A 121,896-nucleotide genomic window follows, 5' to 3' on the forward strand; every position below is an offset into this window, starting at 1 on the left:
AACTTTGACCTCTAGAGCGTCCACAAGATTTTTTGAAGTGATCAAGGGCCATAACTCTGGCAGTAATTATCGAAAATCGTTGAAAATCAATAGGCTTCTTTGTCTCATGACCTTAAACACTGTGTATAAATTTAAAGTTAATCGAATATTAACTTTGACCTCTAAAGTGTCCACAAGATTTTTTTAAGTGATCAAGGGCCATAACTCCGACAGTAATTATCGAAAATCGCTGAAAATCAAAAGGCTTCTTCATCTCATGACACTAAACACTGTGTATAACAATTGGATATTAACTTTAGCCTATAGAGCGTCCACAAGCAATTGTGGACGCCGGACGGACGGACGGGGGCGACAACAATACACGACTACATTTCAATGTGGGTGTATAAAAATGACATTTTGGACCACGGAGCATGTGAACTTTGTTTTATACAAATCGAACAATAAATAATTAATCCAGGACTTAAAAACTGAATTAGCCAATGGGGGCCAAGGAAAAATAAGGTGACAAAAAATGAACTGCCATTTTTGGTCAAATCAGATGACTCTTGAAACCTGGGTAAAATACCACATAAAAGTATTCATAAATAAAAATATTTTTTGAAAAAATTAAATTTTCAAAATTTGGCGCCTAATATCTCCGAAGATTCGTCGAAAATAAAAAATCTAAAGAACCGTAGCTATGTGCCTTGTCTCTGGGTATGTCAAAATGTATCTAACGATTATTGTTAATATTACGGCAATATTTAAAAAATCGACAACATCGACGATTTCGGACATTTCGCATTGTCGCAGAATGTTCGAAATAGCTTTAAACTCTAAGTCCCAGTAAAACCGAAGACATCGAATCGATCTGACAAGTAGTTTCTGAGATACAATCAAATGGGAAAAAAAATAATAATAATAATAAGAAGAATAATTTTAACAGAAACCCTAATAATAATAAGAATAATAATCCGAACAAAAACAATAGTGTTTCACACAAGCTACGCAGTGTGAAACCCTAAATATAACAAGAATTTTTTTATTCCAACTATAATTTGGAAGATAGGTTGCCAGGCAACGAAACATACTCCCACAGCAGCTAAATCGTCCGAGTGGTCGACAAGGGTTGTCACATATTTATTCCTTTGTCTTTGTAGGTAATTGGGGGCCTTAACAAGACACTTCCATACAGATCAGATTATAATTTCTGCCATTTGAAGGTTCACAAGGTTCTACAAACTGAAACAAGGGTCTCAACTCTGGAAGTTGTTGAAATTTGACAGGCTTTATTCATTTTACTAATTTAAATAATGCATATAGATTAGATGATCACTTTTGTCACAAGGTTCACAACCGCCATAACTCTAGAAATTATTGACGGAAATTGCTGAAATTCAATAGACCTCTGTTTCACAAATTTAAATGATGCATATAAATTTCATACATATTGGATGATAACTTTCATCAATCGAGCATTAACAAGGCTGAACAAAGTGAAACAAGGACCATAACTCTAGAAGTAATAAACGGTAATTGCTGAAATTCAATAGGATTCTTCTCCTTACTAATTTAAATGATGCATGCAAATTTCATACAGATCGGCAGAAAACTTTTGATGTTAGAGTGTTCACAAGGTTCAATAAGTGAAACAAGGGCAATAACTCTAGAAGTAATAAATAGAAATTGCTGAAATTCAATAAGATTCTTCTCTTTACTAATTTAAATGACGCAAGCAAATTTCATACAGATCGGCAGATAACTTTTGATGTTAGAGCGTTTACAAGGTTCAATAAAGTGAAACAAGGGCCATAACTCTATATGTAATAAAAGGAAATTGCTGAAATTCAATAGGCTTCTTCGTTCCACTATTTTAAATAATGCATATAAATTTCAGAATGATAAGATGATAACTTTTGGCATTAAGAGCGTTCACAAGGTTAAACAAAGTGAAACAAGGGCCATAACTCTAGACATAATAAACGGAAATTGCTGAAATTCAATAGGCTTCATTTCACTAATTTAAATTTGCATATAAATTTCACAGAGATCAGATGTTAACTTTTGGCATTAGAGCGTTCACAAGGTTCAACAAAGTGAAACAAGAGCCATAACTTTAGATGTAATAAACGGAAATTATTGAAATTAAATAGGCTTCTTCATCTCACTAATGCAAACAACATATATCAATTTTAAAACAACTGGATGATAACTTTTGGCATTAGAGCGTTTACAAGAAATTGTGGACGATGGACGGACGAACAGGGGCGACGGCAATATACGTCCACATTTCTATGTGGGTGTATAAAAATGGAACTGAAAAGGTGTTTGAAATATGTTGTCTTGATACAACCAGTTAGAAGAATTAAAGAAAGAGACAGAGAGAGACAGAGAGAGAGAGAGAGAGAGATGGGCGGTAAAGTCCACTTGAATGTCATTTTGGGACTAAAATATGATACAAGTTTATTTCAATAATTTGTTAGCACTTTAAAGTAGGACTGGCGAAAAATATTGATATTGCCGATAATCGTCGGTAAGCGTTTTGAAAATCGGTTATTGATACAGTTTTAAAATATCGATTATCACGCAATTATAGGTACTTCACTTGTAAGAAGAAATCCATAAAAATAATCCTTATCACTGTATTCTTTGCAACACGTGCTTGGGCCTAGAACTGTAATTAAAAAGAATAGGCATAATAAAAAACACACGGCACCAGTGAGAAATGTTGGTCGCTTATGTCATGATGGTTTCACGTAACATTCAGTTGTGCCCCTTATTTTAACTCTTCATTTCTTTCGTCTTCTGATCTGTTTCTAAGTCAAACACGTACTTTCCCTTTATTTACGAAGTTGATCAAGTTTCTTTCTACACCTTGGTTTTGCTATGGAATGCTATTATTTTATTGTCAAATGTCAAATAAATGAAAAAAATTCTACATGTATACAGAATGATATTACAACATAAACTCGCATATCATTCGTTATTCATGTACAAATTATGAAAGTCAAAATAATTTGCCGATATCATTGATTATTGGTCGGCGGATGGTCTGCAATAATCGATACTTGAAACAGGATCGACTGCCAGCTCTACTTTAAAGAGAAAACTGGAGGACCTGGAAAAACCCATAAGGTTTATGCAGCCAACCCTAGGCCTTGTCACGTACAAGCTTGGGATCGAAACCACAGCACTTAACTTAATGACAGACAATATGATCTGAAGCGCACACTTTGGACCACTCAACCTCCGCCAGTAATTATTTTGCTTATTCAAATTGATAAGTTTTCTTTAGACAGTATCATGGATAGAAATGAAATATTGTTCAAGTGATGGCTAGCAATCTGACAGAAAAACAAAATGGGGGCATGATATCAATAGAAAGTAATGGGAACTTTCGATAGTCATCAATTTTGTCAGAATTGATCGATTTGAGTAGTTTTTTGACCAATATATAAGGCTACTTCTTATTGTTTATGGTCATAAAGTCTTTTTTAGTCTGGAATATCGGGCCTTTATAGCTTGAAAAACTGATCTAGTTTGAATTTCCATATCTTTTTATAATTTTATCATGCAGCATATGTTCATTTTTAGAAACTGAAGAAAAATGAAATTTTCAAGCTATCTGTTAAGGGCGTTGAGTAGTCTAAAATTCACATTTAAAAGCTAGCACTGTAAGTCTTGTTCATAAGATATGACATATTTTGTTATTTCGGATGATAAACTACATATTAATCACCAAATAAATACCAATTTTATTTACCAACTATATTGCAAACTTGGCCCAAAAGCATGATAATAAAGGGTGCTGATGACAACAAAAGGGTCATTCTATGTCAAGTGGACTAAATTCTCAGAAAGTTGTAAAGTTCCTCCATCAAAAAATTATGAAAAAAGTATATGTTATAGTACCTACAGAGCCTGCATTACAGACTTATGTAAAACTGCAAAGTAATATGACTCTAGCATTAATATTGACTGTGGTATGACCATTTGAATCGGGATACCCTTTTGCACGTTCTGAAACTACTATTATATGACTCGATTTTTGTGATCAGATTTTATTCCTTCTCAGATAAATAGTCAGTCTATATTCTTGAAATTGTGGTGTTTGTAAGAGAATGACATATACAGTATATAAAGAATTTACCATCAAATTTTACAGAACAAGTACTGTCAACTGTGGATGGAGTGCCTTAAGTTCCAAAAATTGATACTTGTTAAAAAAAAAAATCAATATTTCGATACAGTGTAGAAATTTTACTACACTATATTAGAAGTTGTTACTATCATATGTATAATATCAATGGGTATTGTTTGAATAAACATTATTAAAAGCCATATTTTTGTCGGTTTCTTGTAAAATAGTTTTGAAAATCGGCTCATGCAGGAAAAGAGCTAAAATCAATCTTTTTCAAACACTAAGCTTATGTATAGGAGCCTTCTATGAAAAAATATGAAACTTTGGGACAATGTTGCATGTACACATGTCTATCAAAGGTGAAAGGCCCATCTTTAATATTTTACACCTTCATTTTTTATTTTCATAAAATTTGAAAAGGAAATTATTATTTTTTGCCAGTTCGAATGGACTGATCATTATGAAACAAAATCTTCTAAGAACAATTTGTGTGCATTTAAAAATTATGCATCAATATCAGACCGGAGGGTACCATTAATTTATGATTCAATATTAAAAACATTGAAAATTCAAGATTTTTAACATGTTAATATATTTACATACTTTGATTATCATAAAATCACACCCTGTAAGAGCAATCTCATGACTATGAATGGCTTCTATAACCTGTATTTTAATTGTTTTACAGAAATCCCCTAATTATGTATACCCCATACCTCATAAAAAATGATGAGCTTTCTTAAAAATTCTATAATTTGGATGGCCGAAGGGTTGACTCATAAGGCCTGTCATTGAGTCAACTGTTGTGGTTTCGAATCCCCGGTTGTACGTGACAAGAAGTAGGGTTTTCTCCGGGTCCTCCGGTTTCCTCCCACTACTAAAGACCCCTACGCGCAAGCGAATTATTGAAATAAAATTAAACCATATGTTAGTCCTGAAATTACCTAGTTTGTGTCGAGTGGACGTTAAACCCCATTTCTCTCTCTCTCTTTGATGATTTTGAAACTAGTTTAAATTCCATAAATACTGGTCAATCTATTTATGTAATACGAGATTTTAAACATACATTATGCAAGAGCTAAATCTGATTATTCCAAGTCTTTATTTAGGCTTCAGATGTCATAGAAATTATAAATGAGATCTTTATTTACACAACAAGCACAAAATCAACTCTGTAGACCCACGGATGGCTTGGATTCAGCTTGGATTTCAACGGGATTTCGTTGACTGATTTAATTTTAAATGGCGTCGTGAACGGAGATTAACCGTTACGTTGACGTCATACTCCCGGATCGAGGCTAAATGATAGAGTGTACGAAGCGAGGCCGCTGTTGAGCGATGCCTTAACAAATGACATCTAAACTATTTAGAGTGCAAAAACTAAACACAGATACTCACAAATTATACAATTCCTGGAGACCGTGTGATGACTAATACAGATGGACAGGTCATCTGTCTTAATAATATCAATAATAATATTTTTATTTCCCCAATAGGCACGACGCCACTGGTGTATATCTATAGATTTATCATAATTGTATTATAATATTATGTCCTATATTCAATTGATTTAATGCATGCCCAAAATACAAGTAAGAATGAAAATTTACCCTCTCACTCATTTTGTCCAATTGTTATAAAAATCCAAAAAGGTAAAACACAAATTCGGATATGATGACAGCAGAGATTATGTAGGTGGAGTTAACGCCTGTCAATCAAACGATCGGCCATATAAGAATCGGTGAAGATGGAATTCAATCCCATTTTTAGTCAAAAATTACACTGGTGATAACTATGTTCAGAATAAAGTAATTTGACTGAAATTTTCAAAATATTCTTCTTTCATCATCTATTTTTGAACTGTTATAGCAAGAATGGCTAACTCCTTATAAAAATTTCCCATAATGTATCTTTAATATAGATTATTCAACTATTGTTCCAAAACGATAGGAAAACATAATCAATATGCAGGGATTACATCAATTAATTACTACCCCTACATGCTGTTTTAACCAGCAGCTGACAGGCAGGATACACCCACATTTTGCAAGAGATGGATAGAGAACAAGCAAAAAACAAACAGGATTTTTTGTACAATCAGGGGAAATAATCCAAAAGTTATGGTCTGCAATGCGCAAATATCAAGCAGAACGTTGATCTTTGAGATATAAAGATATGTTTTAAGTTTCATCAGAATATGATAAAAATTGTGACCTCTAGAGGCTCCACAACCTTCGTATTGCATAATTTTACACAATTTACAAAGAGCAGCCATTTTGTCGGGCATTTTCATTTCGATTTTCCCGAAATTCGAATTCAAACTTCATTATGGTGGAATGGTGAAATATTTAAACGATTTTTAAAATCGGAAAAAAAAAATTGTGACCTCTAGAGAATCCGCAAGCTAAAAATGTGATGTTTCCAACAATCAGGAGCCATAATCCAGGAAGTTACGTTCAGATATACGCGATTATCAAAAGGAACCAAGATCTTAGTGTGTAATGGTGATATATTCACATGTTTTTTTAAATCAGATAAAAATTGTGACCTCTACGACATGGATGGCAAACTAAAAACGTGATTTTTTTGTACATTCAAGGGCCATAATTCAGGAAGTTACGATCGGATACGCGCGAATATCGAAAGTAACCAAGATCTTTCAGTTACAAACATGTATTTTAACTGTCATCAAAATCAGGTCAAAATTGTGACCGCTAGAGGGTCCACAAGCTTGATATATACCAGATGCTATACACTATTTGCGTACGAGGGGCGGCCATTTTGTCCTGCAGTTTTGGCCCGATTTTCACAAAATTCAAACTCAACAATCCTTAGGGTGTAACGGTGATATATTCAAACGTTGTTTTTTTTAAATCGGATAAAAATTTATGACTGCTATAGGGTCCACAAGCTAAAAACACGATTTTTCGTACAATCAGGGGCCATAATTCAGGAAGTTACTATCCGATATGCGCAAATATCGAAAGGAACCAAGATCTATGGGTTATAAACTTACATTTCAAGTTTCATCAAAATCAGAAGAAAATTGTGACTTTTAGAGGTCCAAAATATTGATATACCATATTTTTACGCTATTTGATAACGAGGAGCGGCCATTTTGTCTGTCAGTTTAGGGCCGATTTTGACGAAATTCTAACTCAACCATCCATCGTTAGGGTGTAACAGTGATATACTGAAACAGTTTTTTAAATCGGATAAAAATTGTGGACGGACGGACGGACAGACAGGGGCGACAACAATGTACGTCAACATGAATGAAAATGTGGGCGTATAAAAATGTGTGAATATATCACCATTACACACTAAGATCTGGGATCGTTTTGATAATCGCGGATACCCGAACTTAACTTCCTGGATTATGGCCCCTAATTGTTCGAAAAATCGCATTTTTAGCTTGCAGATTCTCTATACGTCACAATTTTTTTTTCGAATTTAAAAACCGTTTAAATATTCCACCATTCCACCATAATAAAGATTGAATTCGAATTTCGGGAAAATCGAAAAGAAACTGCCCAACAAAATTGCCACTCTTTGTACGCAAATTGTGTAAAAGTATGCAATACGAAGGTTGTCGACCCTCTAGAGGTCACAATTTTTATCCGATTCTGATAAAACTTAAAACATATCTTTATATCCAAAAGATCTCAGTCCCTTTTGATATTTGCGCATTTCAGACCATAACTTTCTGGATTATTGCCCCTGATTGTACAACCAGCGGCTGCCAGGCAGGATACGCCCACATTTTCGAGAGATGGATAGAGAACAAGCTAAAAAGAAAATGATTTTTCCTACAATCAAGGGCCATAATTCAGGAAATTACAATTCGATATGGGCAAATATCGAAAGGAACTGAGATCTTTGTGTTATAAACTTACATTTCAAGTTTCAACAAAATCGTATAAAAATTGTGACCTCTATAGGGTCCACAACCTTCATATACCATATTTTTACGCTATTTGAGAACGAAGGGCGTCCATTTTGTCTGTCAGTTTTAGGCCCATTTTCAAGAAATTCGAACTCAGCCGTCCTTAGGGTGTAATGGTGATATAATAATACATTTTTTTAAATTGGATAAAAATTATGACCTCTATAGGGTCCACAAGCTAAAAATGCGATTTTTCGAACAATCAGGGGCCATAATTCAGGAAGTTAGGGTCCGATATGCGCGAATATCGAAAGGAACCAAGATCTTTGGGTTATAAACTTACATTTTAAGTTTCAACAAAATCGGATAAAAATTGTGACCTCTATAGGGTCCACAACCTTGATATACCATATTTTACGCTATTTGAGAACGAAGTGCGGCCATTTTGTCTGTCAGTTTTAGGCCCATTTTCACGAAATTCGAACTCAGCCGTCCTAAGGGTGTAATGGTGATATAATAATACGTTTTTTTAAATCGGATAAAAATTATGACCTCTATAGGGTCCACAAGCTAAAAAACATGATTTTTCGTACAATCAGGGGCCACAATTCAGGAAGTTACGGTCCGATATGCGCGAATATCAAAAGGAACCGAGATCTTTGGGTTATAACCTTACATTTCAAGTTTCAACAAAATCGGATAGAAATTGTGACCTCTATAGGGTCCACAACCTTGATATACCATATTTTTACGCTATTTGAGAACGAAGGGCGGCCATTTTGTCTGTCAGTTTTGGGCCAATTTTCACGAATTCGAACTCAGTCGTCCTTAGGGTGTAATGGTGATATAATAATACGGTTTTTTAAATCGGATAAAAATTATGATCTCTATAGGGTCCACAAGCTAAAAATGTGATTTTTGGTACAATCAGGGGCCATAATTCAGGAAGTTACGGTCCGATATGTGCGAAGGGCGGCCATTTTGTCTGTCAGTTTTGGGCCGATTTTCACGAATTCGAACTCAGTCGTCCTTATGGTGTAACGGTGATATAATAATACGTTTTTTTAAATCGGATAAAAATTATGACCTCTATAGGGTCCACAAGCTAAAAACGCGATTTTTCGTACAATCAGGGGCCATAATTCAGGAAGTTACGTCCCGATATGCACGGATATCAAAAGGAACCAAGATCTTTGGGCTATAAGCATACATTTCAAGTTTAAACCAAATGGATAAAAATTGTGACCTCTACAGTGTTCACAAGCTAAAAATGTGATTTTTCGTGCAATCAGGGGCCATAATCCACGAAGTTACGGTCCGATACATGCCAATATCGAAAGGAACCGAGATCTTAGGGTGATAAACCTATATTTCAAGTTTCATTGAAATCTGATAAAAATTGTGACCTGTAGACTGTTCACAAACAATTGTGGTTGGACGGAAGGACAGGGGCGACGACAATATACGTCCACATGAAAATGTGGGCGTATAAAAATGGTAGTCTTCGACCATGATCAAAGGAAATGCAGCGATGTTCCAGTCATGATAGATCGTAGACCTGCATAATCGCGTCATTGAGGGAATTCCTTCTAAGATGTAAATGCATCGTCCAGTGTGAAACTGTTGCTGGAGGCATCCATGATTGTTTACTGTGGTTCACGTGACTGATGTGCAAAGTCTTAATAAGTTAGTGCATATCTTAACTCAACGCGCTTAAATTCCTTACAAAAAGACGTTGAATCGTGCTTACAAAGAATCTGTGAATTTTCCACAAGATTTATCTTCAATCATACAATTTCTACATTGACTGGTAAATCATAATAATAGGTCTGAATAATTACTTTGTATACAAATTATCGATATCAGTATTTATATCAGCCTATAGTTTTACTAAAAGTTTTTCCAATCACATCTCTATTTGCTCATCTACTTAACTCTTAACCCTACCTTATATTTGCCTTGATCACAGCCACAATAACTACTCTCCATAGTATAACTTCTAGCTACACCTAGCTGTCTCCATATAACAACTCTAGCTGTAGCTTCTTTCCCCCTTTCAACAACAAAACTACAACTCTGTAGACAAAATGCTGGTGAAGTTATACTTAATAACCTAGGCAGTGTCTGAAATGTCAACAATAATTGAAAATAAAATACAAGATTATTACTCAAGGAGAAATCCCACATATATTTAATTTCTGTGACATATTTTGTGAAGCACATGTGAAAACTTAGTCATGGACAAAAAAAAAAAACAGAAAAAAAAATAAATCAAAATATTTTGACTTCTCCTTTAACATTTTTTTTCTAGATTTTGGGGTCCGAATCTGCTTGAATATCCTCTCAACTAAAATAAACTATTCTAGGAAATTACGAATTGAAGAAAATGTTCTTTAACAGAGTTAAACAACAAATTTGTAATTACTATTAGAAGCTTATTAGTATGATGTATGTATATTGTCTACCCTCCAGTATTGATCAGTAATTAGTGTCTTAAAAGATACAACAATGTATTTTAAGGTGGAAAACAAATGCATCTATCTAAGATGGGTAATTAAAACACAAATTCAAAGATGAAAAGTAGAAAGGATCTAATTACTGTATTCACATTGATCAAGATCCAAAAAATCAATATCTGTTTAAGATAAAGAGTTCTTCTCATGTCTTAATGAATTAAGAGTAAATCTAAAAATAAGTATGTTTCTACATCTAGGTTTTGGATAGTGAAAATAAAATGATAAAAGTAATGAATCACAAGTTTAATTATTACAGCTCGAACAGTGCAAAAATACATATAACACAGCTGATACAACAGAGCTGATAGACAGTGACATTGGGCTCAAGGACTAGATAGTGGGGTCCACAATCATGAAACAATATATAACTAAACAGAAAACAGCTAGAGTCTGATGGGATGCTTAATTATATACTGGTATCTGTTCTAATAAATCATGTAGTATTTGAAAATGTCACGTCCGTAGAAATTTCTGGAGATTAATATAAAAGAATTCTTCTCTTTTATTTGTATATATGTTTTTATCATGCGTACCACTTCAAAATTCTAATAATGAATATTTGAAGAGGTCTATTTAAAAAAAAAACATGTCATTTTAGGGGAAAAACTTGTTTTGATACACACAGTACCATAAAATATTTGGTAAATTTCTACTGATTACCAGTAATCTAAAATGGCCTTTCTTCAAACAAGATTCTGTTGAAACTGTGAATCATTTGATTTGCACAATATAAAACTATGACCTCTCCTTTAAAACAATATTTTGTTTATTTTTTTACTAATATGAAATGTAATGATATGGGGTTTAACGTCCTACTGTTTTTACTAATAAAAACTAATTAGAATACAAAGGTTGTGGAATGTTGAATATCGATAGTACTTGCCCTTTCATGATCCCTATGCTGTACATTGAATTTGAAAACAATCTGTTGTATAAATCTGTTAAACCCCTTTCCATTTCATTTCGTTATATAAATCTATAGCCTCTATCGCATTCACAAGGTTATCAGAAAAGGGTGGAATCCTGGAACCGAATTGTCACAGAATGTTGAAAATCAATATGGTACCTCCTGTCATGTCCCCAATGCTTCACACCGAATTTGACAAACAAATATGTTTAAAACCCACTGAAAATAGATAGGGTTCGCCCTCTCATGACCTCAAAGCTTTGAAAAATGTCAAAAAATTGATTTATAAACTGTAGAATCTATTGCGTTTACAAACAAGTCAATTGTTGAAGGACCGACAGGATGGACAGGGGCGATAACATAATACACCCACACTGAAATTTGGGTATATAAATATAGTACATCTTGCTTGGTAGCAAAATAACATAATACACCCACACTGAAATTTGGGTATATAAAATATAGTACATCTTGCTTGGTAGCCATGCTTTTAAGAAGAGTCACTAGTATTGAGACGGTATCATAAATTACAGAATTCATCAATTCTCCTTCACTTATTGAACTTTAAATGCAGTTAATTTGAAACAAAATAAAAAAATTTCTTTGATCCTTCAAGATCATGTCCCACATGTGATTTGGAATATAACATAAGAATTGTTGTCTGATGTAAAGACTTTTAATGATCATCTTCAAACAATAAGCAAACAAATCAATAGAATGCAAACATTTAATGAATTCTATGATTCTTTATCTCAGCTATGGACACCACAGTTTGACATTCAGATAAGGCCAGAAAAAAATAACTGTTGGGTTCTGATTCCTACCAACCAACGCTTGAACACACCAAAACTAAACAAAATTAATTGCTGGGCTTTGAGGCAATTAAACAAAAATATATGTCTCTTTGTGGTTTAACATCTGCTTCCACAATAATGAGGTCGCAGGTAAGAATTAGGAGAAGTTGAAGCGTGCTCCTGTATATTAAAATATGGTTTTGCAATCTTTCCATTTGTAGCCTAAGGCATCAAGTCTTTTTATGTGGTCTCTTACTTGCTTTTTTCCAGAAATGTGAATCAAATAACTAATTTGTAAAGTCTAATGATATACAATTGATTACCTTGTAGCCATTGTCTATCTGTTTATTGCCAGTAGATGCTGGGTTTTGAGTATCATTTGGGATCCATGATAAAGTAGGGCAGCAGCCATACATAAATATATTCTTCCTGCGAGAATGACCATGATAATCACAAGACACCTACAAAATATACATAAAATAAGTAACTCTCACACTTTTGGTCACACGATCAGTAATAAAACAGAAAATTACAAGTAATAATTTGATGACTAGTCGCCAGAAACAACTATTACCAGCAAAAGGGTGATTTTGACTTTCCTTGAACTGTTTAGTCTACTGGCAACAAATCATTTATTCATTACTCACAAGTGAAAGTTTTATAGTGTACTATATATACACATGTGTTGGTAGAATTTACAATCGGCCTTGTTCGATAAGTCAAAAAGAGGCAATCACCCAATTAAAAGAGTACAAAATAACCATGTATATTTTCAAAGTAGCCCAGAAAATAACCACTAAGAATCACATATGAAACTTACACTGTAACAATATATAGTACACTATTTTTTAAATACATTACAAATAGAAAATAAAGTTTTGAAAAATTCATTAATGAATTACAAACTACCCCCACAGTTTTTTTTAAATAGAATTCAAACACAAAATATAAATAAATCCAGTAAATTTCTAATGGGCAAAAGGTAGAGCATCTATAATAGGTTGATGTTGATGTGTGTATGAAGTTCCATAAATATATCTTTATGACTCATGAGATGTGCCTCAAAAACGAAAAGGAGCACATTTCAATATCTTTCCCTAACTTTATTCGGCGTGGGATAATAATCATGGGGATGCCCTGATTTGTAACAGTGTGTCGTTTTGAAGATATTAAATAATTCAACTTTTAATTAAACATTATTCAATATTTTCTCATTTCAAAAACAAGATTTTCAAACCAGGGTCCCCGTTTCATAAAGTGTACATAAAGTTATGAACACATTAGTTCAAAAGAGTTGCATGTGTGCTTTGTGAAGTATACATTAGTTTAATTTCATGCATTCATATTTATGTCACTGTAAGCATTTGAAAAATATTTGAATTGTATCTGCTTGCATCAATGTCATAAGATTATTATATCCACATCATATTTGCATTCTAAAATGTTTTAATGGAACATTCCAATAAAACAGAAATTCTAGATTTAATTTCACCTCAATGTAATTTAAAAAGAAAACCTACCAGTGGTGTTTTATTGATGATATTAAGGTAATGTAATAAACCTTTAGTGTGATAAATAGTTGGATGTAATTTAGGACAGGGACGTGACCATCGTCTGTTTAAATCTTCTGCTACTAATGAACTACGATGACTGAAAAAATAAAACAATCATCATAAACTGGCATTTTATTACGGACAATATAATCACATTCTTTAGTGGTCGTGATTACTGTATACCGGTGTGCCATTAACCAAGTTTTTAAGTGAAGTGAGCATGTGCTGTGGCGTTGTACTACCAACGGTTGTAGGTATAAACATACTCGATATGGTGACCTTGACTTATATACTGAGATGGGCAAACAACCCAAATCATACTGCACTTGCTTCATTCCAAACTTAAACTTGTAAACCAAATGCTATCTACAATCGTCCGTTAAAGTAACTGTGCATGATTTGCATTTATCGAAAAATATCAACATGGCTTAATCCACACTAACATGTACTCAGATCAATTGTTTAACATTGAATTTAGGAAACAAAATAAAAATATCAACGCTAGATAATCTGTTGGCTTGGATTCAATAGGATTAAAAACAGGCCCATCAATTAGATTTCGTAAAACATAAAGACTTCTAACTACTGGCGATTACCGTAGATTGCAAAATGGTGGGAAGTTCCACTTTAAAGAAATGTAGATCAGTGTTGTTGACAGATTCTCTCAAAAAAAAGAAGCAAGAATGGAATTTCAGTTCATCATAGCTTTAAGTAAATACTGAACAGATTTTTGGACTGATATTCCCATTAGAGATTCAGCTTTTATTGTAATTTGTAGGAGTTGCCTATATTAGTCAAATCATGTTCAGAGACTTTAAGAACATACACATTTTGTGCATATACGACCCAGAGAATTCCTGGGTAATAATGAACAGACAGAATTGTTTTAAAAAGGGGGGTGGAAACATAAGTCTTACTGAGCAGGGAGAGTCCAAAACTTTCTTTAACCTTTAAGAGAGGTAACTGTTGTCATCATGGTCTCTAATAGCATCAGTGAGTCGATGCCGAGAAATTGAACTAGAAAATATCAAAACACAGCTATTTGTTAAGAATATCATACACAAGGCAGGATATCATGCTTACACTCTCCAAAATACACTTCATATATAGAACTCAACTCATCAGTGATACAACTGTTGTCATTTGGTTAGTTCATTTAGTAAACATATTGAAAAATTATCTTACAGTGAAAAATAATACAACAAACAAATGTGGCAGTTTTATTGATGATCTGCAAGGTAAACTTTATTGTTTAATTTAATCCAGTATAGTGAAAGTTTAATTTGATGTTGTAAATAAAAAATAACACAGATTAGTAATGTATGAAACATTCTCTTTTCTAGAGTGAATGTGAAATGCCCTCTGTGTGTGTGTGTGTGTGTGATTGAAGAAAAAGCACTTGTTGAGAAGCATTAGTAAATAATTCCAGCAGTGATGTACACTGAACAATCTGTGAACGAGTGTTTGTGGCATAACGTTATTGAAGTATTCAGACTAGGCAAATCAAGAAAAGAAACCTGTTCCAAGTTCCGTTACTACAACTATTTAATCAGAAGGCCGATTAGAACTCCATGTGACCTATATAAGCAGCTCTCCCATCTCTAAAGACGAAAAGTGCATCAAAATATGTAGTTCTTCATGTATGTATGTATGTTAAGTCTCTCACGCATTCGGAGCCAATAAAAATCATTTAAGACGGGAGTGATGTGTGATTTTGATCTAGCTTTAGTCACAATGCGTGCAGCACGATTTTGGATCCTTTGCAACTTGGAAATTTGTTCATCAGTTACTCCAGAAAATATGGCATTGCAGTAGTCAATTCTGGACAGCACGAATGATCGAGCCAGTGCAGCAGCTGCACTTTCAGGTATAAAATGACAGATTTATCCTATTCTTCGAAGATGAAAATGGCAAATCTTGCAGGAGTTGTTTATGTGAGAGTTAAAACTGAGGTTTGAATCGAAGAACACTCGAAAATTTTTCACAACATTTGATATCGGAAAATCTGAATTGCCTATTTTGAGAGATTTCGCAATGCAAGTATTAAGTCTGTGATCAGGTCCAATAAGGAGAAGCTCAGTTTTGTCGTCATTAAGCTTTAACATATTGGTGGACATCCAGTTCTTAATACTGTTTAGGCAACTTTCCAAATTACCAATTGTGGAGAGCTGGCTGACAGTGTTGAGGTTAAATTTATCGATCAGCTGTGTGTCATCAGCATAAAAATGGGGCTGAATGTTATAACTATTGATGTGGTTTCCATGGGATTTTATATACAGTGTAAATAAAAGAGGTCCCAACACTGAACCTTGAGGTACACCACAGGATAATTGCACATGCTTTGACGAAGAGTTATTAATGTCAACATACTGATATGTCAACATAATAATGTCATACCCTTTGTATTTCCATTATTGTAGTGTAATATACTCGCTTACTTAAATTGTGTCTGAACAGCAGAACCCTGGGGAAAAAAAATATAGTATCATCGATCCTAATTCAAATTCAAAGTCCACAAACAATACATAAATTTTGCCAGAAAAAAGTTATAAATAACTGGGAGTATCAAAATTGATGTCATTACTATAGCAAATTCTTAATATACTAAAGTGCACTTCTAATAAGCTATAATACTTTGTCTCGTTTACTTCACATAAACTACATAACACAATAGCCTATTTGATTATTATATTTCATTAGACACATGGATAGAAACAAGTCAGTCGTTAATTAGTTCACATTATCAACCCCTAATGGAAAGTGTAGGTGTAGAGCATTTGGTGGTCTCAGTTCTACTCTTATGGGAAAATTAGGTAATTGACAAAACCATTTCCAGGGGTAGAGCTGTATTGGCTATATTTGAGGACATATCTCTGGAATTATGATCATATGTTAATTAGTGTAAGCCCTGTTAACATCTAATCCCGTCCTCCAGTGATCCAGTCTTCAACCAGTCATCATGAATCCTGTAGTAAAAGAGTTCAATGTATCATCATTAATAGCAGGCCAGGACAAACCGACAGGGGAAAACTGGCATGCTTATTGAGTTTACTCGAAGGGCAGAAGAAATTAGTAGCCATTTACTACAGAGAAAAGCTAGATGCATCAGAACACAGCCATAACAGCATCATCTACACATTCCACAGAAGATTCCACACTATAGAGAATCTATAAAAATATGACTTTCCTGTCACTTACTCTGAAGAATACACTCGCGACCTTCAGATAAGTGCAGGACTGGCGCAAGGTCTACATAGAAGGGTGAAACGTTCAAAAAGAGAATAAGGGAGGTGAAGATGTTCATCCACAAAGATAAGGTCAAAGTCATACCACACCTTGTCATTCTAAAAACTGACTACAGCGATGCTACTGTTAGGATTTCCATGAATGACCAAGCCTCTCTCTGGTTTTGATGTAGAAAAGTTGGTCACAGTCGAAGAGATTGCCCTTTGCAGAGTCCAGAGAAAAAGATTCCAGTCAAAAAGTGAATCCCAAACTCCTCATCAGTCCCCACAGAAAAAAACAACAGTAACCCACGTACCAAAATTCCACTAGTCAGAAAACAGTAGAAAAACAATCCTAACACAATAAAACCCAGAACCAGTCTCAAGTAACCCTCAGTGTCACAACATTGTCAAAGAAACGAAGGAGGAAGGGGGGTCTCGACATCTCCTTCGTGGCACTCAAGATCACCCTCTGAATCCCCAACCAAGAATACTAATCACGAGTAGCCAATCAACCCAAAACTAGACAAGTTTTAGAGAGAGAAAGAGTGAGGGGAAAAACCCCATCACCAAACAAAGACATTGTCTGTGATATCACCTAGGTGGAAGAGGACGTAAAATCACCTACTGAAGTTATTGAAGAAGAAGAATGGAATTGTTATGAATGGATTAAGACCAAAATAAAAATTTGGTTTGAGTATATGGAAACACAAGATCTTCAAATTTAAGCACATACCATCTTTTTTATGTTCATTTTATGTGCTCTTTAAACTGAAATGTTTATTATTGAAATAGATACCTTGATGAATTACTCTGACCTTTGTACTGGTCTTTTTCCAGAAGGTTTCAGAAGTCTTATCAAAGAAACAGAAATTTAGTTTTGGAAGCCATTAAAATAGGCTGGCTGTCATGGCTGATTTGATATTTTTTTTTTATGGTGTCCAACATTGAGTTCAATGACAAAAAAACCACATGCATACAATAACTATATATAACAATCATGCTGTTAAGGATGCATTATGTAAGAATTAGTTAAAGAGCTGACCGTTCTTGTTGTAGTAGTTCAAAACTAGATAATGTAAAATGAATATATTGAAAATTTCATTCACATTACTTTATTCTGAGCGAAGTTGTCACTGTTTGAAGTTTTGAAAAGATGAGGCATAGATTGTTTATTATTTTAATAACAGTACTTGTTATTTGCCATTTTTAAATTAAATGGCGACCATCGTTTTATCTGCTTAAATCTTCACCATATCTAGAGAGTTGATTATAGGCTTGTCATGTGAATAAATGTCTAAATAATAGTTTATATAACATTTGAAGCCAAAATATACATCTGCAATAGGCAGATTTAGCTCTTACATAATGCATCTTTAAAGATCTCATACATTAGGCTCGAAATATTGACTAACATTCTGAAGCAACCAGCAGAAAAATAAATAAGCAGGTAGACATAACTAGTATTTTTTTAAAGACATATTTATAAATCCTACAAGTAGCCTAATGTAGATATAATAGGTCTACTTACATTTACCGAAAACTTGTAATCATTTTTGCATAATAATCGATCAAGAAACAGTGTTAGTCAATTTCCAAGATTTTTACATAAAACTGCAATACATATCACATATAGACATTTCTTTCAATTTATACATGTAAAGATGAAGATAAAGACCCGATAGTTCTCGCTAGAATAGTTAAAAAATAGATAATGAAAAGGGAATTTTGAGCAGAGTTATTGCCATTTGAAGAACAGTGTAGTCTTGATTACCACTGCTACATTATTGTTATGATAATAAATAAAGTCTTGATTATCCATTTTTAAATTAAATTATTTAATAGCAATCCTGTTTAAATCCATTGAAAATCAAAAGCATCTGATTGTCTAGAGCTTTGATTATGGGCTTGGCATGTGAATAAATGTCTAATTAATGATTTATATAACATTTGAGGCCAAACAAAGACCTGTGTTTTTATTGTGTTTCTCAATCGCTAAATGCCACTAAAGGCTAATGTTTGATGGTCAGTTTGAAACTGACAAAATTGTATTGGGCTTGTAAACTGTTCATTAAATTGGAATTGAGTACTGTTACAGTTCTGCCACATCAGTCTGGTGTGTGCATAGAATACATATTAGGGACCTTTCGCATCGGTACAAATGTTCGTTTACGTTTTCGTATCCTCTAACATGCTATTAATAGATAAAATAAATAAGAGAACTGGGCCTTCATCTTTAAAATTAGGCCTAGAAACTTAGGTAGTGCAGCCTTTTCATTAAATGAACCAATTGTATTTGAATCACCTGAAATTCTATTAATAAGACTATAAATCAATAGGGAAAAAAGATTACTATGATAGGCCTACATACCCCCTTGGCCTGATAAAAAGGCCTAATTCTATGCCTTATTTCTATTCAGATGATAAAACACATCATCTAATTAAATTTCAACTATTTCCAGTTATTTTTCATCTACTGATTATTTAGAAATAGATATATTCAATATCAATATTTCTTTTTTTTTTGTTTAACAAAGTATTATTCAACTTGAATTAAATTTGCCACTCCATGAATTTCTCAATCAAGGCAAAGTTTTCAATCGATTTTTTGGCAGATGTACAACGAATCAAGCAGAATATTACTTTTGAGCACATTCTACGAACTCTACACTGGCCGAACACTCGTGTATGTGTTGACATCACAAGTACACACGAATCGATGACATTTTTGTTTTCATATTCGTTTTCACACCGATGCGAAAGGAGGTTTAAAGTCCACTCGACATAAACTAGGTCATTTCGGGACTAACATATGGTTCAATTTTATTTCAATAATTTGCCTGCACATAGGGGTCTTTAGCAGTGGGGCGAAACCGGAAGACCCAGAGAAAACCAATGAGGTTGGACAGGCGACCCTACATCTTGTCACGTACAACCGGGGAATCGAAACAATGTCAGTAGACTCTATGACAGACCTTATGATACAACCTGCACGTGGTAACCATTCGGCCATCCAACCCCCTTCAATGCGAAAGGTCCTCAATTTGTGATTGGTTGACATGGTGCATGATTGTCACTTGAAATTCTTATGTCTACAAGATTTATTTGATAGAATCAATTTCCAGAAGGTGTCCCCAAAGTCAATAAATCAAATCTTACTTTCCATTAATAACACCATCAGGATTTAACATAGGTACAATTTTAAATATATACATCTCTCTTAATCTCTGAGCTCCTGGTTTCATACTCAATAAATAGTCTATTGTACCTAGAAAAAAAAATCAAAACATGACATTAAACAATAGTAAAAATAGATAAAACATTTACTCCCGAGTCCTTATATTCTGTCCATGATGAAATTCTTGGGATCAGATTGGGAATTCATTATTATTAATTAATGTATAATTGGAAATTCATTATTATTAATTAATGTATAATTGACACTTTAATCACTATGTATCTCTCAACAAATTCCAAAGCAAAAAGTCAGTAAAGGTAATTATTGAACCATTAATAAAATAAAAGTTGACCGTTTCATTGGTACAGTAAAATTTAAAACAAACCTTTCATAACCCAGCTGGAATTACTCTCTCCAGGATGCACACGTCCCGATAAAAATATATATGGTCGATTTTCTGTTAAAGAAAGAGAAAAAAAATTGGTTACTATTTCAAACTTTTTAGCTATATAAACAAATAATAGCATTTGTTAAATAGCTGTTTTTTTGTACACAACAAAAAATTCATTGATTTGAAAGACCATGATATTTCAGATTGCTGCATCCAACAGAAACTATACCAAGACGTTGTTGAAAATAATTCATTGGAAATTCAAACAAGAAGAGTATTTTTAAGTCATCAGATACATGAAATGTAAATATAAAACCAGTGTTTCAGTTCAATTATCCAAAATGATTAAGATTTAATTAATCTGGAGTTTCTTTTGGATGTCAGTATTGATAACGAATTAAATCTAAAAGTTTGTAATGGCTGGAGTTTTCCTTTACGAAATTGTTCTTCTTTTAAAGCCTGTAGTGTAGTTATCCTTTAAAATATAGTACTATTATTTATACTGATTATAACTTACTGAGTTCATTAAGACCATCCATATCAATTGAAGGTTGAGCTGTTATTGTAAGAACTGGTACAGGATTAGATGCCAATGTTTCACACAGTTTCTGATGTCTGAAAAATATCTGACTTGTGTCACATATACTCTCCCAATGATATAGATGTGTCTGAAATACATAACACACAAACATCTATAAAAAACATTTACATATATTTCATACTAGTCAGATTGATTATATTAAACATACATTATGCAAGAGCTAAATCTGCCAATTGCACATCTTTCTTTAGGTCTGAAATGTTATCTAAATTATTAATTAGATATTAATTAACTTTTCCAGACCATAATCAACTCTCGATGTCATCGCTAGCCTGCGACATTTTCTGGATTAGAATCCTATCGGCTGCTTAACACTCATTGATAATTAAATCAAAAAATGGATAATCGAGACTATGTTTTTTTATCGTACCGACTTTAGTTATGATGATCAAGGCTAGACCCAAAATTCAATCGCTAAAATCTCGGTTCAGAGTGGATCAATTTGACTAAAATTTTCAGCAAATTCCCTTTACATTATCTAGTTTTTAACTATTATTGTGAGAACTGCCAGCTCTTTTTCTAATCTCCCATAATGTATCTTTAAGAAAACAAAAAGAAATTATCAATGCTAGATAATCTCCCGGAGTAGATTTTAATTGGAATAAAACCAAGCCCATCAATTAGATTTTGCAAGAACATCTCTTGCTGTATATATCACAAGAAATGTAGACTGGTGTTGTTCAGCATGCCATAACTTATATCTGATACTATATGCCATATGTAATCTGTTTTTAACCCTGATTTAAATTTAAAGATTTGTTTTACAGGAATTTTGAACACACCACATATAAAATACTAAATATATTCACATACTTACCTTAAGTGTAGTATATGTATAAGGATAATGATAAGCTAGGTAACATATATCATTACTATGTTTAAATGTTATGGTAAATGTTGATGTGTAGTATGATTTGCCTTTAACTCCCCCAGTAGTTATGGAACTCCTTATAAAATGGTTTTTATAATAACATATATCTGTTCCTACTCTCACCCATTCTCCATTACCTCCTATACCATCAGCTACTGAATACATTACTGGCTTCATACCTATAATAAAACACAATAACAGTTTATCTGTTTATTACATTAATACAATTACAATCTAATCCAGATGGCAACAGAGCTTAACTCATGGGGACCGGCAACCACAACCTTAACAGGACAAAAAACATAGCTAAAATTAAAATCACAAGGTAACAATCATAATGAGGCATCTGATGATGTTTGCAATCACAAAGAGGTCTTATATCAGGGTTAAATGAATATGCTGACAGAAGGAGCAGATCACAAAAGTGGTGATCTGATCGTTGCGAATGCAGCCTACACTTGATGTACTTCATTTTGCAGAACAACTTGAGTCCAGCTGCCATTGTCATTGTGGGAAGGAGTAGTGGCCCCCATGATATCAACCTTGAGACAAATTCATACTGATTGATGTAGTTGAGCAACATAATAGCAAAGTTAAGCAAACTAGGATGTAAGTTCATCGTAGAGAACATACAAAGAGTGGACTACTGGTATTTAGTACATGTCTACATACTGTGCATTTATAGCAATAATTTGGTGCATAGATTAATTTCTGAAATTGGCAGATCACTACACAAAGTATAACTAATCAATTATTATACCACATTTTAGCCTAAAAATTAAAAAAAAAATAATACAATCAGAGGATGACATTTTTTAAAATGCACAGAAACATTGCAAATTAAATTCATATTGCATGTTTTTAGTTGATGAAACTGTATCATGAATACATGTGAAGCATTTTGATTGATATCATGAATAACTGTAGCAGTGTTTTACTTACCAAAATTAAACTGACTATTAAGTTTCTCACAGTTAACTATATTAAATCTATATGGTACATCAGCTACCATATTAGATACTTGAAAATAAAACCACTGATGATGATGATTGGTATTAATATCAGGATTCAGTATTAAATCATACTCATATTCTCTAATCTACAATATACATGTTTATATTTCATACAGTATTCTTTTAAACATACATTATGCAAGAGCTAAATCTGTCTATTGCAGGTCTTTCTTTAGGCCTGAAATGTTATCTAAATTATTAATTAGACATTAATTAACCTATCTAGACCATAATCAACTCGAGATGGCATCAATAGCCTGCGATCTTTAGTGGATTAGGAGCCGATTTACTGCATAACTTTCCTTCACGATTTAACGATTAAATGGATAATCGAGACTATGCTGTTTATCGTACTGACTTAAGTAATGATGATCGAGGCTAGGTGGAAATTTCAATCGCTTAGTTCTCGGTTCAATCTGATTAAAATACAGATCTATATTTCGTTTCGTTTTTTTATACTTTCGATGGCCTACACTACATGAAGATCTGACAAGTCATAGCGATAGGTCACGTCAGGGGTCAAAAGACCGACTTATGACCCTATGACGTCAGACATTTGATTAACCAATCAGCATTGATGTTACTAGTGGATTACCCACAGTTCCGTAAAAAACACGCCTAAAGCTCGCCGTAACAGACCGTTTCATTGGCTTATACCTGACACCATTCAGAACACGAGTTAAATAACAACTCTTCCAGATCCAAGTGTAGTAAAGACAAGTAAAACGAAATTTTGAACTATAAAAACAAAAACGAAATAGGATCTGTGTTTTAACCAGATTGTTCTCAGTTCATAGTGGATCAATTTGAATGAAATTTTCAGCAAATTGCCTTTACATTATCTAGTTTTAAACTATTATAGTGAGAACTACCAACTCGTTATCGAATCTCCCATAATGTATCTTTAATATAATTAATTTCAAAATACATTTCTAATGGATGGAAAGTATATAACTACTCACAGAAATTAACATAAGAAAAGCAATCCAAATATAATTATAAGAGGGAGAGAAATGGGCTTTAACATCCACTCAACACAAAGTAGATCATTACGGGAACTATTAAGGTACAACAATTCACGTGCGCATGGGGGTCATTAATTAGCAGTGAGAGGAAACTGGATGACCCACAGAAAACCCATGAGGTTGGGCAGGCGGCCCTACCCCTTGTCACGCACAAGCTTGGGATCCCAAACTTATCAGATAACCTGACATGACAAATAAAGTGTGTGCAAGTTAAAAGAATAGGGAGTACACCAGATAAATGTTCATGGTATAATGACAATGTTAAAGTGTCAAAAAAGGTTGCCATGGTTGTTCTTTAATCAATGGTTATATAAATTCTAATGTCTAAGAAATATGTATGTTAAAAAGTGTTGTTATAATACCTGTATTGCTCGTCTTAAATTAGCTGATTCAAACTGTGCATTAAATATAAGATGACCTGCTGAAAGTAATCTTCTACCAACACTGTAAAAAGCATTACATTTCAACAATTCTCATAACAACTTTAATATCTAATTAAGATAATATTACATGTACAACTCAACAAATTTCAATGGTTAACTTGATTATATTCTAAGCTTTACTTTAAATTGTAACCACTTTTTCATAATAAATAATTTATCATTTATACAGCGCCGGATATCCCAAAAAAGTGTTGCTCAGTGGCGAATTTGATATTTGGGAGAATTATATAGGAGTGAGTTGCAGTAGTCAATTCTTGATATTACAAGGGAGTTAACTAGCATCTTTGTTGTTGGCTGGTCAATAAAATTGCGTATTTTACCAATATTGTGAAGATGAAAGTTGACAGACTTGCACACAGATGTAATGTTATCAGACATATATAGCACAGAGAATTGAATTATACGCCTAGATTTCATACAGACTTAGTGTTCGCTTCAACTACAGTGCCACCAATTTTAAAAGGAATTGCTTTTTGTTTTGCTGACATGGTATTCACTTCTAGTTTTAAGTAATTCGGTTTTGTCATCATTTCTTCAGCTTATTTGAATTCATCCAGTATCAAATTTCTGACAAAGACTTTTCCAGTTTACCAATCTCGTCTTCTTCATTGGAATGTCCGAGGCCTATGTAAAGCTAAGTGTCTCCAGCATACAGCTGGTACTTCTGGTTATTGTGGCGTATGATAGTACCAAGGGATGATGTGTAGCTCGTGAATAACAGGGGACCTAAGACCAAACCTTGTGGTACCCCATACTTCATGGCACTTGGTTTAGAGCTATGCCCACCAACTACCACAGTTTGGAAACGTCCACATAGGTAAGATGTAAACCATGATAGAGCTGTTTCTGTGATGCCAAATTCTGCTGAAAGTCATCTTAACAGGCTTTGATGCTCAAGAGTGTCGAATGCTGCACTAAGATCCAGTTTTACTGGCGTCCATTTCCTTAAGGATATCATTTTGTACTCTCATTAAGGCTGTCTTAGTACTGTGTTTGGACTTGTAGGCAGCTTGGTAAGGCACTATCAAATTGTTGCAACGTAGATGACAGATCATTTGTTCAGCAACAACCTTTTCCATAATTTTGGATATGAATGAGAGATTGAACAGATTTACTAAAGCCAGTTTCATTTGATCTGGAACTCTACCTATTTCAATACAGCTGTTCACAATGGTGGTTATGATCGGGGTAAGTTCAGATATACATGATTTAGTAATGTTCGTCGGTATCGGATCTAAACTGCATGACTTTGGGGCTGACGAGGAGATAAGTTTTGCAATCTGTTCAGTAGTGACAGTTGAGAAATGATTTAATGGCTTACCAGCAAATGGAGTTAAATCTCTAATGTTGTTAGAGTCAAAATTTTGCATTATCATTTCAACTTTGTTCTGGCGAAATTGTCAGCAAGTCCTATGAGGTTATTTGTATCTGGTAAGATGTTGCTGGATTTAAGTTTAGTTAAACTGTTGATAATCTGGTAAATCTGTTTAGGATTATTTGATGTGTCTTGCAATTTGTTGAGGATATAAGTTTGTTTAGCTTCCCTAATACATTTGGTTGTTCGGAATTTTGCTTTAACATACAATTGGCGATGTATCTCTAACTTAGTAGTCCTCGATACATGTTCAGCTTTCCGTTCAAGCTTCTTCATTGACCTGACATCTTCAGTAAACCACTGTCTAATTGTAACGGTCCTGGTACGTAAAGGAGCATGTTTATCAAGAATAGCGGTAAGAGTGTCGTACAATTTAGTTTTATCATTCACATCTTCTGTCTTTAATACATTTTCTAAGAGTCCGTAATTGATAATGTCCTTCTCAAATTCAGTAATATCAATTTTCTTCAGATTTGTAATAGTTTTAGTGGGTTTGATGGTTTCTCTATTGACAGTGTTCCCAGAATGCTGTAGTGATCAGATATTAACTGATTTGTGACACTAAGACTGCTTAGCTTTTCGCCATCTTCTCTGGTTATTATTAGGTCAAGCATGTTGAAATCAACACATAGGAGAATATTTTTGCTGCTGTTAACTTCATGGAGAAGATAACTCATTTAAGAAATCAGTTTGCCCGGAAAAAGGTGGTCTGTAAATACATACAATTAGTATGGTTGTATTTTTGCACAATACCGACACACAGATGTGTTCAAAGGTCCTAAACTTTGACGATTTGACTTGCTCAACTCCTATTGATTGCTTAATGATGGGATCACATCTACCTGTTCTGTTCTCGCGATTTTCCTGTACTTTGTTGTAATTGTTGGGAACAAGATTGTTTAGTACGATTGAGTATGTTGATTTTAACCAGGTTTCAGTCACAAAAAAAATGTCTAGTTCTTGATCCAGAATATAACTGTGCAGCTGATGTGATTTGTTCCTGACTGATCGACAGTTTAGATGGCAGAAATTCAGATCTTTTGTTCTCTCTTTTTGGTTTCAATGAGAGTATTTGTTGGCACTGTTTTGATTGTAATCAAATTATGCACATTAACACCTCTAATGCTATGTTGTTGATCTTCCCTAGTATAAGATAATTTGACTATCTTAATTTCTCTGTCCCATTGTTTACCTGCTCTAAACCAGTGAAGGTTTAGTAATGGATCACTGAAGATAGTTTGGACAGGTTTGAAATCACTGTTGGGATTAAGCCAATTAGTGGCAAACATACCTCACTGCATAAATCCACAGAATATTATCAATATTTTAAATGCATATAATTCCAAAAGTAACAAATTTTTAGAAAGTTTTTAGGTATTCCTATCTGCAATGCCTTAAAGAATTTCCAAGCAAACGGTCATAGTTAACACATCAGTTAATCCACTAAAAACACAAAAAACACAGAGCACAACAAAATGCAGTCAGCCAATAAGGCGCTAACAAATTTTCAGAATCGCATCCTTCACTGTAGTCTTTTGCATATTATTATCTAGAATAGTACCGTTTCCTTTATAAACAAATACCATATATAAGCTTAAACTTAAACATTACCTGAATTCATCTCTATTTGTCAAGTTAGAATTTTGTTGACAGTAATTATGACCAGCTTCTTCAACAATTTTATTTAAATCAAAGACAACTCTTTCTATTAATAGATCAGGATGTATCATTCTATCAATATCTTCAAACACTTTAGATCTATAATATAATATTTTCAACTAAATCAAATAAAGGAGGTACACAATTTTTTGGAGCCACAGTGAGTACCTTATTCTTTGGTAGATTAGGCGCATGTGTAGATAAGGCACAGGGTGAGTTTGGAAGATGTGTTCAAGGAAATAAAGAAAGTGCATGGTTTAGGCCCACACTTCTACTACAGTGCCTTCAGAAACATGTGTCATATTACATGTGTCCCAAATGGGATACGGTCAAAACCCCCTCCGGTCAGAACCCCCTAGGTCAGAACCCCCCTAGATCAAAACTCCCCTAAGTCAGAACCCTCTTTGGTCAAAACCCCCCATTTTTATATTATATAATATTAAAATCATTTCAAAATTATGTTTTTGTGGTTTGTGAAGTGAAGTACACAACAAAATCGATTACTTTTAGATTTTATTTGCAATTATATGGGTGAAATTATTTCCATCGGATGGTGTGCCCAATACCTTTTATGGTTTGCACACAAGTTGTAAAGTCTTTCTTATAGACCTTTTGTTGTTTTTTGGTGATTGTCCGCGTGAGTATTGCAGGAGTGCAGTCTTGACATTGCTGTGATCCAGACGGAGATGTTTGAGAGCCCGCCAGATTGTGGGGTGTGATATTCCCAGCAGGGAACTGAATGCCCTGTTCGAAGACTTGCATAGATTGTTAGTGCGAGACCCACCATCAAGTGTTGTCAGATGAATGTTCCAGAGTTCTGCTGGGAATAGGGGTGGTATAGGAGATTTTAAATTGTAGTGCCATGACTTCAGTTGAGATTGATCAGATAATTGCATTTCACTTGAATGATTACAATAACTGAGGCTATGTTATTCCTAGTAAAAAGCAAATTTTATTTTTCAAATATTTTTTTTTCAAATAATAATAAAGGAAATAAATTAATAAAGAAATAAAAAGGGGGGGGGGGCTTTTTAATTTAAGTCCAAGGGGGTTATGACCTAGGGGGTTTTGACCAAGGGGGTTTTGACCTAGGGGGTTTTGACACGGACTCGTCCCAAATCTACCTGCGAGGTCCATTAACTACTTCAAACTCTTAACATTTACTGTTATAAGAAGCACACTGTATGGCATATGCCTGTCTTCATTAGCCCAGTCAGTGCAGAACAGTAGGATGTTAAACCCCATTTCATTTCATTAATCTCATCTATATTGTTTCATTATACTACATACAACTTTTGTGTTAAACCGAACATTGTGATATAATGTCAATAATATTGACAACCTTTCAAATATTGTTACATAAAATAATTCTAAGGTCACATGTTCTACATCTGAAACCAGGAATGTTTTACAAAGTCACCTCCCTTTACCTTGGGAAATATCTCTTCAAAAAAAGTAGGGGATATTGAAATGCAAATACATATGCAGGTTGCGATATGATAAATAGTCATGGACACTTGACATGCTTTGAGAGTATGTTCACAGATGAAGAACTTATCGCCCCAACAGAACCACTGAGCTGCACATGTGACACGCAATAGCACCATACACATGGGAGGGGTTCATTGTCAAATTTGACACTTCAAGGAAGAGTTGATGAAAACTGCCGCGTTTTGGTTTATCTATCCATGTTTGCTTTCCTATCGGTTCTTGCATAAGATTTACTGTTTAGCGTATCTTTGCTTTAGTGGGTTACGTTTAATTTGATCGGGAGACAGCTCGTCGACGTTAACGTCAAACGACCACACTGCAAGAATTGGCCCTGACACTGCAAGAGGAGTGGGTCAGATTGCCCCAAATCGTGATTGGATGGTTGATTAGGAGCATGCCACGACGAGTTGCTGAATGTCTGAAGATTGGTGGAGCAATTACTCATTATTAAGACAAAAATCAAAAATGGCCATTTTCACGGTGTATCTCTTTGCGAGTGAAATGGGACCGTCAGATAAGTCACCCATATAAATTTGTTTATGTTCATGTGTAGGCAATTGGCCTGTTATTAACATACACTGGTTACCTATAATAAAAACAGCAGTGCATTTCTGCAGTTTTGTATTGTTTCTAAATATCCCCTACTTTTTTTGAAGAGTATATTAATGTGCAGTAATTAATGATAAAATATGATTCTGAAAAAAAAGAAAAGAAAAAAAAAAAAAAGATTTACGCAGCACCTTTTAACGTGGGACAATGATATCTGAGAACCAAAATAATTTTTCTATATGGCCTTATAATAGTTTTACATAACTTGTTTTTAAAAAGAGCTATTAATTATAATACCAATCAGATTAAAATGCAGAACTATATTTCGTTTCGTTTTTTTTTATACTTTCAATGGCCTACACTACATGAAGATCTGACAAGTTATAGCGATAGGTCACGTCAGGGGTCAAAAGACCGACTTATGACCCTATGATGTCAGACATTTGATTAACCATTGATGTACTAGTGGATTACCCACAGTTCCGTAAAAAAACACACCTAAAGTTCGCCGTAACAGACCGTTTCATTGGCTTATCCCTGACACCATTCAGAACACGAGTTAAATAACAACTCTTCCAGATCCAAGTGTAATAAAGAGAAGTAAAACAAAATTTTGAACTATAAAAACGAAACGAAATAGGATCTGTGTTTTAACCAGATTGATTATAATACCTTTGAACACCAAATTTTCTATTATAAAGTTTTTCTGGTTTAGTACTACCATTAGCTGCTTGAAGATCGGGGTAGGCTATTTTTTCAAAGCGGTAAACACTTTTCGTTTCACCAGCCATCCGTGTGTATAACTCGGGATCTTTAAATACTTCCTCTTCTAATGGTTCTACAGTACTAGTTGTTGACATTACGTCTGCTTCATCTAATCCTCTAGGTGTAGGTAATGGTGTAATACACATGGCATCTGTTATTGTGGTTGTCGGCTCTTCAACCTTCTTTTTTGATCTCTTCTCTTTTGATTGCCCGTTTCTTTTACCTGTTTTTGATTTTTTGGCGTTACGTGTTGGTGTCGGTGGTTTAGCAGCAGGCTTTGATGATGTAGGAAGTTGAACATCCAACATGAACACACTCGTTCCTGTTTTTAAATTTACAGCAGTAGCAGAATCCCGTTGTTTGTCTGAGTAATTAACATCTGGCATGGAATATCTACCTCTAAAAGAGAGTTTATCTAACTGATACAGAACAGAATCAGATTCACTATTAGTAGAGGAATTATTGTGAAATAACTTTGGAAGTGTTTCTGTGATGTTAGAGAAAGACTGCACCCTCCGACCAAATTTAAACCTAGAGTCTCTCTCATTTTTACTAAGAACAGGATCTGATATGGTAGCAGGAACAGAAACACAAGATCCAGGTCGATTCTAAAATAAAAAAAAGCTAAAAGTTGTTAAGAGTTATCATATTAAAGGGGGAGTATATTCCTCTTGACATCTTACTAAGGATTACAAAAATGAAATCAGGAATTTATAAGAGGACTGCTAAAAATATTAATCTTTTTTCCTTTTTGTTGTGTTTGTAAACACACCTTCAGTAAAATATTAAAATATAAGCATATAACTTTCAGATTCTAAGATGTTGTTATTTTTAATCTTGGAGTTATGAAACAGAATATTCCGATTTGTTTCTATCAACCATGGCATAACTTGTGCTGAAAGTTCATGACAATATCACCGGGGATTCGTTAATCATTAGTTATCAATTGAAAGGTTTTTTTAATGCTGATCATCAGTAGAATATATTTTCTATTATTTGAACCACAGTTAACACAACAAGGTTAAAATTAGATCTGTTTCATTTCTGAAAGAATAATCAAACAATCACATTATAACTCCAGTGTTTTTGTGATAATGGAGTATTATTTACCTCAAAATGAAAAAGTTCTGGAAAGAATTTACTATAAGATTTTAATTCTTCAATAGATCTGGATTCAGGTTGTTCTAAAGCTTCAATTTGATCGTCATCTGGCTGAAAATTGAATATCAAAATCAACGCCAGTAGTAATTCAACTCATTGCTCAAAAATATTAAATATGTCTATTTCCCCTACTAGCACTCTGAATGGTACATACAGGAAAGTAGGACATAAATCCCTGTTTAATCAATCTTGTTGCTATGTCTCACAGTAGTCAAGTCAATTCCAACCAACATTTTACAAAAGGTACAATAGCACATATATTGCTACATTTGAACTAAAGCTGTAGTCTACCTCATCTGAATTGTCTGTTCTAAATCTTTCATCATCACTATCAATATCATCATCATTATCTAGTGAACTATGATCACTATCATTACCAGTATCTGATATATCTCCTATATCTACAATATAAATACAGTATAATATAATACCACTTCTCTCTCGCAGCTAAGCAATTTCTGCTCTATTTCTGTGTACATGTACTTTACATATCCCCTTAAATAACAGTATTTCTTATTTGAGTTTCTGTTATGATTAATGTATAAGTGGCAATGTATGCAATAAAATCCTGAAACAGATATGTAATCATTTTCTTTCATACAACATACAAATATTCACTTTTTGGAAAATCTTTCATATTTTGTATCAAAAAAGAGAAAGTCTCAATCAACATGCCATAACAAACGTACGTAGGGCTATAATCCATCAAGTTACGGTCCAATACATGCCAATATTAAAAGGAACCAAAATCTTTGGGATATAAACCTATATTTAAAGTTACGTCAAAATCGGATAAAAATTGTGATCCGTGAGTGTCCACAAACAAAATATGAACGGATGGACAGGGGCGACGACAATATATGCCCACATTGCATAATAAACAAACAATAGCCACTCTTGAAATACCTTGGATGATTATTTGTACTCAAATTTCAATTGTTTTGATGCATTAAGATTTGAGAGATCTTTCAGTATAAAATAAAGAATAGTGGCAATTATATGTGTTCATTAAGAACAATCTTTTTGTTTTAAATCATGTTACTGAGATAAGATGATTTACCTTGATTAGAAACAACTAAACAATCTGGTACATGTTTGTCTGATAATGGTAAAGCAAATGTCACTACACTATTAACATTATCTAATGGTAATTTATTTCTAGGACAACATTTCCTCATTATAATACTAGCTAGTAATATTAAACTCTCCATTTCTCGACATTCTGACAAATCTTGACATATTTCATACAGTATTCTTATACCCTCTGATTCTAATAATGCTTTTCTTCCAGATTCTAAAATATACAACAAAAAAGAGAAATCAGTGAAAATATGCCCCCCTTCATGAATTTTTTGTACACAACGTACGTGTATAAGATGCAAAGTAAAACTAGACTACATACTGTAATAGGCAATGAAAAGAAAAATACAGTCAAAATAAATGTGAAGTAGTTTAGTAACTTTTAATAAAGAATTCTAAAGAGTCTTGTCACTAATTAGTAGTCATCAGTTGTCAGCCATTTCCTTAGTCTCATATAACGATCTACAGGGTTTTTAATATGGAAAAATTTCTAATTTTTAGCTTCTGAGCCAATTTAGGACATATTAGTCGGGAGCCTAGTGCTTTAACCGATTGACTACCACAGCCCACTATCATTACAACTCTAAGAGAAACAAGCCAACAGTGAGGCTGATGTCCTCCGCCGAAATGCCAAAATAAATAGATGACACATATTAATTAATTGCACATTTATTTTTTTCAAAAGTATAGACCAATCAAACTGATTATCAACTATACACTAAATTTCATCACTCTCTATCAGATAGAATTGAAGTCAAAGAAATTGCTTAGTTCTTCTTAGCTTTAGCGGGAACTGTTAATCATTGAACTCGATCAAAACATTCTACCTCATTTAAAAGCAGAGTTGTTATCAAACTGCTTATCTCTGCTTACCGTAAGCAGACAATGTTCATCATCAATCTCCATCAAGGCATTCACCTAATGAACGCCTACACCAAGTTTGAACATTCTACCTCAATTAAAAGGGGAGTATTGTGTCTTGACCAATCAAATTGCTTATCGCTCATTAGCCTTAAGCAGAAAATTCTAATCAAACTTAGTCAAGGTAATGATATAATGAATCTGTACTCGGAGTTTCATAGCTCTCACTTAAGTATAACCAAAGTTATTGTGGCCAAAAGCATCAACCAATCAAATTGCTTATCTCTGCTTACCGTGAGCAGAAAATGTTCATCATCGAACTCCATCAAGTTATTCACCTAATGAATGCCTACACCAAGTTTGAACATTCTACATCAAAATGTTCATTATCGAACTTAGTCAAGGTATTGATGTAATGAAACTATAAACCAAGTTTCATCACTCTCACTTAATCAGAACTAAGTTATTATGTCCCAAAGCATCAACCAATCAAATTGCTTATCTCTGTTTATCGGTAGCAGAAAATTCTCATCTTCGAACTCCATCAAGGCATTCACCTAATAAACACCTACACAAAGTGTGAACATTGTTGCTCAATTAGAAGGAGAGTTATTGTGTTCCAAAATCTTGACCAACCAATTTGCTTATCGCTCTGCTTACCCTGAGCAGAAAATGTTCATTATCAAATTTGAAATGAAATGGGGTTTAACGTCCTACTGTTCTGCTCTGAACTGGGCTAATGAAGACAGGCATACGCCATACAGTGTGCTATGAGGGAAATTCCAACTGTCAAGGGTTCGAGAACCCGACCTCCAGGCTAGCAAGCCAGCATCTTACCCACTTAGCCACCTTGATCCCCCATTATCGAACTTAGTCAAGGTATTGATGTAATGAAACTATACACCAAGTTTGATCATTCTCACTTAATCAGAACTAAAGTTATTGTGTCCCAAATCATCAACCAATCAAATTGCTTATCTCTGCTTATCCTAAGCAGAAAATGCTCATCTTCGAACTCCATCAAGTCATCGACCTAACAAAGACCTAGCCCAATTAGGAAAGTTATTGTGCCCCAAAAAGTGTGACGGACGGACAGATGGACGGACGGAGACGGACGGACAGACCCATTTTAATAGTCCCGTGCGTTCTTCGAATTAGACAATTAGAAACAACCAATGCTGTCAATAAACAGTGCTGTGCAAGTCAGTATAAGAATGTAATGCCCATCAATGTCAGTATTGATCACTATGTAAATGTAATAATACACAAAGAAGTAAAACTTACTGAGATTTGTAATATTCTTCAATGTATTTAGAATTGATTTTTTAAGATTATTATATCTATGCTTAGTATCAAATTGATGCCAGTCTGTGAACAATGACAAGAGTGTGGGTACTCCTCCCATACCAACACTTCTAGCTGAATTACTCTCTGAAACATTGTTAATCATTTCTTTTAACATGTATCAATATATACTCTTAAAAAATAGTAGGGGATATCTCAGAAAACGCTAACCGCAAGTGGCCGAAACTTTGCCTACTCTGAGATATTATTAATGTAATTATACTCTTAAAAAAAAAGTAGGGGATATTCAGAAACAATACAAAACTGCGGAAATGCACTGCTGTTTTTATTAGAGGTAACCAGTGTATGTTAATAACAGGCCAATTGCCTACACATGAACATAAACAGTTTATATGGGCGGCTTATCTGACAGCCCCATTTCACTCGCAAAGAGATACACTGTCAAAAGAGAAAATGGACGTTTTTGATTTTTGTCTTAATAATGAGTAATTGCTCCACCAATACTCAGACATTCAGCAATTCGTCGTGGCATGCTCCTAATCAACAGTCTAATTACGATTTGGGGCAATCTGACCCACTCCTCTTGCAGTGCCACGGCCAATTCTTGCAGTATTGTCGGTTGACGTTGACGTCGACGAACACGTCTCCCGATCAAATTAAACGTAACACACTAAAGAAAAGATACGCAAAACAGTAAATCTTATGCAAGAAACGATAAGAAACCAAACATGGATAGGATAAACCAGCAAGCGGCAGTTTTCATCAACCCTTCCTTGAAGTGTCAAATTTGACAATGAACCCCTCCCACGTGTATTGCCTGTCGTATGTGCAGGTCAGTGGTTCTGTTGGGGCGATAAGTTCTTTATCTGTGAACATACTCTCAAAGCATGTCAAGTGTCCATGACTATTTATCATATCACAACCTGCATAGGTATTTGCATTTCAACAATTATTTGATTTAGTCCAGAAATGTTTTTTTGTGTATTCATATTTACTAAAGACTCTAGTCTGTAAGTTTTTTTTAAAAGAAAATATAAGTGTTCATATGACTGAAATAATTATATTACACCATTTTTCTGAATTATGCATTTGGTATCCACACCCAAGACTACAAAAATCTCTTTATTTAAGAAGTAATAAAATTTATGAATGGTTGACATAGATTTTACTGAGTGAAATAAAACTTACTTGATTTTGTCAAATTGTTTAAACTGTCGAGAGCTAGTTTTAATACAGCTGTGTGTTTTCGTCCACATAGTGCAATAATTCTAAATAAAATATTTATAGAATTATGTTTACCAACATAGGATGCATTTACACCTAGAATAAAATTAGAATATAAAAAAACTATATCGTATTATTCTTATACCGAAAAATTATAGATGTTCAAAAATAATAACTTAATTTGGTTTATACTATATACAGGCCCTGAGTTCACAAAGCATTCTCAGACTTAAGTTCAGAATTTACTCAACTTTCAATCAGCATTTATGAGAAATATCTTTGATCCAGAAACACCAAACTTTGCAAAATAGTTTCTTATTGATGTATTTGATACATTTTAAAAAACAACAAAAATTTTATAAAGATTATATTTTAGTTAAAATAAGGCGAACAATTTTGGGTAAATTCTTAACTTAAGTTTGAGAATGTTTTCTGAACTCAGGGCCTGATGATTTACATATGTTCAAAAGATGGAAGAGAGAAGGTTTGTTTCTTCAATCAGATATTTTGTTGGACGTCCTATTTTATTGACATATAAATCTATAATGTACTTACTATTTCCAGTGTAAATTTTAAACACTTGAAGTAAATATTGCAGATTTTTAAAGTTGTTATGATTATTCTTAATCAGTCCTAGTGTCAACAATAAGGCATTATTCAATCTGGCTTTAACAGCAAATTTACGGTCTGTAACACAAGAAAACGAACCTTTAGGTATCACAAAACATAATGTGTGCATTAATCCCAAACACAAACAAATTAAAAGAAAAAACATATTGTTGTCAGGCATCGAGTATATACACCCTTCAATCAGCTTTGTTAAAGAACACAAAAAAGTCATGGTAAAAACGTTTGAAATGTGTCAGTAACAGGGGCAAAATATCAGAAGAGATAGATGATAGATGCATGAATATCAATTCTCCACTACTGCCATAACTAACAATCCTAGTATGTTTGCGAACATTTCTCAAAATCAGTACCGGTACATAAACTTTATTCAAAGTTTTTTCATGTTATTTTATCTTGTAAAGATTTTATGTAGAGAGCACTCCAGAGTCACTCTTTAAATGGATACCCAGCACTATAGATTATTATTATCATTACATGATTTCGGTGACAGGAGCAATAACTCCACATAGAACTGATGCCGGCTTCTGAATGTCAAAAGGATTGCTCCATTTGACTAGCTCAACAATCTCAGCATGTTTGAAAAAAGAAAAATCTGTAAAATTCTGACCAGCAAGTTTGGAAAAAGAAAAATCCATAAAATTCTGACCAGTATGGTGAAAAGAAGTTTGCAATGACAAGAATTGTGAAAGATATTTTATCTTTGTAATTCACATATTGGATTTTTTGTATTTTGAATACAGGTCAGGAATAAGTGATTTTAGTAAAATAAAATATCCATACCTTTATTTCCTATACGTCCTAATATACAGTGTGTTGTTAATAATACTTCATCTGGTAATGTATTATCTTGACCACTAGCCTGACGTAACAGATGGAATAAAGCATTAGAAACTCCATGGTTCACAAACAATGAAGCTCTTTTACCAAATGCTAAAAATAAATGATTACAGATAACTATTAATTAAGAGATACAATAGTATTGATATCTTTGTTTATTGCCCTTAATATATTGGGGCATACTTCAGTTAAAGTAGCTAAGTCTCTAACTAAATATCATCCAAAATCTTCAACATTGAAAACACAAATTATTTGTCAATTTAAATCAACATTGATGCTGTGATCTTACCGGAAAAAGATGGGCTTCTGATATCCAATATTTAAGACAAAATAAACATTTTACCATTGGTACACGAATCGTGTACCATAATGTGTTTCAGCCCCAGTTCTAGCAAGAGACTCGAGGAACGAGGCTAGACATATTGCGTATGTAGACTAGAATAACCAGGCGCTAGAAATTTGCATTGGATTGAGACTGCGGGCTTATTTCGCGGAACATAACTGATTTGAAATTAGAGTAAAAATGGAAACCATTAAATGTATATCAGTTTATATACATTCATGTTACAGTATTATATGAGTTGCGACCCACTTGTGTCAATTTCTAGGCCCCGAATGTTAGCGATTTAGCTCCTTTAAATTGGTTCAGTATTAACCAAAAAAATTCACTTTTTCACCAAGGTGGGACACCATTATGGAGATTATCAGAAACTGTGACGCATTTGACCTCATAATAGAAAAACGTTGCACAACAGCATTTGAGGTTACTACGGCACTATCATATGGCGTGTGAATCTCTAGATTTTACCTCTTCTTTTGTTAAGTGGCAGTCCCAGTTATATTTTGCAAAGTTTTTATTTTTGAGTTCTAAATTAAATTCCCTTTTTTATGACTTGCAAAATCTCTATTGATATCCATTTGTCAGGCATACAATTTTCCCTCCTCATTGATTGATGATTGATAAAAAATACATCATGTGTGATATAACTATCCTGCATTACACAAAGGTAGGTTGCAAGGCAGCAAAACATACGCCCACAACAGCTAAATCTTCTGAGCAGTCGACAAGGGTCGTCGCATATTTATTCTTTTGTAGGTAATTAGTCATACAGATGACATTATAATTTTTCATCGTTTGAGGGTTCACAAGATTCTAAAAACTAAAACAAGGGCCGTAACTCTGGAAGTAATGTACAGAAATTGTTGAAACTCGACAGGCTTTTTCGTTTTACTAATTCAAATAATGCATATAAATTTTATACAGATCGGATGATAACTTTTGTCGTTCGAATGTTCACAAGGTTCAACAAAGTAAAACAAGGGCCATAACTCTAGAAGTAATTGACGGCAACTGCCGACATTCAATAGGTTTCTTCATTTCACTAATTTAAATGATGCATATGAATTTCATACAGATTAGGTGATAACTTTTGTCGTTCAAGCGTTCACAAGATTCAACAAAGTTAAACAAGGGCCATAACTCTAGATGTAATTAACGGAAATTTGCTGGAACTCAATAGGCTTGTTCATTTTACTAATTTAAACTATGCAGATAAATTTCATACAGATCCGATGATAACTTTTGTCGTTAGAGCATTCACAAGGTACAACAAAGTGAAAAAAGGTCCATACCTCACGGCGTAATTAATGGAAATTGCTGAAATTCAATAGGTTTCATCGTTGCACTAATTCAAATGATTCATATCAATTTCAAATAGTTCAGATGATAACTGTTGTCATTAGAGCGTTCACAAGATTCAACAAAGTGGAACAAGGGCCATAACTCTAGATGTAATTAACGGAAATTGCTAAAATTCAATAGGCTTCTTTGTTTTACTAATTTAAATGATGCATATAAATTTCATACAGATCGGATAATAACTTTTGTTGTTAGAGCATTCACAAGGAACAACAAAGTGAAACAAGGGCCATAACTCACAGCGTAATTAACGGAAATTGCTGAAATTCAATAAGCTTCTATGTTTCACTAATTTAAATGATGCATATCAATTTCAAACAGATTGGATGATAACTGTTGTCATTAGAGCGTTCACAAGATTCAACAAAGTGAAACAAGGGTCATAACTCTAGATGTAATTTACGGAAATTGCTTAAATTCAATAGGCTTCTTTGTTTTACTAATTTAAATGAGGCATATAAATTTCATACAGATCGGATAATAACTTTTGTCATTAGAGCATTCACACGGAACAACAAAGTGAAACAAGGGCCATAACTCTAGAAGTAATTAACGGAAATTGCTGAAATTCAATAGGCTTCTTTGTTTCACTAATTTAAATGATGCATATCAATTTCAAACAGATCGGATAACTGTTCTCATTAGAACGTTCACAGGATTCAACAAAGTGAAACAAGGGCCATAACTCTAGATGTAATTAATTACAATACAAGGTGCAACAAAGTGAAAAAAGGGCCATAACTCCAGAAAAAATTAACAGAAGTTATTGAAATTAAATAGGCTTCTTCATCTCACTAATGCAAACAACATATATCAATTTCAAAACGGACGGACAGACAGACCGACAGACGGACAGACGGATGGACCCACTGGGGCGACAGCAATATACAACCACATTTCCATGTGACAATATAATAAAAATGAGGCATTTGCTTGGATTGTGGTCAGCAATGAGCACAGTTGCATACCCCTGTTAGGTGTCAATGCCTTGTGGAAATGATCTGATGTATAGATGTTTTAGGTCTCGTCAAAACTTCGCTTGGGTCATTTTGAGATAAACCAAGCACTCTATCAAGTACAGAATGGAGTAACAACTAGTTTAGTATCAATACAGTGGGTCAACTTACGTGCTTTTCCTAATATCTCACTGAGTATACTAACAACAGATACAACCACTTGATCATCATAAACACTCTATCAAAATAAAAACAGTTTATCTTTAAAATACATAATGGTTTCCAACTTATTTATCCATAAATTATCGTGTAATTTTGAAACCTATTAAATGAATAATTTCGTTTTTGATCTTCAGTAACCAATTCCTGGCAATAAGGGTGAGTAATAATCAAACATAATTGGTTGAATATTATTGAAAATGCTTATTCATCTCATAAACTTAAAGGGCCATAACTCTGACAGTAATTATTGGAAGATGTTTGAAAATCAATAGGATTCTTCGCCTCATGAACTTAAACACTGTTTATAAATTTTGAGTCAATAGGATACTAACTCCAGCAGAACGCCCACAAGATTTTTCTCATTGATCTGTGGATAAATTGGAGTAAATAGGAATAGGATACTAACTCTAGCCTCTAAAGCGTCCACAAGAACTTTCAAACTGATCAAGGGCAATAAATCCCAACAGTAATTATTGGAAATCGTTGACAATGATTAGGATTTTTAGACTCATGAACTTAACCACTGTGTATAAAATTTAAAGTCAATTGGATGGTAACTTTTAGTTTTTCGAGTCTTAGTGTGTCCAAAAGCAATTGTAGACAACAACTCAACGGACAGGCAGACAGGGATGATAACAAATAGTCCTTACCTGTAACGTGTTGACTAATAGTTCTATGTTAATAGATTCTTTAAAAAGAAGATCTTTCTGTACTTTATCTGTAAGAAATTATAGTTTAAGCTTTATCTTTGCGGTGTTGATCTTATCTTGTGTAAGAGTATTTTTTCAAGCCAAGAATTGCAGAAAGCCAAACAAGAAAAACTGTTTCTATTTATATTTGGTGTAAACATTTCAAGTGTGCCAACTTGCAATCCACTCCCACATCATAACATTGTGATTTATCACTCTATAATGCATTCCACTGATAACAACATTGGTATTAAAATGATGTCTTCTACAATATTAATACCTGCTAGTAGATATTGCTTCATTCAAGATTATCTTTAAAAATTTATTCAATATCTTTCAATTTTTTTTTTTAATGATATTATTAGTGGTTACTTGTCATATTTTAAACCAAATATATCAAGTAAAAAATCTTGGCAGAGAGTCAGAATGTTTATCTATTTAATATCAACCAGCAGCTGCCATGCAGGATACGCCCACATTTTTCAAGAGATGGATAGAGAACAAGCTAAATAAAAAGCGATTTTTCGTAACATCAAGAGCCATAATTCAGGAAGGTACGATCAGATATGTGCGAATATCGACAGGAACCAAGATCTTTGGTTTATAAAAATGCATTTCCAGTTCCATTAAAATCAGATCAAAATTGTGACCTCTAGAGGGTCCACAACTTTGATATACTAGATGTTTACACTATTTGCGTAGAGGGGCGGACATTTTGTCTGACAGTTTTCGTCCGATTCGAACTCAACCAACATAACGGTGTAACGGTGATATATTTGAACATTTTTGTAAATCAGATAATAATTGTGACCTCTAGAGGGACCACAGGCTAAAGACAGGATTTCTCATACAATCAGGGTCCATAATTCAGGAAGTTACGATCCGATATGTGCAAATATCGACAGCAACCAAGATCTTTGCGTTATAAACATGCATTTCAAGTTTCATCAAAATCAGATCAACCTTGATATACCAGATGTGTACACATTTGAGTAGAGGGGCGGCCATTTTATCTGGCAGTTTTGGTCCGATTTCCGTGAAATTCGAACTCAACCAACAATATCATATTTTTACACTGTTTGCGTTCGAGGGGCGGCCATTTTGTCCGGCAGTTTTGGTCTGATTTTCACAAAATTCTAACTCAACCGTCATTATGGTGTAACGGTGATATATTCAAACATTTTTTTTAAATCAGAATAAAATTGTGACCTCCATAGGGTTCACAAGCTAAAAAACGTGATTTTTCGTACAATCAGGGGCCATAATTCAGGAAGTTACGGTCTGATATGCGCGAATATCGAAAGTAACCAAATTTCAACAAAATCTGATAAGAATTGTGACCTCTATAGGGTCCACAAGCTAAAAACGCGATTTTTCATACAATTAGGGGCCATAAAGCATGAAGTTACGGTCCGATACATGCCAATATCAAAAGGAACCGAGATCTTAGAGACATAAACCTATATTTCAAGTTTCGTTGAAAGCGGATAAAAATTGTGACCTGTAAAGTGTCCAAAAACAATTTTGGACGGACGGACAGGGGCGACGACAATATACGTCCACATGAAAATGTGGGCGTATAAAAGTGATTTGTAGTATGACTCATGAGATTATGAATTTTTCTCAAATATCAAGTAAGAACTAACATTAATTCTATTGCATCAGTATTTCTGAGTTTTTGACAGTATCTTAATGTAATGACATATGTATTTTTTTACAAATTGAACTCAATTACTTGAAAATTTAAATGCTTACCTTGTGCAATAACAATATTGTATAACTTTGAGGTTACATAACGTATTTGTGTCAAATCATCAGTTGATTCTTTTTTAGTACCTATTCGTCCTAATGATTTCTCTAACAGTTGAAACAAGCTAGCAATCCTTGTCCTGATAAACAAATCATCACATTAATTAATACAACCAATCAGTTTTTAATTTTAAACAACAAATTAAAAAGAAAAATGTTTGGAAGGCATATCATTTAGCGATTGGACATAATATAACAAAACACAATTCCATGATTAACAATCACTAATACTACACAATAGAACTTTGTTGTGATATAAAAAAATAGACTGATTTTTTACAATATCTGCTTTCTTTTTTAATTGTTTGATGTCCTTGGTACAATGCGGACATTTCTAAGCAAATCAGCATATATAAACAATGAAGAAAAGCCAAAGAAACAACTCTGTCATCTGAGCCGAAATGGAAACCTACCACAATATTACTGTCTTTATTATTGCATAGAGATACATTCAAAAATTCCCCGTAGTGTTGACAGAACCCAAAAAGTAATTGTCTAATCCTATACAGCCACTTAACTTATAAACAACTGGATGAAATTGTAACAAAGCCTCTTTTTAAATTCACAAATTGCCTATCATAAAATTGATAAATCAATGGAATTCAAAATGTGCTTTCTTAAATACCAAATTTCATCACTCTCACTCAATTACAAATCATTGACAAATCAAACTGCTTATCATTGAAATCAGTTAAGTAATTCACCCTAGGCCTATACTATATTACCAAGTTTAAACATTCTACTTCAATTACAATCAGAAATATTGTGTTCCTAAAATAAGTGTTACATAGCTCTATGTAGGCTATTATATCAGTTTCATAAAGTTCCAATAATAATTGATACCTCATGAGTGTTAACAAGTGTTTGTTACCAAGTTGCATACCTCTGAAAGTTAATGTTCGAAATGGCTGAAAATCAAAATACTTCTTAATCTTATATTTTGTATTAAACAAGAATTGTGCAGAGGCGGATTCAATGGGGGGGCGCGAGGGGCGCGCACCCCCCCCCCCCCTAATTTTCGACAGTGCCCTTTTTTACTGCTGAAAGTGCCTTTTCTCAGACTCAAATATGTCTGTTCCCAACCCATTGTAGGGATCCCAAATGACTCAAACCATCGACTCAAACACACCAGTCTGGGAAATAGCTCTTGGAATGGCTACAGATGCAAGGAATAATTTTCTTGGGGACCCCACCCCTCTCAGCGGCGTGCCCCGTCTCCACGGTCAATGCCTTCATTTTGCAGCGCCCCCCCCCCCTTTTCAAAATTCCTAGATCCGCCCCTGTTGTGGACAAGAAACTGGATGATCGAATATATATGATCACATTTAAAATGTTAGCATATATATAAAAAGTACATTACACATGGGTGCTACATGCTAAATATATGACCCACGTATATATATATAATGTTAGCAAGGTTATATAATGTATACCACGTGTTATAAATATGTCTTTAATGCAATAAACAAGATTCACATATTTCTATATTCTAACAGTATATAAATGCTTCGTTCAAACACTGGCCACACAAGATCAAAGATTGCATTTGTGATGTCACCAATTATTAATTGGAAAGGGCAGAAACAAGGTTAATTTCGACATTCAAAATAAACAAATTTGAACAATTTGCAAAAAACACTGCCATTTTAAGGCCATAATATCGAAAGATCTGCTGATATTGGTGACATCTCCAAAACATTCTTTAATTAAGAGTAGCAGTTGAAGAGGTTCCTAGATTTTTTTCTACTGAGTATCACCATATTATCTATCTTTTGTTAGAAATACAAATAAATGGATTGTCTCCTTTAAAACTGATCAGATCTTAAATGCAAATTAATGTCTTCATCCATGTTTACAGACATGTGACATAATATTTAACTGTATTCTTACCCCATAGATCGATCTATAGTTTTCTCCTCACTTGCCATTTTTTGCTTTATCTCCAAGTTGATCTTAGATTCAGAAGATTATTTCTTCAATTCATTTTGTATTATTCTTGAGACTGTAAATAAAATATCTTTAGGAATTGTTTTGACATGTTATGCACCAATTTTATATGTGAAAGAACTGATTGAAAAAGATTCCAAATCTTGACATAAAAAACTCTTCAGGGCAGATTCTTAACTGAACAATGATTTGAAGATTTTAGAAGCGATAACCCCCCCCCCCCCAAATCAATCATTGTTACCGGCTGGAAGTAAATAGCAGTAACCCTATCAATATTATAGCCTTTGTTTAAGCAGTCACTGTAAACCTACTGATGAGCATGGTATGTCAGTATCCAGATGTTTCCTCCCACCTATCATAACTATTACCACAGTTTCCTTCACCTACCTTACTTTGGAGACAGAACTTTGCAGTTTGTTTCAGTTTCAAACATCAAACGTTTAAAAGTCCCACATCATTTGCTTGGCTTGGAAGTTTTTCAATTATATTATTCTCTTGTCATAATAAATTGTTTAGTTTGTAATTAATCTCCAGTTACTCATAATTTTGAGTATATATTTGAATCTATTTTGCAGCTGCTATTTATTAATTTATTCACAAAATTATGGGAAATATCCCAGATATATTTCAGTGAATAAAACTGATTAATGCTACATGTTACTATTGAGGTAGAAAACCTAGATGAATAAAACTGGTTAATTCTGTATGGCAGACTCTTAAAATCTGATCAATCCCCAAGCAACATCTAAAAGCTCACTGATACATTTTAATATACCAACATCCAGTTTCTTGACTTGCGATCACTTTGAAGGTTACTGATGGTTTTTCAAATCTAAATTACTTTTGACAAAGTTTACAGATGGTATAAATAAATAGTTGTTTTCAGGTCAGTCCATAAAAAAACTGATATGAGCCCTCAAAAAGAATTACCTGGTAAATTGTGGGAAATTATTTCCAAATGGAACCATATTTTGACAAGGTACCATGAATGGAGAATTTCTTTACATTTTGGCATTTAATTTGCATATTTAAACAATTTCATTTTTTTGTGCAAGAGTGAAAGCTGTGACTTTCCTTTAAAGCTTGAAGAATTAGTATATTTATGAGAGACATATATGTACATACATACATGCATTTTAAAATATTCATATTAGATCAATAAAAGCGATATGGTGTTTATCTACATTTATTCATGTAATAGTTTTCATATTTACAAGTACATGATAAAATTATTCTACTTTAAATTCAATAACCAGTAATAAATTATTTTATGTTTGAAAGATTAAATTTTATGATTAATTTATTTGCATTAGTCATACCATTAAATGTGTAATTAATAAATATCTCACATTCAAAGGGGGGAATCTAAATTGTTTTTGGAACTCTGAAACTGAAGGTCATAGGGCGCTGAATATGCGATAAGGTTCATTCTCTGATGACCCAAATGCTTCACACTAAATATGAAAAAAAATCCATTAAAAACTGTAGCCTCTAGTCTATCATGTCAACAAGGTTTTCAGAGAATGTCGGTATTTGAATAAAAATCTGTTAAAAACTGTAGTCTCTATCGCCATAACAGGGTTTTCGGACAAGGGGGTTAACTCCAGGATGGGTGGTTGCAGATCGCCGAAAATTGATAGAGTTCGCCCTCTCATGATCTCAAGGCTTCTTGAAAACTTGAAGAAAATCCATTAAAAACTGTAGCCTAATAAGGTTTTCGTACGAGGGGTAAATCCAGAGATGCACAGAAACAGGTCATTCGAGTCTTAGCCTTGCTTCTCCATTTTTAAATCAAATCATTAAATGGCCAAACTGTTCCAAATACTTCTAATCTACTTAAAATCAGAGCCATCTGATGGCATTGTGAGTTGATTATGGTCCTTGTGTTAATAAATTTCTAATGAATCATTCATATAACAGTTAAGGTCCAAAGAAAGACCTGCAATAGGCAGATTTAGCTCTTATAATACCTGTTTAAGCTTACATATAAGTTTCAAATAATTTTGATGTTGTTTGGAGGAGTAATAGTAATAAACTTATGTGTTAAATTAGACAAAATGTAAGAATGCCATTTGGCCTAATTTTCTCTTTGTAATTGCATATTGTAATTGCATACAGTCATATTGATATTTTAGTAATTTTTTTATAAAAGAAGCTAAATCTCTATTCTTTGAAACCTAAAATTGAACATAAATGGGTCGAATTGTAATTGCATACAGTCATATTGATATTTTAGTAATTTTTTTATAAAAGAAGCTAAATCTCTATTCTTTGAAACCTAAAATTGAACAAAAATGGGTCGAAAATCACATATTAGTTATTATTATTATTACAGCATATTTATAGTGTGCCCTTTCGTATAACCTGTTCAGGGGCACTTTACAAAGTGACAATAATAAAACACAAAAAAAAGAACCCCAATATTACAGACATGTTAACAGTTGTATACAGAGTCCGTTAAAAGCCTGTTTAAATAAACGTGTTTTAAGTTGTTTTTTTAAAAGAATATTGAGATATACACCATCTTAAACTAAATGGTAGATTATTCCATAAAACAGGGGCTTGAAAAGTAAAACAGCGCTGACCATTAGAGACTAGTTGAACAGTTTTGGGCTTTAAAATTAGTTTATCTGATGTACTTAATAATTATGTTCGGCCAGGTGTAAAAAGTTCTAAATGATATGAGAGGTAAACAGGAGTTAAACTATTCAAACATTTCAAAGTAAGTAATAAAATATTTAAATCAATTTGATATTTAACAGGGAACCAGTGTTTATTATGTAAAACAGGAGTTACGTGGTCACATATCACAGTTTCCAATCACAACTACGGGGGTTATCACGTACAAATTTACTTAATTGATGATTTGAGCCTAATAATAAATATTTAGTTTTATCAACATTCAATTTTAGAAAGTTATTTGACACATCCATTTTCTAATTTCACTTATACAGTTCTTATGTTGCAATTTTGATAAATTAATAGATGATGAACAATTAGGTGTAAAAGAAATATATAACTGAGTATCATTGGCATAGAAATGAAAGCTGACACCATATTTTCTGACAATATCGCCTAATGGTGACATTTCGGGACTAACATATGGTTCAATTTTATTTCAATGATTCGCTTGCACGTAGGGATCTTTAGCAGCGGGAGGAAACCGAAACCACGTCAGTTGACTCAATGACAGACCTTATGATACAACGTGCACGCTCTAACCATTCGGCCATCCAACAATGGTGATGTTTTAAAAGGAATAAATAAAATCGGACCAAGAACAGAACCTTGAGTAATTCCAGATGACAAAACAGTTTCAAACGACGATTTACAATTAACTAAATACACTGTTTTTTAACCACAAGATAACTTTCTAAAAGATCTATTGCAGAGCCACTAATACCAAATTTAAAATGAAGTCTATGTAAAAGAATTGAAGGAACTACTGTGTCAAACACGACAGATAAATCTAATAAAATTCAAAATTTCTATTATCAATTTCCAGTAAAATATCATTTGAAACCAGGGTTAAAGCGGTTTCGGTACTGTGAAATTGTTTATAATGGTTTGAAATGGTTCAAACAAACAGTTATACATTCAATTTTTAAAATTTTTATTGTAATTTCTAATCAGTTATTTTCCCCGGAAATATGTGATCAGTCCAAATTGCCAAATTGAATGGCGGCTGTTTGCACCTAGTTAGTCCCGTCTACATCAGGACTTTGGTTTAACATTTCACTTCCTCACTGACTTGAACTGAATATGTTTTGCCTCGTTCATCAATGCGCCTCTTTACAAAACAAAACATATGTCACTCACTGATTTTAAAATGTTCATTGTGTCTGAAATATTGGATATCAGGAGCCCATATTTTCATTGTAAGATAATGAAATATTAAGTCCATGTCGAAAATCAAACCTGCGACCCCAGTTATGGAATCAATGTACCTGATCTACTGTGTGAGCTAAATCTTCCATCCAAGTCAATAGGAAGTACATGTATTTAAAATTGAGATAGTACAGGACTGAATCCAGATACTGATCTACCTTGTGAGCTAAATATACCATCCAAGTCAAAAGGATGTGCAAGTATTTAAAATTGAGATAGTACCAGGGCTGTCGGTAATTTTTCACAGTTGATTAGCAGCACTACTAATCAAAAAATCCAATTTTGCCAAATTTGATTAACAAATTTAAAAGTTGATTAGCAGTTTTTCAGTTTCAACATAAAACACCTAAATAACAAGATATTACTTTAATTTATAACAAATGATTAGATTTCATTCTTAGATTTTTTTTAGCACTGCCACATGTAGTTGTGACAGTTTGTGAATGTGATGATGACTTTTAGTTAGGTCTTATGTCTGAAGCCAATTCTTGGCAGTGACTTCCGAAGCCCCACTCATTTTAATTGTTATTTCTTTGTTACGTCAGAAATCTTCGTTAGAAAACAATTTTGTCTTGCATTTTATATATCGTGTATTACTATTTTTGTTCAATCGAGCGCACCTCGAATAACTAGACACACGCGATATAAACAATAATATTTTACGGGAATTCTTACTTTGATTTACCATTTTACAATACGTTAACATGTTTTTATTATTTTATATTCTATTTAATACGTGGGGGATACACTGGATTTATTTCTTTCAAAATGAATACTAATATAATTACTTGATTGGCATGTCTCGCAACGTGAGTGGTACTACTTGATTCCCCATTTCCGGTTAAATAGTCCCTATTCACAGAGTTATGTCCCTGTATTATATAGTATAATGAATTGTTTCTGAGTAGTTCACGAAGAAAATGTCACACAGAGAATTCAGTTTTGTGTATAAAATTTTATTCGACATTTTATGCACGTTCAAAGTGTTGAGAAAGCCTTCTAGTCTTCAAAATGTGGATTATCCTTGTGTCAATATCCAAAATGACAGGCATATTAATGATTTGCTGTAACTGCGAATCAAAAACGTTAGATTTAAAAATTGAAAATATGTGTCGCAAATTGCGCTGTGATACTGGTTGTCAGCAGCCCTGGATAGTACAGGACTGAATCCAGATGTCTGAACAATAATAGTGCACCACAACATCCCTGCTACAATAACAATATTGATAGAAATGGACCAAATATTAAATTATAATTCATGTTTTTAATGTCAAAGATAAACTATAAAAAAAGGAGATAATATTCAGATTGTGATAGAACTTTTAGCTCCTCTGACACGTCTAATATTTTTTATTTTTTTTAACATTTTTATATATTTCTATAGTAATATTTACGATTTATTCGGCGGAAGGAGGACAGACTGTGTGACTATATTTTAATTTAAGTTTAATTATTCTAAACTAAAACACTGTGAGTCTGTCAGTGACAGTTGACTGAGTGTGTTAGCTTTCAGCTGTGTCGAAAAAAAAAATTTTTCTCTGTTCTTTTGCTTCTTCTCTAACTCATCTGATTAGCATTGTCATTTTCTAGTAGACTATTTTTCAAAACATGAATACCCAATATATGTCTGTTCTATTTCATGTAAACTTACATGATTTAAAAAGTATACAAACTTCAGAATACAATCTTTATTGATATTTGATGACATCGATACCGCCCAGATGGCGCTTCAATGTCAACAACAGAGTTATTTCCCTTAGAATTGTAATACAACCCCTGGACTTGGATCATGCAAGTCATTACGTTCACAAAGAGTAAATAATAACTCTGTGACTGTGAAGTTCAGATATTCACAGAGAGAAATTGAATTTAACGCCCACTCGACATAGACTATGTCATTTCGGGACTATCATGGTGCAGTTTTATTTCAATAATTCGCTTATGCGTATTTTCGGTTGATATATATTAGTCTGGAGGCTCCTCGCGGGGGGTGTGGGGGGGGGGGCATCAAATGGGACTTTTCTAGAGTAAAATTTTGCGTAGAATACGATGCCGAGTGGTAATCAGTCCACAGTTGGGGCGTTTTCGAGATATTCAGGCCAAATGGGTTCATTTGCACTGAAATTAGTGAATGCGCAGTCATTCTTGTATCATGAAAATAAGCTGAAAATGATCGAAAGTAATCACACTTTCAATAAACATGTAAACTTACTCAATTCACCTTTGTTCTTTGTAGCTTTTTAATTTTACGTTGACATTTCATTGCTTTAAATCTTCCTAGTGCAAAAACGGTAAATTTCACCTTTTGACCTCCAGGGTCACTAAGACTAAAGGTGAATTTAGCAAGTTTACATTTTTATTGAAAGTGTGATTACTTGCGATCATTTTCAGCTTCTTTTCATAATACAAAAATAACTGCGCATTCACTTTTAGTGAAAATGAACTCATTTGACCTTTGACCCCGAATATCTCGAAAACGCCCCAACGGCGGACTGACCACTCGGCATCGTTATATTCTACGCAAAATTTTACTCTAGAAAAGTTGGGTCTGGTTTGGTGCCTGTTTGATGGACATCTCCCGCGCTGAGCCTCCGGTCTATATATTTCAAGTTTCGTAAAATCGGATAAGCAGCGGCTGCCAGACAGGATACACACACATTTTGCAAGAGATGGATAGAGAACAAGCTAAAAACAAACGCGATTTTTTGTACAATCTGGGAAAATAATCTAGAAAGTTACGGTCTGAAACGAACAAATATCAAAAGGGACTGAGATCTTTGCGATATAAAGATATGTTTTAAGTTTCATCAAAATCGGATACAAATTGTGACCTCTAGAGGGTTCACAACTTTCGTATTGCATACTTTTACACAATTTGCATACAAATTAGTTGGGCAGTTTCATTTCAATTTTCCCGAAATTCGAATTCAACCTCATTATGGGGGAATGGTCATATATTTAAACGGTTTTTAAAATCGGAAGAAAAATTGTGACCTCTAGAGAATCCACAAGCTAAAAATGCGATATTTCGAACAATCGGGGGTAATAATCCAGGAGGAAGTTACGTTCGGATATGCGCAAATATCGAAAGGAACCAAGATCGTTGGGTTTAAACGGTTTTTAAAATCGGAAGAAAAATTGTGACCTCTAGAGAATCCACAAGCTAAAAATGCGATATTTCGAACAATCGGGGGTAATAATCCAGGAGGAAGTTACGTTCGGATATGCGCAAATATCGAAAGGAACCAAGATCGTTGGGTTATAAACATGTATTTCAAGTTTCATCAAAATCAAATCAAAATTGTGGCCTCTAAAGGGTCCACGACCTTGATATATGATATACCATATGTTTAGGCCCTACTCTATTTATGTACGAGAGGCGGCCATTTTGTCCGGCCGTTTTGGTCCGATTTTCACGAAATTCGAACTCAACCAACTTTACGGTGTAACGACGGTATATTCGAACGTTTTTTTTAATCGGATAATAATTGTGGCCACTAGAGGGACCACAATTAGTCAAAAATGCGGTTTTTCGTAAAATCAGGGGCCATAATTCAGGAAGTTATAGGCCTACACGAATATCGAAAGCAACCAAGATCTTTGGGTTATAAACATACATTTCAAGTTTCCTCAAAATCAGATAAAAATCGTAACCTCTAGAGATTCCACAAGCTAAAAACGTGATTTTTCGTACAATCAGGGCCATAATCAATGAAGTTATGGTCCGACCAATATCGAAAGGAACCGAGATCTACGGGAAATAGAACTATATATATATTTCAAGCTTCTTCAAAATCGGATAACCAGCAGCTGCCAGACAGGATACACACACATTTTGCAAGAGATGGATAAAGAACAAGCTAAAAACAAACGCGATTTTTTGTACAATCTGGGGAAATAATCCAGAAAGTTACGGTCTGAAACGCACAAATATCAAAAGGGACTGAGATTTTTGGGATATAAAGATATGTTCTAAGTTTCATCAAAATCGGATAAAAATTGTAACCTCTAGAGGGTCCACTGCATACTTTTACACAATTTGCGTACAAATAAGTTGGGCAGTTTCATTTCAATTTTCCCGAAATTCGAATTCAACCTCATTATGTGGGAATGGTCATATATTTAAACGGTTTTTAAAATCGGAAAAAAATTGTGACCTCTAGAGAATCCAGGAGGAAGTTACGTTCGGATATGCGCGAATATCGAAAGGAACCAAGATCGTTGGGTTATAAACATGTATTTCAAGTTTAATCAAAATCGGATCAACATTTTGACCTCTAGAGGGTCCACAATCTTGATATACCAGATGTAGGCTATACACTTGCGTAAGAGGGGCGACCATTTAAAATCGGAAAAAAATGTGACCTCTAGAGAATCCTCAAGCTAAAAATGCGATTTTTCGAACAATCAGGGGCCATAATCCAGCAAGTTACGTTCGGATAAGCGCGATTATCAAAAGGAACCAAGATCTTAGTTTGTAGCGGTGATATATTCACAGGTTCTTTTTTAAAATTGGAAAAAAATTGTGACCTCTAAAGGGACCACAAAATAAAAACGTGATTTTTTGTACAATCAAGGGCCATAATTCAGGAAGTTACGATCCAATATGCCCGAATATCGAAAGGGACGAAGATCTTTGGGTTACAAACATGTAGTTCAAGTTTCACCCAAAATCGAACTGATTGTGACCTCTAGAGGGTCCACAACCCTTGATATACCGTTTACACTGTTTGCGTACGAAGGGCGGCCATTTTGTCCGGCAGTTTTGACCAGATTTTCATGAAATTCGAACTCAACCAACATTATGGTGTAACGGTGATATAATCAAACGTTTTTTTTTTTTAAATCGGATAATAATTGTGAAATCTAGAGGAACCACGAGCTAAAAATGTGATTTTTCGTACAATCAGGGGCCATAATTGAAGAAGTTACGGTCCGATATGCCCTAATATTGAAAGGAACCACGATTTATTGGTTATAAACATGCACATTTCAAGTTTCATCAAAATCGGATCAAAATTGTGACCTCTAGAGGGTCCACATCTTCGATATACCAGATGTTTACACTATTTGCGTAAGAGGGGCGACCATTTAGTCCGGTAGTTTTGGTCCAATTTTCACCAAATTCAAACTCAACCAAACTTACCGTCCAATGGGGATATATTCAAACGGTTTTTTAAATCGGATACTAATTGTGACCCTCTAGAAGGACCACAAGCTTCATCAAAATCGGATCACAATTGTGACATCTAGAGGGTCCACAACCTTGATATACCATATTTTTACACTATTTGCGTACGAGGGGCGGCCATTTTGTCCGGCAGTTTTGGTCCGATTTTCAAGAAATTCGTACCCAAGCGTCATTATATTGTAACGGTAATATATTCGAACGTTTTTTTTTTTAAATCGGATAATGATTGTGACCTCTAGAGAGACCACAAACTAAAAAACGCGATAATTCAGGATGTTACGATCCGATATGCGCAAATATCGAAACGGAACCAAAATCTTTGGGTTATAAACATGCATTTCAAGTTTCATCAAAATCGGGTTAGATTTTGACCTCTAAAAACGTAATATTTCGTGCAATCAGGGGCCATAATCCCTGGTTATGGTTCGATACATGCCATTATCGAAAGGAACCGAGATCTTCGGGAGATATATCTATATTTTAAGTTTCGTCAAAATCGGATAAAAATTGTGACCTGTAGAGTGTCCACAAACCAATTGGGGACGGACGGACGGACATCTAGGGGCGACGGCACAATACATCCAAATGAAAATGTGGAGTATAAAATTCTCAAAATACATACATGTATTTATCTTTATTACCCTATGTTGACTAATTACTTTTATGTTTATAATCCTTTGCAGTCCTGTCAAACATCAGTGTCACCAATTTAATGATTCTATCGCGTTGACAAAAAATTGTTGACAGATGAACATGAGTGACTACTTTTTTCCCAAACCAATGTGGGCATATATAAAGGGGGTTGAGGTCAGGATTTCCAATTACTCTTTAACCACATCATGAGAGTACAATATGGAACTTTTAGAGGGTGTTTACAACTCTATTTTTTTGCAGTCCTGTCTAACATTACTGGAAACATAAAAAACATAGAATTCTTTGCAGTTTGAAATGTCTAATCAAAATTATACCCAAGCATTACACGTGTATAAAGCATACAGATAAAAATTACCATGTTGTTAGTATAATTGCAACCAATGTCTTGCATTGATGAGATGTTAAATGTCTTGGTGGGTTTTTTTTTTTTTGGAGGTGTTGTACTATTGAAAGCATTAATTAGAATGCAGATTGCTTTGGAAATACAAATAGGCATAGTATAGGCATGGTAGGCAGAAATACTTGGCACTAATCCTAATTAGAATTTTATCCCATATAAACACTGTAAGTCAGATCACTTGTTTTTGTGTGAAGGCATACATAATAAAAGTTTTACACTGCTGAAATTTGGTAACTAAGAAAAGGGTAATAAGGGACTTAAAAACAATAAACAATTTAATATTGCAATACCTTTATTGTAAAATTACAATTATTGTATTCTTTACTTATTTGAGTTATATATAATCTACTTACAAACCAACTTGATACCTGTATGCTGATGTGCTGACTTTCAACATGCTCGAATCAAGATGTTTCCTTTTCCCACAAATTGTACATAAAAGTAAGATAATCTGAAAATTATGCACTATAGTTCCATCTATGACAATATTTCAGAATGGACAACTATATATGACGATAATTAAATATATATTTGATACATGATTGGCATTATTAATAATATTGAAATCAAACTTACTTAATATATTAATGACAATACTGGGTATTCTGAATAAACGTTCATGTTTATCCAAGCTTAATCAAGATAATATCAAAAAAACCCAAAAAAAACACAACACAGTTAATATGGAAATACAATCACTGGTTTATAGGCATAGCGCGACGTTTCGACAAGTATTCTCTTATCGTTATCAAGATCAAATGATAATATCACTCTAGCTTAATTACACTCAATTAAAACCTCTGCGAGATTTAATTTCTACATATTTTACTCCATTTATGAAGATATATGTCAATCCTTTCTCATTTCATTTTCGTCTTTCTAATCTCTAACAATGAAAACAAAAACTGGACCTGTAAAACTAACATGATGTAATGTGGAGACTTTTTGACAGTAAACATACACAAAATATACACATATATTTTATATGTTTAATAGCGCTTAAAAACTTTCAAATGTAATATTGAAAGTTTTATTTTTTCTTTACAAAACACTTAAAAAACTTAAAATACACTTTTTGAAATTCCTTTTTTACATATTTAACAATTTATTAACAAACAATGATTAAATATATAATTTATAGATCAGGGAAGGCTATGTGATATACATCGCCATAATGCTCAACAAAATAAACTTCTAAACCATCAGTTATAAAACTGGCTAAATCAGCAAAATCTTTTCTATTTTCTTCTGGTAGAATTATACAGTTGACACCCACTCTTTTAGCCTAAAATTTATAGAGAAAAGCATTTAGATTACAGAAAAGGTTCAACACTCTTAAAATAATTGATTTTACATATTACATTTTAAAATGACCTCTTATTGAAAATCCAAGCATTGACCTAATAAAAATGTACAACTTGAAATGTATATCTAAGCATTGGCTTGGCAGAATTATCACAAATTTTGCATACAATTTGAACATAATATAATTGTACAGTCAAAACACTCCAAATCAGAATTACATTTTACCAACCGATGAAGTCTTCCACTGTAATTAACATACATGTAGTTTGCTCTTAAACTTTAAAATCTAGTCTAATAGCACTTAACAATTATTTACTTGTGAAAGGAAGGTTCTCACAATGCCATTTTTACTTTCTTATTCAGGGTTTGCTCAGTTAGTGTATGCCTTCTTTTATCGACTGGAATGAATTTAATTATAGAACCTCTCATCAAGTATTGCCTTTGTGGTTTTTCACAAATAAATGTTATCTATGACACAAAGTAAATGTGAATGATCACCATGGCAGCATCTACATGTATGTATTATGATATATTTTTAGTTTAAAAATTAAAATGATGCAGTACCATAAAAATTATTTTTCGCTAATTCTAACTTGAAGCTTAATTATACTTACGGCAATTACTTTCTCCTTTATTCCCCCGACCGGTAAAATTTTGCCTGTTAAAGAAATTTCCCCAGTCATAGCTAGATTATGACGTACAGGTTTATGTAGTGTTAATGATAATAAAGCTGTAACAATAGTACATCCAGCACTGGGCCCATCTTTAGGTGTTGCACCCTGAAATACATAAATCAGGATTATTTTTGTTACTGAAAATCATAAAATAAATGTCATGTATATGAAATTTCCATCTGTATCATCAAATTAATGTTTACAAATGGGGAATTTCAATTAAAAATATCAGGTGAAAAGGAGGTCAGGAGAACATTTTTCCAGTTCTCTACCAAAGAATGATGGTAGCATCATGCAGTGACACAGCTTATTATTCTAAAATTTCTAAATAATTCCATTTAATATCATAGTCAACCAAATTAAAAGCGTGTTTCTACTCCCCAGTAAAAGATAAGACTCTAAATAATTACCTCTGGTACATGAAGATGGAGATGAGCTTTCTGTAGAAAATCATTGCTTGGATGGGCTTCTGTGAGAAAAGCTTTCGCATATGTATAAGCTAACTGAATACTTTCTTTCATTATATTACCTAGGTTACCAGTTGTTTCTAATGCACCTGGATCTTTGGAAGTAGAATCATATGGCTTTTTCAATACACTTTCTATAAATAATGTTGAGCCACCTAGGAAAAAACACAATTTAAAATATATTACCATGGTATATACTGTGATGCAATGAAAATGCACCAGTGATTTGACTGGGAGTGCTGGTGAGACATAATGCAGCTGAAATGTGATTTTTGGTATGATTGTAGACTTGACATTTACAAACACAAGAAAATCAACAAAAACTTTACAACACTGAGTCAGAGCTTTATTTATTTTTTTGTGTTAGAGAATTGATCTATGGTGAGTTTACAATCGTGAAAACATCGCTCTTAGATCTTGTACAATGACTGCATGGACTAGACATTTATTATAAGCAGGGCGATCAATATATCCTTAATTCAAATACTAAAGATAAAAAGTCACTTATTTACCCATTGCCGTCCATGCTAATCCTGTGACAACACCAGGAGGTGTTGTATCATATAATCTATCGGACGTAAAAACAGGTTTCCCTACAAAATCTTGTAGATTATTTTTTGTAATACTCAATTTCTCTATTTGATCACTTATTATCTTTAATGCTGCTTTTCTAAATATCTAAAATATAAGAGATACCAAATTAACAAAAATACATCATAATTTTCTCAAACACTTTTACGTGTCTGTTTGCTTTACTTAACTATTCGTCCTGTTGTCCCACTACTAATGGTTATTGGGTGGTTCTTTGTGATTTTCCTGTGTCATTACTGCTCAAGATTCACACCAGTGAATTTATTCACCACATATGATGTTATTGTTTTGGTTGCATCTATCTAGCAGCAACAGGTTTGTAGCTAACAATTACTAATTCAAGGTCAATGTCCACCAACATTTACAGATACTTTCCCCGCGTACAAACTGTGTGATTAGATGATATATTTGGACTAAAAACATATTCAAACTAATTAATCTATCAAAAATTTGCTTCAAATCCCTCTCAAAACTTTGTATTCATGGGGAGATACCTCAAGCTATAAATAAACTTTTGTTAAAGGCCATAATTGTCACATTACTTCATTAAGTGGACGCTTACGACTAAGCCCCTGGATCCATTCACTTAATTTGATATGTTCGTTTGTTTGTGATTTCTATATATTGTGTCTTGTCCATAGATTTGGTTTACTGTCCATTTACCATACATATTGAGGCCTAAGTAAATTCTAAATTATTTTCTGTCAACTTCTTTTTCCGCCGTTTAATTGCAGAGTCTTTTTTATGTTGACACACCTCAATGTTCCAAAAACTGCCTAACCATTTGATCAAGACACATTAAGCTGGCATACAACAGTCGGGGTTGCCAGTTAGTGATACCCTGACATATTTTTCTAGTAAGATTGGGCGTCTATACTTTCCATATATACAAAATTTGCCATACTTTTATTGGAAATAACCACCTGACAAATACTTTCGGGACAATGTATCCTTAATATTCCTGATATATTTAAATAATTTGTTGAATAATATAAGATACAGAATTTGGTGTGCACTAAAACAACAAATAAAGTTCACTCCAGTATGCTTTAAAAAAGATTTATAATATTACCTTTTCAATTTGTTTTTGAAGATTTCTGACACCACTTTCTCTACAATAAGATTTAATCAGCACTTCCATAGCATCATCACCAATAATTACTTTATCTGATGTCAATCCACTTCCTACTTCAGCTTGTTTTACTAAATATTTCTACAAAAGAACCATTTTTTTTATTTAACTGGCCATATTATGTCACCAAACATTCTTCCTAAACCATTTTGGGGAGTTTTAAATTTCAAATAGATTCACACTTTTAACCACTTTCGCACTGCATGTCATCAAAGATAAGATTTTGTCCCAAAGGGTCAGCACTCTTTCTGTATATTTTTGATGAATAATGAAGTTAATAACGTGGTTAATATAAAGAAATCTTACATTAGCTATAGCTAATTTTTCTTCTGCCACATAACCTGACACATCTATCATCTCCATTCTATCACGTAATGGTTCTGGTATTGTATCTATAACATTAGCTGTGCAGATAAATAGTACCTGAAATACACAATTACAAATCATTAACTTATCAATTACGTCTTTCTAATGACATTTTACTTTCACTTGATAATCATCACTGTATTTTATTAGATATAGAAAATTCAGTCTACATCAACTGAAGGCACTATTTCTTTTATGTGTAGATGTATGATAATCTGTTATTTGTAGTGCCTATACTCAACTTTCCTGCACTAATCCCTTGATACTAGTAATCTACAGTACATACTACATAACTTACTTTTGACATATCAACAGTTACATCTAAATAATGATCAAGAAAATTAGCATTTTGTTCTGGATCTAAAAGTTCCAACAAAGCTGATGCAGGATCACCTTGATAGCCTTTACCAATTTTATCAACCTGTTTAGTAAATAATCAAATATATTATATACATTTTATCAACCTGTTTAGTAAATGAGTAGTAAGGTTTAGTAGCTGTGCAGGAAGTGCTGAATGTCAGGTGACGAGTAAACCACTTGGTTGTCTGGAGAACGTTTTAAGATTTTGAACTAATCTTATAGTTATAATCGGTTACAAAGCTACCTAAGGAACCAAATAATTATCATACTATAGTCAAATTTTTGTATGCGATTTATATACATTTTATCAACCTGTTTAGTAAATGAGTAGTAAGGTTTAGTAGCTGTGCAGGAAGTGCTGTATGTCAGGTGACGAGTAAACCACTTGGTTGTCTGGAGAACTTTTTAAGATTTTGAACTAATCTTATAGTTATAATCGGTTACAAAGCTACCTAAGGAACCAAATAATTATCATTCTATAGTCAAATTTATGTATGCGATTTTGAATCCGTTTTGCTGTTAAAAATTATTTTTAAATCTATCCCTAGTTATTAGTAGAAGCATCCTTTCACGTTCAGGGAAGCACAGCACAAGAGAATTTTTTGCAGTTTTGAGCGCATTTTTGTTTTAAAAATTGCCACTGACAACTCGAATAAAGCACTTTTAAATATTTGCCCACTTACAACAATAAATCTGTTAATAATATTCAATATTTACTTACTTCATCTATTAGGATTAATGGATTCTCGGTTTTAGTCTTTTTTAAGCACTGTATAACTTTACCTGGCATGGCACCAACATACGTTCTCCTGTAATAATTAAAATGTTCCATGCTATCCTTTATCAAAAAGTTAAACCATTACAATAGTTTAGTGAGTAGTTAAACATCAACATATAATGCTTAAAATACTATTTCTGTATCTGTAGAAAAAATGATTGGTTGATAAATATTAAGTCATGTAATCATGTAATATAGATTACATACAGTCAAATATAAGTATTATTAAAGTTCCTATATTTACCTATGTCCTTTAATTTCTGCTATATCACTCATGCCGCCAACACTAAATCTAAAATACTGAGAGAAAAAAAAAATCACAAAATATATACATACTAAGATTTATTAGTGGAGATCTATGATGTTAAATATATTAAAATTTATCTCTGAAAACAAGCTACATGATTTTCTAGCTAAAAGTATGCTACTAAAAAGCTTTAGTTTACTTATCAACGTATACAGAAATGAAATGAAGTGGGGTTTAACGTCCTACTCGGCCTGGATATACAACAGGAAATTTTGCACCGAGAGGTGCGCTATGGCCTACTTTTATATCAAATTCCAACTGCCAAGGGTTATTTTACATGCATGCCAAGGGGGAACCACACTCGAAAATCCTGATGAACTTTCTCGGCCAAAGCAGGGATCGAACACGGAACCTCCAGGTTAGCGAGCTAATGTCTTACCCACTGAGTCACCACAGCTCCCTTATTAGCGTATACAACATTTTAAATAAAGTTAACGATAAAAATAAGAAAGACCAGACTTATCAATTGTTAAAATAACTGTACTGTATCTTCATCTGTAATTGGTATATAACTTACCTCTCTATTTAAAGCCTTGGCTATAGATTTAGCTATACTTGTTTTACCCACACCAGGTGGACCATAAAAACACAATATTTTACCCTGGGTACTTCCTTTTAATTGACTTATGGCAATAAATTCCTGAAAATACAATTTATATGATGAGTACAAGACACTTTTTTTTCTTTTATAAATTCTGGATGTCAATTTTTTTTGCCTTCATCTAATTATTAGTCGATGCAAAGTATAAGACAAAGACCTGACTTCTGTGGAAAGAAGTATCGATGCAAAGTATAAGACAAAGGCCTGACTACTGTGGAAAGAAGTATCGATCTATACCCCAAAAAATTCTGGAGTAAAGTACTGGAATTACAAGAAAGCTATGTTTCTAAAAAAAAAAAAAAATCAAAACAAATTTCACTTACTAAAATTCGTTTTTTGAAAAAAAATCAAAACAAATTTCACTTACTAAAATTCGTTTTTTGACATCATCCATACCATAATGATCTTCTTCTAAGACTTCTTTAGCTTGTTTTAAATCTAAATTTTCTTCACTATATTTACCCCATGGTAGAATTGTTAACCAATCTAAATAGTTTCTTGTTACACTAAACATACAAATAGATATCATAATGAATAATATATTATGTACACAAGGTACAATTTTTATGGATACACAATTACTAGTGTGAGATTTTGCCTTGAAACAGAATGGTTATTCTGATGCCAGAGTGGTACCGGTAGGTCTTTGGCATTCTAGACTTGTGTTGGTTCTCTATGGTGGAGGCGATGACATCATTAACAAGTTGGGTAGGGTAACTGTTATTATTTACAATTTTTTATAGGAAACCAATCCACACTGACAATACATTCACTTTAAATTAAATCCTTTGCATCAAATTAAGAAATCTATCATCACCTCTTTAACCAGGCGCACCACCAAGATATGTGACACAGAAAATTTACCTGCTGAATTAAAACATTTAAAAAACGAGTAACAATTACCCCACCTAACTAGTTAATAATGTCATTGCGTCCACCATAAAGAACCAACACAAGGCAAAATCCCACACCAGATTAGAAGGTTGCTGAAACAAGAAGTGGGCACAGACATCACCTACCGTGGTTGTAAATGACCCTCTAATCAAAGGTGTTAAGTTTTAATTGTATTTGATTGTTATTTTTGTTGTATATTCTGTATATGTCTACTATTCACATATTTGCATCATTTGCTTTATAAAGACGAGATAGTATCCTAGTCAAAACGTCGCACAACAATAAACTCAGTAATTGTGTATCCATAAAAATTGTACCTTGTGTTAATATGTTTGATTATTAAATGCCTATCAAAAAGAGAGAGAGAAATGGGGTTTAACGTCCACTCGACACAAACTAGGTCATTTCGGGCCTAACATATGATTCAATTTTATTTCCATAATTTGCTTGCACGTAGGGGTCTTTAGCAGTGGGAGAAAACCCACGAGGTTGGACAGGTGACCCTACTCCTTGTCACGTACAACCGAGGAATAGAAACCACGCCAGTTGATTCAATGACAGACTTTATGATGGTACAGAGCGCACATGCTAACCATTCAGCCGTCAAACCCCCCAAATGCCTATCAAAGAAGCAATAATGTTTACAAAGATATAATGTAACAACACTTTGTAGATGTTGGAACTTGTCCCAGTAATGTTGTCATGTTTGCTTTGCTACATTTCTCTTTGCAAAGCCTTTGTAGTGATGGTATACTTTACTAATCTTTGGTTGTGATCATAAACAGTAGCAAATATCTTCTGAACTCTGGGAAGATGTTACAGAAACAGGACACAATTATGTTTTTATTATACAATTTTATCAATATACTGTATTCTGGCATACACCCAAGTGATCAGAATGTAGACTTGGACTTTATGCAGACAGAAGGTTTAAGTCAGGAAATAATAGACATTCTTTTAATAATAATAATAATAGTGAGATATTGAGCACAAATCCATTAAAATTAATGCTCAAGATGAATTTAGCTCTCCACTTATCACAAGATAAAAAAACCCAGTTAATGATTAATAAGCAGTCGAAAAAAGATGAGTCTTTAACTGCTTCTTAAAACAGCCAACAGATGGTGAATTCCATAGGTTTGGTACAGTGTATGAGAAACATCTATGACCAATAACTATAGTCTATAGTTGGGTACCACAAGACGAAGTTCATGTTGGGACAAGCATTGAAGAGATTTAAACTGTTTTACATCAGTTTTGTCATATCACCAAGATATATGGTATCAGTGCAGGTACCTTGTTCAAACAATGATGTGAACTCATAGAAGAATGAAGAAAACGGGACACGATTCTTCTTAGATATGGGAAGGCCTATATATGCACACTTAGGAGAAAGATCTTGACAAATGTCAAATATTTAGATTTAGCTCTTCAGAGAACTGAAATCCAATGAAGTATGACCATTTTTAACTGCAATGGAAGTTTCGTAAAGTACTGCAATACCCCCTCCTCTGGAAGAGACTCGAGGTCAGTGAAGGAAACTGTATGATGGAGGTGTAAGTTCTGCTATAATAGCCTCATCACTAGTAGCTTTTAACCAAGACTCAGTTAGGATTAAGATATCTAGGTTATAATCAATAACCAGATCATAGTAAAACAACAGGCCAGTATCCAAGCTACAGCAAAATGACTGATTTCATGCTTCATTGATTATTCTTTAACACTGTATTTCACTCCATGATTTTCAAAAGTCCAATTTACTCCAAGACACTATGTAATAATTACTCAGACCCAATATAATAATGTTCTCTATATCCTTATATACACAGTGGTTTAATTTTCACAAGGTAAAAGTCAGCTGATCAACTTAGTTTACAAAGATAGTGCAGAGCTAAAAAGGAGCAGCCACTACAGTGCAGAGCTAAAAAGGAGCAGCCATTACAGTGCAGAGCTAAGAGCAACAATGCTTCATTATATATAACTTCACATTTTCAGGCAAATGTAAATTGTATATCGCTACACTATGACCTTGTAAATATTATGTATATTCAGATATCAATTAAGCATTGCTATTAATACCTACATAAATTTCTGGAATCTACAGCAAACAGTTTTCCTGTGTTCTGGTTAACTTACTTGAATTCTGATGAGTGATTATCTAAGAAGGAAAGTTTTCCTATTTCTTCATCAATAACTTCTTTAACATGTGGAGGTACATTCAAATCCTGTTAAAATATTACAAACACCAGAATAAATACACAAATAATTAACCCAAAATAATAATAAAATTATCGACAAAATTAAATTAACTTGTAAGTTCAGTTTATACGGAAATGGAAATTCAAAAGTTACCAAAGAAAGAGCTCTCTTACCTTTAATCTGGCTCGGAATTTTTCTTCTATGGCATCTTTATCATCTTTCTCTAAACCCAGTTCTTTTTTGATTATTTTAAGTTGCTCTTTCAATATATATTCTCTATGTTGTTTTTTTACCTTTTCTTCCACCTAAGACAAATATCAATCAAGTACTTTTTACTTATTAAAATATTATGCTGTACATACTTATAACTTACAATTAAGGGACCCAAGAGTTTCACCGTGCCACATTGTCTCGATATTTATACAGTGATCAGGGGATCACGTGGCTAAGTGGGTAAGACGCTGGCTCGCTAGCCTGGAGGTGGGGTGTTCGATCCCTGCATTGGCCGAGAAAGTTCATCCAGATTTTCCGGCGTGGTTCCCCTTGTCAGTGATGCAGGACGGATGGCCTGACAAGGACAGCTGTCTAGTCCTTCAGATGAGAAAACATTGGAATGCACGCAAAAGATCCCTTCGCAGTTGGAATTCGATATAAGAGTAGGCGATAGTGCCGCTGCCCGAGCAAAATTTCCCTCATAGCACACTGTATGGTGTATGCCTGTCTGCATTAGCCCAGTATAGGAGCAGAACAGTAGGACGTTAAACCACATTTCATTTCATTTCATTTATACAGTGATCAAACTGAGTTAAGCTCACATATTTCTTACTTATTAGGACATCTAATATTTAAAAGTTAACTTTCCAAGATACTTAACGATTTCTTCCTGGGTAAAAACTGTGTGATTTGATGATATATTTGAACTAGAAACATATTCAAACTAATTTATCTATCAAACGTTTGCTTCAAATCCCTCTCATAAGAAGCATCCTTTACGTTATTTGAGGAGACAGGCTGCCTTTTAGGGATACCCTCACAGTTTTCTCTTGTCCTCACCCCATTGGTTATTTTCAGGGAATCCAGTATTTTTCTAGTAAGATAGGGTATTTTTGCCATACTTCTATTTGAAATAACTACCACTTTTGTTGGAAAGTATGTTCAATTCCATTTTTGTCTTAATCAATCTAACAGCTAGCAGATATCTATAGTATCAAACAACTATTCACAAGATAAATAGAAATTTACTTACCTCACGTCCAATTTTTTGCTGTAATTTACTTAATTCATATTCCTTTTTTAATAATGATAATGCCAGCATTAAACGTTTTTGAATCTAGATTAAATGAAAAATAATATTTCAGAAATAAAAAGAATTGTTAAAATTTTGGGTTAAATAGGTTGTAAAGGACAAATATTATTCAAAAAAATATTATAATTCATTGCTTACATTTCTTTCTTCTAACACATCTTGAAGTTCTGCAGGTTCAGCCGAAGTTAAGGCAGCTCCTAAAAAGAAAACAAGCTTAGTGATCAGTAAAATAATTCAAGAACCAATATTCATTGCTTAAGGGCGTATGACCAAGACTTCACTGCCCCTAAGCATCGGCCAGTCAGATTGCTTATCTCTGCTTAGCCGAAGCAGAAAATGCTCAGCCACATATTTGTTCACGGCATTTACCTAATAAATGCCTTCAAGGCTCTTAAATCTGCTTGCCTTAAACAATCCTGGTCTTCCCAATTCTTTATTCTTGTCAAAATTACCATGTTTCAAAATAGCCATTTTTAAAAGAAAGGTATTTGTAATTATATTGTCACAATCTGAAGTGAAAGGTTTCTTTTAAAACCCTGTTCTGATTTATAGTAAAATGGACTTTATTTTACGTACCCCTTCTGGACTCACCGAGGTGCTTTGAGGTTTATAGAGTGAATGTTGCTTACTCTGTTTGGGTCGAATTGAACTTTTTATACCTGGATATTATTACATGAAAGTGAACATACCTAAATCACTAATATAGACAGGATTATCTATAACTCTTTGTCCAGCATGTATTATTTGAGCCAAATTCTCCCTATAATAACAAAAACAGTGAAATAATTTGATAAAAGTTCAATTTGGTTTACTGATATATTGATAATTTGTTCATTCTCCACTAACCTGAACCAAATACGTTATACATTGTCGCCCGTACATTTTAGATAACAAATATCTATTTGGATAACGATTTTTAATTCTAACATGAAGTTATTAGTCTACATTTGATCACACCAACATGTATTACCGTCCTTACATGAGGCAATTTTCATAATCGGCTCTTCAATAGGCCATTTTTACCATATTTTATTGTTAATAAAAGTTATCGCATTAAAAGTTGTTATTTTTTATATTATTCCATGGTATATAGCGCCATTGTTTCGAATAAAATCCATTTTACACCCCCCATATTCTTGGAATTTAAATTTTATATGTTAAAACCTTGTCGCAAATTTCGCAACAGATACGTGACCATATATTTGGAGTGCTTAAATTTTGTTGTATAGGGTTTGGGGAGGTAAGAATGCTCCCAGAATAACCGATTGTGGCATTGTGTTTAATCATTTATAATAAGAAATACCTGAATTAATTAGGATCTCTGCTATATACATCCCATAGATATGTGATCATACTGTTCTTAGTTTCTGTAAGTAAAGCCACGTACCAGATGATTCATGGTTTTCATTACTATATAGGTGGCAGCTATGATTTGTAAGACAGTGAAAGAAAACTGCAGATAATAAAATATACATCTCAAGTGATGGTATAGTTACGAAAAACAGATACGTGATAAACAGATACGTATTGAAAATTAACGCCACTGCCCGCTTAAATAACATGATATAAAACGAGAATCTGACAACCACGTTTCCTTCATACCTTGAAGCCGCCATCTTAGATTTAACGAGCAACGTTAACGACAATATAAATTCAGATATTGAAATCAGAGCAGTTTTGGGTTAGTAATACTACATTTTCTGTGTTTTACGTATTTATTTACGTCGGTTTCTACTATCAACAATTTAATTTACAATTTTTAAGGTGAAAAATCAAATAATTTAATCAAATGAAGTGCTACGTTAGAGCAATGTTAAGTAACGTATCTGTTTTATGGTGGTAACATATCTGTCAAACCTAACTTTAAGCCAGTTTGATGGGCAAAAATCACTGAAAATTCTGCTGAGCTGTATCAGTAAGGTTCTTATTACATTTATATATGTTCGTACTGAACATACTCAGGCCATTTTTATTTATGATAGATTACGTGCAACGCCATAGCGTTACTATAAATATATCAAATACAACATAATAATATTTACATATTTCCACATTTAGTAAATAATCAATAAAAACAGAAATATTTAATGTACTGATCTCTGCAATGGCTGGATAGAACATAAACTTACGTCTTCTTCTTCTGTTTTTGGCACTGATATTATCAAAATGGAAATGAAATGGAATGGGGTTTAACGTCCTACTGTTTTGCACCGAACTGGGCCAATGAAGATGGGCATACGCCATACAGTGTGCTATGAGGCTGATATTATCAGTTATCGGACGCGGATTAAAATGCCCTTAAAGAAACAGATACGTTACCCTAAAGTTTGAGATACATATATGCAATATTTTATGGTAACCTGTTTATTGTTGTTTTTAGCAAAGTTAAAATGGTTATTTTTTTAGTTTTGGCATTGTCTGAAAAATCAAATTATTTGCAACAGATACGTTACCGCTACAACAAGTGATACTAAATTTTATATGGAAATTTGTCATTTATACAAGATCGCTCGATGAATTCCATATTTATAGTAGCCTTTATTTGATACAACGATCATTATGCTCTTACCCTGTTTGATTGTCCATCTTATATTACACAATAAAGACCCAAATTTGTCAACATTATTTAATTTTAAACATACGGAAACCACTGTGCATTATTTGAGAAAAACAACTTTTCCACCAGTGTCTTGATCTAAATGATACATTATGGTATTACATCACAATTAAGATAAATACCTGGGTTCTTCGTTGATTAAAATTAATTGTATTATGGGTAACGTTTATTTGTTTGTGTAACGTATCTGTTGCACGTACAATTTCAGGTGGGTCGAGACAAGTTGACACAAGTTTCTCCTCGGACGAGATATTTGGAAGCCCTTTCAGATTTTTGTTCCCAGATATATTTTCTTTTGAAATAAAACGTATTTTAAGTTACATTTCCAAGTTCACTTTTGTACACTTTGGTATACATTCCAATTGGCTCAGTATAGTGGAGAATGAATGAGTTACCTTTCTTGTTAACATTAAATTGTTTATTCACATTATAAAATATGCATTTTGTAAGAATTAGATAAAGAGCTGGCCCTTCTTGCTATAATAGTTAAAAAATAGATAATGAAAAATGAATATTGAAAATTTCATTCAAATTACTTTATTCTGAGCAAAGTTATGTGTGTTTGAACATGTAGCATAGATTGTTTCTTATTGCAGCAACCATACTTGACAATCAAGACTAATTCTTGATTATCCATTTTATCGTTAAATTTTAACATCGTTAGTGTTCTAATCCATTTAAATCTCAGCGTTGATTATAGGCTTGCCATGTGAATAAATATCTAAATAATAGTTTATATAACATTTAAAGCCAAAACAAAGACCTGCAATATGCAGATTTAGCACTTACATAATGGGAGATTTAAACAAAACTATGCTATAGTCAGCAGCTTACCATCTCGCAGCAAAATCAATCTCAAATAATTCAGCTATAAGTTATCAGTGCTGCTTCTAAAATCAGTGTCAACAATTCCCATATTTTAAAAATCTATGATGATATGAACTCAGCTTTAAAAGTAACAAGCCACAGTGAAGTCAATAACAAAAGAAATCAACTTTCTTATCTCTAATTATCCTAGGCAGAAAAAGCTCATGATCAACCTTAGTCAAGGCATTGATGTAGTCAAACTATACACCAAGTTTCATCACACACACCCAATTAGAATCCAAGTTATCTCAACCAATTAAATTGCTTAGCAAATGATCATCATCAAACCCAGTCAAGACATTCATTTAATGAACAACTACATTAAGTTTGAACATTCTACCTCAATTAGAGTTATTGTGTTCCAAAAAGTGTGACAATCGGAAATCTGAACATAAAATAGGGAGATAACTCTGAAATTATCAAATGAAAAATTTGAGAATTTGATAGGCTTATTTTTTACAGTCAAACGAACAATCACTAAGACATGGAAAAAAAAACCATGACCCTAACAAATTTTAATCATATATCTCACAGGTTGTATTTCTGTAACTTACCTGTATAAAGGACTCATATTTATTACATCTCTTATAGTCTTTACAACTTCAGATGTCATAGCCTGAAATATAATTAAATCATTCCATGAGAAAACCATGCAGATTGTGTAAGTAGTTGCCAAAACACTTTTTCAAAATATTTAGCTGCTTTGGAGATCATGGAGGTAAGCCGATTTCAGCCAGTTTTTATCAATTTTCAGCCCAAATTTTAAACCTTTATAGCAGATCAATATTCAGGCAAAGAGCGAGTTAATCAATACATTGATTGTCAAAATAATACAATCAGGAAAAACGCCTCATCCCTGTTACTCCAAAACACCTAAATATATTTCGAAACTTTGTAAAATTTGCAATCCTGGAAATAAGACGACAGGTTTTGTCAGGCACAACCTTTCTAGTGCCTGTGATTTTGTCAGGTTCAGATTTGTCTTATTTCTGTATTGTCACTGATACCTTTAATACATGATCAACAATTCACTAGTTAGACAACTTGGTCACCCAACCTCCTTTTATAATGTGAAACAAACCTTGAGTTCATTATTGCTTTCATAAGCTTCATGATAGACATTTTCAACTTCTACCATTAAAACATTCTCTATTTGTTTCAACACAGGTTCCTCTGTTGGTACATCCTTTATCTCTTCAGTGGAATCCTTTACAACATCACCACTTTCTACTTTCACTTCTTCCATATTTTCTTTTAATTCATCACTTTTGTCTTCTTTTTTGCCATTCCTCCTTCTTCTACGTTTCTTTTGATTGTTTGTGTTAGTGTCAACATCTGCGATAACAAAGAACGTTTTATTAATTAGTTGGTTATTAATCATGGTCTTCTCAAAAAGCAATCTAACAAGTTATAGTGGGAGTTCACGTTCTATGACGTCAGGTACCAAGCAAGCGACATTTGACCCGATTACGTCAGTCATTCGATTAACCAATTAGCGACCGCCATGTATTTTTTATCTACTTTTGCTTTGTTTTGATTTCTATTGCCGCTAATGTCTACCCACAGTTCCGCGCAAAAAAGGTCAAACGCTCGATTCGACAGACCATTTGATTGGCTGACCCCTCATTTCAAGCAGAACATGAGTAAAATAACAATGCTTCCAGATCCAAGTGTAGTAAAGACAAGCAAAATCGAAATTTTGAACTATAAAAACGAAACGAAATTGGATCTGTGTTTTAATCAGATTGCTCAAAAAGCAAAAAGATTTTATCTGCTGTTCTGTAAAGCTAAACAGATTACATTGCTCCATTCCAAAAGAAAAATGTATCACACATGGCTGATGTACATTGACAGAGTTGTGGAAGTTTCAGCAAAGAAAAGAATCCCAGTGCAAAGATGTTTAATAAATGTCCCAAGGTCCAAGGATGAATTGTTACGTAAAGATTGGGACAAGTTTGTAAATAATTAATAATAATAATAATTCTTTATTACCTTACAGGAATTCTTAGACATAGACAAGAGATGAGAATTTGATACAAAATAATAAATAAATGAAGTTTACCCTTAATCTCTGGAATTTCTTCTATTTCATCTGCTAGTAAACCAGTTATTTTAATTCTGTAAATCAAATGTAAAACTGATAAAAGTAGACATACTTTTCAACTTAAAAAACACTGTATATTGCGAGCAAAATCTGTAACTACAAATGAAATGTTCAAACCTCTAGCGGTGTGTTGAATCCATGTGACCTTGAATAACACACTTCATCCTTGTATTCCTATCAACCCAGCTGTAATTCGGTACCAGTAGAATATATGTAACGTAGTACTGGTACTTAGTAAGTTTAACATTGCACAAAAATTATATGGAGGTAAGAATAATACAGTATTTCCTGTATAACCAGGGTAATGAAATGCAAGTCATTAGGCAACTTCGCCCAGAGCAGGACGACAGCCATTAAAATTACATTAACTACATTATAATCCATTATACCAGTCTTAAACTAACAGAGTGTACAGTTTATACAACTGACATGTCTTTTAAATAGATTATGTATAGATATTAATGAAAATATTATATCTACCTTCTATGCCCAGTGACTATAAGACGAAGTCTATCACCGAGATCTTGCATTTCAGATATCTGTACAAATGTTCCAACCTGATAAATATCGTCCATTTTTTTAACAACTTCAGCCTCATTACTGGATCAAAAAAAAAGAAGATAATCTAAGTTACAGAAAGAGATGTTCAATTCAATATTCAATATAGCAATCAGTTGTTATACAGTGTCTGTTCAAGAGATTCAAACTGTAACAATTTTAGTAAGATTTTCATTCTGTGCTGGTGTTATTGGCTGGTTTTATTTTATTTCTTTTTTCATTATTTTTGGGTGGGGTGAGGGGTGCACATGTACCTCTCTTCTCGTTTCAAAAAGACTCCAGCATAAGGTAGATTCAACTTCACTTTTCGTCTTAATAATTCAACTAGAGATTGGTCAGTCACCTGCAAGGTAAGAACAAATCAGAAATAAATTCTAAGTACCCGGAATGTAGATGGATTACAGAATTTGTCCAAACTAGTACCACTAGTACACAGTACACATTTGTCCACACTAGTACATGTTTACCATGGCTTGTATGATACCTAACTAACATGGATGTTCAGTACACAGGAAATATGGCAAATCTAAGTGACAAATCTATTTTGATGTCTAGTCTTTTACATTAAGAAAATCCTTCCATAATAAATGAAAGTTTGATTTTAAAAAATTATGATTTATCATTTCATTGTATGAGATATTATAGTTACACAATAATTCACTAGTTAATGTTAATGTTTGTTCCGGGTTAAACTTCGACTCCAAAATTGCTTGTCATTTCTTCAATTTTTAAATAAAATGGCTATAACTTGGTGATATACCTGGAATATTGTCACCCCTACAGCGTGGAAACTAATTTTCAATCAATCTATATAACCCTTCTCCCTTGAAAAATTGGGGTTTATTTACATCGTGGTACTGAAGATCAGCCATGTTTGACCTAATTATCTGGAACAGCCCAAGAAGACAAGAGGTGTTGGTTTGGCTTTGAGTCGTTTCGGACTACTTGTAAGTTTAGTTATTTGTTTCGGCCCAGTAGAATATAATTTTTTTCAAAGAGCTATTTAGGGCATCCCAGACCACATAAAACTATTATTATATAATATTATTAGTATACAATATAGAAGATTAGATATAGAGCTGACAGTTCTCACTATAATACATGTAGTTAAAAACTAGATAAATGGAAATATGCTGAAAATTTCGATCAAATTGCTTCATTTTAAGCCAAGAAAACCTTATTTTAAAATTACTGTAGCCTCGATTTTCATTGTTAGCGCTGACATGTTAATTAACAAAGTCTTGATTATCTATTTTTGCATTTAATCATCAATGGGCATTGAACAGCAGATCGGATTCAAATCCAGTGAAAATTGGACACATAAGACGGCATCGAGAGATGATTATGGTCTTTTCATGTTAATAAATGTCTAATTAATAGTTAAAATAACATTCCAGACCTAAAGAAAGACCTGCAATAGGCAGATTTAGCTCTTGCATAATGTATGTTTATATAGACATTTCTTAAATCAAGGTTATGTAATGCAGAACATGGCGTATGTGTCTGCTATTGAATGAAAAGAAATGTGCTTAAATACTGGTCATTACCATGTAGTTTGTAGATGGAAATGAAATGAAATGAAATGGGGTACTAATTTGTGGATGGTGTCTCTTATTAGGTCTGGTCAAAATTATCAAATTTTAGTAAATCTTTCCTAATTTTTTTTCTGGTTTTGTAGATGGGTCATTCGTTTGGACACAGATTTTACGGGTATATTTAATCAGAAGGCAATCTTTTTTTCTTTGTTTTCTAAACTATATGTTTTAGAATTCATTTGATGCTGCGTTGCTCGAAATAACTAAAGAATTGTTTGATCTATTACTTGACATATCGCGTAATTTTCATTCTGAAATTGTAGATAACAATAATCAATTATTCGAGGGGTCATATTTTCTAACATTTGTTTTTTTTCTCTTCTACATTAATATGTGAACCAAATCTAGGCTACTTTCACACTATTTGCGTATAATCGCTAAAGTTAGAAATTATCAGTTAAAGACATTATTTTTAAAAGGTAACATATAAGACTCTTTAGAAAAAATAAGCTATACATAAATGTGATACATGTATGGACAAAACAATGGAAAAAAGTTACACTTGGACAATTGTCTATTTCTCTGCAATGACTTAAGAAACTATCTTTTGATATCTTTACGTTTGCATTGATTTGGGCTATTCGATGAGTGGAATATACGATTCCAGATTTAAATAAGTAAAGAAACATGTCCATTTGAAATAAAAATTTGTTGAAATGGTTAAAACACAATTTTTGCCAAAATGACGTCATTTCCAGTGACCACTTGGTGACATATAATGCACATTCACATTTTATGAAAATCAAACAAGAATTTATTTGTATATGGGCATAAAAACTCTCACAAAATTGCCTATTTCTCGAAAATGAAATCATCTCCCGTCTCACTCTGCTCATTTACAAGGGCTATACAGATCAGCAAAACGGAGATATAAGAATTATGACACTTCCGGTGAGAATTTTAGAAATTGTTTGTCAATAATTATTATAGCCGATGTCATTGTGTATCATATGCTGTTACATGTAATTCTGTCTCAATCGGATAATAATTACCAAGTTTATACGCTATAAACTGTATATCCAAAGAGAAATAATTTAGATAAATATTTTTTTATATTTATTTCCAGTTGATCAGTACCATGTACTCAAGAAGTAAATTTTTAAAACTAAAAAACTTTTTTTCAAAAATGTCACATTTCAAGACTTTGCTCTCAAACACATAGTGATCCAATGAATAGTTTCAGCAAAATAAGCTGAGAGGAACTGAAAAAAAAAAAATAATAATATATATCTGAATAAAAACAATATGAGCTTTAACAGTTTTCCCTTTTGACATCATTTTCGGTCATGTGCAGTGCCTGGCCTTATATACTCACAGAAACTTATAGGTCGTTACATGTTTTTTGAGTGAAAATACCCTTGTACCAATAGCATGTACCCGGTATTGCTTTAAATGGAACTGACAACTATTTCCATTTAGGTAAAAGGTTCACCGACCAGTACCAGAAGGTAATATTGTTTCTTTATTTTAGACGGGTTAATCTGCGTATAATTCTTTCACGGAACCACATTTCACCTCTTTAATCCGCTATTTATTTACTCTAGTGCTCCTGTTTCCATGCATTTTACGACCAAACAGATGTTATCTATTAATTGCAGGACAATTAACACAACAGATACCGTTTAGTTTAAGATGTTGTACATCTCTATATTCTTTTGAAAAAACAACTTAAAACACATTTATTTAATCAGGCTTTTAACCGACTCTGTATACAATCGTTAACATGTCCATAATCTTGTTGTTTATTTATGATTATATTGTCACTTTGTGAAATGCCTTTGAACATTGTATATGAAAGGGTGCACTACAAATATGTTGTAATAATAATGTAAAGATATAAATGCTTTATCTTATTTACATTCAACGGCCGGCTGGACAGTACAGGGTTCGTAGATTTACCTAAAACAACCTGTATTTTGAGAGAGAGAGAGAGAGAAATGGAGTTTAACGTCCACTCGACACAAACTAGGTCATTTCGGGACTAACATATGGTTTAATTTTATTTCAATAATTCGCTTGCACGTAGGGGTCTTTAGCAGTGGGAGGAAACCGGAGGACCCGGAGAAAACCCACGAGGTTGGACAGGCGACCCTACTCCTTGCCACGTACAACCGGGGATTCGAAACCACGCCAGTTGACTTAATGACAGACTTTATGATACAGCGTGCACACGCTAACCATTCAGCCATCCACCCCCCCCTGTATTTTGAATAAACAACACATTTTTATTATTTTTTTTTTCTTTTTATATGCATAGATGAGTAATATTCCCTAAACTTCACTGGTTTTTTTAACAGTTCTGAAAAAACAGAAATAAATGGAAGATTGATGGAAGAAAGACAACTCTTATTGTTACCGTAATTAATGTTAAAAATTTTTAAAAAAAAAGGGAAGTTTAGGGAATATTAATATAAAAAGAAAGACATCAATAAAAATGCGCTGTTTTATTCAAAATACAGGTTGTTTTGAGTTGTTTGTGATTATTTTGGGCAAATCGATGGAAGAGACAGTATGTGCAAGGTTGATATATATCGTCTGCTATATAGCGCAGCATGCTACCCTACAGTACACTATACATGCTACTGTATGATGTTGGTCATTGAGGCTATCGATCTAAAAATAATTCCAGCCAATAATACTATAAAGTATGCAATATGCAAATAAGATTGTTTGCCTCCGTGTGTGCATGCTGTTAGCCAATAGCTACTGTAGATTTTTTGGCGGATTAAAAATTCAGCCATTTTTATAAATTTCCTCTTGATGAAATATGAATAACAGAAACAATAAAACAATGATTATGTCGAATCAGTGAATAATTTTTTAAAAATCTTTTGTTTGTAACAACATAGATCGTCTTGGCTCAGCTTTTGTCAAATTTTAATCCAGTCAGTTTATCTCCATTGCCGCAACCAAGAACAATATATTTGTGTCTCATTTTATCCAAATTTCAAACTCAGTATGGTTCAGAGAATAACTGTTGAATGAAAATATATAACTGGATTCGATGAATTCTATACAGAATTCTTTCTATTTACGTGATTATTATTATTTCATTTTATTTATTTTTTTTGAAGATGTACTACGGTCGTGCCTAAATTTTTATATCATCTTGAATTCTTTCGTGGAACCGCAGGTCACCTCTCTAATCCACTCTATTATTTACTCTAATGCTCTATTTCTTGGCATTTTACAAACAGATGTTATCTATTAATTATTTGCAGTAAAATTAACAGAAAACATATAAATCGGCTTCATACACCAATGTAAAAAAGTTGTTTTCCATATCATTTACCATGTTAAGATATGTGAAGAATAAGGCCAGTCTTCCAGAGCGCAAAATAAACACCGAAAATATAGGTCATGCGTAAAAGCTCATATAGTAAGTGCAGGGGGACTGCACCACACACAAACAATTACAGAAAACAAATTTACCGACCAGACACAATACGCAGAAATCACAAAAAAACGTATAAGCTTCAAAGTGTGAAACCCTAATAAGTATTACTGCCGCAAAACAAACGGATGAATGTTCCTTTGCTAGACATTTCTAAGAAAGCAAACCAATTTGTCAATATCTGTCAACCATTTAAATTTGAAGTGCAAGTGTCCCATGTTTATGTTCTGAGAATGGTATAATTTTGTCAAAATATGTATGGATTTTATTGAACTTCTAGGCGTTAATAAGGTTCGACGAAGAAAGCAAAGAGATGAAAACATTTTTATTAAAAATTGAAGAAATGACAAGCAATTTTCAAGTCAGGGTTTAAACCTGAAACATCAGTCTATACACTATATGATTAATTATCATAACAACATAAATTCAGATACCTGATAGTTTATCATAATATACATTCAATTTAATATTATTATTTTTATAAATTGTTGATGTAATAAATTCTTATATTACTGATTAATATAAGAATTTGTTTCTGATGAGTTGTTTTCTAACTTGGGATGAGTTGTCTTATATAGGAGCTTCTACGTGTGACGTACTTCCGGAGTCTATTTTTAGTCTGGCCTTTTTTTTCACGTATCTTAACATGGTAAATGCTAAGGAAAACAGGGTTTTTAGTCTTTTTCTTTTAATAGAAAATGTATTCTTGAATGCCACTCTTGTTGTAAATGCGTGTAGCATTCGTAATAAATTAACGATTTTAAATCATGTCTAATTTTTTTTTTTTTTTCGTTTTATTGACGATATGTCAAGCTCGCCACACGGTCCAGTTGACCGATGTACGCAAAAGCATAAACAAAGATGCATTGCTGTATTGTATGAAGCCGATTTATATGTTGTGTGTTAATTTTTACTGCAAACAATTAACATATAACATCTGTTTGGTTGTAAAATGCCACGAAATAGAGCATAAGCGTAAATAATAGAATGACACTTCGTTATTTTTGGTTATAGATAATCCCCCCGACACCCTTAATACTTTGAATAATGATCTAAAGAAAATTCATGATTGGTCAGAAAAGTGGAAGGTCGAATTCAACCCAGACAAAACTACCAGTCATACATTTAGTAGAAAAAACAACCCAACTTTGCTTGTCGCTTCTTTTAATGATATCCCTTTACATGATGCAAATACCCACAAACATTTAGGTGTTATTTTTAACAAACATTGTAAATGGGACAATCACGTGGATTTTTTAATTAGTAAAACCTCAATCATGGTCGACTGTCTGAGAAGTTTGAAATTTAGACTATCGCGTAAATCATTTAGTATTTTGTATAATTCTTTTATTCTTTCTATCTTTGACTACACTGATATAGTTTGGAATAATACTACTGAAGTAAATTCACAAAAATTAGAAAAGCTACACTTAGACGCGTTACGAACGATAACTGGCCTGCCTCGTGGAACCTCCCATAATACACTTTATACAGAATCCGGATTCTCATCTTTATCAGTGCGACGTCAAGCTCATAAACTAACAATGTTTTACAAAATGGTAAATAACATAGCTCCCAATTATCTTTGTTGTCTTATTCCGCCAATTACCTCTTCCAACAACCCTTACAACCTACGTAACTCCGACCACATTACGCAAATTAAATGTAAAACTAATATTTATAAAAACTCATTTTTGCCGTCTAATATAAAAGCGTGGAATAGTTTAGATAATGAAATAAAAAAGGCCTCGTCTGTCTCTGATTTTAAAACTAAGCTGTATCCAACCTTATTTCCCAAAGTTAACAAACTGTTTTTCTATGGTCAACGACAATTCCAAATTATCCATTGTAAACTGTGTAATAATAAAAGTGATTTAAGATACCATAAGTTCCTTATGCATATATATGACATTCCTCAATGTGACTGTGATCTCGACCTTGAAACCACTGAACACTTTTTACTCTACTGTCCAAACTACACACTTCAACGAAATAATACCATTCATTTATTACCAATGTATTTTAGAAATATTACTTGCCTACTCTATGGTAATGCCGAATTATCTTCAGACGTCAACAGCGACATCTTTAAAAGTGTTTACAAATATATTAAAGATACAAAACGTTTTACTCCGTAAAATACAACATTGGGGTGAGGAATTTATTTATTTATTTCTTATTTATTTTTTATATTTATTTATTTATTTATTTATTTACTTATTTATTTATTTATACAAAATCATTTATCTGCTTATTTGTACCATAACTAAAATAATGTAATTAGTTTTTGTATGTATCATATATAATTCGACATTGTACATATATTATACACCCAAACCAGAAGGAAGCAAATTAATATAAGCCTACTCGGCTTGTTTTTGTATCCTATTATTTATGCCTTTTACATTGTATAATATTCTCGAAATAAATACTGTTTAAACCAAATAATAGAATGGGTTAGAGTGGTGACGCTGCGGTTCCACGAAAGAATTATTCAAGACGATATTAAAATTTAAGCACGACCACAGCACATCTAAAAAAAGAGAACAAATAATAATCACACTGTAAAAAATAATTCTGTATAGAATGCACCAAGTCCAGTTATATATTTGCATTCAACAGTTGTTCTCTGAACCTAATGACTGAATTAGAAATAGATAAAATGGACACAAATGTATTGTTCTTCATTCTTTGTTGTGACAGTGGAGATAAACTGACTGTCAAAAGCTGAGCCAAGACGATTTATGTGGTTACATAAGAAAAAAAGGTTTTAAAAAATATTCACAGATTCAACTTGATCATGGTTTTATTCTTTCTGTTATTCATATTCCATCAAGGGGAAATTTTATAAAAATGGCCGAAGTCTTACTCTGTGCATCAAACAACTATTTTATCATTGGTTAGAGCCATCTAAACGCGGGGAAATTTACAGTAGCTATTGGCTAACAGCACACATAAACAATCTTATTTGCATATTGCATACTATTTATAGTATTATTAGCTGAAATTATTTTTAAGTCGATAGCCGCATAGACCAGCATAGTACCATGTTTTTTGCAGAGTATAGCATGCAGTGCAAAAGCAGACGATATATCATCAACCTCGCGCGTACTGTCCAGTCGGCAGTTGAATGTAAATAGGATACACCATTTAAATCTTTTGTGTTAATAGTCCTGTAATCAATAGATAACATCTGTTTGGTCGCAAAATGCGTAATAACTTGACCAAGTTCTAGTTCGGGTCATGAGCACAGATCAGTCATCCACTTGTTTTCCTCAATTGCATACGGCCATTACGGATCTGGTAAACTTGCCGTATCTTTTTCTACATCGCAGTTTTTGTAAATATCGTTTCGGGCATCGGTCGGTAAACCTTACACGTATGTAGAAATGGTGATTTTATGTAAAACAAGCTTACTATACGACGGTATTTTCACAAAAAAAACACACAATGGCCTATGGATTTCAGTCTACGAATAAGGCCAGGGTCTGCACATGACCGAAAATGATGTCAAAAGGGAAACCCGTAAAAGCTCCTATTGGGATGAGTTGTCTTGCAGTGAGTTGTCTGTATACTAAATTCACCTCAATCATTTTTACAAATCTTGGAAAAACAGGGTTTCTGCTTATAGCAATAACTGGTACTTTAGGGAAAATGTCAGGAATAGTCATTGATGTAAGGGCTCCAACGGGATTTGGGGGGCCTTGTTGAATAACTGGTGATTCTGCAGGGTCACGATTCCCTTCTCCCCCATCATCCCAATTTGATCCAGTAGAAAATAACCGTGACTGGTACCACGATATTACTCTATGATGCAGGAATTTTTGCCTTGGTCTTTCATACCCGGCATATACAGTGTTCTTAGAAAGTAAATCATGTTTCATTTGACTTGATGAAAATCTTCTTGTTGAACTTGATGGAGTTTGATTGTTCGAACTGCGTGCACTATTTATTTTTTTTCCACACCTACAAGTAAATCCGTCTGAAATTCTACTAGTGTTTGCTGCCTTGGCAGATACAGAAATTAACTGCACTAATCTGTCTATTTTATTAGTTGGGGTAAAAGATTTTGAGCACATGCAATTTAATCGTAAAAGCGATGCCATCTTTAGAGTCTCATGCAACTTCCTGTTTTGTAACAATTCGCCATGGATCGGACATTCATAACGGAGATTGCCGAGTGGTAACTTTTTTTTTTTCTACATTCGGACGAAGCGACTCATTCTACAGATCGTACAAACTCCCCATTGGTACGAATGATCTTTACATATTGGGGGCGCCACAAATTTAGCGAAATCTTACGGAAGCGTGTAAAGAGAGAAGGCCTTGTGTTTTTCTCTTTATTGAAAATTACCGAGAGAAGGGCTTGTGTTTTTCTATTTATTGAAAATTACAAGCTGTATCAGTTTATCTAACATGATGTTGATGGTAGGTTCGGGACATAAAAATACTAACATAGGCCTTATTCTCTTGACTCTTCGTGTATTTATACGTTTAGCTACGAGAACGTAGCTAAAAACGTTGAGATATACTGATGTGTTTGTTTTTAGCTACGATTGGATGCCTTTAGTTCCAAGTGGCAAACTCAATTTCTTTATTAATGCATGTAACATCTTTAAAATAGATAAGTTTATGATATTATGATTAATTAAAATTACAGAGGCCAATGTAATGGCACAACTGTCGCCTAACTCCAAATATTCGCATTTAAATTAAAGAAGCGTTGTTTTTGTCTGACATTTCACCGCCATCGAAATCCATTCATAGTTACTGTGCTTTCGATTGTCCTTTTGATTGGCTGTTATAAAAGCCTTATATTTAGCCCCGCCTTCATGATGACAGTGTATCGTTTAAAAAGATGGCGGTCTTAGTAACGGCTTAACGCCTTGATTTTAAAAACGACGATTTGTACCCGTTTCAGGTAGGATTATATGCTTAATTGTAGTTGAGTGTTGTAGAAATATTATAAATAACAATAATCAATCGTTGTTTTGATTAAAACTATTGTCAATTTTGTTTAAAAATGACGGGTGTGAATCGCTCCCGGAGCTGCAACGTTATAGGTAATGGGCTCATGTCTTATCTCGAAACTCGGAGGGTTGAGAGATTAAGGTTTGTTTTCTATTATACGTTATGCTACAGCTATAGTTAGTACGGAATAAAACTGACTACTACTGCTGCCTGCCGCCAGGAATTTGGAAATCACAAGTGACAAAAGCAGGGCTGCCAACAACCAGTATCGCAGCGCAATTTTGTCCGTTGCTAATCAAAAATTAAACTCTAAAGTTTTTGATTCGCAGTAACTGCGAATCATTAATATGCCTGTCATTTTGGATATTGACACAAGGATAATCGGCATTTGAAGACTAGAAGGCTTTTTCAACACTTTCAACGTTTATAAAATGTTGAATAAAATTTTATAAACAAAACTGAATTCTCCGAGTGACATTTTCTACTCGAACTACCCAGACACAATTCATTATACGGTACTATACAATACAGGGACATAACTCTATGAATAAGGACTATTAAACCGGAAATAGGGAATCAGGTAGTACCACTCACGTTGCGAGACATCAAGTAATTATATCATATTCATTTTGAAAGAAATAAATCCAGTGTATCCCCCACGTATTGTAAATAAAATATAAAAAAATAAATATATGTTAACGTATTGTAAAATGATAAATCAAAGTAAAAATTCCCGTAAAATATCGCGTGTGTCTAGTTAATCGAAGTGCGTCCGATTTAACAAAAGTAGCAATACACGATAAAAAGCAGACGAAATTGTTTTCTAACGAAGATTTCTAACGTAACAAAAAATAACAATTAAAATGATTGGGGCTTCGGAAGTCACTGTTAAGAATTGGCTTTAGACATAAGACCTAACTAAATGTCTACATCACATTCACAAACTGTCACAAGTACTTGTGGCAGTGCTAAAAAAATCTAAGAATGGAATCTAATCATATTTGTTATGAACTAAAGTAATATCTTGTTATTTAGGTGTTTTATGTTCAAACTGAAAAACTGCTAATCAATTTTTAAATTTGCTAATCAAATTTGGCAAAATTGGACTTTTTGATTAGCAGTGACTGTGAAAAATTACCGACAGCCCTGGACAAAAGCCTTATTTATCACGATAGGGTCATATCATCATTGCTAAAGTCACATTATTGACACTGTTGATGAATATTTACGTTTTTGTACCCAACAACACAGCATAGCCAATAAATGATCAATGGTTCAACTCTGCTTATGCCTGGTTATAGTTACTAGAGACCCCTAGCCAGGGTTGTAAAAATCCACTAATTTAAATTAGCCCGACCGCCGGGGCTATCAAAAATAACTTACGGGCTAGTGATCTATTTAGCCGTTTACCACCCATTACATGTGGCACTGCTACTGACCGGAATTACGACCGATTTCACATCGGATGTTACTTATGTTGTCAAGAATGTTAAAAAAAACAAAACGGAATTATTAAAATCGCACAAAAAGGCGCCAGGTTATAACAAGAAACATTTCAACCATGAAAAATTTTCCTTTTAACATTTTATGTGTTGCAGAGAACGTTTGGTTACCAACTGATTTTGATAAAACTTTCAAAATAAGCAACTAATGTCCAACTTAATCGTTTGCGATCAACATTATCATATTCTGTAAGTTTCATGGATATGGGTTCATAATTGTGGTCTGCAGTCGTGCCACATGAAATGTGTGGTAAACTGATATCTCGAAAACTGCTAACCGGAAGTACTTGAAACTTTACCTACTCTGAGATGTTATTAATGTAATTATAATCTGCAAGTTTCATTGAAATCGGTTGATAATTGCGGACTGTAGCCGTGCCACATGAAATGTGTGGTAACCTGATATCTCGGAAACTGCTGACCGGAAGTGGCCGAAACTTTACCTACTCTGAGATACTATTTTAATGTAATTATAACCTGCAAGTTTCATTGAAATCGGTTGATAATTGCGGTCAGTAGCCGTGCCACATGAAATGTGTGGTAACCAGATATCTCGAAAACTGTAGATGCTAAAGTTAATATCTGATTGACTTTATATTTAATTAATACAGTGTATAAGGTCATGAGACGAAGAAGCCTATCAATTTAGAACGATTTCCAATGATTATGGCAATTGATATTAAATGTTTTGTATGCTAAATGTTAGAATAGGGCAGAACTAGAAGCCAAATGGGTTGTTAACTCGTAATCAGATTTTAATGTGTTGTAAATGTTTTCATTTCTGACAAAAGAAAAAAATATGTGACAACCTTTGTTGACTCCCCCTCTGACTTAGTTGCTGTGGGTGTATGTTTCATTCTTAAATTTGTGCGTGGTGTATGGTGGTGCTATAGTGGTAATTGAGGCTGTGATTGTAAAGGGACTCCATCACAAGTCAGTGAAATGTAAACAAATATTTTTGGAACTTTTGTTTATTACATTTGTATTTATTTTAGGTTTGAGAAACAGACCAGACCAGAAGTTGAATTGCTTTTATGTAATTCTCTTAAAATAATTTAGGAGAAATTCTAGTAAACAGATTTGCCATCTTCTACGGAAGACTGCCATCTCATTTTCAATAGAATTGTCGTCCAAGCCGTCCCAAAGACAATAGATATTCAATATCTTTGTTCTATCTCTCAGGTAACTGTCCGTCCGTCTGATAGTCTATCTTAGACTGGCTTATTAAATCTGCTTAAATATTTTATTGTTCTTGTAAACAAGATCTTTTCAAAAACAAAATAATTTAAATAGTCTCAATTGCAGACCTACATTGTACCAATATTCTTAATGTTCTCTTTGTAAATTGTAAAAAGAAGTAGGATGTTAAACCCCATTGCATTTCATTTGTAAAAATAGATCTTTTGTAAGTAAACTAATTTGAAAACTAATTTGAAATGCATAAAGTGATCTTTTGAACCACACTTGTACTTACCATGTCTCATTGGGTACAAAATAGTGCAAGATGAAGTAAAGTATTCTACTCTTACCTTAGGATAGTTGGAGTCCATTTAAAAATGCACTTAACAAGAATAACCCTAGAAATTAAAACAAAATGTGTTGATTTGTCTGTATTAGAAATTTGGAAATATCCTATTATGAACCAATAAATATATGTTCGACATGCATTTATGTTTGGTGATCTATATTTTTCAGTTTGTATCAAATAAGATTATACAATGTCCAATAGTGCAAAAGAACAAGGAGGTTTGGATTTTTGAAATTTTCTTCATATTGTAATATTGAATAAATTGCTTTTACAGTATACAGTATAAACGTTTCTGTAGTTCAGATTTAAAATTAAATGTCTCGGCATTTCAGTCAAGAGAAAATTCAAATCATCGTAATTTGAACTAGAACTGCGATGCAGTAATGAGGGGTTTCACCGATTCCATGTTACGCATGAATTTATGTCACTTTCGGTGCCACATTACACTTGAACTTATGTCAGATCCGGTACCAGTGAAACCGTTTAACAGATTTCCACATAAGCATTGCACACATGTTACAAAATAGACGCAGAATCAACCAAATCTAGTAATATTAATTCCATTTTTATACGCCCACATTTTCATGTGGACGTATTATGCCGTCGCCCCTGTTTGTCCGTCCATCCGGACGTCGTCCACAATTTGTTTGTGGACACTCTACCGGTCACAATTTTTATCAGATTTCAACGATACTTGAGATATTAGTTTATCTCCCTAAGATCTTTGTTCCTTTCAATATTGGCATGTATCTGATCGTAACATCAGGGATTATCGCCCCTGATTGTATGAAAAATCGCGTTTTTAGCTTGTGGACCTTATAGAGGTCACAATTTTTTTCCGATTTTGTTGAAACTTAAAAAGTAAGTTTATAACCCAAAGATCTCAGTTCCTTTTGATATTTGCGCATATCGGACTGTAACTTCCTGAATTGTGGTCCCTGATTGTACGTAAATTGCGTTTTTAGCTTGTGGACCCTATAGAGGTCATAATTTTTATCCAATTTAAAAAACCGTTTCAATATATCACCGTTACACTCTAAGGATGGTTGAAAATCGGCCCTAAACTGACAGACAAAGTGGCCGCCCCTCATCCTCAAATAGCATAAAAATATGGTATATCAAAGTTGTGGAACCTCTAAAGGTCACAATTTTCTTCTGATTTTGATGAAACTTGAAATGTAAGTTTATAACCCAAAGAACTTGATTCCTTTCGATATTCGCGCATATCGGACCACCGTAACTTCCTGAATTATGGCCCCTGATTGTACGAAAAATCACGTTTTTAGCTTGAGGTCCCTCTAGATATCACAACTATTATCCAATTTAAAAAAACGTTCAAATATATCACCGTGATGTTTGTTGAGTTCGAATTTCTGAAAATTGGGCCAAAACTGGCGGACAAAATGGCTGCCTCTTGTACGCAAATAGTGTATAGGATCTGGTATATCTAGGTTGTTGACCCTCTAGAGGTCACACTTTTGATCCATTTTTGATGAAATACATGTTTATAACCCAAAGAGGGTTCTCACGTGGCTAAGTGGGTAAGACGCTGGCTCGCTAGCCTGGAGGTCGGGTGTTCGATCCCTGCATTGGCCGAGAAAGTTCATCCAGATTTTCCGGCGTGGTTCCCCCTTGTCAGTGATGCAGGACGGAGGGCCTGACAAGGACTAGGACAGCTGTCTAGTCTTTCTGATGGGACGGAAAACCGAGGTCCTGTGTATACATTAGAATGCACATAAAAGATCCCTTGGCAGTTGGAATTCGATATAACTATAAGAGTAGGCGATAGTGCCGCTGCCCAGGCAAAATTTCCCTCATAGCACACTGTATGGCGTATGCCCGTCTTCATTAGCCCAGCATAGGAGCAGAACAGTAGGACGTTAAACCCCATTTCATTTCATTTATAACCCAAAGATCTCGGTTCCTTTCAATATTTAGCTTATGGGATTGTATCTTATTGAATTATGGCCCTTGAATGTAGAAAAAATCACGTTTTTAGCTTGCGGTCCATGTAGAGGTCACAGTTTTTATCTGATTTTAAAAAAAACATGTGAATATGTCACCATTACAGACTAAGATCTGGGTTCCTTTTGATAATCAGTATATCCGAACGTAACTTCCTGGATTATGGCTCCTGATTGTTCGAAAAACCGCATTTGTAGCTTGCGGCTTCTATAGAGGTCACCATTCCACCATAATGAAGGTTGAATTCAAATTTCGGGAAAATCGAAATGAAACTGCCCGACAAAATGGCCACTCTTTGTACGCAAATTGTGTAAAAGTATGCTACGAATGTTGTGGACCCTACGAAGGTTGTGGACCCTCTAGAGGTCACAATTTTTATTCGATTTTGATGAAACTTAAAACACCTTAATATCCCAAAGATCTCAGTCCCTTTTGATATTTACGCATTTCAGACCATAACTTTCTGGATTATTGCCCCTGATCGTACGAAAAATCCTGTTTGTTTTTATCTTGTTCTCTATCCATCTCTTGCAAAATGTGGGCGTATCCTGCCTGGCAGCCGCTGGTTACATTTGTTACCATGTGTTACATATTTCAAAAAACTGATCCGGACAAAATTTGTTACTAACTTACCGCTAAGGTAGCTGACTTTCTGATGGGAAAATAAAATCCGATAAAAGATTCTAGAAGCATTTTTGGACATCTATATGATTGTATTGATCCAATCTATATGTCCATTGGAATCAAATATCATAATGTTAAATGAAAAATAAATATAACTCACTTCAAAACAATATTTGTTTTGAAGGCTAAAAATACAGTTTTTGCCAAAATGACATTACTACCTATGAAAATGTTGAATTAGTTCTATGAAATCATAAATAGCATAAGGAATTACATGGTGTAAAGTTTACGAAAATAGAATAATAATTGACACTGTTAGAGACCAAAAACCTTAAAAAGTAACTAGTAGAAAATCGTCTAATTCTCTGCAACCGTACAAGTTAGAATCAAACATTACAAATCGGACTCATTTGAATAAAATATCTGTTTTGAAGTCTAAAAATACAGTTTTTGCCCAAATGATGTCATTTCCAATGACAGTGAAAATGTTAAATTGGGTGGACCTAGTCAAAAGTGGCATTAGGCATTAAATGGTAAAATAAAATTGAAAATCGAATGACATTCGGCTCTTTTACAGGCAAAATAACGTGAAAAGTGACGCATGCAAAATTTTCTCGGCAACTGTGTATATAACACATATTATTTTTCGCATCCATTCTCTTCGTATGAGGGGGGGTGGGTGGGGGGCCGAATGTTTAACACGTGCGCGCTGTATCATTAAAGCCTGTCATTGAGTCAACTGGCGTGGTTTCAAATCCCCAGTTGTTCGTGACAAGTAGTAGGGTCGTCTGCCAACCTCGTGGGTTTTCTCCAGGTCCTCCGATTTCCTCCCACTGCTAAAGACCCCTACGCACAAGCGGATTATTGAATTAAATTCAAACATTATGTTAGTCCCGAATTGACCTAGTTTGTGTCGAGTGGACGTTAAACCCCATTTCTCTCTCTTCTCTTCATATGGATTATTGCTACCAGTTTATGAAAGTTACGAAGAAATATCTTAAAATATGAAGACGTTGAATGGGTTGTAAATAGCTTAATTTTACACCTTTATATACACCCACATTTTCATGGGGACGCATTATGCCATTGCCATCCATCCGTCCACAATTTGTTTGTGGACACTCTACAGGTCACAATTTTTATCCAGCAGAACAGTAGGACGTTAAACCCCATTTCATTTCATTTATCCAATTTTGACGAAACTTGAAATATAGGTCTATCTCCCAAAGATCTCAGTTCCTTTCGATATTGGCATTTATTGGACCATAACTTCATGGATTATGGCCCCCGATTGTACGAAAAATCACGTTTTTAGCTTGTGAACACTGTAGAGGTCACAATTTCAATCCTATTTTGATGAAACTTGAAATGTTAGTTTATAATCCAAAGATATATTGGAACGTAACTTCCTGAATTATGGCACCTGATTGTACGAAAAATCGGGTTTTTAGCTTGTGGACCCTATAAAGGTCATAATTTTTATCCGATTTAAAAAAAAAACGTATTATTATATCACCGTTACACCCTGAGGACGACTGAGTTCGAATTTCGTGAAAATCTGCACAAAACTGACAGATAAAAAGGGCCGTCCCTCATTCTCAAACAGCGTAAAAATATGGTATATCAAGGTTGTGGACCCTATAGAGGTCACAATTTTTATCCGATTTTGTTGAAACTTGAAATGTAAGTTTATAACCCAAAGATCTTGGTTTCTTTCGATATTTGCGCATATCAAATTGTAATTTCCTGAATTATGGCCCTTGATTGTAGGAAAAATCACTTTCTTTTTAATTTTTAGCTTGTTCTCTATCCATCTCTTGAAAATGTGGGCGTATCCTGCCTGGCAGCCGCTGGTATGTCACTTCCGATGCCACGTTACCCTTGAACTTATGTCACTTCTCGTAGCAATGAAAACCGTCACAATCGACTCATTGGACGCAGACTCGAAAAATACAAAAATTCTTCTAAATGCTCAAGTGGAAAATAAAAGGGGGTAAAAACAATCATCACTAGAACTGTGACGTAGTAATGACAGGTTTCACTGGTGCCACGTTACCCTTTGATTTTATAGCACTTCCTATGCCACGTTACCCTTGAACTTATGTCACTTCCCGTACCAATGAAAACCATCACAATCGACACATTGGACGCAGACTCGAAAAATACAAAAATTCTTCTAAATGGAAACGAAAACAGTTATGAAGAAAACATTGATCTCTTCCGAATTGTTTTTAAATCCATTGAATTAACCAAGCGTTTTAAATAATCGTAATATACTTGTTGTATCCCATTCAATTTACATGTACTGAGGAATATGAAATTACTAATATAACAAGTCACTAAAAAATGTGTGTTTATTAATAAGGCTTCAAAAACGCCATATATTAAATTGAGACCTTCCGGACATTGGTAACTGATGATCGATTCAAGGTTGGAATCATGAAATGAAATGATTATGTTACACCTCTAAAATAATCATTTTCGTCTTCTGTGTGGTTCCTCTAGAGATCACAATTTTTATCCGATTGAAAAAAACGTTTGAATATATTACCGTTGAGATGGCTGAGTTCTAATTTTGTGAAAATGGGACCAAAACTGCCAGACAAATGGCAGCCCCTTATACGCAGATAGTGTAAATATATGGTATAGGATTTATAGGATGATTGTGGCCCCTCTAGAAGTCACAATTTTGATTCGATTTTGACGAAACTTGAAATATATCTTTATAATCCAAAGATCTTGGTTCCTGTCAATATCCGCTCATATTACAAACTAATTTCGACATAGATTGTCTTCGTATAGATAGATGCTACAAATTTATGAACATTCAGTACAAATAGTTTAAAAGCTTGAATGGGTTGTAAATTGCTTAAATTTTCTCCCTTTTTCAGCTTAAATCAAAATTGAGCAAACACAAAACCAAAATTTAAAAAAAATGAGTTCGACATTTTTTGCGTCTGTCTTGGGGCATTCTTCTTTATATACTAAACAGCAAAAAAAACGTTAGTACGATTCCAAAATCAGAGGGGCACTTTAATCAAATCATTCTAGAAAACGACTTACTAAATGGATCAAAGCAATTTTTTCTGAACAGTATGTTGACACATTAGTAATTAATTCATCACAATTCCAAGACATTACGAAAAGGTTTGGAGTCTATACATCAGTGTCTGGTGTGTCCACTGCGAGTGTTGGTGGCCCGAAAGCGTTGCTGCCAGCGTTGAGCCTTCCAAGCGCCTGGTTCCTCTGAGCTCTTGTGAGTCGTGGCATGCTGCTGACGTTGTAGTGTGAATGATTCAACCAGGTATGGGGGTGCATTTTATAGGGCTGGTCCCGGTGAGCAGCATGAGTTACATGAAAATCATGCAGAACATATTACCATCTCACAAGTCAGATTGCGTTTTTATACGCCCACATTTTCATATGGACGTATATTGTCATCACCCCTGTCCGTCTGTCCGTCCACAATGGTTTATGAACACACTACAGGTAACAATTTTTATCCGATTTCAATGAAACTTGAAATATAGGTTTATCACCCTAAGATCTTGGTTCCTTTCGATATTGGCATGTATCGGACTGTAACTTTGTGGATTATGGCCGCTGATTGTACGAAAAATCACATTTTTAGCTTGTGAACATTGTATCGAGTGAAGTCTGTGTCACCACAGGCCCGGGACTGTACAGCGCAGTGGACACATACGGCTGGCCCCCGGATCCATTCACTTGATTTGATATTTGTTTATTTGTTGCAATGTCTATTTTCTGTCTTGTCCGCATGTTTATCTTGTAGATATTTGTTTTGCGTGTAGTTCGATCCTCCTGCACTTACTAGTAGAGGTCACAATTTTTATCCGATTTGCCAAAAGTTATCACCCAATCTTTTTGAAATTTATATGCATTATTTAAATTAGTGAAACGAAAAGCCTATTTCAGCAATTTCCGTTTACTACATCTAGAGTTATGGCCCTTGTTTCACTTTAATGAACCTTGTGAACGCTCTAATGCCAAAAGTTATCACCCAATCTTTGTGAAATTTATATGCATGATTTAAATTAGTGAAACGAAGAAACCTATTGAATGTAGAGTTATGGCCCTTGTTTCACTTTATTGAACGCCAAAAGTTTTCATCCGATCTTTCTGAAATTTATATGCATTATTTAGATTAGTGAAACGAAGAAGCCTATTGAATTTCAGCAATTTCCGTTTATTGTGTCTAAGAGTTATAATCCAATGTTTGTGAAATTTATATGCATGTTAATTGAACCGTGCTGTTGCCAGCTTGTCATGTGTATATTATGTTAATTGACAATCGGCTTGTGTGGTCCCTATGTCATCACTTGCCAATCAACACAATTATGGCTGTAATCGAAAAATTAACAAGTATTTTAGAGCATTTGACTTACAAATAATTTTAATTAGATTGTTGTGTAAAGTGTATATAGTAAACACTGGCTTCAATCAAGTACATACCATTTTCATATGAATATGATCATTTTATGGGATCTTTAAGCTTAAATAAAGCTGGTTGGTCCCTGTCCAGATGCTCAAACCTGCCTTAAAACTGGTAGTGTGAGTTTTCAGTCATTAGGCACATCAAGTTAGTACATATACTAAAATTGAAACAATAAAGAGTAGATTAGCATGGCCCCTGCGCAAGGATGACAAGCAAATTCATGAAGTGTTCCATATTATTTTTGTCTGCGACATCACCTTGGTGGAAGCGGACGTTAAATAAAGCTATTTCATACACATTCACACAAGATACATGAATCACATTATTAACTATTCATACAAAACTTTTAACCACTATAATTACCCTTTTCTAGGTGGTAAACGGCGGATGAAGGATCTTAATATGGAAGATATTAAAAGAACTAAATTGTCTGGTGGGATGGATCAAAGTACATTGAATCAAATGGTGAAATTCAATGAACAAGCCTTTGCATCATTATCTAATAGTAATTTGACCCCAGCTGAAAGAGATGAGAATATGAAAAAATGTATTCAGAGACAACAAATGTTATTAGAAATGAAGGCAGAAATGATCGAAACCCAGCTCCAGAATACTGATGATCCAATGGAAGGAACTAAGGGCGGGAAAAGACAAGAAATGAATAGTAATTTTGGGCGTCCAGGAAGAGGTGGTCCTCAAAGAGGCGACCTGCCGAGGGATGGTCGTGGTCCTCAAAGAGGCGACCTGCTGAGAGATGGTCCTACAAGAGGCGGCCCTCCAAGAGATTGGCCAGGTCCTATGATGGGAATGGGGTTTAATAGATGTGGAATGGGAGGAAGATTTCCTGGTCCTGGTGGGCGAGGAGGACCTAGTGGTCCTAGAATGTGGGCAGGGCCCTTTCATCCTCCTCATCCCAGATTCTTTGGTAACCAAGGAATGGATATGATGAACTTTGAAGATCAGCGACCTCCAAAATCCAATATAAGCATTGAGGAGAAGCTGATCTTTTTCAAAAACCAGGTGCTTGAAAAATTTGATCCTAATTTATCAGGCTTTAACATGATTATGGGCTGTAAACGAAGTATTGAAGATCCAGAATTCTCTCCATTTATTGATTATAGATTTGAAAGAGATCGAAGTAAGGATCCTGTAGAAATTACAGGCAGGCTTAAGATGAATGGTGTATATATAGCCACTGCTACTGGTACAGAAGATAAATTAGTAAAAGGAATGACCTATCGTAAAGCTCTTTACTATCTGCACACTAAAACTGTCAGTGAAATTTTCTATAATTCTAATAAAATAAATGCCGACATTGCTAAAGCTAAAGGTCCTGGCACTAAACTGATTAAACATCACTTTGTTGGGAACTATATAAAAGACAAACTTAAGATTTTAAACAAAAGGTTATCAAGATCAGAAAACGAAAGAGAGGTGATTCGTGATTTTGATTATGTTTGCGACATGAATGAAATAAGCGTAACATCCATATTGTATCGAAGTGAAGAAAGCGATGGTAAATTTGAGAATCAGATCAAATGTGAACTGTATGTTGATGATTTGTTAATGGGTTCAGCTAGAAGTGCTGAAAGAAAAGATGCTATCAGAAAAGCTTATGTTGAAGCCAAGAAAGTTATTATGCAAAATAAACTGGATGCATGTATCAGTGAAAACAAAAGACTTTCTAAACTGGACAGAAACAATGAGAACATTTTAGATATTGTTAATAAAGGTAAATTTTATGAAATGGGAAGTAATATTGGAAATCTAATAGTTAGTAGGAAGTCGAGAGATTATGAATCCTATCCCCAAAAAGAATTGGTAGTTCTGATACAAACCATGGAAAGAGAACCAGTCCCATATACAATCCTAGAGAGGACAGCGACTGCCAATGGTTTATTACTAGAGTATGTTTTGCATACAGCTGAGAGAACAAAAGAATGTAGAGATTTCAGGTACTGTAATCATTAACAAGGTTTAAAGTTGCTTGTCATCACTTTTATTTCATTCTTCATTGCATTCAAGCTAGCTGCCCTTGGGCATAAGTTCACATACACAGCAATACATATTTGATCATATTGTTTGTCAAATTTCAAATTTCATGCCCTTCTAATAGTGGATTGCAGTACGTATCACATCATTACATTATTGGCAATATACAAAACACTATACTTATTTCAATCGACTTACATCTCTAAGCAATTTATATTTTCAGGTGTTTGATTTATCTGAATACCAAATTGATTGCCTTGGCAACTGGTCAAAATAAACCCCAGGCCAAGTTTACTGCTGCAGAAAATGCCCTGAAAGAATTAACTTCAAGATATTCTCTAATTGAGGTAATTTTTCTCATTTAGCTACATCTCCAAGTAGGATCCATCCAACTATTGGTACCATTTTGAGAATTTCTTTCGTTGTCCCCTGCCTTTCGAAGAAAGGAAGGGACTATTAAAATGGGTTCGTCTGTCTGTCCGTCCGTCACACTTTTTGGGACACAATAAATAACTCTCTTTCTAATTGAGCTAGAATGTTCAAACTTGGTGTAGGTGTTTATTAGTTCGAAGATGAGCATTTTCTGCTTAGGGTAAGCAGAGATAAGCAATTTGATTGGTTGATGCTTTGGGACACGATAACTTTAGTTCTCATTAAGTGAGAGTGATGAAACTTGGTGTATAGTTTCATTACATCAATACCTTGACTAAGTTCGATAATGAGCATTTTCTGCTCAGGGTAAGCAGAGCGATAAGCAATTTGATTGGCCGAGACTTTGGAACACAATCACTCTCTTTATAAATTGAGCTAGTATGTTCAAACTTGGTGTCGTTTCATCCAATTTATATTTATACAATTACATATAATGTTTGACTTTTACTGTCTGCTAAACACACTGCTAAATTGCTGCCTATTAAAACCGTATAGAAAGTAGGGCCCTACGTAAGTACGTCGTTTGAGACTCTATACAGAAATTCCCATTTACAGTGGCACGATCTCAGTGTCGCATGGAATTCTTCGCCTACCATATAAGGCATATCTTACTACGAAATGTGTAAAATAGTTGATTTTGGCACGAAATAGCTGTCAACAACGGACATGATAATCATGGGCATTATAATACATGGACTGAATGCATGCCGCACGAGACAGGGAAGTTGGCTATGCCTTTTTATGAGTGATAAACTGCCAATGTAATTTTAATAAAATACTGTTTTATAAAGAAGAAAACACTGCTCCAGTATAAATTAATTTTAAATCCAGCTGTAATTTATTATTTAATTCACAATCAGAATGTGCCGTTACTGTGTAAGAGACTCCTCTATCTTGTGTACGAGGATCTTCTATTCGCCCCCCTCGGCATATGTCGCCCCCCTCGGCATATGTTGCCGTCTTTTTAAATGACACATGTTCTTTTCTATTTGTGCTGTCTTCCGCGGCCTCTCTTGTTGTTTTTCGTCAATATGATTATCGCTATATATGTTAAAATATTATGTACGGGAATTGTTGTACTAGTGAATTGTAATCTATTGCCAATATTGGATTTTTAATTAGTAGTTAAAGCTGTGGGGGTAAGTCAGAACACGGGAATGTCTTACTCATCTCAATCGCGTAATTAAATATCAAAACTAATGACTTAGTAAATGTTGTTTATTGCCAATTTAAACAATTTATTCCAACATCTATTTAGGACAAACTCAACGAAATGTACTACATTGATATACAATCAGCTATTCAGTGTTCATGCGCCATTTTATAATTTACCTATTAAAAAAAAATCACAAGAAAAAAACCTCGAAGCGCAGTACAGACATTGCCATTATAGATTTATACGGCATCCGATTAATCGGCACCGATACGATTTTTGGCTGGCCGATTAACCGATTCAAGAATTTTGTAATCGTGACAACACTAATCAACAACTTGGCTAAGTTCGATAATGAACATTTTCTGCTGAGGGTAAGCAGAGCGATAAGCAATTTGATTGGTCGTGACTTTGGAACACAATAACTCTCCTTCTAATTGAGGTAGAATGTTCAAACTTGGTCTAGGCGTTCATTAGGTGAATGCCTTGATGGAGTTCGATGATGAACATTGTCTGCTTACGGTAAGCAGAGATAAGCAATCTGATTGGTTGATGCTTTGGGGCACGATAACTTTGGTTATAATGAAATGAGAGCGATGAAACTCTGAATATAGATTCATTATATCCTTACCTTGACTAAGTTTGATGGTGAGATTTTTCTGCTTAGGCTAAGGAGCGATAAGCAATTTGATTGGTCAAGACTTGGGAACATAACATCAAACTTGATGTAGATGTTCATTAGGTGAATGTCTTGACTGAGTTCAATGATTAACATTTTGAGCTAAAGCTAAGCAATTTCATTGGTCGATGCTTTGGGACAAGATAATCTTGATTCTATCTGATAGAGAGTGATGAAACTTAGTGTATAGTTTGATTGCTGGATACTTCTGAAAAAAATAAATGTGTGATTAATTAATATGTGTCATCTTTTTATTTTGGGATTTCGGCGGGGGACGTGGGCCTCACTGTTGGCTTGTTAAAATATATGCAAGAATTTGGAAAAGGTGGATGGCCATGTCCAGTAACCAAGTCATTGAGACCTTGTTAAAATGTGGCCCCAGTGAATAACAGCATATATTACAATATTTGGAATATTCTTCAATTGTTGGAAAAATTATGTGAACTATTTAAATTTTTAGAATGACTAGACCTTTGATTTAAATGAAAATGTTAAATAGTTACTTTAATTAAACTTTACGTTTTGATATATTTTGTTTGTATATGTCTGCATTTAAAATTTCAGGCCTACAGATTGAGATTTTACTGAATTTCTGTTCAGTTGAAATAACACTTCAGATCAACTCGATTCAGTACTATATTTAATTACCTGATACAAAGATGTTTATCTCCTTTAACTCTTACATAAAATCATTTTGAATTGAACTGTTTTTCAGTACCCTACAAGAGATTATGTGGCTACTACCAGTAACGATAGTCTGATTGCACTCGCCCACAACTTGAAAATTTCTGGTCGAGACATTACAAAAGACATTCCTGAAGAATTCAACATGGCTGATTCAACTGATGAACTTGATCCATATGTCTACCGTATATTGGAGAACATGGTACTTGAATATGCCAATGTTGAAACTTTAGAAGAAATGATATTTGGACCTGACCTGCCCGATGTTGTTATTGATTTACTGGTGAAAAAATGTAAGGAGTGGAATATAGATGGTAACCGACGACAGCATAATGGTAAAACTTACATTGTCATTCAAAAGATCAAGAGCATTACAACATCACAAATGAGTGACTTCCTCCTAACCCAACCTTGTTTTCAAAATGGTCGTTATACACTTGTTCAACTGAGACAACCTAAAGGTAAATTACAGGTAATCAACATGTGTTCTAAAGAAGTACGACAGTACATGATGAAACCAGATGAAAATGAAGATGAGGATGAAGAGATGCCTGAAGACTTGGGCCTCTTTGATGTTGACATATAGAAAAAACCTATTTGTTTTATTCAATATGTAACATCCAAATAGAATATTTGCTAGATACATCAAATGTAATGCATTTTTGGAAGAAAATTGACAAATTGAGTTTAGGAACAATAATTTTATATGCTACCTACATAAATCATGTCCAAATTTTTATAAACCAGAGAGATAAATTTGTTTTGGTGTATACAATGTATTATTTCTGAGACAACTGATTTTGTTGAAAAAAAAATGACTTGTGCATTAATCTTAGAATCACTCCAAACTTATTTAGCAAACAATCTTTAATGTTTATATTTCTTCAACAAGCTTTATTGCTGAAATCAAGTATTTTTGGTTTTGTTATTTTCAGAATTTTTATCTTTACTAATTTTAAATGTGAAGATTTTATTTGCAGGATATTAAATATCTGTTATTAGTAATATTACCAAAAATATATATAATTGTTTACGTGTAAACAGTTCCATTTTTGCTAGATTAGAATTCATTGACCATAGGCTATAAGTATTAATATGTAGTTTGTCAATATTCTTGCATTTTTGTTAGGCCACATGTTATGAATGGTGTTTAAGTAATAAATAGTAGGCTTTTTCAAATGTTATAATTATCACTTGGTACTTTATCTATTTATTCCAAATATCACTATTCACGTACATTTACTATATCCTGTGCATCAGGTGATATGAGTATTTAGTTAAATTTTTTCTTAAAAAAGAAAATGATTCTATGTTCATTTTGTTATTTTTCCTTTTAAGAAAGTTACTATATGTTTGAGTTAGCTTAAAGTTTTTTAGTGGATGTGGATTAAAACTAGGTGTTTACCCATGAAATTGCAGAGGTGGGAACTTGAGTCCTACAACTCGTATTCCAGTCGGGCTTAAGTCACATCAAGTACCAAACTTGCTACTTAACTTTAACTATTTATCGAAACTCGGCTCGAACTCAGTAGTCTTGACAAGTCGCAGTGTGGGTACATAAAACATTAACTTGTCTTATTCGCCACAGATTGCTGACTTATTTCAATATTTGATGAACTTGCAACTTGACCAGGACTTGGCAATGTGAAGACATGGCACTTGATTCTAGTCGGCGACTTCAGACTCAACTCAGATTTGCATTCCTGTACCTTGTTCCCACCTCTGTGAAATGGTGTAATGACTTTTACTGGATGGTTTTCAAACCTATGTAATTTTTTTTTTTTTTTTTTTTTTTTTTCTCTATGCTTTTTATGTAAAATGTATAATTGTTATCAAAAATTTCTGTATTTGACTCCGGGTATATGTTATCAATAAATATATTGTTAGTTTGGTTAAGAAAAAGACAAAATTTGATAATTAAGATTGGAATCATCCTCAGTATCCCCAGTGGTATCGTTTTGCTCTACTATACCCTGGGTTCATTCACAGGGTTTTCACAGATTCAAATTATCTGCCCTTGATCATAGGTTGATTCTACAAACCAATCAAAAAACAGTTTACATACCAGTCTTAGCGTCATTGTTTATGATCACTACTATAATCTTAGTTGCAATAAAATGAGTTACTTCCTGTCACCCAGTTGATTGGTCGATCAAAATAGTACAAGTATCAAGGGCAGATAATTTGACTGTCTCCCCCGGGAATGAACCCAGGGTATAAAGGAGTACAACAAAACAATATCACGGGGGATACCGAGGATGGATTGGGATTTTATTTGAAATTAGTACAAACATTTGACTTAATATGGATCTGTAAATTAGCGATGATGTATTTCAATCTCTATGTAATACCATTAATATTTTTTTTCTGTTATTTTAAGCTTTAATGAATTGTTGAAAATACATATGCTAATAGAAACAAAAAAATATTTCAGTGTTTTTATTACTACAAAAATGGTAACTCTGCAAACAATAAATGGTATCATGTGTTCTAGACAGTAAACATACCCTGTCTTGTGGTAGTCTTATCATCCAGAAAAAATATTCTAGGAATATTAGTCTGGATGCGTTGTCAACATTTGCGAATAATAGGTCATTGGTAGATTATCCGGTCTTTTACATTATCATAAACAAAGTGCCAAAACAAGATGTCGACGCCCATGAAATTAATTTAAGCATGCCATTTCAGAAAATCCATTTGATTGCATTGCCAGCTCAATATCCAACACTCTTAATTTTTTTTTTTATTATTGTAAAATTTCTCTCTTCATGGGCCATATCTATGTTTTTTTAATTAATCCTAATTTATCGTCACGATTCATGTTTGTTTATAATAATGCAAGAATTATGGGATTTATTGCGGAAAGGAGCAGACTCTTACTTGACTTGACCAAATCAACCACGTAAAAAACAAACTCCTGGTTACGCAGCTTTTCTGTCAGTCTATTTTTTCAAACTTTTGCCCCTCCATCCAATAGTGGCTGGCACGGCCACTGAGTTGTGGGTGAACACACTTTTGAGTTGTATATATATGTTATACATTATTCGAACGGAGGGACTGGCAAGGACAGCTGTCTAGTCGTTCGAATAGGAAATAAAACCAAGGTCCTGTGTATCCATTGGCATGCACGTAAAAGATCCCTTGACAGTTGAAATTTGATATAAGAGTAGGCCATAGTGCCGTTGCCCGGGCAAAATTTCCCTCGTAGCACACAGCATGGCGTATGCCCATCTATATTTCATTTCACATATTGAGTGGCATATTATTAGAGATTCATGTTCACAATAATGTAGTTTGCAAGTGATTCCTATTGCTTAATAGCCGAGAAAGTTCATGCAGATTTTCCGGCGTATTTCCCCCTTGTCAGTGATGCAGGGCGGAAGGCCTGACAAGGCTAGCTGTCTAGTGGTTCGGATGCTATCAAAAACCGATGTCCTGTGCACGTAAAAGAACTCTTGACAGTTGGAATTTTGATATTAGAGTAGGGCGTAGTGCCGCTGTTCGGACAAAATTCCCGTCATAACACACTGTATGGCTAATGCCCGTCTTCATTAGCCCAGTTCGGAGCAGAACAGTAGGACGTTAAACTCAATTTCATTTCATTAACCCTATTGCTTAAAATGCTGTCAGAACTTAATAGGCCTCAAATTTTCCATAATTTTTTTTTTTTTTTCAAAACCTCATTGTTTCATTGGTTCCAGGCACCACACACTTAGTTTAAAGTAGCTAAGTCCGTAACTCAATATCATCCAAAATCTTCGACATTGAAAACACGAATTTTTTTGCAATTTAAATCATCATTGGTGTTGTAATCTTACCTGGAAAAGATGGGCTTCTGATATCCAATATTTAAGACAAAATAAACACTTTACCATTGGTACACGAATTGTGTACCATAATGCATTTCAGCGCCATTTGTAACAAGGTGCTCAAAGAATGAGGCTAGATATATTCCACAAGTCATGTCAAACGGTAATATCATATCCTTATTTGGAGAGCATGCGCAATAAATAATATCGGTGTTGACTGGAATAACCAGACACTAAAAACTGACTTGCAGTTGAGCCTTCTGGCGTATTTCGCCGAACATAACTGATGACAATTCACAGTAAAACGGAAATGATTGAATGTAAAACAGTTTATATAAATTGAAATTACATTATTATATGTGTTGCGACCCATTTGTGCCAATTTCTAGGTCCAAAATATTAGCGATTTAGCTCCTTTAAAGTGAATTGAACTGAACAACAGACAAAGGTTTATAAGTTCTCTCCAAACATATAAAATAGTTAAATTTTATGTTTACAATAAACAATGGTGGACATATGTATAGGCAGTGAAAAACAACAGATTTATTAAGTATCTGATTCAAATGCATTTTATTGGGAAAGGTGAAGGGGGACATTTATAGATTGCGTGCAAAATACACATTAAAGGTGCCTAGTCTTTTACTCAATATAATCCACAGGCTTCAACATTGCAAACATGACTTATTGGTCAATTTAAACCATCATTGATGTTATCTTAACGTGAAAGTTGGGGTGAAAAGTTGGGCTTCTGATATCCAAAATTTAAGACAAAATGAAAATGTTAAAATTGACACACGAATTGTGTGCCAGAATGCTTTCGAGCGCCTGTTGTATGAAGCGACTTGATCAACGAGGCTAAACATATACCATGTAGGAGACTACTATCGCTGTAGACTGGAATAACCAGACACCAAAGACTGCCATTCAATTCAGACTCTTCACATATTTCGCCAAACATAACTGATTAGAAATTATGGTAAAAACTGGAATGATTGAATATATACATGTGTTGCAATCCATTTCTAGCTGCCAAAGAATAGCTAATTATAACACCTCTAAATTAAGCTGTTAGTCCCAAATGATCGTGTTAAGTTATAAAACATTTCTGAAATAGTGCATAAATTAAATGCTATGTTAAGTATCTATAACAAATTTAATGTTCTTGTATTCTGCTTATAATTGATGTGTACATGCTTGGTAATTTCGATAAGTATGAATGAATTACTCGGGTCTAATGAGCGATGCGAAACAAAATTAGTCCTATGTCTTTGGAATACCCCTGTTTATAGTGTATAGCTTTAAGGAGAACGAACAAATTTAAGTATTATACATGTGTATGTAATACCGATTGGTGATTATACTTTAGTTAATAGTCTTGTCAAAAAGTATTCACCCTGAAAACCCGCGTTAATAATAAATGAGTTACTCGGGTAAAATGGGTCACAATCCAAAATTTCAAGATTTTGTTATTCGACTTCTTATGTTGATGTAGATCTACATAATATATTGTATATCTGAATATCAACATTTTAACATAATGTCTATCTTGGGTTTTAGTGTAATCTGTATTACTGACACAGAAAGTAGGCTAATTTACCGAATAGCGACGTAATTTATTTCCGCCCTAGATAAATGGTGTATTTCCGGTTCTGGTGCATTTTCCGTATCAAAATGGAAAAGTCTGAAGAATTCAGTCAAGTCTTTTGTGCTCGTTGGTTCCTATGTTTACCCTGTTATTAATGTTACCCTCCATAATAGGTCTTCGCTATGGGGAAGCTAAAATGTTTCGAAATTATTCTTCACGACAACAAATCTGTTTTTCACCCCGGAGAACGGGTGAATGGGCAGGTTATTGTGGAGTTGAAAGGGGACATGAAAATGAGGTCTTTGAGAATCTTCATGAGAGGTGTCGCAAAAGTTCATTGGACGGAATCTCGTAGTACAGGCAGTAGACTTGGTTCCTATACAGAGCATTATAATGCTGAAGTTGAATATTTTTTCAAACGGCAGGTTTTATTCGGAGGAGGTAAACTATCGAAAATTATAATTTATATCATAATAAGCTTTCTTTGATTCAAAGTTTGAAAGGTTTTGCTGGTTGCTGTTTTGTTTATGCCATTACCAATGCCAAGCTATAGTCTATAAATATGTAAATAGAATAGTATTTTTAATTCCATGCTTTCATTTACCGGTAGGCCTACCTTTTTGTCTTCATAAATCATAATCTACAATTCAAAAGGGTGCGGGTCAGTTCATCCCACAACCGTTTCATCTCGAGGGTGTTTGATCCCAACCTATTTTTTTATCGGCTGTTTCATTCCCCTGTACTTATCGTTAAATAAACTGTTAAACACGTACCGGTACTTATTGTTAAAGTACCTAAGTCTCTAACTCAATATCAATGAAATATCATCAAAAATCTTTGACACTGAAAACACAAATTATTTGTCAATTCAAATCAACATTGGTCTTGTGATCTTACAGGGAAAAGATGGGCATCTGATATCCAATATTCAAGACAAAATAAACATTTTACCATTAGTACACGAATTGTGTACCATAATGATTATAATGCGTTTCAGCGCCATTTGGAACAAGGGACTCAAAAAACGTGGCTAGACATATTCCACAAGTCATGTCAAATGGTGACGTTATATTCTTAGCTGGAGAGCATGCGCAATAAATACCATCGGTGTAGACTGGAATAACCAGACGCTAAAGATTGTCCTTTAATTGAGACTTTGGCGCATTTCAACGAAAATAACTGTTTAGAAATTACAGTAAAAACAGAAACGATTGAATGTAAATCAGTTAATATACATTCATATTACATTATTGTCCCCCGCCTTTCGAAGAAAGCAGGGGACTATTAAAATGGGTTCGTCCATCTGTCTGTCCGTCTGTCTGTCTGTCTGTCCGTCTGTCTGTCCGTCACACTTTTTGGGACACAATAACTCTCTTCCTAATTGAGCTAGAATGTTCAAACTTGGTGTATGTGTTTATTAGGTCAATGCCTTGATGGAGTTCGAAGATGAGCATTTTCCGCTTAGGGTAAGCAGAGATAAGCAATTTGATTGGTTGATGCTTTGGGACACGATAACTCTCTTCCTAATTGGGCTAGAATGTTCAAACTTGGTGTATGTGTTGATTAGGTCAATGCCTTGATGGAGTTCGAAGATGAGCATTTTCCGCTTAGGGTAAGCAGAGATAAGCAATTTGATTGGTTGATGCTTTGGGACACGATAACTTTTAATTGAGCTAGAATGTTCAAACTTGGTGTATGTGTTTATTAGGTCAATGCCTTGTTTATTTTGATTCTATCTGATAGAGAGTGATGAAACTTAATGTATACTTAATAATCAGTTTGATTGCTGGATACTTTTGAAAAAGATAAACATGCAATTAATTAATATATGTCATCTATTTATTTCGGGATTTCAGCGGGGGACATCAGCCTCACTGTTGGCTTGTTATATGCGTTGCGACCCATTTGTGTCAATTTCTAGGTCCCAAATATTAGCGATTTAGCTCCTTTAAATAAACAATAATGTATGGAATAAATAAGTTTTACTCGTTGATTTTTGTTGATTACCGATCACGACCAAGATTAGTTCACTGCTGTATATTCGTATTGTTTGTTAATTCGCGGTATGATTTTAGGTCAGTTCGTATTGTTAGTTTTAATTGCCGTTATAATTTTAGATTAGGTCTAGGTCACTGATTGTTTGTTAGTTTATGATGTTTAACATCATTTATCTTCTTTATAAAAAGGTATTATATAATTAAATATTGACAGCTTAATAACTTGCCAAAATTTATCACGGACTCTAGTCACTCTACGTATTACCCAATAATCAACTAAATTGCAACAGAGCCCCTTTTGAATAAGAAATAATTAGAAGATATTATTTCGGGACCATAATTAATTTTAAAACTAATGGTTGATTTAATTTCCGAACACGAAATTGAACTTAACAACTCCAAATATAAGAATTCTGAATAAGAATAAATTTAGAATACCAAAATGCAAATCAGAACGCGTTGTGGTCTAAACTGTGTGATAAATTACAAAATAAATCATAAATCAATGGAACCTGTTATAAGGTGGACACTGTATGCTTTCTTTTAACGTTGTGTTATATGAGGCACCAGGTAGTCTGAATATCTGAAGATAACACATGTCGAAAAAGTGGCTGCATGCAATTTTATTCTTTGATCTGTTCTATCACCGGGCATTTCTGAAACCAACCTGCCAGAAAATGACTAATTACAAGCTAAAGCATATGCAAAGGAAGAAGTGGGACACTATTCATGATAAAATTACATTGACTTATTGTTATTAAATAAAATATTAAAAATTCATGTGATACCCATTTTTATACGCCCACATGGAAATGTGGACGTATATTGCCGTCGTCCATCCTTCCGTCGTACACAATTTCTTGTGAACGCTGTAACTCCAAAAGTTATTATCCGATTGTTTTAAAATTGATATACGTGGTTTAAATTAGTGATTTCTATTCATTATGTCTAGAGTTATGGCCCTTGTTTCACTTTGTTCGATCTTGTTAATGCTATTACGCCAAAAGTTATCATCCAATCTTTGTGAAATTTATATGCATAATTTAAATTAGTGAAACGAAGAAGCCTATTGAATTTCAGCAATTTCCGTTTATTACGTTTAGAGTTATGGTCCTTGTTTCACTTTATTGAACCTTGTGAATGCTCTAGATCTAATGCGAAAAGTTATCATCCGATCTTTATGAAATTTATATGCATTATTTAAATTAGTGAAACGAAGAACCCTTTTGAATTTCAGCAATTTCCGTTTATTAAGTCTAGAGTTATTACCCATGTTTCACTTTATTGAACCTTGTGAAAGCTCTATTACGCCAAAAGTTATCATCCAATCTTTCTGAAATTTATACGCATTATTTAAATTAGTGAAACGAAGAAGCCTGTTGAATTTCAGCAATTTCTATTTATTACGTCAAGAGTTATGGCCCTTGTTTCACTTTATTGAACCTTGTGAACACGCTAACGCCAATAGTTATCATCCGATCTTTGTGAAATTTATATGCATTATTTGAATTTGTGAAATGAAGAATCCTATTGAATGTCAGCAATTGCCCTTAATTACTTCTAGAGTTAAGGTCCTTGTTCCACTTTGATGCACCTTGTGAACGCTGTAACATAAAAAGTTAATCTGCCGATCAGTATGTGGTTTCCCCTTGTCAGTGATGCAGGATGGAGGGCCTGACAAGGACAGCTGTCTAGTCGTTCGGATGGGACGAAAAACCGAGGTCCCGTGTACATATTGGCGTGCACGTAAAAGATCCCTTGGCAGTTGGAATTCGATATAAGAGTAGGCCGTAGCGCCGCTGCCCAGGCAAAATTTCCCTCATCATAGCACACTGTATGGCGTATGCCCATCTTCATTAGTCCAGGTTAGGATCAGAACAGTAGGACGCTAAACCCCATTTCATTTCATTTCATTTCCGATCAGTATGAAATTTATATGTGTAATTTAATTAAGAAAAAAGAAGAATCCTTTTGAATTTCAGCAATTTCAGTTTATTTCTTATAGAGTTATGGCCATTGTTTCACTTTGTTGCACCTTGTGAATGCTCTAACATCAAAAGTTATCTGCTGATCTGTATGAAATTTATATGCGTCATTTAAATTAGTAAAAAGAAGAATCCTATTGAATTTCAGCAATTTCCATTTATTTATTATGAGTTATGGCCATTGTTTCACTTTGTTGAACCTTGTGAACGCTCTAACGACGAAAGTTATCATCCGATCTTTGTGTAATTTATATGCATTATTTAGATTAGTGAAACCATAAAGCCTATTGAATTTCAGCAATTTACAATAATTACTTCTAGAGTTATGGCCCTTGTTTCACTTTGTTCAACCTTGTTAATGCTTGATTGATGAAAGTTATCTTCTAGTATGTGTGAAATTTATATGCATCATTTAAATTTGTGAAACGGAGGTCTATTGAATTTCAGCAATTTCCGTCAATCATTGTCCCCCGTCTTTCGAAGAAAGCAGGGGACTATTAAAATGGGTTTGTCCTTCTGTTTGTCTGTCCGTTCGTCCGTCCGTCCGTCACACTTTTTGGGGCACAAAAACTCTCCATTTAATTGAGCTACAATCTGCTTACGGTAAGCAGAGATAAACAATCTGATTGGTTGATGTTTTGGGGCATGATAACTTTGGTTTTGATTAAGTGAGAGTGATGAAACTCCGAGTATAGATTCATTATATCATTACCTTGACTAAGTTCGATGATGAGAATTTTCTGCTTACGCGAAGGAGCGATAAGCAATTTGATTGGTCAAGACTTTGGAACATAACCCTGCTTTTAATTAAGGTAGAATGGTTAAACTTGATGTAGGTGTTGATTAGGTGAATGTCTTGACTGAGTTCAATGATTAACATTTCGAGCCAAAGCTAATTAAGCAAAGCAAAGAAGTTTCATTGGCCGATGCTTTGGGACAAGATAATTTTGATTCTATCTGATAGAGAGTGATGAAACTTGGTGTATAGTTTGATTGCTTGTTACTTTTGAAAAAAGTAAATGTGCGATTATTTATAATGGGTCATCTTTTTATTTGGGATTTCGGCGGGGACATCAGCCTCATTGTTGGCTTGTTGTATTGTCTTTTAAGTTGAAATAATGGTGGATTCAGGTGTGTAGCCCTCAGGGCTCAAAAGATGCTTTCATTCACAGATAAAAATACACAGAGTGGTGACTGCTTCATTTGCATAAAAAGTAGGTCGTGCACTACATCTTGAGGTTTGTCTGTAATGTCACTAAACGTGGCGGCTAAACAAGACGTTTCGCAGTAGAACAGAAGAAAATATAAACATCCGAGTGGTGGATATGGTACCCAGAGTAGGTCCTATGCCGGGTGTTTTAATTTTAGGGACTATTGAGGGATTAAAAAAATTCAGCATTCCTGGAGAAAAAGAGCTCAGTCTAAGTCGCGTCGTCTGCTACGAGTATGAGTACAATGTCGATACGATTCGTCGTCGAGTGCTAGGCCTAGTGCTATAAATATATAATAAATGCTGAGCCATAATAACATAGATCTAATAGATTATAAGAACAGCAATACATATCATCAAAAAATTTATTTTGTAAGAGTACATATTTGGTGAAAGATGTTTTCATATTTGATTGGTTAGGCTTAATTGGCATTATATTGCATATTATGATATATTCCAATGTAGAGTACTGAGTACTGTGTAGGCCTAGAAGAAGTATATCTATACGTCTTTATCTTATGATAATATGACCTCTCGCTCTAACTTAAATCAAATCAAATCAATGTGCTATTAATGTCTGTAGTTACACATGTTCTTTTTACATTCTATATTTTTTGTAAAAACAAATAAAATCTACAAACACAATAATAGGCCTACAGTCTACCGAATAAAATAAATTTAGATTCATATGTTGTCATTAAAAGCAATTGAAAAAGAATCATGTGCGAGAGAACTAACTATATTTTCTGAAGAATCTGTTGTATTCTGGCAAAAGGATAATGGACAAGCCTAATTTTTTCTAAGATTGTGTATCGCAAAATGTGATTCTATGTAGGCCTACAATTACTTGTGGTAAACAATTTAAGTGTTAAGTTTATGGTATGTTATATTTATATACCTTTCCAAATTTCATAAAAATATTATTTTGCTCAATTTTCAGTTGCAATAAGCTTTTAATAAAACAGTAAGCCTAATAGTGTTATGCTATTCAAAATCACATTTCCCCTTTTACTGGTAGGCCTTTATGCAACCAATAAAATATTTACTGAAGCACTATCACTAATTTTAAACCATTCAGTAATTCAAAATAATTTTAATTTACTCTGTGATTATCTATATAGTATCAGATGCTGTATGGTTAACTTCAGTTTGTATGGCAGATAATTCCATAATAGTACACAGTATAAATTAAATTTTCTATTTCTAAATAATCAGTTGACAAAAAAAATCACAAAAATAAAAGTAACTCTGAACACAGATCAGACCTACATGTAATGGCATGGATATCTAGAGCAAACTTCAGATTTATAATAATTTAATATATTCTTGTGCAGAAGTGTAAAATGGACAATTTCATTAGGGGGCCTATAAAGGCCATCAAAACATTACATGACACACAGAGCAATATGCAAAATATTCATTCTCAAGTTGTTTTTGGTTTATACTTTTTTGTAAAAAGAGAAACCAATCAACTCAGATAATGTTTATTGAAAAATGTTATAGGCCTATTTAAATAGAATTTTAATATCTTTAATTATTTTATTTTTTAAAAATGAAAGCCTACATTAATTAATAGAACAAAAATCATAAAAGAACACGGTGAGTCAACGTTAGAGCCAAAGGTATTTTATCTTGGAAAACAACCAACGGCTCAAATCTTTTTATTGGAAAACGTTATATGCCTATTTGAAATTCAATTTTAATATTCTTAAATTATTATTTTATATTTTAATGAAAGCTTACTTTATTAACATAACATAAATAAGAGAAGCACACAGTAATAAGCTCTAGAAGACAAAGGAATTTTTCTTTGGGAGAAAAAATAAATCATGTTGAGTAAAATAGGCCTTATCCAAAAAAGTGCATAGCATTTTGACATTTTCAAATGGTCCATTTTAAGGTGTATGGAAATTACATTTCAAATCTAGGAATGGAAACAACAAGTATTTGGTGGAATAGTTTCAAAGTTAATAAAACCTCTTAAAAATTGACAATAATTTACGGCCTTAAATAGACCAATTCGTAAACCGTCACAAATGCCGTCTCTCGTCTCATTCTCACTTCTTTCATTCCGGGCCGTACCACGCTTTATGCATGTTTTAAAAATATGAATCATGTTTTATAAATTCCCGAAACACACACACAACTAACATATTATGATTGTATGTGATAATTCTCAGTAGTTTTGTTAGCGAAAATACATGTACTATAAAACTACGAAATTAAAGAGATTTAGTTCATCGATACACTGAGCGAACTGTCAGTGTGTGTTTATTACAGACAATTCCCAAGATGCATTGCGCGTCGCAGTGTTTCTATTGGCCGTAATGCGAGTCGCCACTCTGTATATTTTTACTCTGTGCTATCATTGCTATCAATTTCTTTGTATGGTTCTTTTGCTTTAAAATCAGGTTATACCAAACTTCTAATGAATTGTATACTTAAAATTTAAAATGAAAAGAATTGAAAATGAAAGAGAATAATGTATCATAGTTAGGTTTCTGCATTATATTCCTCCAAATCTGAACTGAACAATTGTTTAATATACATGTAGTGGAGTAGAGCACATATTCCGACAACCTAAATGTGCTTCCAAAATTTTAGTTTACAGATTTAATTTTTCATTTTTGCGTCCAATCTATTATTTACAGAAATATCTGATGGAAGAGACACACTTACTGAAGGTCGACACCAGTTGGACTTTTCCTTTGAATTGCCCATGGGGTAAGTTTTCATCAAACATGTTCTTCATTCAAGCGATAATATTAATACCACTACTTCTTTCAAATTACAGGAAATACTGAAGTTAAATAATTCTAGAAATATAAGACTTATTTACATGTATATGTAAATTGAGAAATGGTTGAAATACTGGTACACTATACAAATACCTTTTATAATCTTATCAACAGAATTTTCACTTGCTTTCACTATTTGATGTTTCATTTTTCAGGGGCATTTCAACATCTTTTGAGGGTAAACATGGTAGTGTAAGATATTGGCTGAAAGCTGAAATGGACAAACCATGGTCTTTTAACCATAAGACCAAAAAAGCTTTTACAGTAATAAGTCCTATTGACATTAACAGAAGTGAATATCAGGTAGGCCTAAGTGTGAACTACCTTACTATTCGGGGGGGTTGGATGGCCGAATGGTTAGCATGTGCGTGCTGTAGGCCTATCATACGGTCTGTCATTAAGTCAACTGGCGGGGTTTCGATTCCCCGGTTGTACGTGACAAGGAGTAGGCTCGCCTGTCCAACCTCGTGGGTTTTCTCCGGGTCCTCTGGTTTCCTCCCACTGCTAAAGACGTCTACGCGCAAGCGAATTATTAAAATAAAATTGAACCATGTGTTAGTCCCGAAATGACCTAGTTTGTGTCTAGTGGACGTTAAACCCCATTTCTCTCTCTCTCACCTTACTATTCAGTTAGAATCTCTTAACTAAGATAAAGGTTGGGTGGACTGACAAGAATAATTGGCTGCGCCAGGGTTATCGCAATTCTCGTCACTGAAACACATGTTGTCAAGAGTAGATTATTGCAGTTTATCTACATGGAGAGGCATAACTCTGGATGTTAAACTTCATTTAGAGATATAGACTTGAATTACACACATAGTGACTGTAGAAAAGTAGATACTTGGATTAGTGTTATATTCTTACTATAATCATATTCCTCTTAACACTGCTAAAGACCCCTACGCACAAGTGAAGTGACTGTAGAAAAGTAGATACTTGGATTAGTGTTATATTCTTACTATAATCATATTCCTCTTAACACTGCTAAAGACCCCTACGCGCAAGCGAATTATTGAAATAAAATTGAACCATGTGTTAGTCCCGAAATGACCTAGTTTGTGTCGAGTGGATGTTAAACCCCATTTCTCTCTCTCTCTATTCCTCTTTTCATAAAATATTTGTCTGTATTGCTCTTCTTCAGAGTCTCTTTTTGATAGATTATTATGTCCTTTTACTTTATTGTCCCCATGACAAAAAATATGCAGATAACTATTACAATATGCCCATGGCAAAACAATCAGGTGACTGCTGAAGCAAATTGCTAGGGCTGTAGCTGATAGTCTTGAGGGCTGATCTGTATTTACCAACCACACCCACATAAATCTGGATGTGGCTGCGATCTGTCTTGTAGTCTTGTCCAATAGAATATTGAAATGAAATGAAATGAAATGAAATGAAATGGGGTTTAACGTCCTACTGTTCTGCTCCTATGCTGGGCTATTAAATATAGACGGGCATATGCCATACAGTGTGCTATGAGGATAATTTTGCCCGGGCAGCGGCACTATCGCCTACTCCTATATCGAATTCCAACTGCCAAGGGATCTTTTACGTGTATTCCAATTTACACACGATACCTCGGTTTTTTATCTCATCCGAAGGACTAGACAGCTGTCCTTGTCAGGCCTTCGTCCTGCATCACTGACAAGGGGGAAACACGCCGGAAAATCTGGATGAACTTTGTCGGCCAATGCAGGGATCGAACACCCGACCTCCAGGCTAGCGAGCCAGTGTCTTACCCACTTAGCCACGTGATCCCCCAATAGAATATTAGTTAAATATTTATATAATTACAAGTTTTATGCAATTGCTGTTGTCCAGAGCCCTGAATTTCCTACATACACCCCTGACAGAATTTCGGTTTTTATACGCCCACATTTTCATGTGGACGTATATTGTCATTGCCCCTGTCCGTCCGTTCGTCCGTCCACAATTGTTTGTGAACAGTCTACAGGTCACAATTTTTATCCGATTTCAATGAAACTTGAAATATAGGTTTATCACCCTAAGATCTCGGTTCCTTTCGATATTGGCATGTATTGGACTGTAACTTCATGGATTATGGCCCCTGATTGTATGAAAAATCATGTTTTTAGCTTGTGAACACTGTAGAGGTCACAATTTTTATCCGATTTGGTTTAAACTTGAAATGTATGCTTATAACCCAAAGATCTCAGTTCCCTTCGATAGTCATGCATATCGGAACGTAACTTCCTGAATTATGGCCCCTGATTGTACAAAAAATCGCATTTTTAGCTTGTGGACCCTATAGAGGCCATAATTTTATCCGATTTAAAAACTGTATTATTATGTCACCATTACATCCTAACGGTTCCTTTCGATATTCGCCTTTATCGGATCGGGTCGTAACTTCATGAATTATGGCCCCTGATTGTACGAAAAATCGTGTTTTTAGCTTGTGGACCCTATAGAGGTCATAATTTTTATCCGATTTAAAAAAAACGTATTATTATATCTCCGTTACACCCTAAGGCGACTGAGTTCGAATTTCGGGAAAATTGGCCTAAAACTGACAGACAAAATGGCCGCCCTTCATTCTCAAATAGCGTAAAAATATGGTATATCAAGGTTGTGGACCCTATAGAGGTCACAATTTTTATCCGATTTTGTTGAAACTTGAAATGTAAGTGATCGCGGTTCCTTTCGAATTTGTTGAAACTTGAAATGTAAGTTTATAACCCAAAGATCTCGGTTCCTTTCGATATTTGTGCATATCGAATTGTAATTCCCTGAATTATGGCCCTTGATTGTAGGAAAAATCACTTTCGTTTTAGCTTGTTTTCTATCCATCTCTCGAAAATGTGGGCGTATCCTGCCTGGCAGCCGCTGGTTTTCTTTCCTATCACTGCTCAGTGATACCAGATCGAAAAAAAATCACAAATGTATTAGTGACAATTGATTTTTATTTTTAGACACAAGTTGAGTGTAGTGTAGAGAAAACATTATGCTGTTGGTTATGTACATCAGGTCCTATATCTATAACAGCTCGTACTGATAGAAGAGGATATTGTCCAGGTTAGTTCATAAAACTTCTTATAGTCTAACCACAATTGAATTTGAGATTGCAGAAGGAAAAGAGTAATTGTAATATTTAAAGGGACTATCCCTTATTTGAACAGTCTCAAAAATAAAAGTCTGAGTATGTATGAAATTTAAACGCCAAAATATAGAGGAATGGTATATTGGCTGTATCTCAAAATTTCAGCTCAAAATATTGAGTCGTTTGGACGTGACCGTCAAAACTGCTTATCCGGACACGTAACCCTTTTAAGATTTCGGGTCAATTTTTTCGTTGGGAGACCTGATAATCATTTCCGTTCATTGAGAGGTCTATACAGTGAATGACCCAAATGCTGTACTTGCTAATGAAAGGTAAATTTCACCAACACATTATTTTTATACAAAAAATGTCTGGTTTTATCTAGGCACCGCATAATACAGCTTGGGACACCGGTCTCCATTTCCAGATGAAGACTGACAGGTTTCAGTTATTTGAAAACTTATCACAAATATTTACTTAGTTGCTCGGCCCTTTGGTAGAGGATTTTAAGGGATTTTAAAACAAAATTAAACAGTTTTATTCTCCAAAAAATTTTTTAGGGTGAAAAGCAAAATCAAATTCAAATTTCTTTACCAACAAAAAGAAATTGCTGTGAAAATGGATAAATGCAAACAGGCTCTCCTGGTAACTTAATTCATGGTTTAAGATTTGTAATAAATATATTGTACCAGATTATTTAATTTTAATCCTATATTTTTACTTGCTTTTATCATTACAGGAGAATCGATAGCTATTTCTGCCGAGTTTGATAATCATTCATCTAGAACTGTCATACCTTATGCTACCTTGTACCAAACTCAAGCCTTTTTCGCCAGTGGCAAATCTCGTGTTAGACGAACCAAGTTTACTGTTTTAACTGGTCTACCTGTAGCACCAGGTACTAGAGGAAGTTGGGATTCCCAGTTATTAAAAATACCAGCAGTATCACCATCTATAATGAACTGTTGTGTTATGAAAGTAGACTACTTTGTTAAGGTTAGATATGCATGTATATTTATATGCTCACATTTAAAGATGCACTATGTAAGAACTGAATCTGCCTATTGCAGGCCTTTCTTTTCGTCTCAAATGTTATATAAATTATTAATTAGACATCAATCTGATTAAAATACAGATCTATATTTCGTTTCGTTTTTTTTATACTTTTGATAACCTACACTGCATGATGATCTGACCGCACACTAAGAACGCACTGTAACAGACCGTTTCATTGGCTAATACCTTACGTCGGTCAGAATGCCGGTAACATAACAACTCTTCCAGATTCTAGTGTAGTAAAGACAAGTAAAACAAAAATTTGAAGTATAAAAAAGGAAACGAATTAGACATTTATTCACATGGCAAAACCATAATCAATTCTCTCGATCATCGGATGGTTGTATAAAGAATAGGATATATGGCTTTTATACGCTATCCATATGAATTGTAACGTCATAACTGTGTAAAATTTAAGCGTTTACTAATCAAGATTTCTCTGTTTAGATAAAAATAGTATTGAATCACAGTTCATAACAAAATTCAAAAATAAAAATGGTTGGGGTGCCCAAGTTTAGATTTGTCGTTGATTCCATAAAGTAGTTAGGTTTTAAAATGTTAAATACTGTGTAATTCAAAATGGTGCCCAAGGGGTTTAATATTATGTAGGTACGAATTAGTACTAAATGGTTTATTTATGAGAGTCTTTATACCCTAAGCTTGACCTTTATTATTTTGAGTGCATGCCCGATCCCCTGGGGCAATTTTTGTGTGTGTCTGTGTTTCACCTACAGGCCGCAACTTTTGAAACTTTTCATACCTATTCCTTATACCCTAAGGTTGATCCCTATTGTTTTTTGGTGATTGCCCGACACCCAGGGGTAGAGCCACACCCAGTTTGTCTTTGTGTGTCTGTGTGTTGCCTACAAGCCACAATTCTTAATGGATCGTCTTGGAATTTGGCATACGTATTCCTTATAGCCTAAGGACAGTAACTTCTGATTTTGGTGCATGTCCCGACCCCCAATTTTTATACGCCCACATTGAAATGTGGTCGTATATTGTCATCGCCCCAGTCCGTTGGTCCGTCGGTCCGGCGTCCACAAATGCTTGTGAACGCTCTAGAGTCTAGATGGTAAAGTTAATATCCGATTGACTTTAAATTAATACACAGTGTTTAAGGTCATGAGACGATGAAGCCTATTGATTTTCAGCAATTTCCGATAATTACTGCCAGAGTAATGGCCCTTGATCACTTCAACAAATCTTGTGGACGCACTAGAGGCTAAAGTTAATGTCCGATTGACTTCAGATTGATACGCAGAGTTTAAGGTCTTGAAACGAACAAATGTATTGATTTTCAATTAATTTTTATGACTTGAACAGCTAAATCCATGATATCAAAAGTTTCGTATACTAAACGTTAGCATGGGGCAGAACTTTATAAAAACCAAACAAATTCTAATGGTTTTCTGATAATTACTTAATGAGTTGTTACTCTTAATCTTGTTAACTGGCCAGACGATTTAGCTGCTGTGGGCGTATGTTTCGTTGCCTGGCAACCTATCTTTGTGTTTATCGTATACAAGCCACAATTCTGAATGCATCAGCTTGGAACTTGGCATATGTATTCCTTTAGTGCATGTCCCGACCACCAGGGGCAGAGCCATGCCCAATTTTTTAGTTTATCGTATACAGGCCGCAATTCTGAATGGATCAGCTTGGAACTTTGCATATGTATTCCTTTAGTGCATGTCCCGACCACCAGGGGCAGAGCCATGCCCAATTTTTTAGTTTATTGTATACAGGCCGCAATTCTGAATGGATCAGCTTGGAACTTGGCAAATGTATTCCTTTTAGCCTAATGGCAACTATTGATTTCGCTGCATTTCCTTACCCCTAAGGGCAGAGCCACGCCAAATTTTTGTGTTTAGCGCCCAAAGGTCACAATTCGCTCTATCCGATATAAAAAAACGTTTGAATATATCACCGTCACACCCTAATGACGGCTGAGTTAAAAATTCGTGAAAATCGAACCAAAACTGCCAGACAAAAAGGCCGTCCCTTGTATGCAAATAGTGTAAATATATGGAATATCAAGGTTGTGGACCCTCTAGAGGCCACAATTTTGATCCGATTTTGATGGAACTTAAAATACATGTTTATAACCCAATGATCTTGGTTTGTTTCGATATTCTCGAATATCGCATCGTAACTTCCTAAATTATGGCCCTTGATTATACAAAAAATCGTGTTTTTGTTTTTTTTATCTTGTTCTTTATCTATCTCGTGCAAAATGTGGGCGTATCTTTCCTGGCAGCCACTGGTTTGTTAATATTCAGTCTGTAAATTTGGCAAACAAACCCTTCTTTGCCTCTTGTCATATTACAGTCATTTCGTATTTCATTCTCTTCATTTTAAAAAGTACCATATCAATCAAAGCAGGAATATGGACGTATATATTGCAGTGTTACTGTTAGCGATGCTCTTGTTATTTTTATGCTTGACAAATAATAAAAATTCATCACTTGATGAAAAATACCAATACTTCAAAGCCTTTTGTTTACTAGATGTAAATTCGGATGTCGTTCATGTATGAAGTAAGATTCAGGTATTACATAAATATTAATTTTAGGTCAACTTCGCTGTCTAGTTTATGGACATAAACAAATTCATATAATTACAGGTAGCTCTACATATTCCCGGTGCCTATAATTTAAGAATGCATCTTCCAATAGTAATAGGAACAGTACCATATCGACGAGCCCAGTCTTACCATTTTATGGAATCCAGATATTATCGTGAAACTCAAGCTCAGTATGCCATGGATTTCTTGCCAGTGCCACCACCTTACCGTGAAACAATAACACCTCCCCCACCGTTTGATGGTAAAATATTTTATATTAGATTTCTTATTGTCTGTTTGTCCGTCTGCATGTCTGGACTTCCATCCATCTTTACGTCACACTTTTTGGGACACAATAACTCTCTTTCTAATTGAGCTAGAATGTTCAAACTTGGTATAGATGTTTATTAGGTCAGTGCCGTGATGGAGTTTGAAGATGAGCATTTTCTGCTTAGGGAAAGCAAAGATAAAGCAATTTGATTGGTTGATGCTTTGGGACACGATAACTTTAATTCTAATTAATTAAAGATACATTATGGGAGATTTTAATAGAGAGTTGGCCATTCTTGCTATAACAACAGTTCAAAAATATATGATGAAAGAAGAATATATTGAAAATTTCAGTCAAATTACTTTATTCTGAACAAAGTTATCACCATTGTAAATTTTGACTAGAAATAGGAGTCAACTCTCTCTTCACCGTCTCCGATAATGGCCGATCGTTTGATTGACAGGCGTTAACTCCACCTACATAATCTCGATTATCAAGTAACGTTTTCAATGGCTGAGGTACTATTAGCCTATTCGGTTTGAGACGGGGTTGCAATTCAATTCGTATCACATTTATTTTTACTACAAATTAAAAATAAAACATTTAATATATAGATAGGAAGCGAAAGTTTGAAAGGAATGGACCAAATCAATGAGGCATAATTATAGCCAACTTCTTGTGTACTGTTGTACTGTAACTAACTGGTAGGTCTACGTAACTCCCGAAGCAGACAGATAGGAAACAGTGATCCAATGGGGCTGCAATTCAACTGGGGTGATGTTAGCTGCGATGTTTATCAATTTCCATCATTTTTCTGTAAACGCAAGTGACAAAAGAGCGTATAATATACCGACATCCAAACTCTCATTTTAATCACAACTAAACATAATTATCAAGGCCGTATATATATCGAACTTTCAATCAAATTGACTGACATGCGGCCTCGCTCAACAGCGGCCTAGCTTCGTACACTCTATCATTTAGCCTCGATCTAAAATTTCCGGGAGTATGACGTCAATGTAACAGTTAATCTCCGCTTACGACGCCATTTAAAATTTTAATCAATCAATGAAATCCTGTTTAAATCCAAGCCGAATCCAAGCCATCCGTGGGTCTACAGAGTTGATTTTGTGCTTGTTGTGTAAATAAAGATCTAATTTATAATTTCTATGACATCTGAAGCCTAAATAAAGACTTGCAATAATCAGATTTAGCTCTTGCATAATGTATGTTTAAGTGAGAGTGAGGACACTTGGTGTATAGGAGTATAGATTCATTATATTATTACCTTGACTAAGTTTGATGATGAGAATTTTCTGCTTAGGCGAAGGATCGATAAGCAATTTGATTGGTCCAGACTTTGGAACATAAAAACTCTTTTTTTAATTGAGGTAGAATGTTTAAACTTGATGTAGATGTTCATTAGGTGGATGTCTTGACTCTTGTTTGAGTTCAATGATTAACATTTTGAGCTAAAACTAAGCAATTTCATTGGTCAATGCTATTGGACAAGATAACTTTGATTCTATCTGATAGAGAGTGATGAAACTTAGTGTATAGGTGATAATCTGTTTGATTGCTTGATTCTTTTGAAAAAAATAAATGTGCGATTAATATGGCATGACATTTAAATTGGACTCACCGTTCTTTTAACAGCACATCCTACTTTAGAAAATCTGTGATGGTTAAAATCTATTTTTACTGTCATCAAACTTCTTCATGTGACTCAGATATATTTGTGTGTTTGTTAAATTTAAACAAGAGTATCCTCCCTTCCCTTTAATTATTAAGCAGACTTGCAAACAAAAAAGCACTAATTTATAGATATAGTTGTATTATACCACACGGGGTATATTGATCACCATTTACATATTTTGGCAGATAAAGCAATCCATATGTTATTTAGTAAACCAGCAGGACATGAGATGTGATAATTTAATGAGTATTTAATTTGGAGCCGTAGTGGCTCAGTACGTAAGACACTTGCTCACTAACCTGGAGGTCTCTGTGTTGGCCGAGAAAGTTCCTCCGAATTTTCCAGCTAGGTTTCCCTTTGTCAGTGGTATAGGACATAGGACTTGGCAAGGAACAGCGTCTAGTTGTTCGGATGGGACAAATCCATAACAGTTGGAATTCAATTGCTGTCCAGGCAAAATTTTATCTTTCATTAGCCCAGTTGGAACAGAAGTAAGAGGTTAAACCCCATTTCATTTATTCATTCAATGTATTTTAGTATTTGTAATTGTTAATTATAGATCCACCGACATATGCTGAGAGTATAGGAGGTGCTGTAGACTTATGTGAAGATGATGATGATGATCCGAGTTGTAATATGGGAGATTTAACATATACACCTATGTATACTTATGTTTATGATTATAGACCACCGCCTGCTTATTCTGAGGTAAGGTTATTTATATAGACCTAGTCCAACCTGTGCCACCTATTCAGTGATAATGACAATGTATTAGATTTGATATTTTAGTTGTAAAAATATAGTTGAAAAGGCAGTGACTATTATAAATATGCATCTCTTCTACATGTAAATATTATCTACTTATAAATAAACATATCACCACATCATCAATGTCCAGGTTTTGGAACTAAAATCAAAATATTAACATAAATCTTAAAAAAGGCATGTTTGAGCTACCAACATAAACGTATATGTTAAAGGGGAATTAGGAAGGATTAGATAAAGAGCTGATAGTTATCGCTATAATAGTTAAAAAATAAATAATGAAAACGGAATATGCTGAAAACATCTGTCAAATTACTTCACTCTGAACCGAGATATTAGCGATTCAATTTTAGGCTAACCTCGATTGTCATTACCAACGTTTCATGTGAACGTATATTGTTGTCGCCTCCATCTGTCTATGTGTCCGTTCACATTTTGTTTGTGGACACTACAGTTCACAATTTTTATCCGATTTTAATGAAACTTGAAATATAGGTGTATCTTCCAAAGATCTTGATTCCTTTCGAACCGGACCATAACTTCATGGATTATGGCCCTGATAGTACAAAAAAATCACATTTTTAGCTTGTGGACACTCTAGAGCTCACAATTTTTTTTTAATTTGATGAAACTTGAAATGTGTATTTATAACCCAAAGATCTCGGTTCCTTTCGATATTTGCGCAAATCAGACTGTAACTGCCTGTAAATTGTACGAAAAATCTAGAGGTCACAATTTTTATCTGATTTAAAAAAACTGTTGAAATATATCACCTTTACACACTATTGATGGTTGTGTTCAAATCTCGTGAAAATTGGACCGAAACTGCTTGACAAAATTGCTGCTACTTGTACGCAAATAACGTAAAAGTATGTACATGTAATACCAAGGTTGTGGACCCCCAAGAAGTCAAAGTTTTTAACCGATCTTGAGGAAACTTGAATTATCTGTTTATATCCAAAAGATCTAGGTTCCTTTCGATATTCATGTATATTGGACCTTAACTTGATTATGGTCCCTGATTGTACAAAAAATTGCATTTTTGTTTATCTTGTTCTCTGTCCATCTCTTGCAGAATGTGGGCATTCTTGCCTGGCAACCTCTGGTTATGTTAAATTATCCATCACAAAATATATTCAAATTCACTAAATATCGGTGGCATCAAGAGTTGATTATGGTCTTGATAATTAATTAATGTCTAATTAATAATTTAGATAACATTTAAGGCCTAAAGAAAGACCTGCAAAAGGCAAATTTAGCTCTTGCTTAATGTATGTTTAAATTGAATTTGTTTTTATTTTCTCAGAATGATCCGACTACTTCCTGTTTATCTCATCTAGAAAATATCAACATAGATGATGATGACGATGATGATGATAGTGATGGTGATTTATGACAACCCGTATAAAATAACTTACAATTTCAGAAAAGCAGTGCTCACAATACAACCATAAGAGTATACCAGCCCTTTTCATGCAAGACAAATGGCAGCCATTTAAATAAATAGATCGGCATGATGGGTTGTTGTAGTGTACATTACATCAATGTCAGAGCTCAAACATGAAATATAATGATATATTTTACTTGTAATTTATAGTTACATAGATGACGTCAAAGTACTGTTTATATACAACAGTATAGTAAATTGTTTCAAAGGGATTTAGTTATTGAACTGGAATATACAGGTCACAATTCTATGGAATACAATTACTGCTTATTACACTGTAACCCAGGTATCGTTTAATCTTGTGTATCTAGCACTAATTTCTTTCACATTCGTTTAATATCAAATCTTTGTTTAAAAATTTGTAAAAACTGTTTAAAATCACCATAAATCGTTTAATTTGTACTTCTGTCCAGTTTAAAGCTGACCATTCAATTTTGATAATGAGTGTCCAATTTACAAGTGTTTAATTTCTCAATCATTGTTAAAAAATAAACAACCCAATTGATTAATGATGTATAATGATTAATTTTTGAACAGTGATCAGGAAATTAAATACTTGTAAATTGGACACTCATTATCAAAATTAATCAGTCAGCTTTCAACTGGACACAAGTACAAATTAGATGATTTTT

General features: G+C 34.0%; 4 protein-coding genes and 1 non-coding gene across 8 annotated transcripts; 3 read left to right on the top strand and 2 right to left on the bottom strand.

Moving 5' to 3' along the window:
* Positions 1–13,744: 13,744 nt before the first annotated feature.
* On the bottom strand, positions 13,745–50,417 carry LOC126819205 (cytosolic carboxypeptidase 1). Its single transcript, XM_050547112.2, has 22 exons — positions 50,324–50,417; positions 44,728–44,839; positions 42,784–42,917; positions 40,990–41,057; positions 40,289–40,355; positions 37,406–37,555; positions 36,551–36,682; positions 35,960–36,091; positions 34,751–34,897; positions 32,586–32,819; positions 31,817–31,926; positions 31,475–31,576; positions 30,272–30,972; positions 27,512–27,658; positions 24,445–24,526; positions 22,987–23,143; positions 21,991–22,223; positions 21,090–21,240; positions 20,567–20,638; positions 20,163–20,271; positions 14,697–14,796; positions 13,745–13,876 (listed from the first exon to the last, which is right to left on the bottom strand). The coding sequence occupies exons 2-21, from the start codon at positions 44,763–44,765 to the stop codon at positions 14,730–14,732; spliced, it is 3,033 nt and encodes a 1,010-aa protein (XP_050403069.1). The 5' UTR covers positions 44,766–44,839; positions 50,324–50,417; the 3' UTR covers positions 13,745–13,876; positions 14,697–14,729.
* Positions 50,418–55,191: 4,774 nt separating this feature from the next.
* Positions 55,192–81,152, bottom strand: LOC126817890 (lon protease homolog, mitochondrial). The gene is made up of 22 exons (XM_056100447.1): positions 80,617–81,152; positions 72,298–72,386; positions 71,966–72,085; positions 71,444–71,499; positions 70,463–70,716; positions 69,936–69,997; positions 66,587–66,657; positions 66,036–66,094; positions 65,838–65,921; positions 64,765–64,896; positions 64,529–64,617; positions 61,866–62,004; positions 61,415–61,537; positions 60,835–60,890; positions 60,534–60,621; positions 59,751–59,873; positions 59,393–59,509; positions 59,027–59,167; positions 57,876–58,041; positions 57,307–57,518; positions 56,837–57,001; positions 55,192–56,202 (listed from the first exon to the last, which is right to left on the bottom strand). Exons 1-22 carry the CDS (start codon positions 81,136–81,138, stop codon positions 56,053–56,055), a joined length of 3,018 nt encoding a protein of 1,005 aa, XP_055956422.1. The 5' UTR covers positions 81,139–81,152; the 3' UTR covers positions 55,192–56,052.
* Positions 81,153–81,318: 166 nt separating this feature from the next.
* LOC126819214 (uncharacterized) lies at positions 81,319–99,446 on the top strand. Of its 3 annotated transcripts, XM_050547121.1 has the most exons (6): positions 81,319–81,460; positions 84,501–84,687; positions 85,201–85,251; positions 92,452–94,033; positions 94,294–94,417; positions 97,050–99,446. In XM_050547121.1, exons 3-6 carry the CDS (start codon positions 85,224–85,226, stop codon positions 97,602–97,604), a joined length of 2,289 nt encoding a protein of 762 aa, XP_050403078.1. In that variant the 5' UTR covers positions 81,319–81,460; positions 84,501–84,687; positions 85,201–85,223; the 3' UTR covers positions 97,605–99,446. The 3 variants fall into 3 exon arrangements, with proteins under 3 accessions (XP_050403078.1, XP_050403079.1, XP_050403080.1); XM_050547122.2 differs by lacking the exon at positions 84,501–84,687; XM_050547123.1 differs by lacking the exons at positions 84,501–84,687; positions 85,201–85,251.
* On the top strand, positions 92,214–92,318 carry LOC126819889 (U6 spliceosomal RNA). Its single transcript, XR_007679841.1, has one exon. It is a non-coding gene; the product is annotated as a U6 spliceosomal RNA (small nuclear RNA).
* A 3,021-nt stretch (positions 99,447–102,467) lies between the features above and the next one.
* On the top strand, positions 102,468–121,599 carry LOC126819220 (arrestin domain-containing protein 3). 2 transcript variants are annotated; one of them, XM_050547134.2, is made up of 8 exons: positions 102,468–102,853; positions 110,256–110,328; positions 110,558–110,705; positions 113,336–113,438; positions 114,203–114,459; positions 117,146–117,347; positions 119,612–119,760; positions 121,124–121,599. In XM_050547134.2, the coding sequence occupies exons 1-8, from the start codon at positions 102,595–102,597 to the stop codon at positions 121,211–121,213; spliced, it is 1,281 nt and encodes a 426-aa protein (XP_050403091.1). In that variant the 5' UTR covers positions 102,468–102,594; the 3' UTR covers positions 121,214–121,599. The 2 variants fall into 2 exon arrangements, with proteins under 2 accessions (XP_050403091.1, XP_050403092.2); XM_050547135.2 differs by having other exon boundaries at positions 102,469–102,538.
* The last annotated feature ends 297 nt before the right edge of the window (positions 121,600–121,896 follow it).

Source organism: Patella vulgata, chromosome 4 (genome assembly GCF_932274485.2).
Source record: "Patella vulgata chromosome 4, xgPatVulg1.2, whole genome shotgun sequence".
Classification (NCBI taxonomy): Eukaryota; Metazoa; Mollusca; class Gastropoda; family Patellidae; genus Patella; species Patella vulgata.

Coding starts and splice junctions, on each gene's coding strand:
- LOC126819214 (XM_050547121.1), top strand. CDS start 85,224: ATGTCCAATAGTGCAAAAGAACAAGGAG. Junction 85,252..92,451: donor TAGTGCAAAAGAACAAGGAG/GTTTGGATTTTT, acceptor ACCCTTTTCTAG/GTGGTAAACGGCGGATGAAG. Junction 94,418..97,049: donor CAAGATATTCTCTAATTGAG/GTAATTTTTCTC, acceptor ACTGTTTTTCAG/TACCCTACAAGAGATTATGT.
- LOC126819205 (XM_050547112.2), bottom strand. CDS start 44,765: ATGGCAAGTGAGGAGAAAACTATAGATCGATCTATGGG. Junction 31,927..32,585: donor TTTAGTTGTTTCTAATCAAG/GTAAATCATCTT, acceptor TTTATATTGTAG/ATATAGGAGATATATCAGAT. Junction 27,659..30,271: donor AGAAAATTTGGTGTTCAAAG/GTATTATAATCA, acceptor ATTATATTATAG/ATCTAAAGTGTTTGAAGATA.
- LOC126819220 (XM_050547134.2), top strand. CDS start 102,595: ATGGGGAAGCTAAAATGTTTCGAAATTATTCTTCACGACAACAAATCT. Junction 110,329..110,557: donor TCCTTTGAATTGCCCATGGG/GTAAGTTTTCAT, acceptor TTCATTTTTCAG/GGGCATTTCAACATCTTTTG. Junction 117,348..119,611: donor ACCTCCCCCACCGTTTGATG/GTAAAATATTTT, acceptor TGTTAATTATAG/ATCCACCGACATATGCTGAG.
- LOC126817890 (XM_056100447.1), bottom strand. CDS start 81,138: ATGGCATCGCTTTTACGATTAAATTGCATGTGCTCAAAATCTTTTACC. Junction 59,874..60,533: donor CATTAATCCTAATAGATGAA/GTAAGTAAATAT, acceptor TTTACTAAACAG/GTTGATAAAATTGGTAAAGG. Junction 58,042..59,026: donor TTCAAAAACAAATTGAAAAG/GTAATATTATAA, acceptor CTTATATTTTAG/ATATTTAGAAAAGCAGCATT.